Raw genomic sequence first — 127,490 nt, 5'->3', positions numbered from 1 at the left:
AATCAATAAAACTAAGCATCCAGATTTTTCTGTGAATGAATGAGTGGTGTTTGCCAAGACATCAGTCACGGGGTTTCATTTGGAGGCTCTCCTATAAAAGAAGCTTGTTAAACCTGAAAGGAAGATCAGACGAGTGTCTCTGTGTCTTGGAACAGACGTAATTCTAATTGCATCTTTAATATGTGTTTTCCTTCTGTCGGTTTCCAGGGCACCTAATGGACTGGGAACAAGACCAGAGTCTTTAGGAATGGAGACAAGTTCACCTTAAATAAGAACCCGAGATAAAAGTTCTGCTTTAACCCTGCTTTGCCACAGCCTGAATCCTTCCCTGAGGGCTCCTTGAGGAAGTTCCAGGATGGAAACTGATTCAGAAAGTCTGGCAGTCCTGGTACAGGAATTCAAACATTCAAGAAAGGAGCCCTGGGCCGGGCGTCGTGGCTCACACCTGTAATCCCAGCACTTTGGGAGGCCGAGGTGGGCGGATCACGAGGTCAAGAGATGGAGACCATCCTGGCCAAAATGGTGAAACCTTGTCTCTACTAAAAATACAAAAATTAGCTGGGCATGGCGGCACATGCCTGTAGTCCCAGCTACTCGGCGGGCTGAGGCAGGAGAATCCCTGGAACCCGGGAGGTGGAGACTGCAGTGAGCTGAGATTGTGCCACTGCACTCCAGTCTGGCAACAGAGCAAGACTCCATCTCAAAAAAATAAAAAATAAAAATAAAGAAAGAAAAAGAAAGGAGCACTGCAGAGGGAGGCCCCTGTCACTATAAAAAAAGCAAACGCATGGAGACTAACGGGGGACTTAGACCAAGGAATTAGATTTATGATGTATTTGTCAAGGTATACTCTCTCTTCTTATAATAAAATGTTAATTATTTATTCAGCTTTTACTGTGTGTCATGCATTCCCACATATGCTTTTGTTTAATTTTCCTAATAACTCCATTTTACAGGTAAAGAAACTAAGTCAGAGAGCGTTTTTATCTTGTACGCTTTCAGTCGTTGAGTCCCCGATCACAGAGTCAGAAGTGAGGACAGATGGAAGCTTCAACGACTGTTCTGAACAATTAAATACACATCAGGGTGAATGACCTTCAGCATGTATTTCAGTCTGTTAATATACACAATAACATCTATATGTACTATACTCGGCAGCTGAGAGTTCTGTTGAAGATCACAGATTCTTTTGAGACACAGTCTCGTTCTGTTGCCCAGGCTGGAGTGCAGTGGCACAATCTCACCTCACTGCAACCTCCATCTCCCAGGTTCAAGTGACTCTCATGCTTCGGCCTCCTGAGTAGCTGGGACTACAGGTACATGACACTATGCCGGGTTAATTTTTGTATTTTTAGTAGACAGAGTTTTGCCATGTTAGCCAGGCTGGTTTCCAACTCATGAACCCAAGCAATCCACCCTCCTCAGCCTCCCGAAGTGCTGGGATTGCAGATGTGAGCCACCTCGCCCAGCCAAGATTACAGACTTTATAGAGAGACTTCCTGAGCTTCAGCATGCATAGTTCTTTGATTACCTGCTCTGTGGCCTTGGACAAATTCCTTTCCCTCTCTGGGCCGATTTCCTATTACATTTAAAGCACTTAGAGCAGTGCATGGCATAAAGTGGAACCTGGCCAGGCTACCCATGATGAGGGCTTACTCGGTGTCAAACACTGGGCTGTGTAATATATAGAGATCACTCATCCTGAAGATGGTCTCATGGAATCTTCAGATCATTCTGCAGGGAAAATCATTCTTTCTTTTCAGTAGTGAAGGAATCTGAAGCTCCAGAACATCCCCAATGTCACACAATCATCTGTTAAGCGGGAGCGTTAGGAATTCAGAACTTGCTTTGTCTGCTTCCAAAGCCTGGGCTCAGTAACAAGCAAAGAGGATGGTGCTGTTAGCGTGCAGTCCTGCTTTCTGGCAAATTTGAGGCATGAGCTGCTCTTCCTGCTTACGGTACAGACACATACTCCCCCGCCACACAGACACACGTTTCTCATTCAAGTGAGAAATTTCCCCAATGCCTGCGCCCTCTGCTGACTGTGCTGTAGGAATTTCTGGTCCAAAAGGCACTTTCCTGGGGTAGAATTGCTGGTGGTTTTGGAAATGACTGCAACAAATTGACTCCTTGACATGGAGAGACACTAAAGACATTGGCTCTCTCTTATTTCCAGTTGCATGAAAACAAGACACATGGAAAAAGTAAGCGTTTAGGGCCAGGTGCTCTCTTTCCGCAATTAAAAAAATGGTTTGAGCACCTTCAATTTTATTTTTTCAGAATTACGTGTGGAGGGTGAGGGGTTTGAAGAAAGGTACATGTGTGATTTTTGCGCCTGTTGGCAATACAATAATCACCCTTGCTGAGAGGCTCCATGAAGGCAAAAGAGAAAATGTTTGCCAAAATATGCAATGAGAAGATACGTCATCATGCAGCTCCTCACCTCCACTCCCCACCCCGCACGCACCCGTTTCTTCTCACAATGAAAAGGCCTCCAACTTTTACCATACAAGAAATTATTCTCTGCCCTGTCTCCTTTTCCTCTCTCCCACTCCTCTGTGCCTTTCTCTTCCAGAAAGAAATTTTAGAATGTCAGATCCTAAAGATGACCCAATACAATGCCATAGTTAAGAACAAAGTCAGGCAAACCTGGGTTTGAATCCTGGTTTCAGCACCTTATGCAAGTTACTTAAACCCTCTCTGCCTCAGTTACGTCATCTGTAAAATGGACTTAAAAACAATGCCTACCTGATAGGGTTCGTGAAAGATTTGAATGAGTTAATACTTCTAAGTCCCTTAGCTCAGAGTCTGGCACAGGGCTAATGCCTCCAAAGTGTTCCTTGATCTTGTCACCCAATGAAGCATCTTCATTTTATAGACAAGAAAACTAGATTCAGAGAGAAGCAGTTTATCTGCTGTCATATGGTCAGTTAGTGGCAGAGCCAAGACAGGAGCCAGGCGTCTCATCTCATCTCACCTGGTAAAGACAGTGTTCCACTGTACCACACAAACAGCGTCATGGATTTTCCCTCATTTACTAACTTTAAGCAGAAGAGGTTGGGACACTTCCCAGTTGGTCAGGTTTGGCTGAACCAGCAATGTTGCCAGCGTTGGGCATCCTGGAGTGCAGCCCGGAGTGCTGGCCCCTGTGCGCAGGAAGCTGCTGGTGTCTGACAGTAACAGACTCTGTCCTAGGAGCTGTCAAGCCCTGATAAAACTGATCCACAGAGCACTGAGCAACTGTCCTCTTACATTATTATTATTTTGAGACATCTGTCGCCCTCTCAGGCTGGAGGGCAGTGGTGCAATCTGGGCTCACTGCAACCTCTCCTCCCAGGTTCAAGAGATTCTCCCACTTCAGCCTCCCGAGTAGCTGGGATTACAGGTGCGTGCCACCATGCCCGGCTAATTTTTGTATTTTTAGTAGAGACGAGGTTTCACTATGTTGACCAGGCTGGTCTTGAACTCTTGACCTCAAATGATTCGCCCACCTCGGCCTCCCAAATGTCCTCTTATTATTAATTTGTTTTCTGGAAGTGGAAGCTCCAGAAAGAAGTTGACTAAATAGTGACACCACCACCAGCTTTCAAATGTTCTGGCAGCAAAATCTCTGCATCCAGCCAGCCTGCAATCCACATTCCTGAGAGTCTCTCTCTCTCTCTCTCTCTCTCTCTCCCTCTCTCTCTCTAGCTAGCTAGCTCTATCTCTCTATCTCTATCTGTCTCTCCAAAGACTCTCTCCTAATGCAGAGAGACTGAATCATTGCCTATACTATGTGTCATTTCCTCCCACGTCATACTGTTTCACCTCAAATGCTCTTGTCTCTCTCCCTCTCCTCAAAGGACACACACAGACCATCACACACATGCCTAAAGTCTTTTGTTCTTTCCAAAGTGTTCAAAATGTCCACAGGAATATTTGGTTCTGGCTGGGAAAAGCCAGTCATCTACAGCCAGTGTAGGTTCAGTTCCTGGTGTCTCTGGAGAGGCAGATCTCATTAGCTCTGACAAACATCCCCGGTGCTCCTACTCCCAACCTTTGTCGAACTTTCCAAAATCCAGCCAGACGGGGGTTCCTTGCAGGCAGTCCAGGCTGTGTGTGCTCCACTCAGTAGTCAGGTGGCCCATGGCTGCAAGGACCAGTTAGCTTTTTCTCAAGCCTGGGTCAGGTTAACCCTCTACTTTTAATAAACAGGGGCAAGGGGGATGCGGGGAGAGCTCTGGAAGATAGAAAAGGAGGCAGGGGTGAACGTTATGCTCCTTTCAACAGTTCAGTGATAATGATGCTATAATTCTGTAGCAGAAAGATCACCCACCTAGAAGTTAGGAGGCATGAGTCCTAATCCTAGTTCAGCCACTAATGAACCATGTGCTCTTGGGCTGATCACTTTGCCTCTCTGCCTCAGTTTTCTCATTCTGCTATACAAGTGGGTTTGCCTTGAGAGTCTGTAAGAAGCCTTCCAGCACTTCTGAAACACTGAAGTTTGTTAGTGACAGTCTTTAGTCCACATGACATGTTACGGTTTTTCAAGAACTTCACACGCAGGCAGCATTTGGAGCTACTGTGGGTTTAGTTCCAGACTACTGCAATAACGTGAAAATTGCAACAAAGTCAGTCACACGTTTTTTGGTTTCCAAATGTATATAAAAGTTACGTTTACCCTGTGCTGTAGTCTACTAAGTATGCAATAGCATTAATTAAAACATGCTTTATTGCTAAAAATGTGAACAATCGTCTGAGCCTGCAGGGAGTCATGACCTTTTTGCTGGTGGAGATCCTGCCTTGACATTGATGGCTGCTGACTCATCAAGGTGGTAGTTGCTCAAGGTTTGGGGTGACCGTGACAATTTTTTTTCTTTTTCATTTCTCTTTCTTCTTTCTTTCTTTCTTTCTTTTTTTTTTTTTAGATGGAGTTTTGCTCTTGTTTTCCAGGCTGTATTGCAATGGCGAAATCTCAGCTCACTGTAACCTCCACCTTCCGGGGTTCAAGCAATTCTCCTGCCTCAGCCTCCTGTGTAGCTGGGATTATAGGCATGCACCAGCACACCCGGCTAATTTTGTATTTTTTGTAGAGACAGGGCTTCTTCATGTTGGTCAGACTGGTCTCGAACTCCGGACCTCAGGTGATCTGCTTGCCTCGGCCTCCCAAAGTGCTGGGATGACAGGTATGAGCCACAGTGTCCGACTGACAATTTCTTAAACCAAGAAAACAATGAAATTTGCCACATAGATTGACTCTTCCTCTGATGGAGATTTCTCTGTAGCATATGATGCTGTTTGATAGCATTTTACCCATAGTAGAACTTCTTTCAAAACTGGAGTAATCCTCTCATACTCTGCTACTGCTGCCAACCAAGTTAATGCAATATTCAAATCCTTCGTTGTCATTTCAAGTGTTCACAGTAACTTCACCAGGAGAGCTGATCTCAAGAAACCACGTTCTTTGCTCATCCATAAGAAGCAGCTCCTCACCTGTTCAAGTTTGATCATGAGATTGCAGCAAGTCAGTCACGTCTTCAGGCTCCACTTTTATTCTTGCTATTCCCACCACATGCACTGTTATTTTCTCCACTGAAGTCTTAAACCCCTCAAAGTTATCCACGAGGATTACAGTCAATTTCTTCCAAACTCCTCTTGATTTGATATTTTGACCTCCACCCATGAATCATGAATATTCATAATGGCATCTAGAATGGCCAATTCTTTCCAGTAGATTTCCATTTACTTCGCCCGGATCCATCAGAGGAATCACTATCCATGGTGGCTATAGCCTTACAAAATGTATTTCTTAAATAATAAGACTTGAAAGTCAAAATTATTCTTTGATCCATGGGCCGCAGGATGGATGTTGGGTTAGCAGGCATAAAAACAACTTTTATCTCCCTGTAAATCTCCATCAGAGCTCTTGGTAATGAGGTGCATTGTCAATGAGCAGTAATATTTTGAAAGGAATTTTTTTTTCTGAGCAGTAGGTCTCAACAGCAAGCTTAAAATATCCGGTAAACCATGCTGTGCACCCATGTGCTGTCATCCAGGCTTTGTTGTTCCACTAATAGAGGACTGGCAGACCCTATTTAGCATAGTGTTTTAGAGCCTTAGGATTTTCAGAATAGGCAAATGAGCATTGGCTTCAACTTAAAATCACCAGCTGCATTATCTCCTAACAAAAGATTCAGCCTGTTCTTTGAAGCTTTGAAGCCAGGCATTGACTTCTCTCTAGTATGAAAGTCCTAGATGGTATCTTCTGGATAAGAAGACAGAATAAGGCTATTCTGTCTATATTAACACTCTGTTGTTTAGTGTAACCACCTTCATCAATTATCATAGCTAGATCTTCTGGATAACTTGCTGCAGCTTCTGCTTCGTGACTCTGCTTCACCTTGCAGCAATCTCTGTGGAGATGGCTTCTTTCTTTAAACGTCATGAACCAATCCCTGCTAGTTTCCAACTTTTCTTCTGCAGTTTTCTCACCTCTCTCTGTCTTCATAGAATTGAAGAAAGTCAGGGCCTTGCTCTGGATTTGGCTTTAGCCTAAGGGAATGTTGTCATTGCTTTGATCTTCTATCCAGACTGCTAACACTTTCGCCATATCAGCAAGAAAACTATTTTGCTTTCTTATCAATTGTGTGTTCACTGTAATATCACCTTCGATTTCCTTCAACAACTTTTTCTTTGTATTCATGACCTGGGTAACTGTTTAGTATAAGAAACCTAGCTTTCAACCCTTCTTAGCTTTCAACGTTGCTTCCTTACTAGGCTTAATCATTTCTAGCTTTTAATTTAAAGTGAGAAACATGCAACTCTTCCTTTCACTTAAACACTTAGAGGCCATTGTAGAATTATTCATTGGCCTAATTTTAATATTGTTGTGTCTCAGGCAATAGGAAGGCCTGAGGAGAGAGAGAAAGAGAGAGAGAGAGAGAAAGAAAGAGAGAGACAGACAGAGATGGGGGAATGACCAGTTAGCAGAGCAATGGAGCAATCAGAACACACAGTACACGTATTAAATTCTGTCTTCTATGTGTGCAGTTTGTGGTACCCCAAAACAATTACAATAGTAACATCAAAGATCACTCAGTACAGATCACCATCACAGATAAAATAATCGTGAAAAAGTTTGAAATATTGCAAGAATTACCAAAATGGGACACAGAGACACAAAATGAACACACGCTATTGGAAACGATTGTGCTGATAGACTTGCTTGACACACGGTTGCCACAAACCTTCAATTAAAAAAAAAAGCAGTATCTGCAAAGCACAGTAAAGCAGAGTCCAGTAAAACCAAGTATATCTGTATCTTTATTTAATCCCCTTAAAAACCCATTGATGTAGGTGCAGTATTTGGCAGATGACAAAACTGAGGTATGTGGTAAGCATGGCAGAGCTTACTGCCAAGATGAATAACCTCCACTTCTGACTCAAGCTGCCCTTCTGGGGTTAGACTGCTCTCCCCCGTGAAAGGTCAAAGAGACAGGCTCCTGGGATACCCCAAGGAGGCTTTGTTGCCTTGGGTTCAGGGATCAAAGGTCTAGGTTGTTCTTCGAGTCTTTTTGATATCTTTTTAACATTTTTGGACCCAAGGGCGGGTTTGGCTTAGTTCCACATTCCACGTTTGCTTGCCTTTTGAACTTCAGAGATGAATGGCAGAGCCTATAGCACTTAAGAGATTTTCCAGAACACTAGCTGGTCAGGGCACAGCGAAAGCTAAACCCAGGCCACCTACTTCCTACTGCTGAGCTGGTGCCCTCTGGAATCATTGGCACTTGGTGGTGGCCTCTGCTGCCCTGGCTAAGAGGGTCCATTGAATTTGAGTCAGGATCAGGGTCTTCCTTCCTGTGACCCCTTCATCCCCACCCAAAGCAGTGAAGCCCTACCATCTGTTTATGAGGTGGGTGGCCACAGAGATGGGCTGATGGTGAGGGGGTTTCACACACTGGGGTATTTAAAGTCTGAGCCCCACCCACTCTCCACCCCTGCGCTTAGTCCCACTTGACAGATGGAAGATCCTATTGTCCCTGAGCGCTGCTAAGAGCTGAACTGTGTCTCCCAAAATCCATGTGGATGTCCTAACCTCTAGTACCTCAGAGTGCAACTGTATGTGGAGACAGTTTTAAAGAGGTATTAAGGATAAATGTAGTCATTAGGATGGGCTCTACTCCAATATGAATAGCATCCTTATAAGAAGAGGAAATCTGGACACAGACACACGCCGAGGGAAGACCAATGTGAAGACACAGAGAGAAGGCAGCCATCCACAAGCCAAGGAGAGAGGCCCCAGAAGCAACTGACTCTGCCAATGCCTTGTTCTTGGACTTCCAGCCTCCAGAATAGTGAGAAAATACATTTCTATTGTTTAAGCCCCCAGTATTTTGTCACGGCAGCTCCAGTAGACTCACGTGGGCACTTGCTCCAGACGCTGTCCCCCTTGACCCTCCCTAGCTGCCCGTGAATTCTCCTCCACACACTCCTGAGCCCCAGACCCAGATTCATCAAGCCCTTGGGGTCAGGAGAGTGGGCTCCATGAATACGCGGCCACATTTTCCCATTTCAGGACTTTTGAGGATGGCTGGTTTGTGCTTCAAAGTGGAGCAGGGAAGGGTAAACTGCCTTTGGAGCATTTGAGAGAATGACGAGAGAACTGGAATCACCAAAAAAACAGACTGATTAGTGTTTTGAGTTAGAATCCTGCCACCAGTAAGTCAGCTCCCACCCCTCCAGAGTCTCCAGCTGGATCCCTCGCAAATAACAGTTCAGTGGGTGCTTCCAGGCGTCCAGGCATACGCTGCTCTCCGGATTCTTTAACACAGGGCTTCTTGGGGTCAGGGGCAGTGCCAAGTCCCTGGGAGAAGCCAAGCCTCAGAGGACCCTCTCACTTACAGAGAGTGCATGGGCCCCCAAGTTCTCACCCCAGACCCACGCTCCTCTTGTAGGTGGGAAAGGGATGGAGGGGTAGAGGGGGAACGCCCTGTTCCACATGCTGTGTTTACTCTGGGCATGGCTAATGACTCCAGGGCCTTATCATTGGGTTCTGAGACTGGGTTGGGCAGGTCTGAGAGTTAAGGAAAGTCTGTTCCCACTGCCCTGGGGGAGAGAAGAAAGGAGGGGGCAAGGGAGAAGCTGCTGGTCGGACCCACAATGAAAACGCTCCTTCTTTTGCTGCTGGTGCTCCTGGACCTGGGAGAGGCCCAGGGATCACTTCACAGGTGAGGAGATGTCCCTGGCACTGTGTGCAGCTGTGTAGTCCCCTGTCCTGCAGCTCAGGGCTGCCCTGGGAGAGGAAAGCTGACGGGGAGCTGAAGAGGAGGAGAAACATCAGTGCATGGAAGAGGCTTACCCAGTGGCCACCTGTGTATGGCCTTAATCTCCAGTCCTCAGCAAGTCATCCCCTGCCTCCATCTCCACAGAGGTGCCTTTCCCAAGTCCCAGGGAGCTTCTCGTGTTGCTAAAGAGCAGGAACCTGCAGTTGTGGTTTGTAGCTCAAAGTGCCCAAGTACTTCCCCAAGGGACAGACCATTACTGTCCCAAAGAGTTTTCTGTTCCTTTAAATCAGCCCTTCATGGTGCTCACGTAAAACTGCAGACCTACAGCTTCCATTTTCCAGGAAGATCTCAAAGAGCTCCGCTCCAGGAAGGGAGCCATTTCTACTCTAAGATTCTGAGACTTTATGGGGCAGAGATGAGGCCGGGCAGGCTGAGTGGCAGAGAGGGCGCTGACCCCACCCGCACCCTGCGTGCTGTCTTGCAGAGCCCCTCCTCTGCCATCTCTAGTTGGCCTCTGAGAAGATGGGATGGGAATGAGGGGAAGAGGGAGGCAGAAGCACAAGTCCTCATCGCACGGAGCTTTGTCTCCAGGGTGCCCCTCAGGAAGCATCCATCCCTCAAGAAGAAGCTGCGGGCACGGAACCAGCTCTCTGAGTTCTGGAAGTCCCAGAATTTGGACATGATCCAGTTCACCGAGTCCTGCTCAATGGACCAGAGTGCCAACGAACCCCTCATCAACTACTTGGATGTGAGACCTCCTGGGGTCAGGGCTGGGGAGAGATGGGAGTGGGAGGAAGGTCCAGCATCAGGCATGGCCAGTGCCACATCAGCAGCACTGAAGACCGTTGTAGATTTCTTTACTTGGATGGATGATCCGTGGGGACTGAGTCCTTGGGTCCCCAAGAGGTTGGCTAAGCAGGCCCCAGTGTACCCAAATGGCAGAGCTCTCTGCAGAAGGAGAGGGCTGAGGGTGAAAGCATCATTCCACACTGAAGGCAGTGGAATGATGCCATTTTGCTCTCGGTTGGGCAGCTTAGTGGCTGTGTACCCTTAGGCAAGTTACTTAACTTAAGCCCCAGTTCCCTGGTCTGTAAAACAAAGATGGTTCTTCCTCCACTGCCTCTCCTACAATGTAATTATAGCAATCAGGTTAGTGCAAGTAAAATCAAATGAAGTAGCCAGAGGCTTGGTTTGATTTCCTCCCTCATGGCCATTTCTCTGCTCCTTTTACCTTTTGTTTTCCAGACTTGCCACTTCCTAGTCCCCAGGGAGCTTTCCCTTGGCCCTGGTGAGCACCCTTGTCTCTCCCCACCATCCACACCCTCTTTCCTTCTCACTCTTTCTTGCAGATGGAATACTTCGGCACTATCTCCATTGGCTCCCCACCACAGAACTTCACTGTCATCTTCGACACTGGCTCCTCCAATCTCTGGGTACCCTCTGTGTACTGCACCAGCCCAGCCTGCAGTAAGTGGTGCCAGGAGCCCCAGAAGAGAATGTCTGGGGGCCAGTCCCGGGAGGCCAAGCCTGGTACTCGGGGGAAGGGGGACTTAGGTTCCCGAAAGTGGCCATCCCTGTCACACCAGCTTCCCCTCTCCATCTTTGAGTCTGCCCTGGAACTGCTTATAGCAGAGCAAGGCCAAGGAAGAACTAAAATGTGGCTGCTGTCCAAGATAGCAACTTTCATACTAATCAGAATTAATAGAAAGAAACTCAGCCATTGAAAAGAGAAATCTTTGACATAATGACTCACTTCCTTTGGAACACCCAAAGGAATGTAGGGGACAGGTTAATTCATTTGGTTATTTCTGGGCAGGTAGGTGAATTGGGTTTAGTGTAGGCAGTCTGCTTGCTTCAAGGAGGCTTGGTAGCCTTATCTCCTGGTGCACAGAGGTGGGGCTGCTGGGGCACAATGGCATGGGTGGGTCCATCATTTGGCCGGAGGTAACTCAGAGGTTTCAGTGAGGACTGGAAAAGAAAAGCTACAGAAAGATGCCTTGTTCCATACAGGACAAGTCCCAGAGAAAGAATGTCTCTGGAAACCCCAAGGCTAGATGTCCACGGGTTGGGGGAAAAGTTGGGAGTAATTTCCTGGGGCAATTGTTTATCCCTGAGTTTCTTTTGAAGGCCAACCTCTGACCCACAATGGGTGGCAGGGACTGTGGCTGGCGCCTGAAAATGTCACTTATCTTGGTGTGCCTCATGAGGTCATTGTGGACAATCAGGTTTGCCCAGGGACAGCTATTTGGTCCCCAGTTAGGCCACATCTGTAGCTAGAGGGAAATGTAATTGCTCATTAGGGCAGGGCATGGCCAGGCTTCTAGGGGCCCCCACTCAGTGTTGAGAGCTGAGGGAAGAGACCCTGCAGCCCTGGGGCTGGGTGGCATCAGGGCAGGGGTGCAGGCAGTGAGCCAACGGCATAGGCAAAAGCAGTGCACTTCTTTCCAGAGAAGCACACCAGGTTCCAGCCTTCCCAGTCCAACACGTACAACCAGCCGGGGCAATCTTTCTCCATTCAGTATGGAACCGGGAGCTTGTCCGGGATCATTGGATCTGACCAAGTCTCTGTGAGTGCAAGTCCTTCATCTTTCCTCTCTTGACCAGAAACTTGGGACACTTATTCAGAGGTCTTAGGTTTCAAATCTGCCTCAGGAATGGTGGAAACAGGGGTTAGGACTAGCTTCCAGGGGAAAGGGTGAGCAACACTCCCCACCTGGCTTGGCAGCAATGGGTCAGTCTGCACAGCACGCTGGGCCCTGTGGGAGGGCAGTGCAGGGAGACTCTGGCAGGAAGGAAGGCCCAGTGCACAAAGCCTAGTGGCAGGGTGCACAGCTGGATCTCCAGACTCTAGGGCACTAAGGTGATAAGACCAGGCCGCCATCTTGAAGGATAAGGAAGCCCACAGCAGGGGGTGAGGTTTGGACTCAGTGAAATAAGGAGGCAAGGTCTGAAGTGGAAGTCCAATCACAGAGCCAAGGCAGAAGCCCAGTTGTCCAAAGGCCAAGGTCCAAATTGAACTCAGTGCTGAGCTCATGAGCTGTTCCTCAAACTCCCTCTGACCTCTGACCTCCGTCCCTCTGATTCCCTCTGAAGTCCTGTAAGTTCTAAAACTATGGGAATCAGACAAACGCAGAACTAGGAGTCTCAGTCCTGCCTGAGTACTTTTTCAGGTTTATAGACAGCAATGTATGCCTGGGCCTTGGGAGAAACAGAAGTTGACCTACTCCTGATGAGCATTGGTCCCTGGGGTATTCCCAAGGCCAGTGGGGCACAGCCTTCATCAACATTCCTTCAGAGTGGGTGGGGGTAGAACGTATTATCAACTGAAAGAATGCCAGAAGTAGAAAAACATCGCCTATGTGAAATATCAAACAGATAAAACAATGCACTGTATTTTCTATTGGAACTATGTGTGTGTGTATACACACATTACATATATAATACATATACACATATATATGGATATATATTATATCTGTATATATTTTGTTTATTATATACAGATATAATATATATTAGATACAATATATAATTACATAATTATATTATATAATATATGTTATATATTATATAATTAATATAATATGTAATACACTATATTAATATGTTTTATAATTAATATTAATTATATAGTGTATAATATAATTGATATAATAATGTATTATATTAATATATTATGTGTTATATAATATATTAATATGCTGTATGTATTAATATATTACATATCTATATATATTAACATAATATATAATGTGTCTATATTATATGATATATAAGATTATGTTATATGACATATACATATATATTATATATCTAATTACATATAATATATATGTAAAAGTGCAAATAACGATTTAGAGGTCTACATCCCAAACTGATAGTCACAATAACCTCTGAGATGCAGGGAAGGCACTGAAATTAACATGGAAAGGGAAATTCCAGCCTATAGCTTGTCACTTACCTGTTGGCTCCCCTGGCTGGTGTAGCACAGCAGCCAAGCCCATAGCAATGTCAGCCTCACTGCACCTTCCCTCAGTTTTTCTGGCTCCAGGGTCAGGTGTGCACTTACCTCTGTAACAAATCATCAGCTTTTGCTGTAAAACATCCCCATCATTGAGTTTGGAGACTTGGGAACAGTGAGAGAACGATGTGGGTTCCAGTTCACCTTCACCCTCGTGGGTTCCAACCGGCCCTTTTCCTCCCACTTGATATCTATCTTCCCTTTCTGTTGTGCAAACTATAGACTGAGGCTGCAGCACCAGGACAGAAACCATATCCTGAAGTACACTGTTTAGCACCCACAGTTACATATAATCAACATCTATATTATGTCTATCACTTATAACTATATCTATAGTACCTCCTAATGGTTCTGCTTCTAAGTGAAATACTAGCAAATAAAATCGTGTGGTGTATAAAAGGATAATGCATCTTAATCAAGGGTCGTCTTCCTATGAATTTATCATTTAACAGAATAAAAGGAGAAAAACCATACGACCAATATTATTATATAAATAGATTAATAACATTCAACATTTATTTATAACTTTAAGAAAAACTCTTAGCAAACTAGGAACAGAAAATAACTTTCCTCAGCGATAAAGAATATCTACAAAGAAGGCCACAGCAAACTTTATACTTAATGGTGAATCGTTGAGCGACTTCTCTATGAGATCAAGAATGAGACAAGGATGCTCAGTCTCACCACTTCTATTCAACATTGTTGCCAGTGCAACAAGGCAAGAAAAAAGAAATCAAGAACATTAAGATGGAAAAGGAAGAAATAACTCTGTCATTATTAATGTATGATGAGATTCTATAGGTAGAAAATCCAAAAAATATCTACAGAAAGGATACTGGGATTAACATGTGAACTTAGCGAAGTTCCTGGATATGAAGTCAACATAAAAAAGTCATTCGGATTTCCATATACGGGTTGCAGATCTTTATCTCAAATGCTTAGGACCAGAAGCCTCTTAGATTTCAAATTTTTTCAGATTTTGAAATTTTGCATTGTGGTTACCAGTTGAGTATCCCTAATCTGTAATGCTCCAATGAGCATTTCCTTTGAGCATCATGTTGGCACTCAAAAAGTTTTGGATTTTGAAGCATTTCAGTTTCAGATTTTCAGATTTGTGATGCTCAACCTGTAGCAAGTAAAACAAATGGCAAATCGATTTTTAATGCCACTATTTGTAATGCCATCAAAATCATCAGCTACTTTGAAGTAAATTTAACAAAAAAAGTGCAATAACTCTACTCTGATATTAGCAAACATTACTAAATAAAAGTAAAAGACTTGCATAAAAATTATAAACATTACTGAATAAAATTAAAAGAAGGCCTGCATTAAAAACTAAACCATGCTCATCCATTGAATGACTATTTTATTAAAAAGTCAAATTTTTTCAAATTGATCTATAGAACCAATTTTATTCCAATCAAAACCACAGAAATTTTTGTTAGAAATTAACAAACTGATTCTAATATTTATATGGATATGTAATACACCAAAACAATCTTGCTGAAGAAAAACACTGATAAATATTAAGACTTGTTATAAAGTTGCAGTAATTTAGATAATGTGATGTTGGCTCAGAATTTTAAAAATAAACCAATGGAACAGAATAGAAAATACAAAAACTAGCCACACAGTCATCTGACTTATTTTGAATATGATACTGCAGTATGTAGAGGAAATGATGATATATTTATTAAATAGTGCCAAGTCATATGACTACCCAGATAGAAAAAAATAAATAAATCTTGACTCCTACCTTACACATTATCACATTTCAGTTAGGTTCCAGACCTCAATGTGAAAAGTAAACAATAAAGCTTTTAGAAGAAAACATAGGAAAATATTTTCACGACCTTACGGTAGGCAAAATTTTCTGAAACAAGTTACAAAAAAACACTAATGGTAAAGGAAAAAATTGATAAATTAAATACATTAAAATGCATGTCCTTTGTTCATTAAAAGACACTATGAAGACAGTAAAAACATTACCCCAGTCCAGGAGAAGATTTTTGTTGCACCAACAAAAGGACTTGATTTCAAAGTATATAAAGAACTGCCAGTCAGTAAGAAAAATGCAGTCAACTCACTTCATAAAAGAGGATATCTAAATGCCCATTTATTTTACATTTATTTTAAGTTCTGGAATACATGTGCAGGAACTGCTGGTTTGTTACTTAGGTAAATGTGTGCCATGGTGGTTTGCTGTACCTATCAACCCATCACTTAGATATTAAGCCCTACATGCATTAGCCATTTATCCCGATGCTCTCCCTCTCCCAGTGCCCCCCGACCAGCCCCAGTGTGTGTTGCTCCCCTCCTTGTGTCTATGTGTTCTCATTGTTCAGCTCCCACTTATAAGTAAGAACACGTGGTATTTGGTTTTCTGTTCCTGTGTTAGTTTGCTGAGGATGATAGCTTCCAGCTCCATCCATGTCCCTGCAAAGGGCATGATCTCATGCCTTTTTATGGCTGCATAGTATTCCATGGTGTGTATGTATCACATTTTCTTTATCCAGTCTATCATCAGTGGGCTTTTGGGTTGACTCCATGTCTTTACTATTGTGAATAGTGCTGCAATAAACATACACATGCATGTATCTTTTTTTTTTTTTTTTTAGACCGAGTTTCACTCTTGTTACCCAGGCTGGAGTGCAATGGCGCGATCTCAGCTCACCACAACCTCCGCCTCCTGGGTTCAGGCAATTCTTCTGCCTCAGCCTCCTGAGTAGCTGGGATTACAGGAACAATAAATGTAATCCCACCATGCCCAGCTAATTTTTTGTATTTTTAGTAGAGACGGGGTTTCACCATATTGACCAGGATGGTCTCGATCTCTTGACCTTGTGATCCACCTGCCTCAGCCTCCCAAAGTGCTGGGATTACAGGCGTGAGCCACCACACCCAGCTGCATGTATCTTTATAATAGAATGATTTATATTCCTTTAGGTATATACCCAGTAATGGGACTTCTGGGTTAAATGGTATTTCTGGTTCTAGGTCTTTGAGTAACTGCCACACTGTCTTCCACAATGGTTGAACTAATTTACATTCCCACCAACAATATAAAAGCATCCCTATTTCTTCACAGCCTCACTAGCATCTGTTTCTTGATGTTTTAATAGTTGCTATTCTGTGGTTTTGATTTGCATTTCTCTAATGATCAGTGATATTTTTTCATATGTTTATTGGCCACATAAATGCTTCTTTTGAGAAGTATCTGTTCGTGTCCTTTGCCCACTTTTTAATGGGGTTGTTTTTTTCTTGTAAATTTGTTTAAGTTCCTCATAGATTCTGGATATTAGAGCTTTGTCAGATGGCTAGATTGCAAAAATTTTCTCCCATTCTGTAGGTTGTCTGTTCACTCTGATGATAATTTCTTTTGCTGTACAGAAGCTTTTTAGTTTAATTAGGTTCCATTGGTCAGTTTTCGCTTTCATTGCAATTGCTTTTGACGTTTTCATCAGGAAATCTTTGCCTGTCCCTATGTCCTGAATGATATTGCCCAGATTCTCTTCTACGGTTTTTATATTTTGGGATTTTACATTTAAGTCTTGTATCCATTTTGAGTTACTTTTTGTATAAGGAGTAAGGAAGAGGTCCAGTTTCCATTTGCCGCATGTGACTAGCCAGTTTTCCCAGCACCACTAAATGTCAATTTTGTTAATAACCAGGAAATACAAATTAAAACCACAATATCCTCTGATATCCACTAGAAAATTCAAATGAAAAAGATAAAAGATAGGAAATATCTAGTGTTGGTGAGGATATGGAGCAATTGTAATTCTCAAAATATTGGTAATGGAAGTATCATTTGGTGCCATCACTTTGGAAAAGTCTTTGGCAGTATTTACTCAAGCAGAACACTTGTGTATCCAATTATTTACCAGTTTTATCCTAGGCATATATGTCTCCAGAAATATGTACATCTGTTCTCCAAAAGGCATACACAAGCAGCACTATTAGCAATCGTCAAATAAAGGAAACAACTCAAATATCCATCTGTGGTAGAAAAGATAAATAATGGTGAAATGTTTATACCATGGAATACTAATAAGAAGGAACAAATTACAACAGTGTGCCATAAGCACAATATTGAATGACAGAAGCCAGATACCAAAGAGTTCACACAGGGATGATTCCATCTATGTAAAATCCAAAAAATAGGCAAAACCAATATATGATATTAGAAGTCAGAAGACTGGCTCTTCTTGAAGAGGGGCACAAAGACTGGCAAGTGCATGAGGGCCTCTGAGGTTTTGGAATGTCCTGTTTCTTGGGAATATGGCAAACATCTTTGTGCTCATTTAATCAAGGAAAGTTGGGAAGGAGAAGAATTAGCTTCAAGACAGAGGAAAATCCAGGAATCAAACCCTTTGCCAGCAATCCCCTGTGCCATTCACCTGTGGGCTTTCTCCTGGCAGGTGGAAGGACTGACCGTGGTTGGCCAGCAGTTTGGAGAAAGTGTCACAGAGCCAGGCCAGACCTTTGTGGATGCAGAGTTTGATGGAATTCTGGGCCTGGGATACCCCTCCTTGGCTGTGGGAGGTGTGACCCCAGTGTTTGACAACATGATGGCTCAGAACCTGGTGGATCTGCCAATGTTCTCTGTCTACATGAGCAGGTAAGGCCCATCAAGCTTGTGAGGTTAAGATCAGTTAGAACGACAGGGAGACAACACGTGCACTTGATTTAGTAGTCAAAAGACCTGGTCTGGGTCTTTGGCTTGGTCTCTTGTCAGCTGTGGATCTTCGTCAAAACATTTAACCTCTCTTAATATCGAGGAAGTGAGATTTGCCTCATCACATAGTTGTGAAAGCACTTTGTAAACTCTACTACACTGGCTTAAATTTAAGGAATCTCTGGAAATGGTTCTTCATTTATGCTGTCAATAAATATCAAGCTCCTATTATATGCTGAATATGGTGCTCACATTGGGGACACAGTGAAATAAGAAAGACAGTACCTGGAGGAAGAGGAGGCAGAAAAAAAATGAAAAGTTAAGCTGACAATAAAATAATTACATGCTGATGGATGACTAAACAAAATGTGGCATATCCGAGCAATCAAATATCATTCAGCCTTAAAAAGGAAGAAAATTCCAAGACATGCCACAACATAGAAGAAACCTGAGGACATCGTGCTAAGTGAAATAAGCTAGTCACAAAAAGACAATTACTGCATGATTCCACTCAGGTGAGGTACCTAGAGTAGTCAAACTCCTAGGCAGAAAGTAGACTGGCAGTTGCTGGAGCTTGAGGAGCGGAAGTGAGGGGTTCTTAAACTGTTGTTGGCGGCCTAATGGGTAGAAAGTTTCTGTTCTGTGAAACGAAAGGTCTGGACTTTACAACAGTAAACACTACTGAACTCATACTTAACACCACTGAACTCAAAAATCGATAAGATAGTACATTTTATGTTACATATTTTTACCACAATTTTTAAAAATTGCACATTGTGGTTGGGAAAGGTCATGAGGCTCATCTGTTTCTAGGCACTCTTGCCTGGCATCCTTGGAGGGTCATCTCCTCTTCCTCCTTACACAGGAAAATGATTTCTGACCTTCCTGACTGCTTCCAGGTCAGACCTGGCCTGAGTTCACTGGTTTCAGCATAAGCCCCTTCCTCTCGTTCCCTCTCCCACATGGAGGGTCCTGGATTTTTCCTATCAAGCTGTGCTTCCGGCGGCACTCAGGACCATGGCGCACTCAGGACCAGGCCTGGACAGAGCTGCGAGTAAGAGAGGCAGGTTGTCTAGACATCTCTGCTTCCTCTTGCAGAACGTCCTCCTCTGCCTGGGAAAAGTGGGCTGTAATGGAGAATATCGAGGGCTTGGCAGTGAGACCGGCCTGGATTTGCATCCTGCCACTTAACACCGCTTCATCTCCCTGAGGCTTAGTTTCCTCCACGGACCACTAGGCTGATGTGAGTTAAGGAAGTTTAGATAGATAAAATCCCCAGCACAGGGCCTTGCACCAAGGTAATCAGCAAATGTGAGTTTCTTTCCCCATTCCCTCTCTAAAGCCACTTTCCGACAATTCCTAAGGGTATTCACTTCCTTCCCTCTTTACTACCCTGATTTCGATTTTGTACCTTTCTGATCCTTTTCCTCCTCAAAATGAATCTGTCTTAGGTCCTATTTCTCCAGAATCCTGCTAGGACCAAGAACATAATCTGAGAAATCAATACCAATGAAAATAAGTAAGTTTCTAAGTTCTAGTAAGTCATGATACAGTCAAATTAGCCTCTTTGCCTTAACATGAGGAGTGAATGATATAAACACGCCAGGCACCATCACAACCATAGTGGGGAAGATACTTGAGAAAAGGTGTCTTTGGGAGTTGCTTCAAGTCACGCGTGTGTACCCACCCAGGATAGTCCTGGCCTTTGTTCTGAATGACAGACCTGCTGGCCCCATCTCCCACCCCCTTAACCTTTTTATCCAAGAAGTAGGAGGGCATTCACAAGTGGTCGAGGGGAGCTGTTACTTACCTTGCGTCAAAAAGGCCCAGACCAATCTACTTGCAGGAGTCGGAGTCCCGGTCTCAAAGCCCAGGCTGATGTTTCTGCCTACGTGGGTGCTTGATATGAATAACCAGATCAAGAAGCAAAGGGCCCTAGCTGAGACTCACCCCTAGAGTTTTTCAGTGGCCGTTCCTGGACAGCTTGTCTTTCTCTCCATGTAGTAACCCAGAAGGTGGTGCGGGCAGCGAGCTGATTTTCGGAGGCTACGATCACTCCCATTTCTCTGGAAGCCTGAATTGGGTCCCAGTCACCAAGCAAGCGTACTGGCAGATTGCGCTGGATAAGTGAGTATTCCCCATGAAGTAGTTACAGGACTAGGGGTAAACTCAAAAGAGGCACAACTCAAATTAAATTAACTGAAAAACTGCTGGTCACTCGCAGAGGATGCCAGAAGCTTACTGTGGTTGGAGGTATGGAGGTGCTGAGCAAGCGTGCAGGAAGGGCACCAGACAGAGCTTCCTTCCCTGTACATGTGACGTGCCTTTAATCCAACAGACATTCAATCCCAGCGCACAGCCTGCTCCCCTTTGTTCCTTCAACGTTAACACACAAGGCAAGGGATGAGTGACATGGGTGTTGCAAAGGTTAATTGAACTCAGATCTTGCCCTCAAACAACTTGTACAGAAGAAGAGATGCACACAAACTGCTATCCTGTAAAGTGGAAGGTGGCCAGTGCTGCAAGACAGGTGCCACCAACGTGGCCCAGCAGATAGGAAAGACAGCCTCTATCTGAAGGACCCTCCAGTGTGGCGTGGAGGGGGTTACATTGAAACTGAGCCGGGAAGTATATACAGTATCTGGGCTTGGAGCAATTGGGGAAGTGGGACTAGGTGCCTGCTCATACCTAGAGCCTACTAGACAATGCAGGAATCGGAAAAGTGCAGTTCAAGTTTCACTTCAGCTAGGATTGAGTTCCTACAAGGTGCCAGGAATTAGGAATGCAAAAAATAAAAAGCCACAATGCTCACTGTCTACTGAGGTTTTTCAAACTGTAGGAATTCACCTATTTATGGGTCATGACATCATTTTAGAAGATCATGACCTGGCCGGGCACGGTGGCTCCCACCTGTAATCCCAGCACTTTGGGAGGTCGAGGCGGGCAGATCACAAGGTCAAGATCGAGACCATCCTGACTAGCATGGTGAAACCCCGTCTCTACTAAAAATACAAAAATTAGCTGGGCGTGGTGGCCTGTAATTCCAGCTACTCAGGAGGCTGAGGCAAGAGAATCACTTGAACCCGGAGGCAGAGGCTGCAGTGAGCCGAGACCATGCCACTGTGCTCCAGCCTGGAGACAGACTGAGACTCTATCTCAAAAAAAGAAAAAAAAAAAAAAAAAAACAAGATCATAACCTACATTTTTTAATGAATTGGAATACAGTAAAAAATACCAGAGTGCACTTCAATTGCACGAATGGGTGTGTGTGCGTGCACTGGGTCAAGAAGTAAACAGATTTCTTCCTACAGATCTCAGTAGAAAATAATTGAGGAAGACTCATAGGGTGGGTGGAAATCATTGAAGTGCTCCAGGCGCTGGAGAGACCAAAAGAGAGTGGGGGTTTCCTAGGAGCCAGGGGAGGGGAAGTGGGCTGACCACAACCCTGTCCCCTCAGCATCCAGGTGGGAGGGACTGTGATGTTCTGCTCTGACGGCTGCCAGGCTATTGTGGACACAGGGACTTCCCTCATCACTGGCCCTTCCGACAAGATTAAGCAGCTGCAAAACGCCATTGGGGCAGCCCCAGTGGATGGAGAAGTGAGTACCTGCCTGGGGAAGGGAGTGGTGGGGGCCGGAGAGCCAGGCCTTCTCTTGGGAGGTGGGAAGGTTCTAAATGGATTGTCTGTACTGAGTTTTAGTATGCTGTGGAGTGTGCCAACCTAAACGTCATGCCGGATGTCACCTTCACCATCAATGGAGTCCCCTACACCCTCAGCCCAACTGCCTACACCCTGCTGGTAAGAACTGGTTCCTTATTCCGCAAGCCACAGGGCCCTCCCCACGTGCCTGCCACTTCCCCTTTTCAGTCCCTGCACTTAGTCCGCCTTTGCCCTAAGACCCGCCCCACATTGCTCTGCTCTAATGTGGCATTCCCTCTGGGAGGGGAGAAGCTGCCTGTGGTGGAAAGACCGTGGGGCTTGTCCTAATTTCCAGCTCTGCCATAAAGCAGTAGTGAACTTCAGGCAAGCCATTTAAGGAAGTCTTCTGATATTGCCATGTAGGACTTTTCAACTGACAAAGTTTCATCTCCTCAACCACCAGGTCAGACTGGAACTATTACTATCTCATTTTATAGATGAGGATATCGAGACTCAGAAAGTCAAATAAATGGTTCAAGATATGAGCTGTTTGCAGGGAGGTGTAGAGAAAAAGATTATATTTATTCTAACATTCAACTTAACATTCCTCTTCTAGCAAGAAAATGTCTTTTGTTGCAGTAAATTCTCAAGTTTGTAGGATGACATAGCAAGGGAACGCCTAGACATTTTGGACCCCTATGAGCACCTCACACCACAGTTGGGTTGAATTTTCAGTATCGTAGTTATCTACAACACTGAAGTGTAGTATCACACTTCAACACGCTAATTTTTCCAAGAGTCACTCACAGCATCAGGGTGGATGCATCAGAATAGGGGCGCTAAGGTATAGACTGAGGGCTTCAGCCCTACCCCTAAGCCTCCATAACTCCTTCCCAAAGCCACCAACAGACAATCCAAATAAAAACAAATGTTTGCTTTAAAACACAGCTTCATGGTAGGTCCTTTAAGCTCCTGCCACATAGAGATTCTGGAGCTGCCACTGTGAACAACACACTGACGACCAGCTAGACATTTAGACCGAGCCCATCAACACCCCAACAGCCCCACACTCTCTCACATTCCCACATGTGAGCTGAGTCCCTGCCCAGGCTCATGCCCTTCCCCATTCCCAAGACAGTGCGTGGTTCCTTCCCACCAGCAGATTTCAATTAGAGCCACCTCGATCCATCCGAACTGCTGAATAACTTTGACTTTTCATGACCTTCCTCTCAAGAGGTCTCCTTGAGCCCTCTGCAAATTTTCCCACACCCTCATCAGCAACTTCAAATTTCAAATCGTTGTTGGAAAGACCGCACTTGCCTGGGAGAGCACATCTTTGCCAAACTAAAAATTAAGATTGGAGAAGGTGACTCTCTTCTCTTGGAACAAGGGAGGCCTACTTGCCTCATCTAAAGGGGGTCACTCAAATGTTTATTCCCAGAACATCGACAAGAAAATAGCAGTGGATAGCGACTGACAGAGCTCTTTCTTCCCCTTGACAAAAACTAAGCTGTGCTTCACTAGAAACTAAAGAAACCGGAATTTAAACCAAGGTCTTCCGGCGCCCACCCTTTGCTCTTCTAGCCATGAAATAAGGGTTTCCCCACTGTAAAATGATGGTGATGGAGGCAGGTGGGCTCATATAACAGATGAACAGTTCTCAAAATTTTAGAACACAGACCCCAGGCCCACAAGAAAGGACTTGTGCAGACACTTTATCGAGCAAACTAGGGCAAGGCCGTATGAAGCAGGAGGAAGAACCCACCGACCAAAATGGTGGAACCCACTAGCTGTCCAAGGCCATCCGGTGCCACCACCACCGCCAGACAGGCAGCACTACTTCCTTCTTCCCCCGTCTGTCACTTGCATCCTTCCTTCCCACCCCAGGACTTCGCGGATGGAATGCAGTTCTGCAGCAGCGGCTTTCAAGGACTTGACATCCACCCTCCAGCTGGGCCCCTCTGGATCCTGGGGGATGTCTTCATCCGACAGTTTTACTCTGTCTTTGACCGTGGGAATAACCGTGTGGGACTGGCCCCAGCAGTCCCCTAAGGAGGGGCCTTGTGTCTGTGCCTGCCTATCTGACACCCCTTGAATCTGTTAGGTTGAGGCATTCTTTACACCTGTAAAAAGTTATTTTCCACAGAATGTAGCTGTTTCCAGGGTTGCAACTCGAAATAAGACCAAACAGAACATGAGAATCCACACACACACACACACACAAACACACACACACTCACAGCCTCACACTTCACACATGCACACCACTCCCACCACTGTCATGATGGAGGAATTAAGTTGTATATCCATAAATTTTATTGATTTTTGATTAAGAAAATCGAAAATTTTCACATTTGATTATGAAAATCTCCAAGCAGAGATCATGGTATAATAAATCCCGGTGCAACCCCTCGCAGCTCTGACAACCCGTCCACACACGGCCAGGCCCGTTTTACCTACACTGCTGCCCACTCCTCTCTCCAGCTCCATATACTGTATGTACCTGGATTATTTTGAAGCAAATTTCGAGCATTACATAATTTTGTCCATAAATATTTCTAATATCCTTAAATAGACAGTTGGAATTCAAGCCTCTCTCACTGTCTCACAAATGTTTGGCTGTTTTTATAGTGGGATTGTTTGCATCAGGATTCAAGCAAGGCCCACAAATTGCATTTATTTGAAATGTCTGTAAGTCTCTTTCCAACTAAAGAGTTTAGTACATTTGAAACTGTGCTGGCTGAAATCCCGAGGTATCATTTAGCGTGGTTCTCTGAACTTATCTTTCCTATAAAATGGTAGTTAGATCTGGAGGTCTGGTTTTGTGGCAAAAATGCTTCCTAGACGATGCTGGGTACTTCCTGTTGCATTCCATTAGGAGGCAGATAACGCTGGTGCCTCTTTATTGGTAATGTTAAGACTGATGGGTGCGTTTGGAGTTGTTGGCTTTAATCATTCATTACAAAGTGTAGCATTTTACCTGATCGTTTCAGGGGTCATTGATGATTTGTTGAGATCCACACTATAATTATGGGTTGCAAAACAAGGGTTTTTCTAATTCTGCTATCCCTTTGGCATTTGTTAATTGGAATTCTTCTATTAAAAAAAGAATAATCTTTAGCTGGGCACGATGGCTCACATCTGTAATCCCAGCACTCTGGGAAACCAAGGAAGGAGGATCACTTGAACCCAGGGGGTCAAAGCTGCAGCAAGCCGTGACCGTGCCACTGTACTCCAATCTGGGTGACAGAGCAAGACCTTGTCTCGAAAACAAGACAAAACAAAACCCTTCCCTCATCAACCATTTGCCCAGGAAAGAAGACAATTACTTGGTGTTTTATTTCCTTTATTTACCAGTTTTCAGAATGAGTTGGTGCTATACCAAACACCAAAGGATTTTAAACATATTTGATGTGTTTCAACTCACTATAGTTTCTTTCAATGCTCAAATCACCCTATCTTTAGCCAGTGGATAATCAAGATAGTTCCTGCAAACTTTTCCAGCCCATCTTACACACATCCAGTCCCACGTGTGGCACCAGCCATTGTCCCACAGAGTCCTGGTTCCTTGTATCATGCCCATATGTTTGTTGTAAATGAAAATGTTTCCTAGTACATTGGAGATGGAGTGAAGGACGGAGAGATTCAGGAAGAGAGATTGAGAGAGCGCCTGTTTCATCTTGGGGGCTCCAGGGTCCATCCTGAGGATCCGACGTAGAGCATTCTGGCCTGAGCACATCCCCCTTCTGGTGGCATCCACTGCAACCAGAAACAACTTATTTTTTCTTCCCCCTTGTAGCTTTTGCTTCTTTCAAAATGAAAGTATCTTCTGTTTTCTCTTATTATAAAGCATGTGAAAATGCTCCATGACCTTCCTCCTCAGAGAAAAGCACTATTATCAATTTGAAGTCATTTTATACAGCCTTTTTTCTTTGCACATATTAATAGGCTATGGGTAAGGAAACCTTTGTCTTTCTACACAAAAGGAATTGTACTGTACATATAAGAGGCATTGGAACCAGAGCAACTCCATCTTGAATAGGGGATGGGTAAAATGGGGCTGAGACCTGCTGGGCTGCATTCCCAGGAGGTAAAGCACTTTTAGTCACAGGATGAGATGGGAGGTCAACAGAACTGGTTTCACAAGATACAGGTTACGAAGACCCTGCTGATAAAACAAGATGTGGTAAAGAAGCCAGCCAAAACCCACCAAAACCAAGATGGCGTGAAAGTCACCTCTGGTGGTCCTCACTGCTCATTGTAGGCTAATTATAATGCAATAGCATGTTAAAAGACACTCCCACCAGCGCCATGACAGTTTACAAACGCCATAGCAACATCTATGGAAGGCTGAAGCAGGTGGATCACTTGAGGTCAGGAGTTCGAGACCAGCCTGGTCAACATGGTGAAACCCTGTCTCTACTAAAAATACACAAATTAGCTGGGTATAGTGGCAGGTGCCTGTAATCCCAGCTACTTGGGAGGCTTGAGACAGGAGAATTGCTTGAACCCAGGAGGCAGAGGTTGCAGTGAGCCAAGATTGTACCACTGCTCTCCAGCCTCAGTGACAGAGAGAGGCTCTGTCTCAAAAAAAAAAAAAAAAAAGAAAGAAAGAAAAAGGAAAAACAGAAAACCAGTATTCTCTGGATGCAAAACCCATGTATGTAGAGGACAGACTTTTCCTATATGTGGGTTCTTTGGGGCCAAGTGCAGGACTTGAGTGTGCTCAAATTGTAGTATGCTTGGGGGTCCTGAAACCAACCCCCCACATATACCAAGGGATGACGGTGCTCCATGGGGCTATTGTGAGGATGCAGTGACATTGCACATATGTAAACATGTTCCTAGCTGACATCCTGTGCTCATCAGGCCACAGACCTGCACTCCGCACGGGCGAATCTCATCAAAGGCACAAAGCCCTAGAGAAAACGGCTTTATAATTTTTCATCTAAGACAAAGCACCCCAAGAGCCATGTAGGAGCCTGTTGTTAGGCAGCACCCCTGCAGGCTTTCTGAAGGGTCGCTTCTGTGCCAGAGCTGCCCTGGCCGTTGAATGTGCTGGTCTGGTGCTGGCCAGGAGTCTCAGTGGTGGAGGCTGCAGTGTGAAAGTGATGCCTAAGCCAGACAATGTCCGCTTGAACCAGTTAGCAATTCAGTCTTCACAACACCACTGCTGGTTCTGCCACAGAAATGCTTCTGCGACCTATTTCCTTGCCCCTACCCCCCTCGCCAAGTCATTACCTTTCACCAGAAATATTCCAGGAACATCCTGGCACTGACGCTGTCTCTTGCTCTCCAACAAACCAGTGCCTGATTGGTTGAAGAAGGGAATTAAATAATAGCAATAATAGTAAAACAAAACCTTACAATTTGCAGTTGTTATATAATAAAGTAAATTTTGTCATGTCGTGTGCCATTTAATATAACACCTCCCCAGGTCTAAGGCAGAATATTAAACTGCCTCCCTGTAAACCATTTAGCCTTGTCTATCTTTCCCACATTCTCAGCAAAGTTCCCAGGCATCTAAAAGTTCCTGTGTTTCTTGATCACCAGCTGCAAGGTCACAAAGCAAATAGGCTCAAGACTGCGGAATGTGTTTCTTAAAACGTTGCTTTTCAAATGTAAAGTCCATCACAAAACATGTCACAAGTTAATGAACTGTTCTTTGTTCTGGCTTCCTCATCCTGTACCCACTAGGTGCATAAATGGCACCCCGTTTTCCTTGCACTTTGCTCAAAATTAGGAAGTGATTCCTCTGAGCCTATAATCACGTTAAATAAAATCCTCCTGCGACCCCATCGGTCTCTCCAGATCTCTAATTTCCCGCTACAGGTAAATACTTCTGAAGCCCAGCTCTAATCACACCCTTCCCCTGCCGTACACTTTGCAGTGATCCCCTGCTGCATGCCAAATGCAATCCAAGCCGACACAACTTCCAGGGCTCTCCAGGGCCTTGCCTCAGCTGGGCCACCTGTTCTCCCTGGACATCTAGTCTACCCTGCACCAAATGGAATCATTCTGATTTTCTTACTTGTACATTTAGTCTCAGGATTCCTTCTCCTCTGTTCATCAGAGGAATGTGCTGTTTTCCCAAAATGACTCCCTTTCAATGAGTGTTAAGATAACAGCGAAAAGCTGTCAGACGCAGTGCTGTGAGACACGAGACTGAAATCTCAGCCCATGGATGAACCATGACGGTGATCAGCTATTACTTGGAGCCTCTCCTGTATGCTCTCTTCTGCCAACCAGAGGTTCAGCATCTCCTCTCCCTGGCCCCACATCACTTCTCTGCATATTGAACCTGACTCTCCACTCCATTCACCGCACATCTGCACATTGCTATCCTCAGCATCCTTCAAGCTCCAGTTCAAATGCCTTCTTTCCATAAAGCCCTCTTTGACATCTCCTAACTAGAACTAATCTCTCCCTCCTCTAAATCCCCACAGCCTTTAAGCTGCGTTTCTTATGCCATTATTCGCCCCATGTTTTATTTCCGCGGATAAAATGCAATTCTCCATTTCTGCACCCCCGAAAGGATCTGACAGGCCTATTGAATGAACACCTGCAGGAGGGAAGAAAGGAAGCAGTGAGGGAATGTGGCGTCAGGGTCTCTTCTGCAGGGCCGACGCTGACATCCTCCTCCTCTGGACCATGTGTCACGGGAACAGAAGGGAAGTTGCTGACTTTTCATCCACGTGGCTGGAGGAAGTAGAGACTACAGTCTGGGGGTGGCTGGCGACTTAGCTTCCAAAGGTGTTAGGATAGTTCTGCAAATAGACCCTGAAAGTACCGGTTTCAGTCCCATGCGCAAAGGCTGTGAGGACCAGCATGGACAGTTCACTTCCCATTCCCAAAGCGCCCTCGGCAGCAACGGGCCATAGGAACTCCCATGTGTTCTCCAAAAGAGGGTCAAATGTGCCTCTACACCTCTATGGGGGCTCACTATCTAATCCTGTCTCTCTCTCTCTCTCTGTCTCACACACACACACACACACACACACACTCACACACACACGTGTTCACTTAAAACCTGGCCTCAGAAAAAAGTAGAAGACTATCAGGGGAAATTCTAAAGGGCAACAGTTTAAGAACAAGTCAGTCATCAAGAATTACTGGTTGGCCTGAGGGTGGCCTGATGTCCACTTTCCCAAGTCACCCGACTGGGACATTTGGGGTGAGCATGATCTGGAGTGGAGGCTTTCCAGCTTCGGTGTGTGCCGTCCGGTGCTGCTCCCCATGGAAACCTTTGCCTCCTCCCTCCAGGCACATTTGCTAATTGGAACAAGGAAATAAGCTTCAACTTTTCTTCCACTGAGGAAGTCACATGCAACATACACAGGCCAGGCCTGTACCTGGCACTGCGAGCCGCCCAGTGCGGGATGCAAGGACACTCGCGTGCGCAGCCCCCCTGAGCACTGTGCAGTGTAATCAGCCAGATGAGACATAGACAGTAGCTACGGAGCAGACACGGAGACTTCTGCTGGACACAAGGAAGAACTCTCTGACCGAGAGGATTATTAGACGAAGAACGCGCCCCAAGGAGGCAAAATCCCACCTCACAAGAGATGTGGGGATGGAAGGGGGCACCCAATGCATCGCATGCCCCGAGGGGCTCCAGTGAGGCCTGACATCCCCAGCCGAGGCCTGCCTAAACGCCTTCTCCTTTCATCTGCCAGTCATAGCGATTCCAGGCATAGTTCCAGGCAGCTCAAAGAGATGCCAAATTAGCCGCATGCCAGCAGCGTTTTAAATTGCTATGGTCCCCCCAGGTACTTCAGGTTGGGTCATAATCCTCACTTGAGAGGAGACGTCAGGACTTGCTTCACATCTCACAAGCCTGGTGTGGGGTTTAATGTATGTATATGTTGGGGGGGGCATGGGTGTGTGTGATGCATTTGTGTGATGTGTGTTGTCCGTGGTATGTAGATATGTTGTTTGTGTGTGTGATGTGTGGTATGTATGTGTGTTGTTTCTGCATGTGATATGCATGTATGTTGTTTGTGTGTGATGTGCATGTATATTGTGTGTGGTATGTATTTGTGTTGTTTCTGTGTGTGAATGTGTATGCATGTTGTGTGTGGTGTGTATGTGGTGTGTTGTGTAGTATGTGTGTTGTGTGTGACATGTATGTGTGGTGTGTATGTGTGTAGTTTGTGTTGTGTGTGGTATGCATGTATGGTGTCTGTGTGTATGTTGTATGTGGTATGTATGTAGCCTGTGTATGTGGGGTGTTTGTGTTGTGTGTTGTGGTACATATGCGTGGCATTTGTGTATGGTGTGTATGTGTGGTGTGTTTATGTAGTGTGTGTTGTGTGTGGTATGTATGTGTAATGTTTGTGTGTGGCGTGTATGTGTGCTGTGCGTGGTGTAGTGTCTGCGTTCTGTTTGGTATGTATGTGTGGTGTGTTTGTGTAGTGTGTGTTGTGTGTGGTAGGTATGTGTGGTGTGTGTGTGGTGTGTTTGTTGTGTGTAGTATGTGATATGTATGTGTGATGTTTGTGTGTAGTGTGTGTGTAGTATGTGGTATATATGTGTGGTGTTTGTGTGCCGTGTATATGTGTGGTGTGTGTGTGGTGTACATGTGTGGTATGTGTATGGTGTGTTTGTGTGATGCATGTGTGGTGTGTGTATTTGTGTGTGGTGTGTGTGGTGTTTGTGTATGTGGTGTGTATGTGTGGTGAGTCTATTGCGTGTGGTAAGTATGGGTGTTATTTGTCTGTGGTGTGCCTGCGTGGTGTGTGTGTAGTGTGTGTGATGTGTGGCATGTATGTGTGTTATTTGTGTGTGCCTTGTTGGAGTGGGGGAGGCGTGTGTATGTGTGTTTAGTGTGTGTGGTGTGTGGTATATGGCATGTACTGTGTTATTTATGTGTGTGCTGTGTGTTGGAGTGGGAGAGGAGTGTGTGTGTGTGTGTGTGTGTGTGTGTGTGTGTGTGTGTGTGTACAGGTATTGGGGTAAAGGCAGGGCTTGAAGATCAAAACCTCTTCCTACCAGGCTGGGGGTAGGACTGAATCTTCTACCCACGTGTATCTAAAACCTCAACGAAAACAAAAGGGCCCCTTTACTGGGTGGCTTCCAGCAGCAGAAGAAAAAGCTTCTAAAGCCAACCTGAGGCTTATGGTGCTCACAATGGGGCATGTTACCCTGCAGGCCCCCGACCCACAGCTCCCACCCTCATCACCATGGGCCAGGGTCCCTGTAAATGAAATTCATGAGGGCCCCAAATCCGGTCGGCTCTGGAGCCTAGCTTTTCCATTCCACTCCACCCCCTCCACCCACACAGCTGAGGTCACCCGGCCCAGCCTCTTTTGCAGCTTTCCCAAGTCTGTGCATGAGAGCGAGAGGAGGAAAACTCAGAGGGAAGTGGCGTGGCTTCAACAGACTTTTTTTTTGCCTGTCTTTATCACAAAGCCTTTTCCCTGGCCCTGCTGAGACCACTGCTCTAAGAAGAGACCCCAGACTGAGAGAGGACTCCCAGCTGTCCTCGGAGCGGAGGCCGTGTGCTACACAGCCACAGCTGTAAGTGCCTGGGAGCTTGTCTCAGTCCTGTGTGCCCCCGCAGCCCTGAGAGTTATTTGGGTGTTTGGGTGGAGGACTGGAGGCAGGGAATGCAAAGATAAAGATTTCCAATCTGGCAGCTGCAGAGTTTAGATCCAGCCCAAAGACCCCCACCCTCGAGAAACTCCCAGGGTGTGGGACCAAGAAAGGACTTCCCTGCCTGTGCGAAGAGCTGGGGCCCAGCTCGGGGACCCACAAGGGTTGTCAGTCCCAGTACGCAGCTGCGGGCCCCGTCAGAAGAGGGCAGCGCTGCTGCCTCCAGCCTGCAGGACCTGCCAGAAACTAGAGCCCTGCAGGAGGGCAAAACCCTGCTGGCACCCAGAGTCCCCTTGTGGTATCGACAGGGTACCTTCTGGGATGGAACCGTGTCGGCCCAAGGGTTTCATCAGGCGAAGCTTGGCCCCTGGAGGAGGAAATTATCACTCCTGTTCTAAATCATAAATATTTCTTCTTGCCCAGTGCTGCAATGCCAGGGGAGCCAATGAATAGAGTCAGACAGATCTGCATTCTACCCAGTTTACCACCAACTAGTTGTTCTCGACCCAGGAATCCACTGGGCTTTAATGGCATTTCGTAAACTGCAAATCTTCTATAACTGCTAGGTATTATATATTAACACGAATAATTTCTTTGGGCTTACAGATCAATCTCTCACCACAAAGGTCCCATGGAGATAGTAATTTGTCTGTATCCTCAGACCTACACAGTGCTGGCGCGTAGTAAGCGGCACTGCCTATGCTGGACAGATAAATGGATGGATGGATGAGTGGATGGATGGCTGTTCATGGAAGCTTCTAGAATCCCAGCATTGGTCAGGCTCTTTAGTGGGATACAGAGAGGTGTGAGGCACAGTCCTGCCCTCCAGGCATGGACAGTCTACTCGAGGAGACAAGACTAATTCTCTCAAATAACTTGAAGAAGAGCGCAGAGCCTCCCGACACCAGAGCTGTGGGTGTGCTTCCCGGAGGGAGCAGGTCTAGACCCGCTAGGGTTGAGGTGGGTAGGGCGGAACTGTGAGCTTTACTGGGAGACAACAAAGCCCTGTGCTCTCTACATAGCCTCTTTTCACAGACAAACTTTGCTCCCAAGATCGTAGGTCCCATTATTTTTTTAGGGTGGGTATATTTGTCCTTTTCCAAGGTATGGGATCGGGAGGGGAGGTGCTGAAAGTGGACAAGGCGAGAAGGTAGTCAGTGGGGGCGGGAGACTCTGTCTGCTTCAGAACCCTCACCTGCCCCTGCTCACTGGTCTCCTGTCAGCAGAAGTGATACCCCACCCCACACAGATGCGACAGAAGACTGTGCCTGGTTTCAGGTTGGAGCCAGCAGGGTAGGGAGAGAAGGAAGGCAGAAGTGAGAGCGAAGGGGGTCCAGGCGTTCTTGGAGGGCTGGTCCCAGGCCCTGGGGCTTGGTAGCAACTCGGTCCTTCTTCCTCCACAGGAGCTGAGCTACCATGTAGCTTTGGCAAATGGGCAGGACCAGGACTCCAGGCTTACAAGTGCTGCCAGGCCAGAGCGGGGAAGAGTTGGCCACCTCCAGTGGGGAGTGAGCTCTGCTCTGTGTGGACCGGGGCTGGCTGAAGGCAGTGTCCTGCATTTCAATCCTGCTTTTCACTGTTACTTAACAGTAGAGGATGACTCAGCCTGGCCTCTAGGAAGATTCCCTGGTTTGAAGCATCTGAGTCAGCTGAGTGGGTGGGAGGAGGCTTAAAAAGACAGCTACTGCCAAAGCCAGCAGAGATGACTGGGAAAGGGACTCTGACCGCCGTATGAGATCAGCATGTGCCTCCTACGCAAGCCAGCCTGTGTCACCCCACAAGCCGCCCCCACTGCCCACAGTGACCTGTCCCAGTCACACTCCTAGTGACGCTGGGCCCAAGGACTGGGCTTTTATAAAATAGCAGCCTCAGCAAACTCCTGCCCTTCTGGATGGGGCAGGGGAACCTGCAGTGAGAGCACACCCTGAGTGATCATCCAGGGGAAGGAACCAGGGAGGCGGTGGGATGTGGGAGCTCTAAAGCAAGGTAACTTATAAGGATCTTGAGCACTTTTGTGTGGCCCTCAAGAGAGACACTCCTAGGAGGAGGAAGCAGCTCCGTGGGCCGGGTCTGGCTCTACCTTTCATAAACGTGGAAGAGTTGACTCAAGCACAGGGTGGTGCTTGGCATAAATGACCTTTGAGGTCCTTGCAGGAGTGTGCTGGAGCAGGCTCCACGTCGGTGGCTTGCAGTCGCCATGGTGGAGGTGTTTACACCGTAGGAAGTGGCAAGCATAACAAACCAGGGCTCTGGTCTCTAGACTCACCCCCTCTCCTAGGCGGTAAACAATTATCTGGATCTTTGCCAAGTTGGGGAGCCTGTTGTGCTGTAAGATCATGACACATGCCACCTGCAGAGGAAGCCACAGCCACAAGTGATGTCCATTTTACTCATGAGGGAACAGATGCCCCAGGGTTCAGTAACTCACCCAGGGTCACGAATGTGTGGAGCAGGGTGAGAATTCTGAGTCCCACACTCATGATCACTCCATGGCACCAGACAGACTTGCTCTCTTGCTCAGACACAAAAGCAATTTATCCTACCTGAAAGTCACGCTCAAATTACTCTGGGCTGCCATCCACACATCTTTTTAAAGAAATGCTAAATAATTATTTGATTTGTTTGTTTTTTTTTTGATGGAGTCTCACTCTGTCGCCCAGGCTGGAGTGCAGTGGCGTGATCTCGGTTTACTGCAACCTCTGCTTCCTGGGTTCAAGCAATTCTCCTGCCTCAGCCTCCCGAGTAGCTGGAACTACAGGTTCCCCATAATGCCCAGCTAATTTTTGTATTTTTAGTAGAGACAGGGTTGCACCATGTTGGCCACGGTGATCTCGATCTCTTGACTTTGTGATCCATCTGCTTCGGCTCCCAAAGTGCTGGGATTACAGGTGTGAGCCACCGCGCCCAGCTAATATTTTTAAATTACAAAAACAGCTTATGCTTGTGTAACAAATTTTAAAACAAAACATTCATGACATAAAGTAATACCTCTTGGCCTCTAATCTCCCTTTCCCATCTCTCTTATGACTCATTTAGTGTAAATCTGCCTCTGGCTTTCTGTATCACACTGTATAAAATATTCAGCGATTTTCTTTTTTCTTACTTAAAAGCATCACGTGTAGCTTTCCACTTCATTATTTCATCTTTTTTAAACTGCCCTTGGCCAGGCGTGGCGGCTTACACCTGTAATGCCAACATTTTGAGAGGCTGAGGTGGGAGGATCACTTGAAGCCAGGAGTTTGATACCAGCCTGGGCTACAAAGCATGACCCCATCTCTACAAAAAAATGAAAAATAAGAAATCAGCTGGGCATCATGGCTTACACCTGTATTCCCAGCTACTTGGGAAGCTGAGGCGGGAGGATCACTTTAGCCCAGGAATTTGAGGTGGTAGGGAGCTATGATCATGCCATTGCACTCCAGCCTGAGCAAAAGAATGAGACCTTGTCTCTAAATAGATAGATAAATAAATAAATAAATAAAGCTGCCAATTGTTCCAGAGTATAAATGGATCAGAATTTATGTAGAGAGTCTCCTACTGATGGACAGTTAGATTACAGCAATGCTTTAGCAGTCATCTTTGTACAAATATGTATTTGAGCATTTGTGTGAGTATTTCTGTAGGACAGATTCCTAGAATGAGAACCTAGGCTGTATGCATATTCAGTTTTGATATTGTCAAATTGCCTTCCAAAAAGACTGTGCTAATTCATACTCTATTGACAATATACAAGACTGTTTCCCCAACACACCTGCCAACCCTAAATACTGTCGTCAATCTTCTTAAATCTTTGTCACTTTACTGAGTGAAAATAAATGGTATTTTGAAATGTTTATTTCCTTGGTAGTAAGGTTGAGTATCTTTTCAAAGCTTACTAATTCTTAATAAGATTTCAGTTGGTAACTTGTTCATGTTCTTTGCCCATTTTTTGATAAGTATGCTGCCTTTTATCATCTGTATGAGCACTTCACCATTGTGCATAGTGACCTACTGTTATGTGTCTCTCACACAGCCCCGTCCTTGCTTCCTTGATGACTCCCTATGGTGGGTTTCTACTTGCTCCATCGCTGTGCTGCTCCCAGTGTCTAGTACAAGGCTCTGCATGCAGTAGGCATGTAGGCATTTGCTGCACAAATGCATGGACCATCAAGAAGACCCTTTGCTCACCATGCCGACCCAGCCCTCCTGGGTTAGAGCAGAAGTTCCAACTCCAGCTCCTGGGACAAACAGCTCTGAGCAGAGCTTCAAATCACCTTTGGTCCATGATATGGTTTGGCTTTGTCCACACCCAAAGTCTCATCTTGAATTGTAATCTGAATTATAATTCCCACGTGTTGGGGGAGAGACCTTGTGGGATGTGATTAGATCATGGGGGTGGTTCCTCGTTGCTGCTCTTATAATAGTGAGTTCTCACAAGACCTGATGGTTTTATAAGGGGCTTTTCCACTTCGCTCTGTGCTTCTCTCTCCTGCCACCATGTAAGGAAGGATGTGTTTGCCTCCTCTTCCACCATGATTGTAAGTTTCCTGAGGCGTTCCCAGCCATGTGGAACCAATTAAACCTCTTTCCTTCATAAATTACCCAGTTTCAGGCAGCTCTTTATAGCAGCATGAGAACAGACTAACACAGTCCATGACATGATTCATGAAGGGGACATTAACAATCCCAGGTCTCTGGGGGTTTCCCATTTTGGGTCCCAAGCACAGCTCTCATGGCCAGTGAGCTCCAGCTCCAGTAGATAAAGCATTTTTCACCAAGAAGGCATCTTGAGTCATTGGGGCTCAGCTGGTTCATTCTCCAGTTGGGCAGCCCATACTCAGAGAGGGAAAGTAACTGGCCCAAGATCACACAGTGGCAAAGTGAGAATCAGAACCAAGGCCTCAGGATTTCCTATTTACAGTTTTTTCCAAGTACCAGGGGAAACACAAGCTGGCCAACTTTTGAAACCTCATCTGAGCAGAGTCAAATCAAGGTTTACTCACCATGCTTAGTGCATCTAAAGACAAAAGGCCCAGGAGCTGGGGATAGTGCATATGCGTATGTGCATGTATGGGTAAAACAAAGGGCCAATTAGGTATGTCTCCTACAATAGTTTTGCTATACCTTGTAAAAAAAAGATACACACACACAAACACACACACACTTATATATATACATTTACATTTCTCTTCTAGGAATAAGACATATTTGTTGCTGGGCGCAGTGGTTCACGTCTGTAATCCCAGCACTTTGGGAGGCCGAGGCAGGTGGATCACTTGAGGTCAGGAGTTTGAGACCAGCCTGACCAACATGGAGAAACCCTGTCTCTACTAAAAATGCAAAAAATTAGCTGGGCGTGGTGGCATATGCCTGTAATCCCAGCTACTCAGGAGGCTGAGGCAGGTGGATCACTTGAGGTCAGGAGTTTGAGACCAGCCTGACCAACATGGAGAAACCCTGTCTCTACTAAAAATGCAAAAAATTAGCTGGGCGTGGCGGCATATGCCTGTAATCCCAGCTACTCAGGAGGCTGAGGCACAAGAATCGCTTGAACCCAGGAGGCGGAGGTTGCAGTGACCCAAGATCACTCTATTGCACGCCAGCCTGGGCAACAAGAGTAAAACTCTGTCTCAAAAAAAAAACAACCCACATATTTGTGGTTAAAAAATGGAAAGTATTAAAAAGCAAAGAGAAAAAAATTAAAATCATGTAATTTCCTACCACCCAGAATTAATCGCTTTCATTTTTAATTGACAGATAAAAATTGTACCCATTTACCATGTACAACCTGTTGTTTTGAAATGTGATACGTTGTGGAATGGGTAAATGGAGGTAATTAACACCTGCATTACCTCACATACTTATTTTTTAGTGGTGAGAACACTTAATACATACTCTAGTAGGAATTTTCAAGAATAAAATACATTGTTGTTAACGATAGTCACCATGCTGCATAATATATCTCTTGAATTCACTCCTCCTGTCTAACTGAAAGTTTTTATCCTTTGACCAACATCTCCCCAGCTGCGCACCCCAGCCCAGACCCTGGTAACCACTGTTCTGCTCGCTGCTTCTATGAGTTCGATTATTTTAGATTCCACATATAAGTGAGATCATATGATATTTGTCTTTCTTTGCCTGGGTTATTTCACTTAACATAAGGTCCTCTGGGTTTACCCATATTGTCATAAATTGTAAGTGTTTTTAAAAAACTGAACAGTGCCCATTGTGTACATTTACCGGGTTGTCTTTACCCATTCATCCGCTGATGGACACTTAGGTTGGTTCCATATTGGCTACTGTGAACAGTGCTGCAGTGAACATGGCATGTAGACGTCTCTTCAACATACTGATTTCATTTCCTTTGTCTATGTATCCTGTAGTGAAATTGCGGGAATTTTAAATATATTTCTTTCTTTTCTTCCCAGGCCTTTTCCTATGCAAGTAGGAACTCCTGTAAGTATTGGGGTGGTATTATGTATACGGTTTAGCATCTTCTGTTTTTTATTTAGATCCTAGGGCATGAGCATTTTCCCATATTATTATAATAGTCTCAAAAACTCCATTTAATGACTGCTTAATAGTTCATTGTGTGCTATGATTTCCGTACTGTGAAGAACATTCTTGAACAAGAGTCTTGACCCACATTTCGGATAATTTCTTTAAGACAAATTCCTAGAAGTGGAAGGCGGGAACATTTTTAAGGCTCTCAACACTTGCTGCCAATAGCTTTCCAGAAACATGTATCAGTTACACCCCCGCCAGCTGCGTTAGAGAGGAGCCTTTTGATTCTGCAGTTGCAGCCAGACCTCGGGCTGGGGGAGGGGCCCTCTTCCATCCAAAGCCTCTGGGCAGTCCTGACAATGGACCCCTTGTCCTGCCCACCCCCATCTCTTCTTCCTGCACGGCCCTGCATCCCTGGCTCCACGCTGGGCTGTCTGTGAGGCCTCTGTTCAATCCTGTCCTGTTTTCTCGGCACTTCAGGCTGCCTCCAAGAGCAGGGTTGGTAGAGCTGAGGGATGAGAGATTTGCCTGTCCTGGAGGGTCGTCGTCCTTCCAGCTTTGGGGAGGCCCCCAGGGAAGGTGAGGGAGAAGGTGTAAAAGAATTGCTGAATGATGTGCCTCTTTCGAAGAACTACCCCACCCAGTCCTGGGCCCAGGGCAGTCATTTGCCCATTGAAAAGGGGAAAGCAGAGGCCACTGTCAGTGACAATGGCTGCAAGGAACACTGGCCAGCAAGTGGATGACCTCTGTTTCCTTACAGGCTCTGAAGTCCCTCCATGAATCCCCGGAAGAAGGTGGACCTGAAACTCATTATCGTCGGAGCCATTGGGTAAGCCAAGTCAGCTCTGGGAATTGGGATGCAGCCCCTCACCCGGGACAGTGAGACCTCCTGGTGTGTTCCCATCCCCCATAGGTCCCTTTCTGATTCAGGGTGGCACCAGCTAGTGTATCCCATGCCCCAAAAGAGAAGCTTAGTTGGGAGAAAGAAGCTGCACATAAATAGATGGTTTCTAGTCCCAGATCTGCAGTGACCCTGCAGTAACCAGCTGTGTGAATTAGGCAAATCATTTGGCATCTATCCGTCCTCCCACCTCCTACACACACAGAAAAAACCTGACCATCACTGTAAGATATTCCACTGTCTCCAGACGACTCTGCTCACTTCGATTGGCTTCTACTTCTAGAAACCATTTCCTACTCCCTTGCTACTCAAAGTGTGGTCCATGGACCACCGAAATTTGAAATTACGAATCTCAGGGAGAGACAGTGGCAAGAGGGGCCTGGTAAGGCTCTGAGAATGGTATGGAAGCATGTGCATGTGTGTTTGCATGTGTGAGTTCACGTGTGTCTGGAATTTTCCTCAGTGTGGGAAAGACCTCCCTCCTTCACCAATATGTGCACAAGACATTTTACGAAGAATACCAGACCACGCTGGGGGCCAGCATCCTCTCGAAGATTATTATATTGGGTGACACAACTTTGAAGCTACAGGTAAGAAGCCCTCCTTTTCCCTCTTCAACATACATACGCTGAAAATCACCCCCACCCCTCGACAGCCACTCATGGAGCCAACGTGCACCAGAGCTAGAATGGTCTAGAGCAGAGATGGGCAAACTTCAGCTCATGGGCCAAATCTGGTCCATCTCCTATATTTGTAAATAAGACTTCACGGGGCACAGCCATACCCATGGACTAACTTATCATGTTATGCACGACGATGGCGGAGTTGAGTAATAATTGGCATACAGAGACAGTATGGCCTGTAAAGCCTAAAATATTTACTATCTGCTCTTTACAGAAAAAAAAAATTGCTGATGCCTGATCTAGAAGGAAGAGCACTAATCCGGGAGTTGAGAGACCCCACGCCTAGTCTCAGGTTCTCTGGGAAACTTGGCAGGTGATCTTAGGCAAGCCATTCCCAAGGTCCAAGTTTCCAGATCTCTCAGATGAGAATAACAGTTCCCACCTTGATGACCCAGGGGAAAATCGAGAGCTCAGATGTGAATTTACTCTCAGGATGTTAAGTGTTACCCCAAAGGTGTTGGAGTGTACGTGGGCGGGAGGGTCAAGATGCCTCTGTGTGAAAGAACCACATGCACCTGTACCAGGGCTTGCTACCCAGCAAAGGAAGCCTTAGCATGATGTAACCCAGCCGAGCTTACTTCCAGCCTCATCACTGCCTGTGGGCGGCTGCTTTCCCCTCCAGATCTGGGACACTGGCGGTCAGGAGCGGTTCCGCTCCATGGTGTCCACGTTCTACAAAGGTTCCGATGGCTGTATCCTAGCGTTTGATGTCACCGACCTGGAGTCTTTTGAAGCCCTGGATATCTGGCGGGGTGACGTTCTGGCCAAGATTGTGCCCATGGAGCAGTCCTACCCCATGGTGTTGTTGGGGAACAAAATCGACCTGGCAGACCGCAAGGTACTGTTCGTTCATTTCTTCATTCAACAAACATGATGTGAGCACCCACTATGTGCCAGGCACACAGAGCTGAATCAGGCGTAGTCCTTACTTCAGGAATTTCACAGTCCAGTAGTGGATACAGATACTTTAAAAGATAATTATGATACGATATTGTAAGTGAAATAACAGAGATATACCTCGGGTATTTAGGGACTACAGTAAAGGGCATCTACCCAAGCCTAGAATATAAGACAGGTTTCCTGGAAGAGTTGGGTTCTGGGCTGAATAAACAGCATGATATCAGTTGAGAACGGAAGGCGATTTTGTCCAGAGACAGGGAAGGGAGGAGTTAAGGCGTCAGAGGCAGGTCTCAGTGGAATTTGAACTAATCTATAGCATCGGGTCAAGTTGGGGGTCTGCAGTTATAAATTCTTGGATATACAAGTTTTCTGGGGTAGTAATAACTGTTTTATTAGCTTAAGCATATTCCAGACCATTGGTTTACCCGCCTGACAGCTGGCCTACTCCGTGACTGCAGTGACCCTGCTTGTGTAGATGTTTACCATCACAGGGCCATTGAGAAGACAGCACTTTTAATCCTCGCCTACTAATGAGGAAAGAATATAGGTAGACTTAATTTGTAAAGGATGCTCTTGGGTCAAAAGTCCAGACACCACCAGAAAGAACTGTTTGAACCAAGTTTCTCTTTTTAGAGTTTCAAATACAGAAAAGTGATGGGGAGCTGGAGCATCATGTCTAAACCACACTTTCACCATGGTTCAGATAGAGAAAGCAATAGAAATGAGGCATCATTTGGCATGACGAAGTGTGTTTACGGGTGGAGAAAGGGAGGGAGGGATGGTGCTTCCAACTAAGCTGTGATCTACAGAAGGGAGAGCCTCTGGATCATGGAGAAACATTTTTGGTTGGGACAGGCCGAGTTTGAGGAACTTGTAGAACCAGTTGGAAATGACCAGCAGGCTTTGGATGCACAAGAATGAAATTTCAAAGGAGAATTCTGTGCTGGAAATAGATAATCTAGGAGTTGTTGGGTCTGTGGTCACTTCAGGTTGTAAACTCCGTGTCAATTCTCTAATTACAAATATCCAGCCTCGGATAATAAGTAAAGTCCTAAGTTCCTTCAAAGACAAGGAGCCTCCATTTCTTCCTCCACTGGGACCAGCTGTGGGTGAGAACCCTGTGGTCTAAGAGAGGGAGTAGGTCCTTAGAACCTCACTGCCAACCTTGATGTCTGCACTTCCTCCTCTTATCTGGAGTGGTAATTCTGGATTCAGACCCTGCTAGGAGTGAAGGAGGAAGAAGGAGAGGAGGTCAGGAGAACAGGGCAATTCTTGTTTGACTGGTACTGTCATCAGACAACCTTGCACTCTCCGGGCCTGACAGGTGCTGCAAGCTCTCTCTTCTGTGGGTCCCTCCTGTGGGTCCTTAGGAAGCCTCCACTGGGAACATTTCCCTGCACCTCTCATGACCAGGGCCTTGCAATCCCCTCCTCAACCCCTAACTTTCAGCATCCCCACCCCATGGGGGTCACCTTTTCCTCCAAGCAGTCTTCTAAGTGGGATTTAGCCTGTCCCAGCCTGGCTCTCTCTCTGTTGAATCCACCTGTCCTTCACAAGGCACACTCATGCGTTCTGGCTCCACTTAGGGGTAAGGGGTGACTGGTGCCCAGTGCGGCCTCTTCTCCTCTGCGCCACTGTCTCTTGCCTCAGATACCTCAGGTGTGTGTCAGACACCAGCCCACCATGCCCGCCAAACTCCAGGGTCATACATTAATGACTCCTCAATGCCATCTTTCAGCTAGAGGTGAGGCCTTCCCTGCTCCTCTTCTTGGGAGAAGCAGGGGTTGTTGTACCCACAACACAACTGTCTCCGAGGAAATCCCTCCTAATCCTCATTATCAAGCTTTTACATCCATGCTGTGGAATTTAGAGTCATCCAAGAGAGTCTTCGCCATGAGAGTTTGGGAATGTGCACCCAAGGGGGACTGTCTCCACCCGCTTTATATCTGACATCTGTCCGATTGTTGTACCTCTCCAAAACTTTCATTTTAACTTCCATCTTGTTTCATGCTGTAGGGTGTGGGGAGGGAAGCTGGGGGAGCTCAAGGCAGAATCAGTGAAATAAGAGGTGCTGTCTTCTATCGAGAGGGAGGAAACCAGCACGAGGCTTACGAACCATGAGGAAGCTTTGCCAGTTATTCTGGGGAGGAGCTACTTGGGGACAAGGACAAGAGCTGATGGGTGACACCAAGGACTCCACTGAAGGAGGAGACCATGAGTGTGGGGCGGGGTCTGTGTGGGGTACAAGCCAGGAGCAAGGAACTTGGACTAAGGCTTTTCCAACCAAGAGCAGCTGAAGGACAGAGCTGTGAGGACACCGAGAAACCGTGCAGGAAGGAGGAGGGACTGGGGAAGTCTGAAGGGCTTGGTGGCAGGGGCTGGGGAGCAGGGCAGCAGGAGGGAGGGCCTGAGGGGGTTGAGGGAAAGGAGACCAGGGCACAGGAGGCCAAGTGTCATATTTTTCAGAGGTTGACATGGAGAGATTGTGGGCAGCAAAGGATTTCTGAGGCTACCGTGAGAGGTGGCGGCTGCGTGTTGAGGGGTTAGAAAGCCTCACCAGATGGCAAGTGTTTAGTGAATGAGAGGCACCTGGCAAGATGAGAAGGGTGGATGGTGACTCACAGGGGGAGAGGGAGAGGGGTCCAATCTAATCCTCAGGGTAGGTGAGCTCTGGTGTTCAGAGAGGGAAAGAACAAAGGTTTGAAAGAGGCAGTGAGGCACCAGGCAAGCCAGCCCCCTCTCTGAGATGTGTGGTGAGCAGAGTCTGCAAATAGCCCCAGTGGGGAGGGCAAGAGGGGGCACTGGGGAAGCATGACCCTAAGAAAAGCCAGGGTTCAACCAGACAGGGAGGTTGAGGAGAGGATGGAGGAGAGGGGAGGAGAGGATGGAGGAGAGGATGGAGGAGAGGATGGAGGAGACGATGGAGGAGACGATGGAGGAGAGGGGAGGAGAGGATGGAGGAGAGGGGAGGGGAGGATGGAGGAGAGGGGAGGGGAGGATGGAGGAGAGGAGGGAGGAGAGGAAGGAGGAGGGGGAGGAGAGGATGGAGAAGAGGAGGGAGGAGAGGATGGAGGAGACGATGGAGGAGAGGGGAGGAGAGGATGGAGGAGAGGGGAGGAGAGGAGGGAGGAGAGGAGGGAGGAGAGGATGGAGGAGGGGGAGGAGAGGATGGAGGAGAGGAGGGAGGAGAGGATGGAGGAGACGATGGAGGAGAGGGGAGGAGAGGAGGGAGGAGAGAGGAGGAGAGGAGGGAGGAGAGGATGGAGAAGGGGGAGGAGAGGATAGAGGAGAGGGAGCCTGTCTCTCAACAAGGCAGGCCCAGGGAAGGGGTTTGTAGGGAGGTGGGGTAGGATGGGGAGGGCAGGAGGCACTGAGCGACAGTGAAATCAGGAGGGGTTAGTGGCGAGGAGGAGGTGGTGGGAGAGAGCAGAAGGACTTTAATTCTGAGACCTGGAATTATAAAGCCCCAAGAGGGGAGACTGGGGGTGCCAGGCCTCAAATGTCCTTACTCTGCACAGACCTGGCAAGGGCTCTGCCTGTCCCTGGCTGGGTGTGGACATGGAGAAGGGGAGCCAAGACACATGTTCTCATGGGGCTCCTTCTCCTCAAGTCCGTTCCACAGACCCAGGCTCACACCCACCCACCTGGTCCATGTGGCCCGGACCGGTTTTCTCCTCTGTAGGGTGGAGGTCAGACTTCCTGAGACTGAGTAATAACAGGAAGGATGAGATTTCCATAATGGAAATAGTGGAACCAGGAAGTGATCCTCCTTATTATGTCCAAGGGACAGCTGGGAAGATGCAGCAGCTTCTCCTACTTACCAAGAAGACAATGAGTATTTAAAAACACACTGCAGCCTGGCCCAGCGGCTCATGCCTGTAATCCCAAGATTTTGGGAGATCAAAGCTGGGGGATAACTTGATCCCAGAAGTTTGAGACCATCCTGGGCAACATATCAAGACCCCATCTCTACAAAAAAACAAAACAAAACAAAACATTTTTTTAATTAGCCAAGTGTGGTGGCACACCTGTACTCTGAGCTACTTGGGAGACTGAGGTGGGAGGATTGCTTGAACATGGTAGAGAGAGGCTGCAATGAGCCAAGATCACACCACTGCACTCCAGCCTGGGAGACAGAGCAAGGCGCTGTCTCAAAAAAAAATTTATAATATATACACACACATACATACATACACACATAGACATACATATATATACACACATATTTATATATAGATATACACACACATACATACATACACACATGGACATACATATATATACACACATATTTATATATAGATATACACACACATACATACATACACACATAGACATACATATATATACACACATATTTATATATATACACACACACATACATATATACACACATGGACATACATATATATACACACATATTTATAATATATATATATTGCTAGTTTAGGACGATGAGAAAGTTCTGAAGATGGATATTGGGGAATGTACAACGTGACTACAATATTAATGTGCCAAATGCCCGTGATCTGTGACCCAGCACTGCGGGAGGCTGAGGTGAGAGAATCGCTTGAGGTCAGGAGTTCAAGACCAACCAGGCAGTGTAGCGAGGCCTCATCTCCAAAACGAAAACAAACAAAAAAATTCAAAAAAAGAGTGTTTAATTTAAAAACAGTAAATTTTGTCAGGTATATTTCATCACAATAAAAACAGGCATATGTAGCCAGAATAATTTTAAAGAAATAACTGATGTAGCTTAAATAAAAAATCCCTGCTCCTTCTACAGAAGACAATAGCGGAAAAAAAAGTTTATTAGAAAGAATAGCTTTGCTGGCATCTGTGCTACAGGGAATTTACTCACTGGGGCATGAATTATTTGCTCTGTGCTCAGGTGAGTGGTTTCTGGTTTACCAGTGATTCCGTAAAATTAAGGTCATGTTTTCTAAAAATGTCCTTTGTTATTTTTAATGATGGTTTAACGATTTAGTAATTAGTATCTGACATGCTAATTTTAGCACTTGTATAATCAATTATCTTAAATGCATATGAGATGGAAAAGCATCATAAATAAAATGACACCAACTGGACAAATTTTGTCAAATGTTTGGCCTCCAATGAGCAAGCGAAATTGTCACCAGAAAAGTGAAATGTATATTGTGGACCAAAAGCAACGTGCATACAAGTAATACGTTCAGAATTGTCATACTTCCGAAGTCTCCAAGTGCCACACCCAGCTTATTTTCAGTCAGAGCCTAAATTATAAATAACTTTCATTTTATAAATAAAAGATGAGACGATTTTAAAAATTGTGAAACTGTCTCTGGGATTGGAAGAGAAAAGTGAAAAATACTGTCTGGGCAGCTTTCTTCCCAGGCCAGCTTTCTGAGGTTGGGGTGGGGGAGGACGGGGAGATATAAAAAGAATGTTGATTTGCAACATAATCACAATGTATTTCGGAGCCTGTATGCAATCATTCCAAACCAAACGGAGAGCAGGGAGAAATGAGATCTAAAGTCTACCATGGCCAGGCGCTTGGCTTGGGTAGATGGGGTCGTGATAAGCCAGAGGAAAGGGTCAGCTGAGATCAGCTGGAACTTTTTATCCCAGTAAGACAGACATTCCCAGAACCTGCAGGAGCCACAGAGACAATTTAAACAGGGGCAGTGTTTGATCTGCCTCTGCCTGCCCTGTGTTCTGGGAGAGGGGTGGAAGGGTTCTTTCTCCATGAGAAAGAGCTTGGCTCCCCCAAGTAAATTGAAATCATGATTATAAAGTACCAGGCTCAGCAAATGTGGTCATTTCCCCTCCCCAAAATCATTAGACGTCAAACTGGGTGGTGACCAATTGTCTTTGGAAGTAACCCAAAGGGCTTCCAAAGCATCTCCAAGCCAACATTACAGATTGAACAGCCATTTGCACTTGGGTGGAGAGGGAGTCATTCAGTCTGTGCCTAGTGGCTCATGTGTGCCAGGCCAAGAGCTGAGCTCCTGTCCCTGAGCTCGCAGAGGGAGGCAGAAAAGGTGAGGCACGGTTCTTATGCAGTGCCCTGTAGAGGGCAGCTCAGATGCCAGGGGAGCGCTGAGCTGGGGCTGCATCCAAGCTCTGCCTTCTCTCAGCTGTGTGATCTGGGGCAAGTTGCTGAACCTCTCTGAGCCTCAGTGTTTTGTCTATAAAGCAGAACTGATAACGCCCATCTCACAGGGTTATGGAGAGGATGAGATGAGTTCGTATGCGATGAAGTCACTAACGCGGTGCCTGGCCCATAGTAGGAGCTTATTACTTGTTCCTGGGACCCTACCCTGGGGAAGCAGGGTCAGCTGAGACCCGAGCCTCTGCCCAGCAACAGGCCTCCTGAGTGTGAGCCTGCCTAGCTGGTCTGGAGGAGAAAGTCCCCCCTTCCTGCCCTTCCCGGCTGGCATCTCTCATGTGCAGCTCCCTTTGAAGGGACTCACAAAGGAGGCAATGGTGGAAGACGCTCTTAGTTGAGGCCTTAGGAAGGCAGCAATGTGCAGTGGGCTCTAATTCCGCCAGGCCTGTGTTCAAATCCTGCTCGGCCTCATATGCTCTGAGCAAGATGTGTCTTTTCCAGGCCTCCGTCTTTTCATCTGTGAAATGGAGCTAACAGTTCCCACCTCCTACATTGATATGTAAAGGTATAAACACTTGGAAGGTTCTCAATTATGGGAGTGGTGGGGGCCGTGGTGGGGGCGGTGGGGATGTGACGATGGTGGTGATGCAATGTGGTGATGGTGGCGATGGTGATGATGATAATACAGGAACCATGATTATTTCTTCCCCTCATTCAGGTACCCCAGGAAGTAGCGCAAGGCTGGTGTAGAGAGAAAGATATTCCTTACTTTGAAGTCAGTGCCAAGAATGACATCAATGTGGTGCAAGCCTTTGAGATGCTGGCCAGTCGGGCTCTGACGAGGGTGAGTGGCTGAGGTGGCCCCTGGCCTGGGGAGGGTCTCAGGAGCTTCCAGAGCAGAACATCTTGGTACGGGCAGGGATGCGGGTGGGACGGGATTGCTCACCGTCTTAATTAGTTATGGAATGGGTTCAAAGGCACTCCAGTTCTAGAAGCAGAGAATGCCAGAGGTAGAAAGCGGCCTTAGAGCATGCCGTCAGCGGTCTGTCAATCCAGCTAACTATCCACATCCTGTGTGGAGTGTCTAAAAACTCCAATCCTGTGTCTCAGCCCTGGAGGTTCTAACTGAGGAAGGGCTTGAGAAGTGATGATCTAGTCCAATCTTCACTGGCAGGAGGTGCCAGGTATTCACCCAAGTGAAATATCAAACCTGCAGGAGTTGCTGACATCTTCCAATCAAAAAGATGAATAGGGCCGGGTGCGGTGGCTCACGCCTGTAATCCTAGCACTTTGAAAGGCTGAGACAGGTGGATTGCCTGAGCTCAGGAGTTTGAGACCAGCCCGGGCAACACGGTGAAATCCCGTCTCTACTAAAATCCAAAAAAAAATTAGCTGAGCACAGAGGTGGGTGCCTGTAATCCCAGCTACTTGGGAGGTTGAGGAAGGAGAATCACTTGAACCCAGGAGGCAGAGGTTGCAGTGAGCCGAGATCACATCATTGACCTCCAGCCTGGGCGACAGAGTGAGACTCCCTCTCAAAAAAAAAAAAGATAAATAGACGTAGACCCCTCAGTACGAAGGTTTGGCAAGAATGTGTTGAGTGTGAGGCAGGCACCGTACAGGCCTCGGGACCCTCTGTCTCAAGAGGAAGGCAGATAGGCCCCTGAGAGATTGCAATGCGTGCGGTGTGGTGGGGCAGGACTTGGTGGAGGGCCTAGAGGAGGGGCTCACGGACAGCTCATGCTGCAGGGCAGGGGAGGAGGGAGAGGGAAGGAGGAAGGAGGTGGGGAAGATCATGGAAGCCTGCCTGGAAGCAGTGGCATGGTTTTAACGTCAGTCTGATGTGGAGTTTGGAAGCCTCGGGGTTGGCACGGGGAGGGGCTCAGCCTGTGTCATCATTCTGCCACATCTGATCAAGGTGGGCTTCTTAGGAGAGGGGAAAGGGTCATCGCAGCAATGGCTCTGAATTGAGGAAATGGGCAAATGAGGGTGGGAGACTGGAGGCTTTCCCTAGGTGGAGGCGCCTGCCGCCCTCATGGGATAGCGCTCCAGGACCCAGCGAGGGGTTGTCCCAGACAGAGAGAGGCAGCAGCGACCTCTAGCGGCTGTCCAGGGAGAAGAGCCCAGCTAGGTATCCTCAGGCCTCAGAGCCCTGATCTTAGGGTGTCGTGTCTCGCCCACCACCCCTTCGGGCTATTCTTCTGCTTCCCCTCCAGCCTTCTTCGTCCCAGGGAAAGGAAAGCAGTGAGGTGTCCATCTCTTGGTGCTTGGTCAAGAAGTGTGGCTTTGTCTCATGGGCGGTGCAGTCAGCTCCTGAAGCTCGGGCATGCCTGCTCTTGCCATCCTCCCAGAGTGCTGAGGAATGCTGTGTGACCTTGGTGGTGACACTGATCAGCAATCCTCCACAGGCACAGTGCGGTGACTGCCACATGCTTGGTCACCAGGAAGCGTCCGTCAGCCCACAGCCCGCATCTGTGTGTGGTTACCACCTGTCCCATCTGGGGAAGGAGTGTCCTTTATTCTTCAAATGATGTCCTTCCTACTCTATTGTGGCTAAATTAGGTCCTTCCGACTGTGTCACTGTTATGACGTGGTGCTGTTAGTAGACAGTGGCTTGTCTGCTTGTTTTTTTTTCTAACACCCTTTCTTGGCAAAAGAATAAATGGGGACAATCCCATGTCAGTCCCCCATGTTTCCGGGGCGTGCACCCTGAGCAGAAGTCTGGAAGTCACAGGTGTGCTATCTGCAGCCAGACTGGCCTGGATTTGAATCCAGTGCGGGTTCTCTCAAGCGGCCCCCCTGGCAAGACATATGACTATTCTGAGTCTCCATTCCCTCTCTATAAAATGAAAACAATGGCCAGGCATGGTGGCTCACGCTTGTAATCCCAGCACTTTGGGAGGCCGAGGCAGGCAGATCACTTGAGGTCAGGAACTTGAGAATAGAACAGCCTGAGCAACATGGAGGAACCCCATCTCTACTAAAAATACAAAATTTGCCTGGTGTGGTGGTGCACACCTGTAGTTCCAGCTACTAAGGAGGCTGAGGCAGGAGAATTGCCTGAACTTGGGAGGCAGAGGTTGCGGTGAGCCGAGATAGTGCCATTGCACTCCAGCCTGGGCAACAAGAGCGAACCTCCATCTCAAAAAAAAAGAAAAAAGAAAATAATTTGAGTCCTTCAACATCCATTGAGTTGTCAGGCTACAGCTGGAGGTACAGCCGTCAGTGCACCTGAGGTCAGGACAGTAAGATGCCCACAAATGACTGTCCCAGACTGAGATGAGTTCTGTTGGGGGTGTGATCAAGGTGACAAGGTGACTCCCAGGCAGCTGGTGGCTAGGGTGAGTGAGGATGCCTGCTTGGAGAAGTGGCATGCCAGAAAGTTTTGAAGGCAATTCACAGTTTGCAGGTGGAGACGGTGGGCCATCCTGGGTGTAAGCAGGAGGGAAAGAAGGGCAGACAGGAGACCAAGGCCAGAGACCCAGGCCTGGGGCTTACGGGGGAAATCTACTGCACGTCTTCTTTTTTTCTTTTTGAGACGGAGTGTTGCTCTGTTGCCAGGCTGGCGTGCAGTGGCGCAATCTCAGCTCACTGCAACCTCCGCCTCCTGGGTTCAAGCGATTCTTCTGCCTCAGCCTCCCAAGTGGCTGGGACCACAGGCACGCGCCACCACGCCCAGCTAATTTTTGTATTTTTGGCAGACACGGGGTTTCACCATGTTGACCAGGATGAACTTGATCTCTTGACCTCGTGATCCACCTGCCTCGGCCTCCCAAAGTGCTGGGATTACAGGCGTGAGCCACCGCGCCCGGCCCTACTGTAGGTCTTGTTGGCAAGAAGAAAGAACCTGGCATGGAGGAATGTCAGGGCGCGGGATATAGTGATGAAGCCAGCGAGGCCACAGAGGCCTTGTGGACCCCAGTCAGGAGTTCCGACGTCATACCACAGGCCCAGGCCTTCCAGATGGCACTGCCAGGCCACCCAGGACACTCAGGAGCTCACCCAGGACCTTGAAACCCAACAGGGCACGACTTTCTGCAGTGTCTTTGTTACTTAGAAATCTGGAGGAGAAACATTTTCACATAAAAACAAACACATTTAACTAGGGCATAGAACGTAAAATTCACAGCAATTCTTAAGATGAAACAAGTTTACAAATATGTATTTTGAGGTCAAAGAAAAGTTTTCAAAGACATTTCCTAATAGGAGCTTCCCTTCCTTTCCAGGGAGATTGTGGGCTCATTTGCTCCAGCCCAGGGCATTTTGAGAGGAAGATGTGGGAGGCACTTCTATAATAAGGAGTGAGACCCCGACTTGGGTGGAAAGAGCTGAGGCTCTGAAGTCGGAAGGATCTGGCCTTATACCCAGCTCTACCTCTCACTGTGTGTCCTTGAGCAAGTCATGCAGCCTCCCTAAGCCACCACTTCCCTAGCTTTAAAGTACAAATAATAATATATTCTCCATGAGGTTATTGTGAGGGTTAAATAAAATATTATTGTAGGCTGGGTGTGGTGGCTCACACCTGTAATCCCAGCACTTTGGGAGGCCAAGGTGGGCGGATCGCCTGACGTTGGGAGTTCGAGACCAGCCTGACCAACATGGAGAAACCCCATCTCTACTAAAAATACAAAATTAGCTGGGCGTGGCCGCATATGCTTGTAAACCCAGCTACTTCGGAGGCTGAGACAGGAGAATCGCTTGAACCCAGGAAGTGGAGGTTGCAGTGAACTGAGATTGTGCCATTGCATTCCAGCCCGGGCAACAAGAGTGAAACTCGGTCTCAAAAATATATGTGTGTGTGTGTGTGTGTGTACTACTGTAGTGCAGAGAGGGCATTGCATGAGTTTTCAAATGGAGCTGCGTAATAGGGTTTTCAGCAGGGGAGCTTCATGCTGCCGAGAGGATGGGCGCCATGGGTGGTGATGAAGAGGCTACCGCGATGGCCCAGCTGTGAGAGGAGAGAGCCGGCAAGATGGGGGTGGATTAGAGAGACTCTGGAGGTAGAAACAGCAGGGGTTGATGCTGATCAAATGCAGGGAGAAAGGAACAGGAGCAGTTTCGGTTGGTGGCCAGGTTTCTAGCTTGGCAAATGAAGGGACAGTGGATTAGTTAGGGATTCCATGAGCCAGGCAAGATAGGGAACAAAGGAGGAAGTGGGGGCTTCATGCGAGAAAGGGGTAGTGAAGTCCACGTGAGCACACTGCATTCCAGTTCCTTGAGACGCCAGGTGGAAACGTCTGAGTTCTGCAAGTGAGCCTTGCAGTCAAAAGAGCAATGTGTGAGGCACCTGTTGAGAGAACAGAGTAGTTGCTCAGTTAACATTCTGAAAGGAAAGAAGATAGGTGGGTTACTTTAGTAACCAATTTAGCCACATTCAAGGGTTAGGGTGCTTAGTTATTCCAAAATACGACTAAGGATGCCCGAAAAATTGAAGAAGAGATACCCACCAGCTTTGGGAGATATGGAGTGGTGAGGTTTTGCTCTTAGAAAGTTAGCCATGCTGGCTGGGCATGGTGGTTCACACCTGTAATCCCAGCATTTTGGGATTGTTTGAGCCCATGAGTTCAAGACCAGCCCGGGCAATATGTTGAAACCCCATCTCTACTAAGAATATAAAAGCTAGCTGAGCTCGGTGGCGCATGCCTATATTCCCAGCCACTTTGGGAGGCTGAGATGGGAGGATCACCTGAGCCTGGGGAAGTCAGGCCATGATGAGCCGTGATTGTGCCACTGCATCCAGCCTGGGCCACAGGAGGGAGACCTTGTGAAAGAAAGGAGGAAAGCAGAAGGGAAGGGGAAGGGGAAGAAGGGAAGGGGAGAGGGGAAGGAGGGGGAAGGGGAAAGGGAAGAAGGGAAGGGGGAAAGGGAAGGAGGGGAGGGAAGGGGAAGGGGAAGGGGAGGGGAGGCAGAAGGAGAGGGGAAGGGGAGAGGAGGGGAGGGAAGGGGAAGGGGAAGGGAAGGGGAAGGGGAAGAAGGGAAGGGGAGAGGGGAAGGAGGGGGAAGGGGAAAGGGAAGAAGGGAAGGGGGAAAGGGAAGGAGGGGAGGGAAGGGGAAGGGGAAGGGGAGAGGAGGGGAGGCAGAAGGAGAGGGGAAGGGGAGAGGAGGGGAGGGAAGGGGAAGGGGAAGGGGAAGGGGAGGGGAATAGGAAGAGGAAAGGGAAGGGGAGGGCAAGGTCACCAAGGTGGCCAGACTGGGGGACAGGGACAGACTCCCACAGTTGCACCCCCACTGAAATGCTGCAAGCATCGGAATAGCGTTGTATCACCTGTACGGTGAGCTGCACAAGTTGTCAGGAGGCCTGGGGCCTGGAGATCAGAATGACATGGAAACCTCATTATGGCCTGGAGGGTTTTCAGGAAATCCGAGGAACAAGATGCTGCCACATTATCGAGTGAAAATGATGCCATGAATGGAAGGAGCTCAGCGGTGACTTGGACCTGGGGAGGGTGCGGATGTTATTAGGGCAGCACTGCCGTGAAAACCTCAGGCTTGGCCCAGGCAACAAATGAGGACGTTTCTCACACCTACCCCAGACGGCGCTCCCTCTGCTGGTCCCAAGATCCTACGAGGGTGGGGGTGAGAGATGGGGGATCCCCAAGAAACCAACTCCGTGAGGAAGGACTGGACCCCACGTTCAGCACCAAAAGCTCTGTGCCATCGGGTAAATTACTGCCCAGTCTGGAGGTGGCAGTGAGTGATGGGTGTAGGTGGATCTTCTCATGTATTTGGGGGACCACCATTGTCAGGGTGCAGGAGGCAGGGCTGGACACCACCTCCTGAGCTCCAGGGTCATGAGCACTAAGGGTTCGGGGATATTCAGCTGGGTGTCTGGCCCGAGCCTGGGAGCTGCAGGGGAGATCAAATCAGAGAGGAGGCAGCACCCCTGTCCCTGGAAGTTGCCCCCTGAGAAGGACGCTTGAGATGGACTGCCAGAGACAGTTTTACGTGACACCCAGGAGGCTCCGCCCCTGCTCGGGTCCACGCCAATGTGACACAAACCCCTTACATGTAGAGTGAATGCTCTTCACTCACTCTGAGGCCCACAGTACTGAGGGAGGAACATGGACACGATTGAGCTCAGGGACTAGCGGAGGCCAGAGCAGCGTGAAGAGATGGGATCCCTTGAAGAAGAAACCTTTCAGCCTGAGGAACCCATCTGCTTAAAGAAGGGCCCCCTACCCGCCGACCACCCCAACCCCTGAACTGGTGCGGGGAAGGCTCTTGGTGACAAGTGGAGCCGGCTGGGAGGGCAGAGGCTTGGCAGACTGAGAAGGGGCTTCCTCTGGACCCTTGCTGGGACAAGAGAGGCTGGAGAAGCAAAGGGGCCCAGGAGAAACATGGGGTCCATTGTAGGGAGGGCTCCCTGGACGTGGCCAGGACAGAGGATCCACTGGCTTTTCCAGGCACGAGCAGGGGAGGCTGGGAGGTGAACAGGACGAGGAGGAGGTTGGGGGTATTGGGATGCTTGCGGGAAGAGGTCTCCAGGAGAAATGAGGAGTGGCCTCCACCTCTCTGCCGGAGCCCAAATGACACCTCAGCTGTCCCCTCTGGAGAATGGAAAGTTATAGGACTTGGCTGGAGGTCAGGAGACCTGGGCTGCTAATTCAGACACTGACCTGCTCTGGGCTCCTGGGAAGAGGCTGGAGGGGAGACGCAGGGAAGAAGGAGGCCGGGGAACACCAGTGCCTTCCCTGTCCGGGCCTCAGTTTCCCAGAAGTATAATGGGAAGGAAACCAGCACCTGGGCTCTGAGGGCCATTAAGAGATGGAGGGCGGGCGGTGCTCTCTGCATCTCAGGACATGAATGCTGGCCTCTCTTTCCTTCCCCAGTACCAGAGCGTCTTAGAGAATCACCTCACAGAATCCATCAAGCTCTCGCCAGACCCGTCAAGGAGCAGATGCTGCTGACCTCCGGACGCCTGCTCTGGTGCCCAGAAACAGAGCCCGCCCCGGGCCTGGTCACCCCAGGCTTGAGGACAGATGACCATCCCCCTCCAGCCCCACTGCCTGCCCAAGCACAGTGCAGGGGATCCAGGCTCTGTAGCAGAGCCCTTGACCCGGTGCTGGGCCCAGAGTTGGAGGGCAGCCCCTGCCTCAGGCTGAGGACAGTGAGAGCGTCTGGATGAAGCTCAGAATGTCACAGCCAAACCCCGGCCTAGGGAAGTCCCAGTTTCCGCAGCGGCTCCAGCTTTCCCACTGCCCATCCTCCCCCTACACACTCCCGCTCCAGAACGCGCAGCTCCGCGACTGACCGGCCACTGACTGGAGTCTGATTATATCCTATGGACAGACCTTCCTCACCCCCTCCCACCTCACACCCCGTCCACTGCAAGCAGAGCTCTGGATGGCTGCACAGCTCAGCCTCCGTCAACCAGCAGGCTAAGGAGTAGACGGCTGGACCCCACGTGCTGGGCTCGTCTCAGCTCCTCGCAGGAGCTCACGTGCCTGAGACCCCTCTCCTCCCTCCAAGGTAGAGGACTGATGGAACACAGGAGAAACTACGAGGGACCCTGGCTCATTCCTCCTTGCTGGGTGCTCAGGCAACTCACATAAGCCTCTGAATCTCCATGTGTTCATCTGTCCTGTGCGGGTGCTATGTGCCTTCCCTGTATCACAGGGTGGTTTTGAGGACCAGAAGCTGTGCTTAAATCTAGTTGCTGTTGTCAACATGCATTTATTTATTTCTTCCACAAGTATTTTTGCATATCTACTATGTACAATGCATTGAGGTCCAGTGACAACCAAAACAGACAGGGACCCTGCTCTCCTGGAGCCGACATCTGGTGAGGGAGACAGGAAATGGACGCAGACTCTAGACAGATATTTCCAAATAGCAGGTAAGTGCTAAGAACAAAGGGAAACAGGATAATGGGATGGAGTGACAGAGGCTGGGATGAGTTGCTATTTTAGACCAAGTGGTCCAGGAGGGCTTCCCTGAGGAGGTGGCATTTGGTCTGAAGGCTAGAGCATGAGAAGGCAGCTGCCACCTGAGAGCTGGAGAAAGAACATTCCAGGGAGAGGGAGCGTCAAGGCCCAAGGCCCTGAGGCAAGAACAAACTTGCCGTTTTCCAGGAACAGTGAAAGGACATCCATTGACCTAAGACAAAACTGCTGTCCCAGAGACAAAGCAAAGGGGGAACCTAGCTCCCTTGGGCGGCTCCTTGATGCTCTGCAGTCTGACCACCAGAGGGCAGCAGTGCTCCTTCTCGTCCCGGTTGAGCAGCCTGGATGCTCATGAACACTTGCGAGCTGTGTTTTTGTCCTTCAGATGCTCAAAGCTTGTTCACGGGCTTGGGGCATGTTCAGCCCTTTGGGATTTGTGAGACAAAGAATTCCAATTCCTTAAGCCTAGTAAGAAATGAGCAAAAATTTCCACATACATGACTCAGGCAAGAAATACTGGAATGAGATGCGAGAGAGCTCATGAAGTCCCCATCCCTGCAGATTCTAAGGCTGTAATCTTTTTCTTCTGGCTCCAGGCAGCACAGACAGGGCCCAAACTGGAGAGGGTGGACAAGATGCCCTCTCGGGGTCTTCAATGGCCAAGTCCATGCCCACCACAGAATCTGTCTACCCAGAAGTATCCTTCCCCGAGTTCCAAGCAGAGCTGGGGATGTTTGCCTGTGACTGTCATGTGACTTGGAAGATACACCTGGGGGGGTTGGGAGCCAATTCTCCCCTCGCCTGGCTCTGGAGCGTGAACTGGCTCATTCTGGACACCAGCATGGAGCCAGCTGGTGAACGGGGAGCGGGGCGGGGAGCGGACGGCCTAGAGCACAGCTCTATCTGTGTCCTTCAAGCTCCAGGGGAAAAATGATGCGCCCCATGGGAATGGCACTTTGCACATCACATGGGCTGTCCTGGGAGTCAGGCAGTGTGGATTGTCACGTGCGGTGTGTACGCCGCAGCCTGTGCACTGCAGTGACACATGGAGCATTTCTAAAGGTGCACAACAAATAAGACACGTGGTCTTCTTTGCTTTTTTGTGCTACTTAGATTTTATATTTTTAAAAATAATCTACATGGTTTGACATGAAAAAGATGCTAAAGGGCAGACAACTGAAAGTGAACGGGGACCGGCTACATAATTCACAGGGCCCAGCGCAAAGTGGAAAAGCTGTTCAGACGCTCCTAAGAGTTTCCAGACAGCAGCAACAGAGCCTTCGGTCAAGGATGCGCCCCGCTGAGGGCAGGTCACTCATTTATGAAATCAGTCCTCAGCAAACAATGAGTTCAGACACTCTGCAGCTAGAATGGAAAAGATTCTGAGTCTGCAAGAGCCAGAGCCATGCTGAGATCCAACGCAAGGCCCAAACCACACATTTTTCACCTTCTTCAGAGTCAGGAGCCAGGACGGAATGTTCCAAATGCAGGGTGGGGATTGCAGAGACTGAGAACCCACAGCATCCATTCTGTCACAACTAGGGGACACCCTGGCCCATCCCCAAGGCAGAGGGGACAGTCAATCATCAGGGCCACATAGAGGCCTTCCCTGTGCACCCCCACCCTCCTCCCACACTGCTCCCGAGTCTGGGACTAGCCCTCAGTGCCCACCCCAGCAGGTGCAGGGATTGGCAGAGGGAGGCAGCATCTGGGGGCTGTGATTTCAGGCAGGGACAAGTGGCACCCCCTGGAGCATGGATGGGGGTGTACAGGCAGCACTTCTGGGGCCCTTCATTACCATCCCTGTAAAGAAGAGGGCCAGGATGCATAAGACCTCCCCGTGCCCAGCACAGCCCCACTGCGAAGCACAGCTCCAGGCAGCCACTGAACAGCAGAGGGAATCCAGGCCAGGGCTCTGGGTGGCACATGCCCTTGGGGCTTGGGAAAAACAAAACCAAATCTTATCACCAGATAAACCTGGGCTGGGCCAGGGTGGGCGCCAAACCTCCCATGGGGATTTGGGGAAATGCCGACTGTTCCTGCCACTTGCTCCCACTCAACAGAGGTCCCCAACCCTCACTGCGCATTTGGTGGCCTGCCCTGTCCACCAGCCACAGCCAATGCCTCAGGCAGGTTCCTGCAAGGTCAAGCACCAGGCGGCACCCACAGCGTGGGAGTCCTGGGACCTCACAGTCCAGTGGGGGTCGCAGAACAGCCACAAGGGCAGTGACATCGGACCGACTGAGAGGAGCATGGCAGGCCCAGCGTGACGGTGGGCTGTGCGCACTCCTGGAGGCTCCCTAAGGTGCAGTGAGGACTGGCAAGGCTAGGCAGGAAGTTGAGCTCCTGCAGAGGGCGGCCTGTACCAAGATTGTGTACGTGTCTGGGGGTGGTATGTGGGGTGTGTGTGTGTGTGTGTGGTGTGGTGTGTATGTAGTATATGTGTGTCTTTGATGCGTGTGTGTGGTGTGTGTATGGTGTGTGGTGTGTGTGATACATGTGTTCTGTGTGTATAGTATGCTGTGTGTTTGTGGTGCGTGGTGTGTGTGTATGATGTGTGTTTGTATGTGGTGTGGTATGGGTGGGGTCTGTGCATGAGTGTGTGGGTGGATGGGTGTAGGTGGGTGTGCTGTGCGTGTCTGTATGTGTGGTGTGTGTGGTGTGTGTGGTGTGATGTGTGTGTGGTGTGTGGTGTGATGTGCATGTGTGGTGTGTGTGGTGTGCTGTGTGTATGTGGTGTGTTTGTGCATGTGTGTAGTATGCGGTGTGTGCATGTGTAGTGTGTGTGGTATGTGTGATGTAATGTGTGTGCATGTATTTGCATTGTGTGTGGTGTAATGTGTGTGTATGTGGTGTGCAGTGTGTGTGTATGTGTGTGCACATGTGTGTGGACATGTATGTGGTATGTATTGTGTGTATGTGTGGTATGGTGTGTGTGTGTTGTGAGTGTGTGGTATGTGTGGTGTAATGTGTGTGTATGTGGTGTGTGGTGTGTTATGTGTTGGGTGCATGTGTGGTGTCTTGTGGGGGGCTGTGTGGTGTGTGTGGTATGTGTGGTGTAGTGTGTGTATGTGGTGTGCAGTGTGGTATGTGGTGTGTGCATGTGGGGTATGTTGTGTGTGGTGTAATGTATGTGTATGTGGTGTGGGGTGTGTGTGTGTGCATGCGTGTGATGTGTGGTGTGTGCATATGTGGTGTTTTTATGTGTGGTGTGCATGGTGTGCGTGTATGATGTGTGATGTACATGATATCTGTGTTGTGTGTGAATGGTATGTTGTATGTTTGTGATATGTGGTGTTTGTATGTGGTGTGATGTAGGTGGAGTCTGTATGTGAGTGTGTGGGTGGGTGGGTGTGCAGTGTGTGTTTGCATGTGTGGTGTGTAGTGTAGTGTGTGTGGTGTGACTGTGTATGTGTATGGGGTGTGTATGGGGTGTGTATGTGGTGTGTAGGTATGTGCATGTGCAGTGTCATGTGCATATGGATGTGGAGTGCATGTGTCTGGTGTGTGGTGTGTATGTATGTGTGCATGTGTGGTATAGTGTGATGTGTACATATGTGTGTATGTGGTGTGGTAGATGTGCATGTGTGTAATATGTGGTGTGTGTGGTGTGCATGGCATGTGTGGTGTAATATGTGTGTGATGTGTTGGTGTGTGTGGTATAATGTGTGTGTGGTATGTGTGGTGTAATGTGTATGTGTATGTGGTGTGGGGTGTGTATGTGCCTTCATGTGTATGGTATGTGGTGTGCGCATGTAGTGTGTATGGTGTAATGTGTGTAGGTAATGTGTGTGCATGTGTGTATATGTGTGCACACCTGTGTGGTATGTGTTGTGTGCATGTGTGGTGTGTTTGGTGTTTGGGGGTGTGTAGTATTTGTGGTGTAATGTGTGTGTGTGGTGTAGGGTTTGGTGTGTGGTGTGTGCATGTGTAGTGTGTGTGTGGCATAGTGTGTGTGTGGTGTTTGAGGGGGATGTGTGTATACATGGTGTGATATGTATGTGGTGTGTGGTGTGATATGTGGTGTGTGCATGTGATCTGTGTGTTGTGTGTGTAGTGTAGTGTGTGTGTGGTGTGCAGTGTAAGGGGTGTGTGTGCATGGTGTGGTGCGTCTGTGTGGTTTGTGGTGTGGTATGTGATGTATGCATGTGTGTGTGTGGTGTGCAATGTGGTATGTGGTGTGTGTTGTGTGTGTGGTGTAGTGTGTGATGTGTGTATATGTGGTGTGTGGTGGGAGGGGTGTGTGTATTTGTAGTGTGTGATGTGTGTGTGATATGTGGTGTGGTATGTACGTGTGTGTGGTGTGCAATGTGGTATGTGGTGTGTGCATGTGGTGTGTGTTGTATATGTGGCATAGTATGTGTGTATGTGGTGTGTGGTGTGAGGTGTGTGTATGCATGGTGTGGTGTGTATACTTGGTGTGGTATGTGGTGTGGTATGTGGTGTGTACGTGTGTGTGGCGTGTGGTGTGGTATGTGGTGTGTGTGGTGTGTGGTATGAGGGCTGTGTGTGTATGCATGGTGTAATGTGTGTGTGGTGTGCAGTGTGGTGTGTGTTGTGTGCATGTGGTGTGTGTGTGTGACAGGGAGGGGAGTGGGCTGAGAAGGCAGGAAGGCAGAGTCCCTGCTGGAGTATGGACACCATGACAGTGTGAGGTGGGGGCAACACGAGAGCAGATGAAGAGATGGGTCTGGGAGTGTGGCACAGCACCACTGCCCTGAGCCTTACTTGTATCAGAGAGTCCCAGAGCAGCCCAGGGCGGGGTCATTTGCCTCATTTTAGATGAGAGGACTGAGGCTTCCTCTCCCTCCCGCTCAAATCCAACCAATTCCTGCCAACACCACCCTCATTATCTCTCACTCCATCCATTTCCTCCAAGTAGCTTTCTTTGACCCCCAGACCGGGTTAGGGGCCCCGCCATGTACCCTCCACAATCACAGTGCCAGAGCATCAACTCTGCTAGGACAGAAGTGCCACGGGGCAGGGATTTTCATGGGTTTTACTTTCCCTCATCTCCCCTCTGCCCAGAGCAGTACTTGACAAGCAGTTGGTCCTTCCTGTTTTTGGAATGAGTAACACCTGCAATATTTCATCATAACTGCTTGTCTATTTGCTCTTAGGCTGGAGTCTCCTTGAAGGCAGGACCTGTTTTGAGTCATCATTTTGACGACAGCTCCCAGCAAAGAGATTGGTGCACAGTAGGTAAGAAATATTAGTGGAATACAATAGAATATTAACACAGCTATTTAAAAAAATAAAATTCAAAAATTAGCCAGGCATGGTGGCAGGCACCTGTAATCCCAGCTACCTGGGAGGCTGAGGCAGGAGAATCATTTGAACCTGGGAGGCAGAGGTTGCAGTGAGCTGAGATCATGCCACTGCATTCCAGCCTGGGCAACAGAGCAAGATTCTGTATCCAAAAAAAAGAATAATGAAATGTTTGTGATTATGATATGGACTAGACATCCAAGATACCTCTTTATGAGAAAAGGCAATGGCAGACTCATATGTATAGTGTGCTATCTTTTCTATAATAAGAGATTTGAATAAGACTGTATATCATATTTGCCTGTACATTTAAAATCTTGGCCAGGCAATGTGGCTCATGCCTGTAATCCCGGCATTTTGGGAGGCCAAGGCCAGTGGATCACTTGAGCCCTAGAGTTTGAGACCAGCCTGGGCAACATGGCAAAACCTCATATCTACAAAAAACAAAACGGAACAAAAAACATAAAAAAGTGGCCAGGCCTGGTGGTGCACACCTGTAGCTCCAGCTACTCAGGAGGTTGAAGCCGGAGGATGACTTGAGCCCAGGAGTTCCAAGCTGCAGTGATGCGTGATTGCACCACTGCATTCCAGCCTGGGCAACAGAGTGAGATGCTGTCAGAAATAACACACACACACAAACGCACACAAACAAAAGGACCCTATTCTAGAAGGATATATAATAAAAGTGATGACCTTCAATAAGAGGGACCAGGTTATTGGGGGTGAGTTGTGGGAGCAAGACTTTTCCTCATAGAGTTTTATATGTGGAACTTCCAGCTCTTTGAGTGTATTACCCAATCAAAAGTGTAAAGGAAGGACATAAGTATTAGTAGAAGGCAAGGGAGAGAGAAGGAGGAAGAGCGAGCAGGGAGAGGGGCGGGCCCCAGTCAGGATCTAGCTGCCTCCAGTCCGTCACACCACACGGCCTTGAATCCAAGGCTGACAAATTTAGATTCTGCTGCAAGAGAAGGACATGCATTAAAAATCCCACAAGCTCACATGCTCTGGCAAAGATGCCAAGTCTCGCAGGTGGGGTGAGATGGCCACGATCGTTCTTGGTTCTCCTGTGTCAGTGAGGAGGCCAGTTTTCTCCAGGGACGGTGGTCAATAACTGCAAGTGTTTCTAACCTCAGAGGCTCAGCTCTGGAGATAGACTATCAAGTCTGTGCACTGCTCCGTGAATTACCATATAAATGACGATCCTTAGGGTAGATTGTTCTCAAAGTTATCTCAAGGTTTGCTAGGTAGTCAATACTTTGGAGCCCCCTTTCCTAAGCTCAACGGTGGCCCCTCGGAAGACCCTCCTCCAGCTTACAAGCTGCAAGGAAAATGGTACAACTACTTTGGAGCTGTATTGAGTAAAAATACACCACAAACAAGCCCTGCAGCCTGCAGGTCACCCCCGCACCTACGTAACCGTGTCAGGTGCATCAGAAGACATGATGAAGACTTTTCTTTGTAGCATTGTTTGTAATAGCAAAACAAAACGAAAAACCACAACTGAAAGTGACCCAGACGTCCTCCTGCAGGAAATTGGAGACATAAAATGTGGTACAGTGTATCCAGACGATGGAATTTCACAGCAGTGGAAATGAATGAACCGAAGCCACAATCAACTGGGCGAATCTCAGAAGCCTGTAGAAGACATCGCAAAACACTTATATCAAGTTCAAAACCAAACAAAACGGAAGGGCTGTCTTCACACATGTTTATCAGAAACACGTGGTTAAAACAACCAAAAACATAGCAAGCGAAGGATGACTCTGGGATTGAGAGACTGGTCACCGTGGAGTGGGGGTGGTGGGGAAACGGCGGCGGGGTGGTGCGGTAGGGGTGAGGCGCACGCCATGACAGGCCTAGTTGGAAACGGTTTGTTCCTTGATCGCTGGCAGTCATTTTATTATCATACTTTCTATCTTAGTTGTGTGTTGACACATATTCTTTTTCATGACTCAAATACTCCAGCGTAAAGATCTAACGCATAGCCTGAGCCATGGGGTCTGCAGGCCTGGGTGTGAATACTGACTTTTCATAGCCGACTGACCTTGGGCATTTCACTTAGCCTCTGAGTCTCTCTCATCTCACCAGGATGGTCATGCTTCCCTTGAAGCGCTCTACTGACGTATGAAACATGCCTGGCACATGGTAGATACTCAATATATTTTTTTTTTGAGACAGAGTTTTGCTCTTGTTGCCCAGGCTGGGATGCAATGGTGCTATCTCTGCTCACCCCTGCAACCTCTGCCTCCTGGGTTCAAGCGATTCTCCTGCCTCAGCCTCCCGAGTAGATGGGATTACAGGCATGTGCCACCACGCCTGGCTAATTTTGTATTTTTGGTAGAGACAGGGTTTTTCCATGTTGGTCAGGCTGGACTTGAACTCCCAACCTCAGGTGATCCACCCACCTCAGCCTCCCAAAGTGCTGGGATTACAGGCATGAGCCACCGCACTCAGCTACATTTTTTAGAATCTATTTGTGAATTCAGGCATTGGACTCTGGGATTCCCCATTGTAGGCTAAGGACACGATAAAGGAGAGTTGAATGAATGAATGAGTGAGCAAAAGAAAGATTTCACAAATTCTTTTTCTACCTCCACATCTCCTCCTCTGAACGCCCTCTGGAACTCAAATCATCTGTTTAGCATTGGGGTCACTTAAACTAAAATTTAAAATCCAATTCTTACACCTACTTAAAGTCTCTGGAAGCAGGTAGCGGACAAGCTTAGCCCCACAAAGATTCTGCCTCCACCCTCCAAACTGGACAAAAGATCCCTTCGGGAGGAACTCGCAGTGTCTTCCCTGCCCCCACAGCACCTGGCACGTTCTGGGCCCACCAGCTGCTCCTCATGAAGGCAGCTGCTCGTTAGAAGGAAAGCCCATCAGTCGGAGGTATCTCCCCAGACATTTACAGGCTTGGGTCAGTCCCTCTTGAATCTGTAGGAGTTTTCCTTGACCTTAAAGTCTCTCAGCAACTTTGGCCGTATTTAGGACAGCCCATGATTAGAGGAAATTAAATGGATTCTTCTTGTAGGCCTTCTGAGAATCTCTGCTAGGCTCTGATTTTTTTCCCCCTTTGGCTTCTTTGTTTTCTTTCAGGCTAGATCCGGGGGAGGAAATTACCTGCGGAATCATGGATAGAGAAGTATATTCGAAGTCAGACAATAAAGCCTCTGTTTGACCTTGAGCCAGACCCATCATTTCCAGCTTCATTCAGCTTTCTCCTCCGTAAAATGGCAATAGTAATGATTCATTGCTTATTTCACAAGGATGCTGAAAAGATAAAGCCATGAATATGTTGGTGATTTTGAAACTATAAAGTTCTTTATAACCTGGTACAAAGGAAGAATACTGGATTTAGAGTCAAGATATCTAGTGTTGTTTTTTTTTTTAAGTGTTGAGGCATATGATGTGCCAGGCATGTTCTGAGAACTTTATGAATGTTAACTCATGGGTGTTGTCACAATAATCTTGTGAACTAGGTGTTATATAATCATTCTCATTAGGCAGATGAGGAAAGCGGGGCACAGAGAAGTTAAGTAACTTGTCCGAGTCGCACAGCCAGTACGCAGCAAAGCTGAGATGCAAACCCAAACAGCCCGGCTCCAGAAACTGGTCCCCTTAACTAGCTTTTCTCCCTCCTGCTTGAGGAGTTTGAGCCTAGCTCTGCCACTCACTAATTCTTCTTTCTTCCTTCATTCATTCATTCCACATACACTTACTGAGTGCTTACTCTGTGTCAGTTCTAGGGACTGGGCTTGGAGCAATGAATAAAACAGGCTGTCACAGAGCTTGCATTCCAGCAGCCACACAAGGTGTCCAGAGGAGTCGATGCTGTGGAAGATGGATGAAGCAGAGCGAGGGGCTGGAGTGCGACCTTGGGCCCATGGTGTCTTCTCTTTGAAACTCTGCTCTCCTATTACACAGGGTAGATACTGAGGCCTGCCCTGCCTCCTTTAAAGCTTTAGGGAGCAATCAAATGAACTACAGAGGTGTGTATAGGATATACACCGTAAAACACTATTCTCGTGAAGAGGTTGTACATTCATTGCTCTTGCCTCTCTGTTCCTATGGTGCTTTGTTCATGCCTCTAAGCTACAGTCAACCTTGCTTCATACTTGGCCACGCAGGTCTCTGTGTCATCTGATAAACCGAATCTTTGAGGGCAGGACCAGATCCTGGTACAGGGTAAGTGTGAAACAAAGGTATCATTATTAATATTAATAATCACAATTTAATGAGCCCCTATTAGTGCCAGATACTGCCAGACACTTATATACAATGCTGAAATTAACCTTCAGTGTAGACGTTATGATCATCCTAGTCCCAGGGGAGGCATGGAGGCTCAGAGGGCTGAGAAATCTGCCCATGGCTATTCAGCAGTGAGTGACAAAACCACAATCAGTACTGGCTCCGAAATCCTTTATCTGTCACCAACCCCCTACTCATCCACACTTGTCCAGTCAACAGATCTGACTTGAGCCCCTACTACGCTCTTGGTGCTTTGCCAGGTACTGGAGACACAGAGATGGAGAAAGCAGGTAGGTCTCTGCCCGTGCTAAAAACAGAACAAACAAGGTATCATGTAAATAAGATGGGCACGGGTCTGATCCACAGGGAGGGCTTACCCAGGCTGGGAGGTGGAGGAAGGCCTGTCTGAGGAAGGGACATCAGAGCTGAGCCCTGAGCGGCGGCGACAAGGAGCTGGTAGACCTGGGAGGAAGGGCTGAGGCGTGAATGAGCTGGGAAAGTTCTCCAAGCAGGAGGCAGCCTGTGCGCCTGGAGAGTCCCAAGAAAGGGAGACAGAGGTAAGAGGCACAGTGAGGGGAAGGTGCGTCCACACCACACAGGCCCTCACGGACCTGGACAGGCGTGGCGCAGCCAGCAAAGCTTTCCAGGTAGTACCGTGATGTCATCCGAGGTCTAATTTAGAACGATTACAAATTGCTGAAATAACATTCGAGTCTGCTAATAATATTAAAACAATGTTTTCCATAAAGCTTGTTTAGGAAACCAGAAGAGAGGAGTGAAAAAGAAGCAGCCAGAGAAGGTGGAAGTAGGCTGGAAGCAGAGAAAGGTATTCAGCCGGCAGATGACTTACGGGGCTTCCCTTCAGCTTAGCTTCAGCAGAATCCAGCCTCCTTTGCCTTATACACAATCATAATTGGCTGTAAATGGAAATCACTAAATAGATTTCCAGACTTCTGCTATGAGAAGGATCAGATTTCTTCTCCCTTCTCTTCCCACGCCAAGGAAAGAGAAGGCCCATAAGCTGGAAGAAGAGGGGCCCTTCATGACTGCTTGGGCAGGGTGTCTGTTGAGAGGCTCGGAGGATGCTTCTTAAGACAGTGTCTTGTCCTCAGGAGCAAGGCTTTTGATTTCCAGATGCAGGTCGGTCTTTGCCAAAATGTGGCCTGGGAGTCAGGCTTTCTGGGTGGCGTTGGCTCCCTATAAGAAATGAACAGATAAACCAGCCTCATCCGTGCTCTGCTCCCACACATCTGTGAGTGGAAATCAGAGCCCACAGGGTGGGCTTAAGGATCCTCCCAGACCTCAGGATCCTTGGGGCATCCTGGGTGGAATGGCGGAGGTGGCACTCCTGGGACCAGGCAGAGACCTCAGGTGTCTACACTCGGATGTCTACACTGCCCGTCTTCTCTTCCCCACCCCCTGCACCATGCTGCTACCCAGTCCTCTTCTCCCTCTTGGAGAGGAGGCAGATCTATGTCTCAGGAAGCTGACAAGAAGCAAAAGAAAGGAAACTCAAAGAAAGAATAACTTTTAGGAAACAAAAAGATTGAATTAAAAGATGTCTGAAAAACTGAATAATTCTACCCATGCAAATTACATAAAATTATGTAAATTTATGTAAATCAGTCCCATTTCCCCCTCTTCTTTCCAAACCCATCATTTTGCACCCCTGGAGGTGTCTGGAAGTGAGGCGACCCTAACAGAGCTCCTTGTGCTAACACAAAGCTTAAAGAGTTGAGTTTTCCGATCTCCCACTCCTGGGATTGCAGATTCCTCCCTTGGGCTCTGCTTCACTCCGCTCTGACCACAAGAAGAGCGTTCCCGACAGCCCCCCACCCCTCATGACTCCCTTGTGCTGGTGACTGGACAGGACATGTATGTAGCATAGTTAGAGATGATGGGGCAGATTTGGAGGAGGGAGGAGCCGAAAATAGACTTCATGCAAATACAATCTCTCTATGCTAATGACATGCAAATATAACCAGTTTCCCTCTCCTTGGCCCCCTGGAGCCAAGAAATGACTTGTCTGTGTGCAGTGGACCAAAAAGAGGCCAGGAGAGAAAGCCAGAGGGAGGGAGAGGGGAGAGAGGCCTGAGAGCCCTGGCTGACCCCTAACCCCATCCCCACCCCCAGACACAAGTGACCCCCAGTGAAGGAACAGCTGACAAGGCAGTCCAGACCTGGAGAGAGCTGTGGTCCAGGCACTGGGCTTGGGGCGTGTGGGGGTATGGGGAGCATCGCCTGTGCTCCACACTTTCAGGACAGGTGCTGTCCCCCTTCACCCGCCCTGCAGTGGGGAGTGCCTCTCACCACCTCCCTCCACCTGCGTAGAGATTGTCCCCCTGGCGCTATTATCTCCTGCAGTTGCTCGTAAAGGACAACACCCCCAGCGGCTGGCCCGCCCAGCACTTGAACCCCTTCTGGCTAGGCTGCTTGCCAGAGGATTAGCTCCTCTTTGGAGAACCCACAATAGCCCTCCACATCCTTTGTGCTTCTGTTTGCATCAAATATTGAAGCTCTCTCCTGAAACCCATTATAGGCTGCCGGGACAAAGGCTTTCCGCTGGTCTCCAGGACAGAGCCGATACCAAGATGTTCCTCGCTACCGTACCTGCCGCCTCACCTGCCGCTGCTTCTCTGGTTACCCCCGGAAGGAGATGATCCACATTCAGATGAGGCATCTCTGTGCCAAGGCAGTGGGCAGAGCAGATGCCATGGTGCCCACACCAGGGTTTGCCCCTTGGAGGGGATGCGCTCATTGCTCACTGGGTGGGTGGGGTCACAAGTGGCTGGGAGATGCAAAGATCAAGGGCTAGGGAGCCTGGGCTGGAGCTGAGCAGGCTGGAGCAGGTGTGCTGAGCTCTCCTGCCATCGGGGTTTCACAAAAGCTGTTTGCTCTGCCCCGAACATCCCTCCCTCCCACTCCCTGCCTAATTTTCAGGGACCAGTTATATTCATCTTTCAGGTCTCAGCTTAGACTTCACCCCATCACCTCCTCCAGGAAGCCATCCTTGCCTCCCAAACTCAAGTGTCCCTTCTCAGCACTCACATCTGGTATTCTAACGGCCTGCTCACTTTCTGCTTTCCTCATCTCGGCCTTTGAGCTCCCAAGGCATTTCTGTGCCAAAAGCATCAGACACAACTCGTCAACATGGCAGATAAATATGACTGAATAAATGAATGACTGAATTAATTCAGCAGGTATGGGCTGTGCCTCATCCTGGAGTCCTCAGAATTCTGACTCACGGGGTGTTGGGTCATGAAAGGTCCTGGGAGAAGGGCCGAGAATCTTCCATGACCTTCCGTATGGACACCTCAGTTTGGTGACGGGCAGGCTGGACTGAAAGTTCGCCAACCACGCGGCTCCTGGTGAGTCTCTGAACCAGCCCAGGCCTTGGTCCCCTCATCTGGCAAATGGGAAGAACGGCATTGGAAAGATGGAGCGGGAGAATGTGCTGAAAACAGCAAAGGGGTTGTGTGGAGCTGAGGTGCGTGCACGTGGTTGCGTGGAGGGGATGTTTACGGACCTCGGTTTGGGGCGAGAGAAGAAAGAGGCGCTTTCCGGCAGGTGTGTTGCTGCAGCAGGCAACCAGTGGCCACTCTGTAGCAGGCACTGGGCGGGAGAGGACAAGGGGTCCTGTTTCCAGGCCTGAGGGAGGAGGAGGCATCTCTGGGACTGGGATCTTCCAGCGACAACCCTGAGGCCTGAGAGCCACTGGCCACTCTCCCCTGCCTGCCGTTCCTCTCTCCTGGTGACTGCAAGGACTAAGACAGGCCAGGAGCCAACTCCAACCCACTGCTGGCCAAGTTACTCACTTCCCTCACCTCTGCTTCCTCTTCTGTAAAGTAGAAATAACAACAGTGCTACTGCATTGGGCTGCTACGAAGATTAAATGAGATCAACTACGTCAACTACTCAGTGCCGCTCCCAGCACATAACACATGCTCAGTAAACACAGTCCGTCGTTCCTACCTGCCCCTTTACTCACCCTGCCTTGGTTCTGGGAACCACAGAAATCACCCTCCCATTTCACAGAGGGAGAATCCAGAGAGGTTCTGGGACTTACCAGAGGTCACCGGTGACTCAGGAATGGGAATCAGACACAGACCTGGGGTGCCCGTGGTTCTACTCCCGTCTCCCTTTAATTTGGGGCTTGAATCATTCTCTCATTGCTCCATAGATACAAATCCAGGCCACGCTCAGAGGCAGCAACAGAGGCTTCTCCTGCGCTCCTCTTACCCGCTTGGAAATGCTGGCTATAGAAACCTTCGAAAAATAAATAGCGGGACGGCTGATAACTGAGAGACAGACGGCAAAGCAGAAACAATTCCCTGACCCTTCCGGGCTCCCAGAGAGGAACCTGAACTGAGCTGAGGACTCCAGTGATGAAAAGAGGCATCTGAGAGCCAGGCATCCAACTGGGAAAAGCAGGGCCAAGGCGGCTCCAGCAGCCACGGGTGGAGGAGGGCTCCTCGCAGGCCTGGCAAGCCAGGCAGGGGCACCTGCTCTGAAATGGAGCTTTCCCCAGCCGGGCGTCAGAGCTCGGGCGGCAGCCTGGGCTGCTCGGCGTGGCTCTCTCACAGGACTTTTAGTCACATAAGAGGCTGCTGTGGAAAGGAGGTGACATGCATGAGAGCTGGCAGCAGTTAGCCTTCTAGATATGTCCCTGCATAAAGTGTGGGGCAGTTGGCGTGGGATGGGGGCACTCACAGGAAGGGGAGTGACCGCACACAAGGGCATCCAGCCTGCCAGGTACCACTTCCCACTCCCGCCCTGGCAGCCTCACCCCACCTCCCAATTTCCCTTGGGGATCCAAGCCATGCCAGGCTGTTTGGGCAAGAACCACACCTGTGCGTGCCATCCAGGTATCTGACCATAGGTAGGGACAAGGAGAAGGCTTTCCAGACAGACAGGATATTCTCCCTGACCTTCGGTTCATAGGGAGGAATCCTGTGTCCCTTGTTCATAGCTCTCTTCCCTGTACTGAGCAAGTGTCAGGCACACAGTAGACAATAAAACACCTTCGAGGAGCAAGGGAATGAACTGTCCTCAAAAAACGCCAGGCTGGAAGTATCCACAGCTCCCTCCTGGACACGTGTCAGTATCTCACAGGCCCCTTCCTCTCCTTTCCCCTGAGTACTTTCAGCTGTCATTTGCTCTCCGGTTGCTTGGTCAAGAGTCTAATAAATAAGCCTCTCCAAGTTCTTGGATGGTGATAAGATGCCTCCTCACACTTCTTTGGAATAAGTAATCCTAAAAATATCTTCCATCACTTCCTTGGCCCATCTCCAAGCCCTTCCTCAGATTTCCTCTTTGGATCTGAACCTGCTCGTTCCTGGTTGGCTCTGCTGGAGGGAGAGTGTGAAGAAGTCTACGGTGGCATGGGAGCGGCAGACCGCGAGGTGAGAAAGCAATTCTGCTTCGGGGGCATCCCGCCAGGGGAATGCCTTCCTGTCTGTGTTTCTGAAACTCTGCTCATTCAACCAGTCTTATCTTATCGCCACCAACCCACACTCCCTCCTGGCATCCTGGGAGAGCAGTCCCTCCCTAGCAGGGGACGGTGAGATGATCTCATGTGATGGCTCTCGGCTTTGCTGTTCCTAAGAACTCCTGGGGGAGCTTGTTAGAATGTGGATTCCTGGGCTCCCTTCCCCAAAATTCTGATTCTAGAGACCTGGAATGAGGTCCAGACAGCTCATTATTCACAAACTCCCCAGAGGATGCTGACAGTCCAGGAACACTGCTCCTGGACCACCTTCCCAAAAGACCAGAGTCTAACAAGCGGTAGACGATCCTACAAGGAGGACGGATCCTGTCCACATCAGGCAGGAGGCAGATGGAGAGGCGGGGTCAGGACCTTGGATCTGGCCACTGAAGGAGACTGAAACCCTCTCCCACCATCCCCCAGCCCTGGGCCCAGAGCAGCAGGAAGCCAGAGGGAGGGGTAGGAAAGTCCCAGAGAAGCAAAGAAATAACACAGCCTGGGCTGGCCCCAGCTTCTGCAGTGACAAGAGGTTTCACTCAGTCCCAGGCCCCAAACGAGCAGAGACTGGCTTCCTTGTTGATGAAGAAGTCTGGCTGCTGGATGAAGCGGGGAGAAGGGCAGGTGGGGGCTGAGGTCCTGCCTGAGTGATGGCCCCTCGGTGATCTGTAAGCCTGTCCAGTCACCCCTCTCATCTCTGCTTCCCTTTCTCAAGAGTCACTCCAGCCCCGAACCTGATAGCCCAGCTCAAGTCTCCTGAGCCTCCAATACCTCCAGTTCCCCCAGCCCAAAGAAGAGCAGCAAACACTCCCCTACTGCTTCTTTATCCCATCGGGGGAGACTCCACCCCAGTCCTGCAGCCCCTACCTCTGGATTCAATCGGCCTCTGTGCAAGCCTGCTCCCTACCCATCCTCACCCCAGAGGAGCTCCCGGGAGTTCCAGACACCCTTGTGTTCAGGACTTCGAGTCCAGAGTCCTGGACTGGGGGTACTGGCTCTGCTGCTAATTAGGCCTGTGATCTGGGGCAGGCGCCTGGCATTCCTGAGCTCCAGGCTTTTCATTTATAAAGTGGGGTTCGTAATCCCTGCCTCCCTGTGAGGATGAATGAGACAAGCCACGTAGAGGCCCCTAGTGTAAAACCCTCACTTTGAATATTTACTGTGTTTCTACCCTAAGCTTAGCTTAGAGAAACAATGCAAAGGAACATCTATCCAGCTCTCTGGTAGTCAAAGAGGTGGGCGGCTTCCAGATAAAGGTGTCTTCAACCATTGTCCTCCCTGTGCATGGTATCTGGTACTCTCCAGATGGGGAGTGCTTGATCGATCCAGTGCCTGCTCTGTTGAATAGAGACACTGCCTACTCAGCCTTAGCCACTGGCCCTTGGATACTCAACCCCCAAACAACACACCCTCCATCTACGTACCCAAATCCTAAGCACCTTTCAAAGCCCAGCTCAACCCCAGCCCTCAAGAGCCCCTGCAGACTCCAGTGAACAATGAGCCCCCCAAATCAGGGTCACCAATCGGTCTTCTCTCCCCAACTAAACCCCACACTCCCCAAGAGCAAAATCAGGTTCCAAAAAGGTCAAAAGACTCATCCCACAAACTGTCCTCACGTCTGTCCCTTGCTGGGGACTGGGAAGAAGCAGCAGCAGGTAGTGTCACAGTGCCCAGCACAGAAATCCAGGGTCAGGGCTGTTCCAGCTGGTGGCCTGCCAGTCTCGGTGTTCCCGGTTCTGACTGGCAGGGGCCGTGGTGTGCGAGAGAGAGCTGTCCACTGGCAGAGCCTTTGTTCTCACAGCCAAATGATAGCCCAAGGACTTGGGCACTTTGCAGAACACTGAACTTCTCAGAGCCCTTCGAGTGTGAGAGCTGGAAGGGCCTTCAGAACCGTCTCATCCCACACTCCTGGCTCCAAGTTACAGATGAGGAAGCACCAGGATGTGCCCATAGTCACCTGGGCTGAGGGCAGAACTAAAGTCTAGGTTTCTAGCACCCTGATCTTACTTTGAACCCCCAGGGTTTTGGGGAGGTTGAACAAAGAGCTGTGGAATTGACAGAGCCTCCCACATTCACGCTTCATTTAGTCTTTCTCTCTAAACAGTGACATAGATACTACTGAGTGCACTCCAATTTTCCTGTTGCTGGAGGAGGCTCAGAGTGGTTATGGCACCTGCCTAAGGTCACACGGCTGATACATCTGGAGCTCTGCCCCTGGGAGCCAAGCATGCCAAGCTTTATTAGAGACCTGAGCTCTTGCTGTTTCACTGGGCTTAAGGGAAAGGGCCCCTAAGTGGGAGTGGGAGCATCGCCGTGGTGGGAAGTAGGAGGGAGCCTCACTTCATAAATTCTTACTCTCGTGGCATCCTGAGAGGGCCTCCCTCAAGGTTACACAGCTAATGTGAGTGGCAGCTCTTGGGGCTCAGCAATATGGAGTTTGGGGGTGGTTGCCCCTCCCTGCAGCTCTCCACCTGTATATAAAAATCTCATGGTGGGGACACCCATGGTTACCCAGAACTTATTCACTCACTCACTCATTCAACAAGTACCTGTTGAGCACCAACCATGTGCCAGGCAGTGAGCTAGACACTGAGGATGCTAAAGTGAACAGGACCGCCCGACAGAGCCAGAGGAGCTGGGGCTCCTAGGGAGGGGACTGGGGCTCCTAGGGAGGGGACTGGGGTTCCTAGGGAGGGGACTGAGGCTCCTAGGGAGGGGACTGGGGCTCCTAGGGAGGGGACTGAGGCTCCTAGGGAGGGGGCTGGGGCTCCTAGGGAGGGGGCTGGGGCTCCTAGGGAGGGGGCTGGGGCTCCTAGGGAGGGAACTGGGGCTCCTAGGGAGGGGACTGAGTCCACCTTGGCCCTCACCTCTTGGCCACCAACCTATACTATACTCTAGTGGGGGAGACAGATGCCCAGAGAGGAGTTGGTCACTTATTGTGCTAGGTGCTATGACAGCTCTGTGCAGGGGGTCAGGGAGCCCAGGGAAGGTGCCTGTTTCCGGCTATGGGGGTGACAGAAAGAGAAAGTTTGCTAATCTCAGAAAGCTGCGCAGAAGCCAGCCTGGCAAAGGAGAAGAAAGGGCATTCCAGGAAGCAGGGCAGACAAGGTGTGGTGAAACAAACAGCTTGGCACAGAGGGGCTGTTTGTACACACTTAAGAGAAAGATCTGGAAGGGTGTACACCCAACTACTAAGGCAGGTTATCTCAGGAAAATGAGATTATTTAGATTTGCTTTTTTATTTGCACATTACTATCTTGTTTGAATTTTTATAGTGGGCAGAAAAATTACTTTCATGAGCAGAAAAACATATAACTAATAAAGAGCGTTCTGTGTATGATGGAACTCTAAGAAGCATGATGTTTAGAAACAGAAAATTGGAGGGGGTGTTGCTGGGAGTGGAGGAGAAAGGGCAGGGAGCTGTCACAGGTCCCTGGACCTGGAGAAGCAGCAGGTGGACACCAGCCTCCAGGCAATGGCCTGGGGTGTTCATTAACTGGGTGATTCGTTTCCTGGGAAGCTGCCAGGCAGACCCAGAGGGCTGGGGGTGATGTCAGTCAGTTCAGGCTGATGTCTTCCAGCTAGAGCTCCAGGGAGTAAGCAGATCTCTGGGGTTCTGGTTGCCCCCTGCCGCAAGCTAAAATTCTCACCTTCCTTTGGGCAGAAGCCATGCTAGGGTGAAGCTGAGAGGTGGTTCCCACCAGCAGGTTCTAACTGGGGTGTCTTTCTTGACCTCTGACTCTACACCATCTCACTCTCCAGCCTGGACCTGGGTGGCACTGCTAAAGGACAAAATACCTGAAGTTCTTTTAACAAGGTCATTTGAAAAAAAAAATGAATAAATAAATTCTTGACTTTTCAAATAAGTTTTTTACAGACTTTGGTCATTTTTCTCCGGAAAATCTTCTATTTGTCCTTTGCCAGAGGAGGTGAAAATAACTAGCAGACTGAAACTCAGTGTGTCATTCAAACACACACACATTTAGTTTCTTCTCCATTCAGTGTGGTCCATAGGAAGTGGCTGCAATTTGAGGAATGACAATACTGTCCCCAGTTCAGAACAACCTCTTCTTCAGTGGTGCTTGGAAGTTTGTTTTGGGGTTATCATCTTCTCCCTAAAGCTTATTTGTTCAATGTCCCGATTTTCTTTTCTTTTTTCTTTTTTTCTTTTTCCTTTTTTTTTTTGAGACGGAATTTCACTCTTGTTGCCCAGGCTGGAGTGCAATGGCACGATCTCGGCTCACTGCAACCTCTGCCTCGTGAGTTAAAGCAATTCTCCTGCCTCAACCTCCTGAGTAGCTAGGATTACAGGCATGGGCCACCAAGCCCGGCTAATTTTGTATTTTTAGTAGATACAGGGTTTCTCCATGTTGGTCAGGCTGGTCTCGAACTCCTGACCTCAGGCGATCTGCCAGCCTTGGCCTCCCAAAGTTCTGGGATTACAGGGGTGAGCCACCCCTTTTTTTGTCCCTACAATGGATGCTGTGGAATGGTTAGGAGGGGTGATGTCCCAACCATTTAATGCAGGTTCATTGGTGCATATTTTCCTGAGTGGAGGTCACAGGCCAAGATGGTATTACCAGTTCCACTGTTTAATATAAGCTCAGTAAGGAAATGAGGTGCCTGGGGACAAGCTAGGGGTTCTGACTGGTGTACATAACCAATACCTCCTCCTCACCTTGGGGGCTGTGGAGAGTCTCCCCCAAAAAGATTGGAAGAATCTAGTTGTACAGAGGAAGAGGGGCTTGATTTGGGGCTGAGACTGAGACCCACATGGAGCCAGGCCCCAGTGAGGCCATTTCGCTCTTGGCTAGAAAAATGTAGAGCTGCACTCTCTCCCAGCTCGGGGCCGCCTTCTAGAGCCTCGAGAGGTTAGGAGCAGCTCTGGGAGACAGATGAGTCTTCTACAATGACACTGCTGATAAAGATGATGGGCCTCAGGGATGGGGTGGGAACGGCAGGCAGACAGAGGGACGTTTCAGAGAGCATCTGATTTTAAAAGTGATGATGTGGAAAATCGTCAATTACCAATCAAACTCACATCATGTGTGCCAGAAAACACAGAACACATATTTGGGAGACAAATGGGGAAGGCAGGCAGGGTGGGGGGCAAAGCAGGGCTCCCCTTACATAGCTGGGTGCTGAAATTGGCTGAGGAGCTTTTATACAATGCTCACAATCAAGACACAGTAAATCTGAATTTCTTGGGACAAGGCCTAAGAATCTGCATTTTGAAAAATTCCTGACCGGGGACAGTGGCTCACACCTGTAATGCCAGCACTCTGGGAGGCACCGAAGTGGGCAGATCACGAGGTCAGGAGATCAAGACCACCCTGGCCAACACGGTGAAACTCCATCTCTAAAAAATAAATAAATGAATAAATTTAAAAAATTCTCCAGAAGGTTCTGAAATACAGCCAAGTCAGATAAACTTAACCATGGTTAAGATGAAGATGGGGCTGGAGGAATGACCACAGAGTTAGGGCAGGAGGGAGGAGGAAGCCCAGGTCTGGAAGGGGAGGACTGGAGGGAGGAGGCTGGCAGCAGGTAGCTCTGTGCCCATTTGTGGTGGCCTCTTGATGCTGAGAGAGGCAGTGGAGGAAGAACCAGGACGCCTTCACTCTTGAGTTGTTTCAGAAGCAAGCTTCCCGTGGCTCACTCAGCCTCCCCAGGGGCAGAAGTCATTTGGTGAGGAGAAATATCCCCTGTTACAACCAAAGCCCTGATCAAAGGAACAACTAGGGTTTCCCTTGGGGACCAGCAGGATGGACTAAAAGCAATTTTCTGGGTCCCTCAGGCCCCATATACCGCTTGTCATTTCCCATCAATGCCTAAAATGCCTTTGCCAAAAGCTGTGCCTCTCCCGCTAAGGCATGTCATGGCAGGTCAGGGACCCCAAGGGAAGGGAAAACCATGACACAGACCCTATGGCCTCACTTTTGCTCAGATACGGCAAGTGGGGAGGGGAGAATTGCTTTCATATCACAGATAAACCTGGGCAGAGTGTGGAGCGGATGCCTCATGCACTTTGTTAATTTAAGAGACAGGATCAGCTGGGCACAGTGGCTCACTTTGAGAGGCTAAGAGGAGCAGATCTCTTGAGCCCAGGAGTTCGAGATCAGCCCAGATAATATAGTGAGACTCTGTGTAAAGAAAAGAAAGAAAGAGAGGAAGAAGGAAGGGAGGGAGGGAGGGAAAGAAAAGAAATAAAGTTTTGCTGTGTTGCCCCGGCTGGTCTCAAGCTCCCAGCCTCAAGTGATCTTCTGACCTCTGCCTCCTGTGTAGCTGGGATTACAGGCATGAGCCGCTGTACCCAGCTCACCTGCACTTTTGAGGTAATATACAATTCTTCAATGACACATCTCCTGAAACTGTTCCAACCTCACCTCTCCCCTTTTCCTAATTTGTGTTATTTCGGGTCTTCCGGTTGCTGCCTTTGGGACTTTCAATATGTTTAAATCTTTTTAAATCTTTCTTTCTTTTCTTTCTTTCTCTCTTTCTCTTTCTTTCTTTCCTTGTTTCCTTCCTTGTTTATTTCTCATTACTAATGCATGAGCTCTGGATAGTGTCTATCCTCCCGCCTCCGGGAGGGGTGTGAGATCGGCATCCTCTGCCTCCCTCCAGGTTTCAGCATTATTTTATATCATCACAGTTTTCAGACTTCTGCACTTTGTCTAAGGGTTGTGTCTGAGAATGAAGCTGCGCCCACCGAGTGCCGCTCAGTTGCGCCTTCTCATTCCCGAGGAGACACAGTCACGGCTCCCCGTTCTTAAGGGAACCTCAAGTGGAGTCCGAGAGGTGTAGGGCTTCGGAGCCTATCAGGTCCCATTTGGAGATAAAACCAAGTCAATAGCCTGTAGAGGCAACACCTCAGTAGAAGGCGGTGCAGTTACAGTGTAACCGGGACTATCAGTCATCTAGTGTAAATGGCCGGTGAGCAGATCCTTCTGGTTTCGTTAGGGAGGCAGAGGAGGGTGCGAAGAAGGCAGAGCCCTGTGTGCCTAGAGTGGGAACAATCCATGGGGTGGGGGCAGGTGGTGTCCAAAGAGCAGCTAGTAGCAGCAACAGGAGCTGGGAGCTGAAAAACGTCCCCAGCTCCCAGATGTCTCTCAGCTCAACCCTGTTTACCTTCAGCTGGTCAAGGACAAACAGTATGGGCCCTCTGGGGTGTTGACCATGCCCTTGTAAACACAGCTTCCCTGGACTTAGTGAAGATTAGATTTGGGGACATGATTTTTGGTGGTTTAAAAAAAAAAAAAAAAAGGCTGGCTTTTTATAAAGCAGACTCTTTCCCAAAGACTGCAGGAGTCATTATGCTGAGGGAAGAAAGCTTCACCAAGTCCGTGTTGTATGATTTCATGTATATGGATGAAGTCATAGAATAGGCAAAACTAAATCTGCGGTAGAAAAAAAATCTGAACAGCTGTTGCTTGTGGGTGGGGTGGGGATTTATGGGGCATGAGGGAGCTTTCTGGAGTCGTCCTCACGCTCTGTGCCTTGATAAGGGTGTGGGCGTTTGTAAGAACACGTGGACGGCACATTGGAGATGCGTGCATTTCCTTGCATGTAAAACTTATCTCCATAGAAAAAATAACTGTGACAGATATTGGACTTTGTTAATGATATGATGCTGAAGTATTGGCCTAAATAATTGGTCTGCCCCGTGCTTTGAAATGCTTCCAAAAATACAAGGGATCGATGGATGTATAGAGGAATGGGTAGTTGGGTAGATGCGCGATAAAGCACGCAGAACGGAATGTTAAGGGAAGACTCTAAGTGGCGGGTATATGGTGTTCACCACAGAAATCTTTCAACCTTGAAATTTTTCATGATAAAATGTGGAAATCGGAAGAATTAGGGTCAGAGAATCGTCCCACCTTCTGAGGACCCTCTCAGCCCGTCTCCCAAGGCCTTGGGATGGACACTGGCCTGGTGAGCAGAAGCCAGCAGCTTTTCTGTAGCTCTCCTCCCCGGCTTCCCTCTCGCTGATTCCCTGAGTTCATTTGCATGGGCAGTCCTGATAACCACTGTAGATGGCATTGGACCGCCAGACACGTGGAAATCTGCATCTCACAGACCCCCCACCACCACTTCCCTGTTCTAAGAGCTAAAGGGTCCTGCTTCCCTGGTAACCACTCAACCAGCAGGCAAGTAGCCCCCCTTCCTGTATTCAAAGCCCGGAATGCTCTTTCTCTCCCTCTCCCAGGCATAGACATAAGCAAGAGCAAGGAGTATAGTTCCTTATGTGCCTCTTGCTTTGTTCTTTCGTTGCTTTTCTCTCTGCCTGGGATCGAAGGCTTTCACCACTAAGGTTTTACACATTAAGCATCGGCTACCTCTAGGCAAGTCTCCACCACCCCCATCCCTACCCCCTTCACCAAAAGATAAGCATTTTTTTATGTTTATAGAAACCATCATACACCCTTCAGAAAATTCCACCCTATCCAGTCTCTGATCGGATACCTGTACCCTGGGAAGTTTTCCTTCGTGTCTAACCTAAATCGTGCATGCTGCTTTTCTATAGAAGCTGAGGGGCCTGGGGCTTGGGGTCTGTGGTTCCTGATGTGGGTGTGCTCACATCAGGTGTGCAGGGCTGTGTTTGTGTAACTGGTGGGGCAGCAAAATCGGGGCACTAGGGTCAAACCAGCCTTTCTTCCCCACTGGCCCTTTATCCTACACTCCACCCAGGCACCTGGTATGGCTGGGCCACTGGAGGTGAAAGAGCAAGTCCCCACCCCAGGTCTCCCTGGGCTGAGGCCTTGTCTCAGATGACACTTCCCCACCCAGGGGACAGCCTAGTGTGGTTCACCTCGGGTGAACCCATCTGGGAGCAGCAGCCCCAGGACACCTCTTCCTCCCCAAATTCCAACTTCCTCAGACAAATCTGAGCCCGCAGACCAATCTACCTTATGGTCTTAGAGTAAGGGCAGGAATTGGAATAGGGACCACGTATGTGACAAGGACAAACTTTCTACTTGGTCTGGGAGAGGCAGGCATGTCTTTCACATTTACAGAAGGGGAAACAGACTGGGTTGGTGAAGCGGCTCCCCCAAAGTCAACACAACGCCTTCTTCTCCAGGCTGTCCTCAGTGCTCAACACTGCCTGAGCATAAGTCACAAAACATCACCTCTCAGCCTGGCGGGGTATAGAAATAAGATCACAAGGCTGGAAGTCAGGAAGCCTGAGGCTGACCCAAGCCTGGGCACATCCTCGGTGGGGGTAACAGATCCTCGGTCTCCACATATGCAAAATGGGGATGCGTAGCTTCAGATAATGCACGCTAAAGTGCTGTCCACACTCTAAGTACTCTACAAAGGCAAAGAATTATTAAAGCGCTGTTTTTTCTTAATCTCGGTGAGTAACACAACTTCATCTATGACTGTAGGGCCACAGCCCCACAGGGTCGTGGGGTGTCCCTTATAGCTGTGTTGAGGTGAAGGATTCGAGAAATGAAGAGACAGGACACAGAAGGACTGGAAAAGAGCAGCTGGGCTCGGGGGGCCACGCCACCTATGAGCAAAGAGACAGGCGAGGCCCCGAACGTCCAGAAGCGTCTGTATTTATTAGGTACAAGGGATGGGGAAGGATTGTGAATGAGGTTATCTATAGGCTTAGTGATAGGGCACACATAATCATGTGAGTGGCAAGCGAGGGGGCCACCCCATTAGGTTATCTAGTTAGAGAGGTGGGCCATGTGCAGTAGAGAGCCATGCCGTGGGCAGTAGTAAAGGGTCGTGTACAAAAAAGGGGTCCACCCCCATTAGGTCGCCGAGGCAAGGGGGTGGGCTGTGTGCACCAAGTGCCGTGTGCAACACTTCTTATCTGGGGGCTGGAGACTTCAAAGAATTCCTGTAGAAGGATGCTGTAAGCCAATGCGGTGGGAGCTGACAGTGTGCTCTTCTCTAAGGTATTTCATGGGAGGATGATTTAAGCCAGCACAGCAGCAAGAAAAAGCTGACAGGGCGTACAGCCGCCGTGGTGCGCGGGATCTCAGGCCTGAGGCCGACTTTCCACGAGAACTGGATGCAAGGTACTGCAACTCCTTTTCAAGAAGAATAACTCTTGCTCCAAGCTGGCCAGGCAGCGGGCACGGAGTGCTGCTGTCTAGGCCCTGACCTGCCATACATCGTATGCCCTTTCAGGCAGGGGCGCTACCACCTGGGTCATTGATTCTTGTCCTGGTCTGGCTGTTTTCCCATGTACTGCTTCTGCTCTGTGACTGCTCTAGGCATTCCTCCTACTACAAACTGCTACATGGTTATATAGAAGGATTCTATAAATCAGCACTAAATGTGTTGGTACAGCTCCGACTGCAATCTGTCATATGATTATATAAAAAGATTATATGGGACTAAGTATGATTTTATATATATAAGATAGATATAAGTAAGCAGTAAGTTCTACTTCAGGCACTAATCGTGCCTGGGGTCTGCACAGCTCTCCTTCCTCGGTGCCCATGTCAGGGGTTACTCACATATGACCTGCTTACTCTAAGAGACAATAAGAGAGGCCTGGAGGTTACTAACCCACAGCGTCCTTTCCTGATCCGAAAGACCTCCAATGCTTGCTTTCTCTTCTCACTCTAAGCAGGAGACAGAGGTGAGCCAAGCAGGAGGACTGAGCCCTCATCCTGCAAGGCTTAACTTATGCTGGGGCATTAATTACCAAGCTTCTGTTGTTAAAGATGCACAGGGCTAGGTGACCCGGATGACCCTATCCTGGAATCCAAAGTCTGGGTATGTCTGATGAGCTAGTGAATCAAAGGCCCTCCAGCCCTCTATTTACAGGAGAGGAAGAGTCCCTGTGATCAAATCCCTTGGAGCAGAGAAGGAGAATTCAGGAAATGGGCTTCTATGACCTCTTTCCCTACCTAGGCTCTTAGAGAGGGGGTCAGGGGGCAGTGTAGGATTACAGCAGAAGCAGAAGAAGCAGTTCTCACTGGGACTCAGGGCCCATGCGTGTGTTAAAGACTAAAGTCCCATTATAAAGAGAACCTCAATACAGTAGATCATAGAATACAGGAGTTTTTCTCTCCTTGAGACTAGGGAGTCTCAAAGTCAGGAGTCCAGGCTGCTGGCGTTCATTCCTGAGGTCATTCATGGGCCCAGATTCCTTTCCTCTGTCGCTTTTCCTCTTGCCAGGCCATTGTCACCATGCATAGTGAAAGCTGGGTCACCACCACATCTAGGCTCCAGCTGGCAGGAAGAGGGGAGGGCATGCAGGAAGCATGTCCAACAACTCAAGACCCAGACCTGCAGGTGGCCAGCCTCATTCTCCATCCACAGTCCAGCGAGGACTCAGCCACATGGCCACACCTCATTACAAGGAAGGCTGGGAAGTGGAGTCCCGCTGGGCCACCGTGTGTCCTACATGCAGTCTCCGACGGTGCACAGCCAGCAGTCTGCACCATAGCACCATCAGGGTTGGGACAACACAGAGTGACGCAGATTGGAGAGATGCCACAACCCACCCTTCTGCATGGTACGTGATGTGGCAGCTGGTCATACATAGTGTGCGCTGAGATGCTGGGCCTTCCCAACCTTCAAAGCTGGATGCAGAGACAGTGTAGAGAAAGGATTGGAGCACCGGGACTTGGCACCAGAGCAGGAGGGCAGAATTCTCAGGAGGGACGCTATCTCCATGACCGGTGGGCAAGAGACAGTAAGAACAAGTCCAGAGCAGAAGAGCCCACACAGAGACACCCCGGAGACTCCCACTCTTAACCACGGCAAACTGTAGCTAGGGAAGGACACTCAGCTCTGAGTCAGAGGGAGGGGGCACCAGCCAGCAAAACGTGGGCAGGTCACAATCACATGAGCTCACCAGCTGGTGGGGTGTGGCTGCAGCCGAAGCACGTCTTTGGAACCCTTGGATCTCCACAGAGTATAACTACAACCACAATAAATTATAGTTTTTCTAATTGCCCAGCGGCAGGACCCAGGATGGGTATGTTCAGTCAATGGGTAAGCACTCTTGTTACAATGCTTAGTATGTTTTGGTCCGCAAAGGAGGCAAAACAAGCAAACATCCCAAATCTTATGGTCCAAGAATGAAGCCTCGCATTAGAGCCAAATCCCTGACAACACGTGGTCAAGGATCTAACTGCCGTTACCACCTGGGAGTGCTATGGGATTGTGGGTAGAACCAGCGCACACGGCAGGCATCAGGGACATGTGGCTTGAGCTGAAGTGCTTAGGAAGCTGAGGCGGGAAGGGAGAGCGTTCTGAGCTGGATGGGGAGCGAGCATAGAGACAGGGCAGTGTTCATGGGCTGGGCCCTCTGAGGCTGCGAGGTTTAGACCTTGAGCTAAGCGCTTTTCGTGCATGACCTTGTGTAACCTTCCCAACGTCCCTCTGATGTAGGTGCTGCTAGCAGATGAGGAGGCCGAGAGCTCAGGGAAGTTTATTAACTTGCCCATAATCACACAGCTTGTTTCTGGAGGGGACAGAGCCAAGCTCAGGACACTCGGGTTGCAGACAGCCCCCTGCACTCAGCCTCCTTGCCGGGGCCAGTCGGGGTGTCAGAACTTCTCAGGCAAACTTGCTCCTGCCCTTGGCAAACAGCCCCAGATGGTCACATCACTGGCTGGCGAGCCCCTGCGGCTTCTGAGCTCCCTGCTCGGTGGAGCGGTTCAAGTCCTGCCCACAAGCTTGGCGTCCTGCCTGCCTCCTGAAGATGTCTTCAGCAGGAATCACAGCCAACGAATGTACCAGCAGTACGAGACAAGCTAAATTCTCAAGAGGCTCCCGGGGAACAATGCGGCCCTGTGAGCAGGCCAGGCCGGAGCAGAACCCTGGAGGGTTGACAGGAACTAGCCCCAGCTGACCAAGAACCCACTCGCTCGGTGGCCTGTTCCCTGTACTCTGGGAGTGAAGGTACTTCTTGAGGGTTGGACCCCAGCGCCACTCAGCCAACCTTTGTCACACCCACCTAGGGCCTGCCTGCTGTGCTAGGAGACCCAGAGAAGTGGCCCCAGCCAAGGTCCCAGCGGGCCAGCCCCTGTTTTCCTCCTGCACCCTCACACTGGGCCCACTTTGCTCAGGGAACGCCATGCATAGCTCACACCTGACCCCAATCCCAGATGGAGAGTTGAGTTTCAGCTGGCCAGGGCACCCAAGTGTGTTCCAGACTAAAGCCCTGGCTTGGTCTCAGTCCCCTTCCTAGGGTAGACATGTCCTTTCTCTGGGACTGCAAGCCTATCCTTGACCCCGCTACCATCTCCACCTTAGCCCTCGGTGATCGGTTCTGGAGAAGTTGCTGGAAGCGGGGAGAGGGTGGAATCAGGGAGCTAAGCACCCTGACCTTGGAAGGCAAAAAAAAAAAAAAAAAAACACACACACACACATACACACACACACTGCAATAGGTTTACTTTGCAGAAAGGTGCTGACAAATTTATGGACTTGTCCCCCAAACACTCATGGTAGACACATGCCCCGCCACACTCCCTTCTCTGCAGCGTGAACTGGAGCAGCCCCCGCTGCAAGACTGTTCTTAGAAAAGCTGCCTATACCCGTGGATCGGGCTCTAGAGAGTCCGGATTATTCCTTAGGCAGGAAAGCTCCAGGTATCCAGAGGGTGAGAGGGCTCAGCTGCATCCAGGGCTAGGCAAAGGACCACTGGTCATAAGAGAGCACGTGGAGGCGTGGAGGGAGGAAGAGGAAAGGTGTGCTACATACCCAAGGCCCCCTCTCTTTTAGAAAAGCATCGCATTCTTGTTCAAAATTCACACTGCAGACACACACACACACATATTCACTCACACTCTTTCCACTTGGCATCTTCCAAAAGGAGACCAGGCAGAGGGCGCTGGGGTTTCAGGGCTCAGGTGTGGGTGCTGCCACCATGGCTTTGCTCTGCTGGAGAAGCTTGGGAGAGGAGCCTTCTGGAACCCATTCTGCCACTTGGCTGCTTCTGGGAGATTATGAGGCCAGATCTGCAAACGGGAGCTCAGCATTCCCGGCTTCCTGGGACAAGGAAGCAAGGGCTATTCATTGTGCAGGTGAGAAGGGCCTCGCCTAGCTGGGATGTGGCTGAAGGCTGATTACGCTGCTGTCAGAGAGATGATGAAGATAAGCACATGGCCACGCCACAGGCGGTCTCTCCTGGGCCCTGTGTTTGTGCCCGAAGGAAAGGAATTCGCCTTACAACTGCACCTCCTTTTTTTGCGACTCATCCCCCTTCACAGATGAATCAATTGAGCCTGGGAGTTTAATACTTTGTCCCAGGTCTCATGACTTGCAAACCACACCCCCTTCCCCGCCCCCCAGAGCCAAGATCTGAGCCGAAAGTTTTCCTTCTTCCACTACATTCTGATGCATCGCAAGCGCTTGTGATACAATCCCTGGCCTCAAGGAGCCGTTCAGAGACAAAAATAACCTAGAAAACGTAGAATATCTCACCTTTGGCCGGCAGTGAGGTTCAGACAGCACAGCTATTGGCACTCAGAAAACAGAGGTCCGTGGGGTCAGGGTCACCAGGAGGAAGAGTCAGGTGGGCTGGATCAGGTGGTGGGCGTTAGGCACCCTCCAGTCTCAGACCCTTTCCTGGAGCACGTGGAATAGGAAGAGGGGGATGGGAAGGTATCATTTTCCTCTGACTTGACTGCATTCAGGAAACACCACCTCTGCCCTAATACCCTTGCTGCCTAAGCCAGATCCTAGAGATGGGGTGAGGCCTGATCCCCAAGATTCTCAATCCCATGCTTCTCCAACTCTCTCAGTTAGCCCTGCTATGGGGATCTACATCCCACCCTTAGAAACAGCTTTTATACCCAGGTTAATATGTGCTTGGCCTAAGTCCCTAGTGTCAGAATTGCAGCCAGGAGGCCCATCAGTCAACATTAACCGCCTAGAACTCACCCCCTCCCAAGCTCCAGCCCCAGTTTCAGCATTCCCAGGGCAATGTGAACTGCCCTGAACACCCTCACCCAGGCCACCAATTTCTGGTTCTGAGCAGAATCCTTTCCTCCTTCTAGAAGCTGCAGGACCCGCCCACCTAGGAATTGTATCCCCCTGGGCTCCCAAGCCCTGACGCTGCAGACCTGCTTCCCCACACCCCCGACCCTCACCCTAAACCACTCCTTTAACAAAGTTGGCCAGAGTTCAGATGGGCAGAACAATCCCTCTGCAGTGGCAGCCAGCACATGCCCACCTCTGTGCACAGGGTATGTCTGGGTAACGAGCATGTGGGGAGTGGAAGGAGGTCCCCACGTGACTTCTTGCCCCTTTTGTGGAGAGAGGGCTTGGTTTGTGCTCCAGGACCAGGGTGGAGGGTCCTGAGGCAGGCACCGACCTGAGCCATCTCAGCTCTGCCATCATCTCTCTCGGTGACTTTGGGCAGCTCCCTGGCCCTCTCTGGGGCCTCGAGTATCTCATATGTAAAGTGAGGGAGGTGAACCAGATGGACCCTAAGGCCTCGTTCTCATCTCTTGTTCTGTGGTTTGTGACCTGTCCTTTCCTCTGGCCTCAGATGTGCAGGGATCATGGCCCATGCTGACCTGGCCGTCTCCAGACAAGATCTTTCCAGACACGGCAGTCTACCCTAAGGTTCCTCCTAACATACTGTCCCCCAGCTCTGTCATTGTGTGTGTTCTAGAAGCCTCCTCTGCCTGCTTCTGCCAGGGTCTTGATCTCCCAAGGACGGGTTCTCACTGGGTCTTGCGTGCCCAATGCCTAGCATAGTGCTGGATGCATGGTAGGGGCTCAGGTTCCCTGTGTTGAAAGACCAAGCGCTGGTTGGCATCACCCTAGTCACCTTGCCTTCCACGACTCCTGACCAGCCTAAGATAAGCACAGCTGGGGTACTTGAGCCCCTGGGCTTCCCACGGGAAAGAAGTGAGGATTCGTCTCTCCCTGTGTACCTCTGCAGTCCCATCAGTTCTCATGCACTCATGAACCTGGCAGCCGCGCGCAGGGCCAGGTCAGATCCTGCCGCCGCAGGGCAGGGTGGTGAAGACTTTTCTGTCTTCAGCCTTGAGGTGTTTGTTTAAGTACTGGGCTGCTCTGCCCAAAACATGTTCCTGCCCACACCCTTGGCACCCACACAGGCACACGTGCAAGAGGCCAGCAGGTGCAGATAAGACCAGAGGTTCAAGGATGGACAGAGGTGGCAGAATTCATCTCCTTCTTGCAGGTCTAGCCTGGGTTTGCGCATCTGGAAAATAGCTGTTTCTTAGCAGGACCAGCTCAAAGATGAGATGGGTCAGGAGGGAACCTCAGGAATACTTTGGCTTTATCTGCATAACTCAGTGTTATGTGTGACTGTTCAGTGTGACTGTGTGTGTGTGTGTGTGTGTGTGTGTGTGTGTGTGTGGTTGCAAGCGCTGGATCACAGGGGAACACAGGGATGGGCTTTAAGGCAGAGAATCTTGGGTGGGTTCAGAAATCAAAGAGGGCTTGGGAACCAGCTGGAAAGCCCTTCTAGAAATAGTGCTTCCAGGGGCAGTCGCCATCCTACTTCCTCCTGGGAGTCCTCCCTGGCCTGGGGTCTATAGCTCAGGTGTCCAGGCTGCAGCTGTGACAGACCTTCCTGTCCTCCTCTTGCTGGGGTCTTCCCAGTTCCTTCTCCATGCCCTGGAGGGCTGATCTGGGCGCCTCTCCCCGGTACTCCCACAGCACCCTATGTTCTGTGTTATGATGGTCGCTTCACCTTCTTGTCTTCCTCACCAGGTTGTGAGATCTTTTCAGGACAGGAATTGTGTCTAATTTATTTCACTGTCCACAGGATCCTGGCACTCGATAAGGGGTTTCAAGTGAATGAATGAATGAACGAATGCAGCATCCCACCCTGGGACAAGGAAGCAAGGGCTATTCATTGTGCAGGTGAGAAGGGCCTCGCCTAGCTGGGATGTGGCTGAAGGGCTGATTACGCTGCTGTCAGAGAGATGATGAAGATAAGCACATGGCCACGCCACAGGCGGTCACTCCTGGGCCCTGTGTTTGTGGGGGTGAAGCTGCTTCCAAAGGATTCTCTGCACGGCTCCAGAGAGAGGCATAGGGTTGCTGTTCATCTGCTTTCATCATGAAACACAAACGACTTAGCAAAACTCAAGGCTGAGCTGCTATGGCTGTTAACGTGTCCTTTGTTCCTTTCTCTTTGTTTCTGATCTTCTGTCTCTATCACCTCTTGTCTGTGTTTTTGTCACTTGTCTCTCTGTCACCTGTCTCTCTATATCTTTGTGTTCCCTCTATCAACCCTAAATTTGTCCACAGTTTAATTCTACCCAAGATACCCCTAAGATGCCTTTTCAGCCTTCAGGGACGCTCTCCCTCCTGTCTTCCGCTTCCCTAGCCTCTGGTCTGGTTTCCTTCTTCCTGGGCCTCCCACCAATGACTGGTTCCAGATTCTGAGCTCGCTGTCCATCTTCCTAGGTGACTTCAGAGGGATCTCTGGGTTCATCTATCCCTACTGCCCCTGTGATGTAAGGGCTACCCGCCCAGAATTTTGCTGAGACAATAGTAAAGTTTTGAGAGCAGACAACAAGTTCCCAACTCCAGCACATATCCCGGAGGCCCCAGACATCTTCGTCCAGGTTACATTAGGAGTTACACCTGCAAGGGAGTCTGACAGTATCTAAATGGTAAGGTCTTGTATAAGATCGAATCCTTAACTTTGCAGGCTCAAAGGTTAAGATGATATCATAGACTAAGCAGAGGATTTGAAGCCATTTTAGCCAAGTTAGATCCTGTCTCTTCCATCCGGATCTCTGTGACCTTGAACAAGTTATCTCAAATCAGTCAACCTCAGTTTACTCATCAAAAAGTGAGAGTAACATGCCTATATGATTGGTATAAGAATTAAACCAAATAACCTGTGTGAAAACCAAGTGTTACTATGGAAAGTAGGTCAGACTCAGGAGGTACTAACTCACATTAATAAAACTCACACTGGATCAATTAGTAGCCCAGAATGTCCATGGGTCATTTAAAAGAGAAGCATGCCTGCAAAAGCAGCCCTAGACGCTCCAGCCATCTGGGCAGTGCGTTCTCTTCCCTGAAGGACGTACAACCAGAAGATTCCCTGGTGGACATTGTGTCTCAGCCAGGGGACTTAGTTGTTTGATATTGATGGCCACTGTCACCTGGCTATAGGAAGAACCTAATGACTCACCTGCTTTCTAGGAATTTCCTGGCCAAAGTTTAGAACAGGTCAGGCTACCCATGACACTGGGCAATACTGAAGATGATGGACAAACTCTCACCCTCTGGCTCTGCTTTGTGTAAAGACTATCGTATAATTGTTCATTCATTCCCCAAATCTATATTGAGCTCCTCCTAAGTGCCAGGCACTGGGCTAGGTGGGTAGGGATACGAAACAGCACTGCCCACGTGTCCTCCTCAGGGAATTCACGGTGTTTGGAGAAAGACTGACGATTCCGTGCGTAATTACTATTCACTGTGGTTAGTGTTACGAGAATGAAGCAGAGGAAGCCACGGGAAGGGATGTGCAGCATGGCAGCTCAGTCCACACAGGGGTCTGGGGAAGCGCCCCCCGAGGCAATGTCCACGCACACATCCTTCCCTCAGCCAGGTGTCAGGGCACACTTGGGTCACTTGAATTCTGGCTACACCCTGACAACTCTGCATGACCTCGGGTGTTTCCCTAGTCCCTACAACAATGCATCTACAAACTATCCCTCGGGTTGGGCTTGCAGACAATTCACTCTTTCATTCATTTAACAAATATTTATTGAGTCCCTATTACGTACTGAAGCTAGCTCGTTTCACCTTGGGGAACTTTCGCCCCAACTTTTAGAGGTGCCTTCCTGATGCCCCCTGCACTGATTCCAGACCACTTCAGAGCCTCTGGTTTCTTTTGGAGAGATGGGGGGACAGTTGAGGACAAGGAGAGTGCAGCTCTTGATGTCTCAAAGAAAGGGCATCTGGTGTCAGGTAGGGACTCTCCCTCCCAGGAGGTAAATCAAGAAACTCCCCACTCCCCCTCCAAGCCCCTGTCCAGAATTGCTTTCTGAGGTCCTTCTGCAGTACTCTATGGGCCTGAGATGGGCAGCTCAGCTGGCAGCAGCCAGGGCAGTGCCATGACCCAGGGAGACATTAATTCCTGGAAGCGGCAGAGGCCTGTGAAGTGGAGATTTGCTAGGCTTCAGGTCACCTCTCATATAATTGTTGTAAGTCCAGTTTCTTGAGCTCTTTTACCAGATCATAAACCCCTGGGTTCTCTTTGCACACTACCTGGAGGGCCAGGAATACTTTCCCCATTGTACTGATGAATAGACCGAGGCACAGAGCTCACAAGTGACTTAAGATTGGGGACAGAACTGGGGACCAGGTCTCTGCCGCCACCCCAAACCTCCTAAAGGCTCCCAGGGCCTCCCAGACACGGTTCTTCCCCTTCCCCAGGGGTGTTCAGAGGTCTACTGTCTTCCCACCCCCTAGATCTCCCATCTTCAAAGCAAGCAGACCCAAGAGCACACCCCTCGGGTGGCCTCAATAGCTCCCATTGTCCCAGAGGCTATTTGGCCTGACCCCCAGCCCCATAAGCAGCAGGACAGCAAGCTCAGAGGAGCCTGCCTTGTCCCCCTCCTCTGTCTCGTCCCCCTCCTCCTGGCCGCCTTGGGAGAGGCCGTGGGGCAGGAGGCCCGCTGAATGTGACCTATTGTCTTTGGGGTGGATTTAGGAAGTGCCAAGCTCCCATCAAACAGCCCTGCTCCCCAGGTAAAACAAAAAAAGGGCTGTTCATTTGGGACCTTTTCCCCTTATCTCCTTTTCCTATCTCCTCAGGCTTAGCTATGGTGTAGTGTTCAAAACCACTTCCCCTCTGAGCCAATCAGAAGCCGGGGCTCACCCCGTGGCCCTGAGGAAAAGTTATTTATAAACGCCTCCCTGGATTATTTGAGCAGCGCAGTTTCACACACCTCAGGAACACCTTTCGGCTGCCTGCTCCCCAGACACACCTGCAGCCCTGCCCAGCCGGCTTTGCTCACCCACCGGTAAGCCCCACCCAACCCAGCCCACCCCACGGGGCTGGGGTCATCCCTGCAAGGGGGCGGGCACCAGGGGTACTGAGGGGAGAGATGACAGGAGCCAACTGCCCACTGAGCACAAGTAGGGAGGACACTTTGTCCCCTGGAGTCTGAGAGCAGTCCCCAGCCCTTCCCGTCTCAGGAGCCCTTCGGGTCTTCACGTCCACGTGTGGACCTGGTCTGCAAGGCTGAGCTTGGCCGAGGGAGCAAGTGGGGCGAAGGCATGGTGGAGGAGGTCGCCAGACCCCGAAACAGAGCGAGGCAAAGGTGTCCTAGGGAAAGGAGTGTTAGACCTTCCCCCTCGCCAGCCTTTGAAGCTGCAGGCTGCTCCTCTCCCTTTCTTTCGCATCTTGGAGGTGAGAGCTCTTAAGGCTTGGCTCACCAGCCCACTCTTTATGGCTGCCTCCCCACCCTCCTACCCCCGAGACATCCTCTTCACTCACTGACTTCTCCACCAGCTCGGGAACTCGGTACAAACTACGCAGGATCCCATGTGTCCCCATTAGTCCTGAGAAGTTGGAAGAGGGGGAGGGGGAGGAAAGTGAGGAGTGGGAGAGGGTGAGTAAGGGACCAGCTCCATCAGGCAGGCAGGTGCGAGGTAGCTGGACCTGGGACGCCCTACTCCCTGGTGAGTGTTTCAACACAGAAGGGCTTGGGCCAGGATAGTGGATGGGCAGCCAGCTCCCCAGGGTCCCAGCCTCCAAACCCCTCACCCTGCAGCTCCAAAGGGTTCCAAGCCATTCTCAGGCAGTGCCCCCATTCCTCAAAATCAGCCCAGAGGGTCCCCAGCATCTACTGCCTCCTGACACTTGCCCCACGGGTCCAAGCCCCAGAAGGAAGACCTTGGAGTGCCACAGCCCCCCACGTGGGCAGACTGAGGGAGGGCTTTCCCCCTGAGTGGCTTCACTCCTCCAGATGACCCTCCCTCAGAGCCCCACAGTCCTCCCCGACCTCCCTCATCCTGGCCCTGGCATTCAGACCTGGGAAGACCCTGCTTGGGCAGCACCATGACCAGCAGGCCCCAGGAGCACCTCCACTGCCAGGATGGCCTTCCCAGGCACGTCCCAGAGCCAGCCACCTGCTCTGAGTCTCGTTTGTATAAACCCTGGGGCAGAGACGAACTCCTCTTCATCTTTGAATGCCCAGAGTCTTCCGGAGATTGGCATAGACCCAGTATTCAAGAGCACCTCTTAAACCGCACTAAACAGCCAGACTCCCACCCCCTTGAGCTTGCTGGGGGAATCGAGGATCAGCTCAACACTGACCAACCTCTGGGGGATGTGGGCTCACTACTTGGAAGATGGAAGGGGCAGGGCCACCCCTTCGAGGGAAGTTGAACTTCACTGGGCGGGAAGCCTGGATTTCTGGGACCAGAGCAGCTGGGCCCTTCACTGGTCTCCTTGCCCAGGCCCTGCTTCCAAGTGAAAGCAGCCCCAGTCTCCTTAAAGACTTCTAGGAATTTAACCTCAAGTGTCCATTCCAAGGAGCCCATGACCTTGTCAGGCCTCAGTGTTGGGAAATGATTCTCAAAGTCTAGCCTCAGTCCCTTCTTTCTGGAGCCTATTTCCTCAGCCCAGCACCTATCCCCAGCAGAGAAAGTGCAGAGGGAGGGAGAGTCCGCCTGGAGATAAGGGGTGGGGATTTGGGGATTGGTATCAGTGAATCTCTCCCCGACATGGGATGCAGTCTCTAGGACAGCCAGAGAATGGGAAGACACCTTAGGGACATCTCATCCTCCCCTCAACACGAGGAGGAAATTAGGCTGGGGTGAGAAGTGGGGAGAGATTTGCCCTGGAAACACAGGGACAGTAGAAGGAAGAGGAGTGCTTAAAAATGCCTTGGGGGGCTAAGCATGGTGGCTCACACCTGTAATCCCAGCACTTTGGGAGGCTGAGGCGGGCAGATCACTTGAGGACAGGAGTTCGAGACCAGCCAGACCAACATGGAGAAACCCCATCTCTACTAAAAATACAAAAAGAAATTAGCTGGGTGTCATGGTGCATGCCTGTAATTTCAGCTCCTGGGGAGGCTGAGGCAAGAGAAATGCTTGAACCCAGGAAGTGGAGGTTAGAATGAGCCAAGATTGCATCACTGCACTCCAGCCTGGGTGACAGAGGGAGACTCCATCTCAGAAAAAAAGCCTTGGGGGTACAGAGGTCTCTACCTCCTCCCTCCTCCTGCCAGGGATGTAGTGTCCCGCTAAGACCCCAGCAGGCTTGTCCATCCTAGCTCACATTCACATCTGGGTCACTCAGAGGCTGCTCTTGCCCTGTGGCCCCCACCTGGATGAGGAGGGGAGGCAACCAGCAGCTGGAGCAAAGGGGAAACCTCAAAGTGACCTTTCCTCTTCCCAGAATACAGCAACCAGCCGGCTAGGAACGGGTGATAAGGACGCCAGGGTGGGTTGGCCTGTTCCCGTGCCTGGCACACGTGCGTCAAAAACCCCCTCCCCCACATGCACACCCCCGGCAGGACTGAGGGTCAAGTCAGCCTGGGCCACAGGGACAGGATCACTTCCAGACCTGACCAAAACCCACAAATGGGCCCCTCACCGTCCTGCTCCCCAGATGGTCTACGCTCTTCTCACAAGATTTTCTGCTGTTCCTCTAATCAAGTCTCAGGAAAATTTGGAGGGGTTAAGGCATGGGGCAGCGGGTATAAGGGCAGATGGAAAAAGGAAAGCCAAAAAAGGCAGAGTGCCTGCTAGAGATGGCAGAGCCAGAGAGAGGCTCCACGGGAGTCATAGCAGTAACGGTAATAGTCGGAGTTTATTGCATGCTGCCCATGGCCAGGTGCCGGTCCAAGCCTTTCAGGCATCCACTCACTCAGGCACTATCTCCGCCTGAGCTCATCTGCCTGAACCCATCTGCGCCCCAGCCTGTCTCTGCCTGAGCCCACCTCTGCCTACAGTATTCGGATAGTGTTGACACAGACCTGGTCAGAAATGTGACTGGGAGGCGGTACCGGGCTTGCTTTGGCACAAGCTCATTGGAGGAGAAGTCCTGGAGAGACCCAGGAGGGCATCTGCTCCAGCCTGTGCCCAGCCCACAGGGTCTATTTTCCCTTTCCTTCCCCGGTCCGGCTCCTCCACCTCGCAGGAGCCCTGCATCCCCTCTGCTCCAGGTTTGGCCCACTCTCCTGCCAGGGTATAGAATGGTCCACGCACCCTCATCACCTGCCTCTGCTCTCCCTGGCTCACCCCCTACTCCCCTTAAGTCCCACAATCCCCCTAAGTCCCTCCGGCCCTTTGGGACCGGGCCCCCCTTCCCTGTACAGTGGAGGAGGGGAAGGGTCACCCTTTTGTTTCTCAGTATTATCACACGGCACCTGCTATTTATCCCTGAACTGATAGGGGGATGGGAGGCAGTGGAAGGGGGAGCAGGGCTCGAAGATACACACCTCTGGCAATAGGGCACTTGACTTTTTTTCCAGCGATGCTGATATCACGTAGCAGGGCTGTTTGTTTTTAACTGGGGATCAGATTGTTGTGTTCCCTATACCTGGCTCTCACTCCCTCTTCCACTTTCCTGCCCCTAACCTAGCATCATGAGACACCCTTTCTGAGACTCTGAGACCTGATTCCCTGAGACCCCCATCCCCGCTAGTTCTCTGTGACCCCTCCTCCCCACCGTGCCACTCCCATTCCCCTTCCCTCCACCTCTTGTCCTTACCTGAAGGGCTGGCTGGGATGAAGTAACCTCCCCTCCTAAGTCCCACCCCACCTCAACCCCTGTTCTTGGAATTAGGAAATATGTCAAGGGCGCCTCCTCACCAGGAGTTGGGGGAATTCCTGTGGCTGCAGATTTGCAACTCTGGATGTCATAGTCCTGGGAAACCAAGGCCAGTGGGGAACCAGAGCCCTCAGGAGGAGTAACAGAACCCAGAGGTCCTGTCCCATCAGCTGGGGTGGCAAGGTCACCAGGGTGGTCAGAAAGGGTCCTTCTGAATGCCTCTCGGAGAAAACATTGTTCTGGGATCAGCATTGTGCCTGGAAGGTCTGAAGCCCTTTCCAACAGGAACATTGGTGTTGGAATCAAGTGCAACTCCTTTATCTGCAAAATGAGACAACTGGACCAGTGTGGTCCTCGAGTCCTCTTCTACACAAAACTTTCTGACTCTGACTGGCTTCTGGGTTCTCCTCTTTATGCAAACTCAGGATTGTGAAAGCTCCAGAGCCTTCTCCCCTTCAGCATCCTATTTCTGGAATGAGCAAAGGGCATGGGAAAGAGACAGATTTTGTATTCCAGTAAAGCAAGGAGGCTTTTCCTCTGTTAGCCTGTGTCAGAGGGGACTCCCTAGCATCTTGGTGCCCCATCTGTAGGCGAGCCTACCCAGAGGGGCAGAACTAGTCCTGAGTCACCTACCTGTTGTTCCCTGAAGGACGTCCACCACCCCCACCGCTTTCCTCCCAAAGGAAAAATGGACAAAGCCAACACGTGTGTACAAGCTGGAGGGGTGCACGTGGAGACCCCAGGAGAAAGAGAAATCCTTCAGGAGTGAGGTGGTCAGGAAAGGCTCCACAGGCAAGAAGGAGGAGGGCAAGGAGTGGGAGAGGAAGAAAAGGGGAGGAGGAGGAACTTCAACAGGTCTTAAGGATGGGCAGGTCTAGAAAGGCAGAAGTGAGTCAGGGCACCGCAGGTTAAGGAGGAAAGTGGGAACAGAGACCGAGGCCTGTTTGGCGGGTGCAGAAAAGACCAGCCCAGATGGTATGGAGGGACCCAGTCAACAGATTTCCTGAATCCACCAATACAAGACCAGGGGATAAAAAATAAAAATGCCAGAATAAGGAGTTTGGGCTTAATCCTCCTGGAAATAAGGGAGATGGAGGTTTCCCAGCAGGGAGTGTAGGCTGGGTTGGAGGATCATGGCTGGAGACCAGCAAATCAATTTTGCAATAGTCCAGGTAAGGGATAAGATGTGAAGAGGGGGGCGATGGGACAGGGTGGGTGGAGCATGGAGGCAGTGGTCAGGAGAGAAGGAAGGAAGGAAGGCAGGGAGGAAGGAAGGAAATAGCAGTAGGATTTGATGAACGACTGAACGTGAAGGCCGACGGGGAGGGAGAGGACGGGAACAAGAATGTGGGTGGGCTGGGTGGCAGGAAGAAAGGTACCACTGAGGAAGTGGGGAAATCAGGCGGGGGTCTGAGATAGTAGGGTTCGGTGGAATCAGATGCCAATGACTCCCTTCCCCACGAACACACTACTGGAACTTAGATTCTCTGAAAGCAGCCTAGGAAGATGCTTCAGGGATCACTGCCTGCTGATTGGTGTGGAAGCAAGATCTTCCATCACCTCCTCCTCCAAAGGGCTCTTCTTTTCCGATTCAGCCCCCTTGAAATTGTTGGCTGTATATATATATATATATATATATATATATATATATATGTTTTTACAAGTGGTCTGTTTAGTGGCCTGGGCTAGACTCCCCAAACCATGAGTCTTTCTCTGAAGAAAGGTCGGAGCTCTGAGTTCCTATGGGTGGAGGGCATGCTCCCCACTCATTGAGCCCCCCACGCAAACCACCTGGACAACCAGACTCTTGCAGGCTCTGGGGCGTGTGGAGAGTGGGCAACCCCACCCCGCCTCACGGGCGGGTGAAGGGCCGGAAGCCTCTGAATAGTCTCTCCTAGGAGGTAGAAAGCACCCTCCCATCTTAGTCATAGTAATCATTGCCGCTACCATTTACTGGGTGCCTGTGAAAGGCCAGCCTCTTCATACACATGATCTCACTTAATCCTCATAGCAACTGCCTGCGACTGTTATTATTCTCCTTTACAGATGAAGAAACTGAATGTTTGAACCCAGGTCATCTGGCTCTCAAACTTGCGCTGCTTTCCTTAAGTCACCCCGTCTCTCAATTCTCCCACTGAAATGTCTCACATGCCATTGTCCTTATTCATTTCTGCCCATGTCTCCTCCAAAACACCATTTATCGATTCATTCTACAAGCATTTGTTGAGTACACACTAAGGGCCAGGCGAGGGGCTGGGCACAGGAGCTGGGGACAGGTTCATTCTCCCACCTTCCCTTCCGCTGCGTATCACCTGTGGGGTCTTGGTGGGCATCCTGCCCTCACCTGTAGTTCATAGTGGACCTCGGGAACCCAGGACCACATGAATGGAATGCACCAGCCCAGCCTTCACCAACTTGAGCACAACCCTTTCTTATCCATTAACTCATTTGATCTTCATAACAACCCTTGAGGTATGTCTGTTACCCCCACTTTATGGATACTGAATCTGAGGTTGGAGAAGTAATGTTGCCTGTCCCACCTCCTCAATTAAAGCAGGACTAACCCAGGCTTCTGGACCCTTTTACAGGAGGCATTAAGCAACCTGCTCCCCTCTGACAACCTCCCCACTCACCCAGGCTCCCCTCTAGGAAGCTGGGGGCATCTCTAGCCCCCATGTAGTTACTCACTTTCAACCCCATCTCACATCTTTTGCCAAACTGGCCACAACCACCCCACACTCCCCACCTCCCAGATACAAATCCTCACTCTAAGCCTGCCCCATCTCTTTCTTCTCTGCTCTTCTTTCTCTGCGGTCCTCCAAGCAACTTCTCCCAGCTCTGAGAGGTAGAGGAGAGGTGGGAGGCCCCGTAGCTGGAAGAGGGAGGGGAAAAGGTTCCTACAGGGAACTCCTCCGGGCCTCAGGGGCCCTGGCATTCAGCTCTGCCCAACTGAGCTCCCGGAACATCAGTGAGGTTGCGCAAAAAGTGAGGAGAGGAGCGGCAGTACACAAGGGTGGGGGAAATGGTTAGGCACAGGAAGCCGTGGGAGAGACAGCCAGCAGGCAGGTCATCCTGGTTTCCCCACACACACCACTGTCCCCCGGGAAACCTGTTGGTGAAGTTTTAGGTGTCTTATCCAAGAAGGGTTCTCCTGAGGTCATCTCAGCTATCCCCCTGCCTCCGGGCAAGCTGTTTTCTCTGTTTCTTCCAAGCTGACTGGCTGAATGGTAGGAGCCTTTCTGCCGGGGAAAGCGGGGTCTGGGGAGGAAGTATGGCTTGTTGGGGCACCAGGGGTCAGGGGAGAGTAGAGTCCATGTGCTGAATCAAGCGGGGACTCCTACCCTCCTACTCCTACCTCCCATTTGCTCGGTGGGGGTGATGATGATGTCACAGGTGTGGAGTGCCAGTCACGTGCCAAGCAAAACAGCCAGGGCGAGAATATGCATCATCAGTGCCTGGGAAGGAAGGCCACCTCGAGAAGGGAGTCTCAAGGAAAAACTTCACAGAGGGAAGGGAGGCACCTTGCTTTATGGGGCGGGGAAGGCCAGAATAAAATTCTGCTGCTGCGAGGCCCAGAGAGAGAAGGCCTGGGCTGGCACTAGGGAGGGATGCCCCTCACCCTCCCTTCCTCTGCTTCTCCCAAAGCTTGTAAATGCCCCAGATATGAGCCAGCCCAGGCCCCGCTACGTGGTAGACAGAGCCGCATACTCCCTCACCCTCCTGGACGATGAGTTTGAGAAGAAGGACCGGACATACCCAGTGGGAGAGAAACTTCACAATGCCTTCAGGTAACTGGCCCAGAACCCAGACTCCTGCCTCCTCTGCTCCCCACCAAAATCCTTTCTGCACCAGGACACGGCTTCTGCACCAGTATCCCTAAGATGGGGTTAAGGGAAGCCCTGGGGAAGTGAGGTTCTGTATAATGAATTTAAGATCCTACAACCTCATCTGTACTGAGACCCCCCAGGGAGGATGGGGAGCAGAAGCAAGAACCATCCAGAAGGGTTATAGGGCATCCCCAAAGCCCTGCCTGGCATCTCCCATATTCTCACTCCACCCGAGTCCCTTTGTGCTTGTTAAGGCATGGTAGATGGGCATGCTACATTATGGAGGGGCGGGGAGCATCAGAGCCCTTACTCCATGCCCTATTCCCTCCTTACAAAAAATACCTGAAGATACCATCACCCCAAACCCTTTGTCCTTTCCTTCCTGGATGTTCCTTCCTCCACTTGGTCCAGAGAATGCCCAAAGGAGGCCCTAAATTCCTGGACTTTCCTGAGGGGACCTACCAGGGTGTAGTCCTGCCAGCATCAAGGCTCTTTCCACTCTCAGCTCCCTGGAACTGCGATGGTGGGTATGAAACCTTGCCCCTAAGGAGGCGCTACTCGAGGTGATCCATACCCACACCCCAGGAGGCTGGGGTTGCCAGCATCACCCTCCCCCTTCCCAGACTCCTGGCAGACCTCCTCCGGCCTAGCTATAGGCCAGCTCACTCTCCCTCACTCCCCTGGGGAAACTCCCCTTGTTCCTACTGCTCCCGATTCAGTTACCTGGATTGAGGTCACTGGCAATGGCTGAAGTGGAGATGCAGGTGGAACTGGTTCGGGCCGGGGGAATCACCCACTTGAGTTTATACTAAAAGCCTGGCCCAACCCTGTTTCTCTTGGGAGGCTCCATTTCTACCCAGTTACAGTCTGTCCTCACAGCTGTGCTCCTCAGACAGGTGGTCTCTGCCAGTCTCTGTGCCCAGAGAGACTTTAGGGCACAAAGTCTGAGGATGAGAAGATCTGCTATTGTTCTAAAAGATTAGGATAATGAAAGCTGTAAAGGGATATAGCAAACTAACAATTCCCATGATACTGACACGAGAGCCTTGAACAGTGCCTGGCGTAGAGAAGGTACCCCAGTAAATATTTGTTTCATGAATGAATGAATGAATGAATGTCTAGAAAGCTAATCCCTTTCTCCACTCTCCTCTTGGCCTCTGCTTCCAGCCCTTCTTCCAAGCTTCAGATTGCTTTGCCCAACATACAGCAGACCTGCAAGTAAGGCTGGGCATGGCCGAGCCCTCCAATGAGTTGTTTTTCTTTCCCTAGCCAGCTCTCTATTCATATCCAGTTTTCTCTGCCACAAACAGACCTGATGGAGCCCCTGCAGGGCTGGTTCTCTCTTTGAGCAAGGCTTTAGAGTTGCATTAAGTGATTTACCACGCGTCCACCTCCCCTTCTGGCGTCCCAGGGCTGGCAGAGGCACCCATGAGCCCCAGAAGGGACCGGGGGTAAGATATTGATGATGATGCTGTTTCATGGAGTGTTAGTTGGAAGAGAAAATCTGCTCAGACTTTCCAAGGTACAAAGCATTGTCTGTGTTGGTTTCAGTCTTGGGCGACATCCAGGGGACCGAGTGTCAGGGAAACTATGTTGAGCAACAGCAAAGAGCAAGAATTGGTGCTGGGCAGGAAAGGAAACCTCATCGGAGCAGGCCAGTGAGTCACCAGATGGGCCCTAAGTATGTGAGTTCCCTCAGCTGGGAGAAAGAAAGCAACTGCCCCTCACCCACTTCCAGTCATCAATCCACCGGCTGTCACCCTTGAGTTTGTAAGCCTTGTTCCTACCGCTCCCGAGTTTCTGTGAAAGGACCTTGAGGTGTTCAACAAACAGGGAAGGGATCAACTCTCTCCACCCTGCGCTGACCGACGAATTCTTCCCTCCTCTGCTGCCCAGTGAATTAACAGGAGAAAGAACTCCGGTCCTGGAGTTACCACACATAAAGGACAGTGAGTCAGCAGAGTGCACCCTGCAGGAATAATAGAACCTTCCTTTTCAGGGAAGTTCTAAGAAAAATGGCAGCAGGCAGGTCCCACTCATGTATTCACTCATTCATTTATTCAACAAATGTTTACTAAGTGCCCCTGTGCAAGGCTCAAGGTGTACGAAGATGAACAGGAGAGCTAGGCTTCTTGCCATGCATGGTGGGGTTTGCTGTCTAGTGGGAGAGACAGACAAAAAGCAACGAATTGCCCCACAGGACGCACACACAGCGGCAGGAGCCCAGACACAGGTACCCAGGCCTGGGATCAGACAGAAGGACTCAGGGGAGTCTTTCCCAGAGAAAGGCCATCTGAGCCAGGGGATGGATTTGATACCTCTGAAGGCTAAGCCACCATAACACTCATACCTTTAAGCCAAGTCTTGTAAACTCCCCAGGTAAGCAGCTGGCAGTCAGAAGACCTCCAGCTAATGCCCAGGGCAAGTTGACAAGCTCTCAAGAAAATGTTCCTGCATTTTCTTCTCAGTATACCTGGCACACAGTGCAGTGAATTTAGAATGAACCAATGAATGAAATGAACAGGATATGATAATCCCTCTCCAACTCGGAAAGTCCAAGCCATGCAGAGCCGACTGGAAATCCGCCCCTTTCCCCTCCAGATGTTCCTCAGCCAAGTTCAAAGCTGCGGTGTTTGCGCTGCTGCCTGTGCTCTCCTGGCTCCCCAAGTACAAGATTAAAGACTACATCGTCCCCGACCTGCTTGGTGGACTCAGCGGGGGATCCATCCAGGTCCCACAAGGTGAAGGGGTCCCCTCAGCCAGGCCTGGCTTGCCATACCCCCATCATTCCTCTCCTCGTCCCCACTCCCTCCCTCTGTGATCCCCCATGACAGTCATGCTGTACCCCCTTCATTCCTCTCCTCGTCCCCACTCCATCCCTCTGTGATCCCCCATAACAGTCATGCTATACCCCCTTCATTCCTCTCCTCGTCCCCACTCCCTCCCTCTGTGATCCCCCTCTGACAGTCATGCTATACCCCCATCATTCCTCTCCTCGTCCCCACTCCATCCCTCTGTGATCCCCCTATGACAGTCATGCTGTACCCCCTTCATTCCTCTCCTCGTCCCCACTCCCTCCCTCTGTGATCCCCTTATGACAGTCATGCTGCTGAGCTTCAATCTCATTGTCCTCTGCAGGCATGGCATTCGCTCTGCTGGCCAATCTTCCTGCAGTCAATGGCCTCTACTCCTCCTTCTTCCCCCTCCTGACCTACTTCTTCCTGGGGGGTGTGCACCAGATGGTGCCAGGTAAGGCCCCTCCCCTCTGGGCAGGCCACAAGGATGGGAGGTGTGGCGAAGGGGGCTTGGGAGATTTTCCATCTGCATTCTCCTAGAGTTGGTGTCAGTCAGTCCTAGGGAAATGGTCACTGCGAACGTCAGTCCTGGGTCCTCGGTGACCTTGGAGAAACCCCTGAGCCTCCTTGAGTTCAGTGAGCATTACCTGTTCCATCTTCCTCCCTGGAATGAGAGGAAGACTTGGCAGAACAAGATATACTGTATGCTATAACATGCTTAAACAGATGTGAGAATCACCATCTAACTCCCTGGCTGGTCTCAGCCGGCCACTACAGGGACATCTGGACTTCTCTGGTGCTAAGTGAGATGGAGGAAAGCCTGGTCACAGGGGCGGGTTTCTGGTTCAGGCTGTGCTTATATTTCTGAGTTCATTTCCTCACGTGTCCAGTGAGACAATATTGACCGTTGAGCTGAAAGTACCTTGAAAAGCATAGATCATGGTTGGAGTGAGGGTTGATATTATTATGATGGAGAACAGTGTTGGAGGTGCAGGGATCCATCCCCCTGGGGGTCGGGAAGCGTTCCTGGGCCCCTTTCTGGTTTCCATAGGTGTGGTCCAAACATCTGATTTTTGCTGGCTGGGTGGGGCACCACAGGTACCTTTGCCGTTATCAGCATCCTGGTGGGTAACATCTGTCTGCAGCTAGCCCCAGAGTCGAAATTCCAGGTCTTCAACAACGCCACCAATGAGAGCTATGTGGACACAGCAGCCATGGAGGCGGAGAGGCTGCACGTGTCAGCTACGCTAGCCTGCCTCACTGCCATCATCCAGGTGAGGGGCAGCCCCCAACCCTGCTAGGAAGGCATCAGACCACCCTGCCCTTGCTTCAAAGTCTTAGCTTTAATGCTAAATCTGATTTAGGGGACTGGGCGTGGAGGCTCATGCCTGTAATCCCAAAACTTTGGGAGGCTAAAGCAGGCGGATCACTTGAGGTCAGGAGTTGGAGACCAACCTCACCAACATGGTGAAACCCCATCTCTACGAAAAATACAAAATAAGCCAGCCATGGTGGCATGCACCTGTAATCCTGGCTACTCTAGATGCTGAGGCAGGAGAATCGCTTGAACCCACAATGCAGAGGTTGCAGTGAGCCAAGATCGCACCACTGCACTCCAGCCTGGCGACAGAGCGAGACTCTGTCTCAAGAAAAAAAAGGAAAGAAAGAAAGAAAAAAGGAAAAAAAAAATCTAATTTAGGGCTCTACTTCCCTTCTCCCCATCCCAGGGCTAAAGAGAACCTTGAAAATTAACAGTATCTCCTCACCTGCATCTAGCAGGACCATACAAAGGAACAACAGCGGCACCTGTAAAACTGTCTAAAAGACTCACGGCCTCTCTCCATCATCCCTTGGAGAAGCCCAAGTCTCTGCCAGCACAGTCTTGCAGACTGCTCAGTTTCTCTAACATCCCTCACCCCGCTCCAGCCTCCTCTGCTCCAAGCCACAGCAGCAGTTGCACAACATAAATCCCTGCAAGGAGTTGCAAAGGATTCTGCTGGGTTTTATGAAGGGAAGCACAACATGACAGAATGCGAGAGCAAAACACAGTCCCAGAGAACACCTTTTCATTCACTCATTCATTCAGTTTCATGCCAAGAACTGGGCTAAACCCTGGGATACAAAGATAAATAAGAAAAGGTCCAATTCACAAGCTGCTCACAGCCCAGCAGAGGAAGGAGCCATGACAACAGATATATTTGTATGCAGTGAGATAAGCAGCAGAGTAGAGCTATGTACAAAGACCTATAGAACAGAGCAGACAGTCACGGAGGACCTCAAAGAGGAGGTGACACTCCACCTGTCTTAAAGGATGAGAAGTTAACCAGGAACGAGATATACAGAGGATGGTTCAGGCAGAGGGAACCCTAAAAACACAGTGTGATCTGCCCAGGAAACAGCAGGGAGCTTGGTGTGGCTGGAAGGTAGAGGACCCCAGAAGAGGCTAGAAGAGTAGGCAGAAGCCAGACAATGAAATCTGTGGTCTGTCCCCTAAAGAGCGACTTTGGGTCTGATTGGCAGTTTATACGGATCATTCGGGCTGCCCAGAGAATGATGAGTGGGAGGCGGATTAGAATCAAGGCAGGGGACCTGTCGGGAGACTCTGCGGAGGCCCAGGCAGGAGTCATGCAGGCCAAGACCAGGTAGAGAAAGAGATGGGGCTGGACTTGAAAAGAACATTTTACCAGGAGCCACGACAGAGCCTGGGGACAGACTGGATGTGGGAGGTTAAGGGAGAATGACTCAAGTTTTTGGTTGGGCAACCAGGTTAATGATGGTGTCATTTACTGAGAGAGAAAACATGGGGGGAGGACCAGACTTATTTTACAGATAAGGAAGCCAAAGCCAGAGAGGTGATGTGACAAAAAGGCCTGTGCTCTAAAGGAACTGAAGGTCTGATGGCGACCGTGCAGAGCACAATGAAGGGCAGGTGAAGGTCACAGACGGCCCGTTTCGCTCAAGCTACTGCTATCCCAGGGCTGCATGGAGCTCCAGGCCTGGGTGTGAGCGGGGCGGGTTGCTGGAACTGATGAGCCGCACTGCCCTTCCCCACAAGCCGCCCTTCTCCTCCCCTCAGATGGGCCTGGGCTTTGTGCAGTTTGGCTTCGTGGCCATCTACCTCTCCGAGTCCTTCATCCGGGGCTTCATGACGGCCGCGGGCCTGCAGATCCTGATTTCGGTTCTCAAGTACATCTTCGGACTGACCGTCCCCTCCTACACAGGCCCGGGGTCCATCGTCTTTGTGAGTCTGGGGGTGCACCCCTGCAAATGGGGCAAGGCTCGAGCAGACACATGAGGTGGCTGTACTGTTTTAAGAAGCTGTGAGCTCCTCGTTGTAAGATGTTCTCAAGCAAAGGCTGGCTTAGCTGTTGTTCAGAGAGGATTCCGAGGGGCTTTCCTTCTTGGGAGGCTCAAAGGCACGACCTTGAGGCTCGCTGAGGTTCCTGGTAGTTAATCCCTGCAGAAAAGATCTGGACACTCTCCACCAGTTCCCCATTCTAGCCCCTCAACCTCTCCCTGCTTAGAAAGTCCCTCCTCACGTCTAATCTCCATCCTCCTCCTTCAGCTCAAACTCTTCCGAAGAAGAAGAAAGCATTCCCTTTCCAGCATGAGTTCCCCATGTACCTTTTGGGAGAGGGCGGTGGACAGTGGGACAGTGTTTCTGATCAGGGTTTGAACTCCTCTGTCTTGGTATGCCTCCGTTAGCTTTGATGGCATCCCTTCGATGGGTCAGACACTCAAAGGTGGGGTAGCATGGGAAGAAGGGGTGGGAGCCTGTGAGCATGATGCTCTTTCCCCCAGACCTTCATTGACATTTGCAAAAACCTCCCCCACACCAACATCGCCTCGCTCATCTTCGCCCTCATCAGCGGTGCCTTCCTGGTGCTGGTGAAGGAGCTCAATGCTCGCTACATGCACAAGATCCGCTTCCCCATCCCTACAGAGATGATTGTGGTAAGGACCTTGTCCAGAGCTGGGGTGCTGGGGGGCCAGACTGTGAGAAGAGGAAACCAGCTCGGTCAGGGCCAGGGGAGCCCCTACCCCTCCTCACCCCATCCCCTCCACTGGACGGGAAGTGTGATGTGAATCCATCCCATCCCCCACATGTGGTGCTTCCTCTCTTTCTACTGCTTTGATAATTTCCCCTAAGGAGGCAGGGGAGTGGGATTCAGGGTCCCCAGAGAAAAGAAAGACTTGAGAGAGACCCCTGCCCTGGCCCCAGCTTAGGGCCAATCCCCATTCTCCACTTTGGGGTTTGCAGGTGGTGGTGGCAACAGCTATCTCCGGGGGCTGTAAGATGCCCAAAAAGTATCACATGCAGATCGTGGGAGAAATCCAACGCGGGTGAGTCTAGTGGCCCGGAAGCCTGGCCCACCCGCACCACACGCCCCGCTAAGGCCGGAGCTCGGAGAGGGAGACGAGATGACCTCTACGAAAACGCAGTAGAAACTGTATGACAGTGACCATGCATGAATTATTACTGTTTCCTGAGAAGGGCCACACAACCAGCCGATGTTGGCTATTTTATGAAAAATGAGTCTTAACTGCCGCACTCCCCTTTTAAATCTCATTCAACTGATGCTGTTAAACAAAGCCTCTCTGATCAGCCCCTTGCTGGCTCTTTGCCTTGCTCTAATGCATTGGTTCTTTGTCCGTGCAGAAAGAGAGCTATTAGGTTCAACCAGATTCATGGAGCATCCACTCTGTGCCAGGCACCATGCTGGGCCCTGGGAGGAGAGGGGCGACGCTCGTCCTGCAGGGCTGGAGCGGGCAAGGGAGGGAAGGCCACACAGCACTAGAGGTCTAGGGGGTCTGTGGACTCACAAGCGTATAGAGTTCAGAATCTGGGACTAAACAAATGAGGCCCTGCCACATACTGGCCTAGTGACCTTGGGCAAGTTAGGTTCTCTAAGCCTCAGTTTCCACCTTTGTGAAACAGGAGTGGTGGTGCCTACCCTATGGGGTGGTGCTGAGGATTCAGACTGAATGGGATAACTTAGGTAGAGATCCCGGCACACCATGGGGGCCTGGCTGGTCCTCGCGGGCTGGTGAAGGACTTGGCTGCCCTCCCTGCTCACACTCTTGGGCTCTGCCTCCTTCCTGGCCCCTCGGCAGGTTCCCCACCCCGGTGTCACCTGTGGTCTCGCAGTGGAAGGACATGATAGGCACAGCCTTCTCCCTAGCCATTGTGGGCTACGTCATCAACCTGGCTATGGGCCGGACCCTGGCCAACAAGCATGGCTACAACGTGGATTCGAACCAGGTAGCTCTGGCCACCTCCGGCAGGGCTGGGCGGGACAGGTCAACTCAGGCCTGGCATGAGACATCTTGGCTGGGGGGCTCATTGGGCTGAGGTGAGGCAGGGAGGCCTCTGGCCCCAAGGGGCTGACCTCCTCTTGACTGGGAGTGTGTGACTTTATAGCCACTGGGTCACTCTCAGGGCCTAGGCCTACAGTCCAGCTTGCATGCCTGGCTGCACTTGGTCCCCGTGCCCCTCCACCCCACACTGGCTTCTAATCCTGCCCCTCCCCACAGGAGATGATCGCCCTGGGCTGCAGCAACTTCTTTGGCTCCTTCTTTAAAATTCATGTCATTTGCTGTGCGCTTTCCGTCACTCTGGCTGTGGATGGAGCTGGAGGAAAGTCCCAGGTGAGCCTTGTACTAGGGGCATGGGGTGGAGGTGGTAACAGAACGGCTGCCCCAGTGAAGCCTGGGCACTGCAAGCCAAGCCAGCTCTTCTCCAACCCTCATCTCCCTCCTTGGTCTCCACTCCACCAGAGCCATGTATTGGTAATAAATCAAGAGCAAAAATTTCACACCTGCTCTCTATCCCCAACTCTTTCTCGGAATAGGTGGCAAGCCTGTGTGTGTCTCTGGTGGTGATGATCACCATGCTGGTCCTGGGAACCTATCTGTATCCTCTCCCCAAGGTAAGATCCCAGCCATCGAGCAGAGGACAGCGAGAGACTCCAGAAAGAACAATCCCTGAGAGTTGTGTGGCACTTTCCAGACTACAAAGTGCCACCATTGTCATACTTAGTCTCAACCACAACCTGTGAGGTGGACAATGCAGGTTTTATCCTCCCCATTTTACAGGTGAAGGAAACTGAGTCTGAGAGTCTAAGTAACCTTGTCCACAGTGAGGCAGCTCACAGCACAGGGCTGGTCCCAAACTCCAGCCTTCTGTCCTCAGAATCGAATCCCTAGGCAGTGTTTACACCTACCCATGGGCACCAGGCTCTCATGTAGCCCTGCTGGGAGGGCTGTACGCACGCGTCATTTAGGGATGAGGGAAGAGAGGTCAGGCAAGGATGGGGCCAGGAAGGACCCCACGGCTCTAACACCAGCACTTTCCAAGCCTAAGATTGAATGCAGAGATTTGGGGGATCGGCCAGGGGAGGTGTTCCCCATCTCTGTCCTGCCAGGCTTTGGGGTCAGGTATGTGTAGGAGGGCAAAAAGAAGGGAACCCCCAGGGGCCTAGAGCAATGTTCTGCTTCTCTAGTCTGTGCTAGGAGCCCTGATTGCTGTCAATCTCAAGAACTCCCTCAAGCAACTCACCGATCCCTACTACCTGTGGAGGAAGAGCAAGCTGGACTGCGTGAGTATCGGCCATGCCCCTGCCCTCTCCTCCAACCCCACAGCCCTGTCACTTAGCCCTGTCCTAACAAGGAACCCTCTAGTCGGCTGCTTCCTAATTCGCATAGCTGAGTGGTTAAAAGCCCAGGTTTTGAAGTGATACACCCTATGTTCAAACCCTAACTCAGCCATCTGCTGGCTGCGTGGCCAACACAAGCCCCTTAACCTTTCCAAGTCTTGGAGTCTTCATCTGGGAAATAGGTACTTTATATTCTGTCTCCCAGGGTTTTCTATGAAGAAGAAGCAGGGTAATACAAGTAAGCATGTTGTCTACATCATATTCGATACCCAATAAAACTTAGCTATTACTATTTTTATGACATAGAGCTCCAAAAAAGCAAAAGGAAATCTTTTTTTAAAAAAAAAAAAAAACTAGAACATAAAGCCAGAGGACCTAAATATTGAGCAAGTGACTAGACTTCTCTGGAGTTCTATTTCCTCATCTGTAAATAGGGGTGAGAGTCATGCAGTCATGCTTGCGTCAAGCCCTGGTTCCGAGGATTAAATGAGATCACAGTGGGAAAACACCACATGAGCATAAACATTCTGCAAACATGACTTGTTGTTATGACTAGTCGCACACCCCACCACGTCTTCCACTGGGCATAGTAATGAAGGCCGGTGTGTACTGACGCTGCGTTCTCTCCATGCAAGCCCCACCATCGCCTATGGGAGAGGATTTAATAACCTTTCTTAACAATAATGAAACCAAAGCTCAGAGCAGTTAAATAAATCATCAAAGGCCACAGAGGTAGGAAGTGGTGGAGTCTGGATTAAAACTCCAAGTCTTGGACTCCAGACCTCTGGGCTGGACTGTCTCATAGGGAAGGGAGGCTCACCCACCTAGGGCAGGGAAAAAAGTGGCTCACCTGTGGTCACCCAGGGAGAGAGTGATGGGGATAGGGAGAAAAATTAGACCTCAGTTCCCAGCACAGGGATCTGCTTTTATCACAGCCCAACAAGCCCCCGCTATGGCAGTATTTCCTTCTGTCCATATGGCGACTTGTGTTTCCATTTGATCTTCACAGCAATTCTCTACAGGAACCTGGGCATATGTCTTTCCTTTAGAGGAATGTGTGGGTCTTAAAATCTTGAGGGGCAACTATCAAAACATCATTCAGTGTTGCCCCCCCACACACAAAGCCAGGCCCCCAGCCGGTCAGAAAGCCCTGCTGAGTTTCCGTCGCCCACGCAGCACGCTGCTAGACACAGAGAGGAAACTCACATTTACTGATCACTCGCTGAGCACCCGTCGCTAGGTTAGGACCGTCAGGCTCCTTAACTTTTGAATCCTTTCATAAGGTAGGCGTTGTTATTCTCCTTTTGTGGGCTAGGAACCCAGGGCTCACATGGTCATTAAGGAACAAAACTTTGGGCTGGGTGCGGTGACTCACACCTGTCTGTGATCTAGCACCTCAGGAGGCTGAGGCAGGAGGACTGCTTGACATCAGGAGTTCAACATCAGCCTGGGCAGCATAGCAAGAGCCCATCTCTACAAAAATAAAAAGTTAGCTGGGTGTAACGGCACGTGCCTATAGTCCTAGCTACTCAGGAAGGTAAGGTGGGAGCATGGCTTGGGTTCACGAGTTTGAGGCTGCAGTGAGCTGATCTTGCCACTGCACTCCAAGCCTGAGCAACGGAGCAAGACCCTGTGACTCCAAAACCAACCAACCAAATAAACAAACCCAAGCGCATCTGACCCAAGAAGCGTGCTCTTATGGATGCTGCGTCCCTGTGTGTGCCGGGGCTTCTTCTGAAAACACAGACAACCACAGTCAGTCTAAGGGAAATAGGCAAATGTAACCAAAGCACAAATACATAAATTATTGCAAAAACATGATTTAAAAAAAAAAGAAGAGCAGGTCTGAGGTTGTGCTAGCAGAGAATGGCCTTGGCTAATTCAGGAAGACTTCCTGAAAGAGGTGGTTTTTTTCCCCAGGTCTGCTTTTGACATCTCTCTTTTTACAGTGCATCTGGGTAGTGAGCTTCCTCTCCTCCTTCTTCCTCAGCCTGCCCTATGGTGTGGCAGTGGGTGTCGCCTTCTCTGTCCTGGTTGTGATCTTCCAGACTCAGTTGTAAGTAACAGCTTTCGCCCTCCCAGGCCCACAGTCGGGTCCCTGGGCCAGCCCGTGGAGAGCTCCCATGCCACAGCCCTGCTTAGCCCACTTCCACCTCTGGGCCTGGCACTGGAGGTGCTTCCAGGCCCGAGGAGATCCTGACCCAGCCAGGACTGTGGGCACAGCCTGGGCTATTTGATTTCTCATATCCTGAAAACCCCAGGGGAAGCCAGCATAGTGTCGCTAGGGATGGCTGGGGAGAGGGCGGTGGCAGAGAAAGGAGGGCAACAGCGATGGTGAGATTCAACATCGTTCCAAAGACACTGCCAGAACCCCAAACCAAATGGGACCCCACCCCAGGAGAACGCCAGGTAGAAACGGATATGGTGTTCTGCACACTGGGAGTATCAGAGAGAAGGGGCCCTGGTCAAGGCAGGGAGGGTGCTGAGTGTTGGGGGAATCCTGTCCTCTCTTCTTGAGAACTCAGAACAAGGAAGTGATGACTTCAGGGTCACTGAAGCTTGTCACCTTGTGTACTCACCCCACTTCTCTCCCCTGCCGCCTGGTCTTGGAGCTAGATCAAGGGCCTGTCTGTCCTCCTCCTAGTTATAGGAGGCCACAGGCCACCAGACGTGTTCCCAGTGCAAAAAGGCACAGCAAGTCTGGGGGTGAGGACAGGACCCCATCCTACCTTGGCTCTGCCCCTGCCCTGCCCCAGCACGGGCACCTTCCAGGCCCACGAACCATTAGCGTTCTCTTACGTTTTTCTCTTCCTTCTCCATCCAGTCGAAATGGCTACGCACTGGCCCAGGTCATGGACACTGACATTTACGTGAATCCCAAGACCTATGGTAGGGTAGGTAATTAAAGCTTATGACCACCTTCTTTTGCTCTGTGCCAACCCAAGGAGAGATTGTTTTTTAAAGCCAATGAAGACATTTCTACAAATTGAGCTCAGTCTCCCTGTCACAGGCCCAGGATATCCAGGGGATTAAAATCATCACTTACTGCTCCCCTCTCTACTTTGCCAACTCAGAGATCTTCAGGCAAAAGGTCATTGCCAAGGTAAGGCTCAGTCCCTGGTGACCAGAGGCTCTGGACAGAGAGTGGCCAGAAGACGGAAGCAGGAGGGCAGTGGGAGCCGAGAACAGGCCACTCCTGTGGAGGGCGGAGGTCGGGATTGCTGTTGGCTCTCTCCCTACAGACAGGTATGGATCCCCAGAAAGTATTACTAGCCAAGCAAAAATACCTCAAGAAGCAGGAGAAGCGGAGAATGAGGCCCGCACAACAGAGGAAGTCTCTATTCATGAAAACCAAGGTAAATGGAGACCAGGAGAAGCCCCCGTGCCCTGCTCTCCTGCCCATTCTGATATTGCCCTGTTACTCGTGGTACTCCGGGGCCCCACTTCCCACCCTGAAAGGCAAAGACAGGAAGTCTCTGGGAACACTGCCTGGTGGCCACTGGGCATTTTCCTTCTTCTTCTTCTTTTTCTTTTCTTTTTTTTTAGAGATGAAGTTTTGCTCTTGTCAACCAGGCTGGAGTGCAGTGGCGCGATCTCAGCTTACTGCAATCTCTGCCTCCAAGGTTCAAGCGATTCTCCTGCCTCAGCCTCCTGAGTAGCTGGGATTACAGGTGCCCGCCACCACGCCTGGCTGATATTTGCATTTTTAGTAGAGACAGGGTTTCACCATGTTGGCCAGGCTGGTCTCCAACCCCTGACCTGAGGTGATCCACCTACCTCAGCCTCCTAAAGTGCTGAGATTACAGGCGTGAGCCACCGCACCCAGCCTAGGCATTTTTCTTCTTGGATGAGGTGCTACCAGTTCCCAGGGTAGCCAATGAACTCCCACGACCCTTCTCCATTTTCTGGCTAAGATAGGACATAGCCCATGGACTTTTGAACAAACCAGAAGGGGAGCAGCAGTGAATTTTCTAGGGAACCCAGGCAGCCCAGGGCTAGCAGGGCTGGGGTGGGCATGGGAGTAACTCCTGTAATCCCAGCACTTTGGGAGGCTGAGGTGGGAAAATCACTTGAGGTCAAGAGTTGGAGACCAGCCTACCCAACATGGCAAAACCCTGTCTCTACTAAAAAGACACAAAAAATAGCCAGGCGTGGTGGTGGCACCTGTAATACCAGGTACTCAGGAGGCCGAGGCACGAGAATCGCTTGAACCCAGGAAGCAGAGTTTGCAGTGAGCCGAGCTGGTGCCACTGCACTCCAGCCTAGGTGACAGAGGGAGACTCTGTCTCAAGAAATAAAGGAACTCAGTGTCCCCAGAGGGGCTTCCTCCCAGAGAGAGTGGGCGGAGGCTTCAGTGCCTCTCTTAAGAGGGTCCTCTGACTTTGTCTGGGTTGTAGGAGACCAAGCTTGCAGGCCCTGCCGAAGAAAGGGCTTTGGGAGAGGCCTCTCAGCTGGGCTTTCAGGGCCTGTGTTCACCATCACCACATGGAGTTATTCCCTCCACCTACACCCATCATGCCCCTGCTTCAGCCACAGCAAAGTCTGGCTCGGCCTGGTGGTCCCTGACTATGTCCACTGCCCCCACCCCTCCAGACCGTCTCCCTGCAGGAGCTGCAGCAGGACTTTGAGAACGGCATCCCCACTGACCCCAACAACAACCAGACGCCGGCTAATGGCGCCAGCGTGTCCTACATCACCTTCAGCCCCGACAGCTCCTCGGCTGCCCAGAGTGAGCCACCGGCCTCTGCTGAGGCCCCCAATGAGCCCAGTGACACTCTGGCCAGCGTCCCGCCCTTCGTCACCTTCCACACCCTCATCCTTGACATGAGTGGAGTCAGCTTTGTGGACCTGATGGGCATCAAGGCCCTGGCTAAGGTGAGGCCTTCAGGGACAGCAGGCTCCGCCCCCTCCACCCTCCTCTCCCACATCCCCTTTCCTTGGAGCCCTCATTCCAGGGAGCTAAGGAACGAAACTCAGAGTGGAGGCTAAAGGCTCCTAGGAACCCCTCCTTTCCCCAGACACTACCAGGATAGGATGTTCTCCGCAGAGCAGTCCCAGACAGCCGGTGACAACACATGGCTGGATAGGTCTATCAGAGCTTCAGGCCCCCGTGCTCCCAACACCCCCAGCAGAGGCCATCCCAAGTCCCTCTGAGGAACCCACCCAGGGGCTCTGAGGAGAGTCCAGTTTGGCTCCTGGTTCATGATCTGCTGCCCTTGTCCCTCATTCACCGGCCAGCCTAGGAGAGGAGAAGAAATAACAGCAGTGCCCCACACCATCAAGCCAGACAGCCCACGGGACACCTTGAATGAATGTATCTATCTGATAACTTTCCAGCAGCCACCGCCAATGGCGGGGAGTCAGCAAACCGCAGAGCTGGCTCAGATAGAGGCAAGCCAGGGGAACAACAGGCACAGAGAGTGTTTGGACTGACGTCACCATCAACCAGGTGTGGGGAAGGCCTCATCCCCAGCCTTGGGCCTCAGCCGGCTTCCTTAGCCGGGATCTGGACTCCAGGCCAGCCTTGGCTGAAGCTCTAGACTCCCTGAGCCTCCATCCTCCCCTGCGGCTTCTGCCTGAAGCCACAGAGGAGTCTGGGAAAATCTAAGCTGCTGAAAGAAAAGATCTAGTCCCACAAGAAGGGGTCATGGTGACTTTAAGGGCCCTCCACGTTGGCAAAACCCCATTTCCGCCCCCCGTCCCAAAGAAGCCGTCAGCCCACACTCCAGGGAAAAGTGGTGTGCTTTGCTGCTATTTTTATCTTTGGCTGCTGGGCTCTCGGGGTTGCTTATTTGTTTGACTTCCCCTCTGAAGTACGTTTTGTGAATCACTTTTGAGACCCACTCAGAACATTCCTTTCCTTTTGCCTCCCTACCCAACACCTCCAGCTGAGCTCCACCTATGGGAAGATCGGTGTGAAGGTCTTCTTGGTGAACATCCACGGTAAGAGAAAGAGGACGTTTAGGGACTGAACGGCTGGCAAGGAGGGTGGGGTAGGAACAGGTTGGTGGGGTCTGAATAGCGAGTAGGTTGGAAATGAGAGCACTCAGATAACCCCCGCAAGTGGCCGCCTGCTCATAAAAGCTTCAGGTACGAGTCCAAAGAGACCGGTCAGATTGCATAAACATCCCACGGGTCCTAGTGACAGAGTGGGGGTGAGAGGTCATGGAGCTGCAAAAGGACAGCTAGGATTCTAATCTACCCATAACTAATTTGCCATGTATTCTTGGCGGAGTCACTTTATCTATCAAGGGATCTATTTCTACCTATGTAAAATGAGAGGGTTGACTAGATGGATTTGGGGATCCTCTCCCAACCAGAATCTCCATGAATCTATATAGACATAAAGCACACAGTAGCCTAATTCCCCAGGGACCATATAAATATGCAGTTATATAGGCACATAGTCTCCAAAGGTGCGCATACACAGCCTCAAGGGCGTGGCCACAGAGCAGCAGACATTTACATCATTAGCATATATGCAAAGTGCAGAGATGTGGGAGCAAGTGCACACAGACGCATAGAAGCGTGTGAAGGGGGCGCGTACACACACACCAGCCCCCTGCACTGGGTCACACCCACTCCAGCAGGGCCGCAGGTCCCAAGCTCCGCATAGCCACCCTCAGGGAGAAGATCTGCAGTGCCCAGGGCCTGCTATGATATGCTCCGGAGTTAGAAGCAGTGGATTCTACCCAACCTCTCTGGACACCCGCTTAGGAAACCATCTCTAGGATTAAGAGTAATGGTTCTGCCACACATTGAAAGTTGCTGGAAAGGTCCAGGAAAACAAGAGGAAGGATGGATGTTTGGGGGATAGAACTGGTAGCAACCTCCTCAAAGAAGGCTTAGGCTTTACCACCCAAATCACCACAAAGTACGAACTCCCTAAATCAAACTGCTTCCTTCTGCCCTGGCTTGAAAGTTCAGCATCCTCAAGTTCATGTTGCCCTCTGCCGTCCAGAACTGATATTGCAATGCCAATGCCATGGCCCTCAGATACAGCAAGAGCTCCGACCTCAGGCCTCTCCCTTCCGTCCCAAGTCGGGTCTCACCACCTTCCCCACCCCAGCTCCAACCCACAATGGCTGTTATCTTTCTGAAGGTGATCTTTTCTCCTTCTAGCCCAGGTGTACAATGACATTAGCCATGGAGGCGTCTTTGAGGATGGGAGTTTAGAATGCAATCACGTCTTTCCCAGCATACACGATGCCGTCCTCTTCGCCCAGGCAAATGCCAGAGACGTGACCCCAAGACGAAACTTCCAAGGGGTAAGGTCCCTGCGCCTGGAGAATCCTAGGCTCCAAGGCATTGAAATAGCAGGACCAAGAGGCACTAGAAAGAACACAGGAGAAGGTTTAAGTTCCAATACCAAGTCTGCCATTGATGTTTTCTGACAGAATGAGTACCATCAACTAACATTACCTACCTCCCAGCATTTGTCTTTTGTTTTTGTTTTAGGGTAAAATGATAATTACATCTTTTGTGTCACTTGAAAGCACTTTGTGTATTGTAAAAATTCTTTAGCAATATAAATTTCCTGGTTGCACAAACCCCCAAAGCATAGTCTAGCACGCCCACTCTTCTGGCACTGTTCCCTGCCTCCTCCTTATCTGCTTCTAAAGGGGGCTTTGGGGAAGGGAGGGAGGGAAGTAAGCCTGCCCATTTTAACTTAGCAGAGCTTAGAGATTTCAGGCTGGTGATGGAGGAAGAGGTTGGGTCTGAGTTTTGTCTCCACTTTTTGACATTTAATTTACTAGCTCAGTAAGTGACATACAAATGGGATACAAATAACACCATCTAAAACTCCAGGAGGCTGGGGAGTCAGAAAAAGCCCACTCCCTTGGGTTCCCTGCCCAGGTACCCCCAGCCATCTCTCAGCCCTCAGGGTCCTCTCCCAGCTCAATTCCTATCCTTGGCCTTCCAAGACTTTGTGCCCCAGCCCTGGGTAAAAACCTCCCCTTCCCTCTGCGGGTCATAAGAAAGGCTTTTCTGGCTCTGGAGCAACGATTTGCTCTTTGCCTTAAGAGACTGATAAAGGTGAAGCCATCTGCTCTAAGTGCTGAAAGACTGCCCAGGAACACACAGGGCGCTGCCTCCTGCCCTCCATGCCTAGAGGGAAACTCTGGAGAAACAGCGGGCTTTCCTGCTTCGTGAACTTGTCCACAGAGCAAAGAGGGAGATTCTGGAGGAATTCGCATTATTTGTTGGTGACTTAATCACGTTCAGCTACTCTGAACATGATATGTATACTTTATTAGTTACAGACTTATAAGTAATTTATATTTTATATAATATAGTTAAATATTATAGACTATATTCATAGATACAGATCACAAACATATACATACACCTTTTTAACAGCATGGTGAGGGGCAAAGCAGGCAAAGTGAGGCTGGTTATCAGACTCTTACAGATTAGAAAACAGGTTCCCAGGAGGACAGGAATTCCCCAAGATCAGGCAGCTAGCCAGTAGTTATTCTAAGCTGGGCAAAACCTTCCCTGCCTCTAATAGCCCACAAAAGAGGGAAGACCCTGATACACACCTGTCTGGTATAAGGGAGAAGACCACAGCTGTGCTGTTTTTGAGGCAGGTGAGGGAGAGGGCAAGAGGATGAATCGTGTCAGGAAGCAGTGTCCACTCAAAGCTGGCCACGTGTCCGTCTTCCTGCCACCATCCAACAACTTTGCTGTTCAGTCACTGACGCTCATTCTGCACCAACTTCCTCCCTTCCAGGCTCCAGGGGACCCTGAGCTCTCCTTGTACGACTCAGAGGAGGACATCCCCGGCTACTGGGACTTAGAGCAGGTGAGCTGAGGGACAGGGCTGTGAGGGTGGGAGCAGGGTGAGGAGGGGAAGGATGGGGTCGCTCTCAAATACAAGGTGTTCACTTGGCTGTCTCACCTCCAGCCCACAGCAGTCACATTCAAGGCCACAAAGATTTGTGCCCATTGTTTTCTTTTCTTTTCTTTTCCTTTTTTTTTTTTTTTTTTTTTTTGAGACAAAGTCTCACTCTATTGCCCAGACTGGAGTAGCATGATCTCGGCTAACTCCAACCTCTGCCTCCCGGGTTCCAGCAGTTCCCCTGCCTCAGCCTCCTGAGTAGCTGAGACTACAGGCCTGCGCCAGGCTAATTTTTGTATTTTTTATGGAGACAGGGGTTTCACTGTGTTGGCCGGCTGGTCTCAAACTTCCGATCTCAAACAATCTGCCTGCCTCAGTCTCCCTAAGTGCTGGGGTACAGGCAAAAGCCACCACGCCCGGCCTTTGTTTTCATTCTTCTCACTCCCTGAAAGGCATCCTGGGGAGAGGGTGAGTCACTGGACCAAGTCCTAGAGAACTGGTATCTATTCTTACTCTCCAACACATCACCCACGTGACCTTGGGCGAGCCACATACACCCTGGGTCCTAGTTTTTATCGCCTGTGAAATTAGGGAAACATAAAGTCATACCTGTCCCATCCACCACACAAGATTGGCAAGGGAGTCATTTGTTCTTTCACTCATTCAGCAGGTATTTATGGTGTACCTAGTGTTTGCCTGACGCAGTTCAGGATGGGGACACAGCAGTGAGCCAAACAAAGGCCTCTGCCTTTTAGAAACTTATGTTCTGGTAGAATAGACGAATTCTGGGGCTACAAATGAATTATTATTGCATGTGGACAGGACTTAAGAACTAAATGACATGTGACTGGGCACAATGGCTCACACCTGTAATCCCAGCACTTTGGGAGGTTGAGGCAGGTGGATCGCCTGAGGTCAAGAGTTCAAGACTAGCCTGGCCAACATGGCAAAACCCCGTCTCTACTAAAACTATGAAAATCAGCCAGGCATGGTGGCACACACCTGTAGTCCCAGCTACTTGGGAATCTGAGGCATGAGAATCACTTGAACTTGGGAGGCAAAGGTTGCAGTGAGCAGAGATCGCACCACTGCATTCCAGCCTGGGTGACAGAGCGAGACTCTGTCTCAAAAACAAACAAACAAAACCATCCCATCCCCATAGGGCCCATAGAAATTAACACCACCCCACCAATGCCCTGAATTAAAAGAAACCAGATGACTCGGTTTAGAGATGGCTTTGGATCTGTGAGAAACAGTGTCTCTCTTTGTACCTCTTCCCACTCTTTTCGACATTGAGCTCCATGGTCCTCTGAATCCATCTCTCTCAGTGCTGATGGCAGGTGGAACAGATTAGAAAACAGTGCTGGAGCCACAGAGATCTGGCAGACTGATTTCTGGGCCCTCTTGGAATCTCCAGCATATTCCAAAAAGCCTAGATAGGACCAAAATAGCTTATCAAAGCGAGAAAGGACTTTAGGGCTTTTCTACTGCCAACCTGCATTCTACCCAATGAAGGAAGTGAAGCTAAAAGCGGGCAAGGGACACATGGAAGGTCACACAGCACACGGGAGGCGATTCACGTGTAGATTTCAGCACCTGCTTCTGCCACTCCGGACTGGTTCACCTCCTAGCCTGATCTGCCCCTCCCCTGTTCACACACACACTCGCACACACACGTGCACACGCGGTGCCTCATTCTGGCCAGGGGTTCCTAGGGTCACCTCTTGGTTGCAGCCAGTTGGTTGTGACCCCAGCTGGTCTAACCTCTCTCTTCCCCTCCCACTTCCTTCCTGTGGCTCCTGCAGGAGATGTTCGGGAGTATGTTTCACACAGAGACGCTGACCGCCCTGTGAGGGCCCCGCCAGTCCTCACGCTGCCTACAGAGTGCCTGGCACTTGGGACTTCCACAGAGGAGGAACCCGGGGTCGCAGGGAGCGTGGAGAGGAGGAAAGTGCACCCCCAGGGCCCGCATTCCTCTCTCCTCTCCCCTTCTCTCCTCCCCTCCTTCCCTCCCTGCATCTCCAGAGGGAGCGTCTCAGCAGCAGGGGGTGCTACCCTTACAGGAGTGAGAATCTGGGGAGCCCAGTCTTCACCCTCCAGGCCTTGGCTGCAGTGGGCAAGCCTCCTGATCACTCCACCCCACCCACCTCGGCCCTGTCCTTGGCAGCTGAAGGACACCTTGACTTCCAGCTTTTACAAGTGAGCCAAAAACAGAAGGACAAGTACGACTGTGCTGGCCTCCTGTGCAAGCTTCCAAAAGTGTCCCAGGGCCCACATGGCTCGGTGTCAGATGGTGTCAGGCTGTCATGGGACATAGGAAAAAACTTGGTTAGGACTCTGGCTTGCCTTCCCCAGCTGCTTCAACGCTGTCTCTGGAAGCTCGGCACCCAGGGAAGGCCTTAGTAACTATGCGGCCCCCACATCATCCCAAGGCTGCCCAAGCCACCTCTGCTATCAGCACATCAGACTGTAGCCTGGACAGTGGCCAGGACCGTCGAGACCACCAGAGCTACCTCCCCAGGGGCAGCCCACTAAGGTTCTGCCTCAGCCTCCTGAAACACTGCTGCCTCTACCCTCAGAGGCTGCTCCTTTCCCCTGGAGGCTGGGTAGAAACCCCAAAGAGGGAGATCGGTAGCCGGCAGAATCGTCTGGCAACCTAGTAATAGATACCAGTAATTCTGCACAAAAGCTTTTGGGAATCCCTCTTTGTACCCGGGACTCAGAGGGGAAGAGGGTGCTGGTACCAACACAGGAAAAGCTGATGGGACCCGGGCCCCGACGGCCTCCCTCGACCTCAGGGACCATCAGGGAAATGCCTCCCCTTGGTAAATCTGCCTGGTCCTTTACCTGGCAAAGAGCCCATCATGTTAACTCTTCCTGACCTGCTTGGGACCCACAGCCACGATGGGGTTCTTCTGCAGGCAAGGGAGGAAGTCCTCCAGGATCCGCTGCATCTCCTATCTGCATGCAGATGTGGAAAGGGGCTGATCCAGATCAGGTCTTCCTCCACGGGAAGATTCCTTAACACCCTTAGGACCTGAGGCCATCTTCTCCTATGAAAATGAAAGTAGGGGCTAAGTTCTCCATATATACAAGGAGGTATTGAGAGGAACCCCACAGTTGACTTGAAAATAAATAGGTTCCATGTGTAAGTGTTTTGTAAAATTTCGATGGAAATGCACAGAAAATCTTCTGGCCTCTCGTCACTGCTTTTCTCAAGCTTTTTCAGCTTAATGACCCCTTCTCTAACAGGTTGGGCTGGCCCAGCCTAGGAAAACATCCCAATTTCTAACTTCAGCCAGACCTGCATTGTGTGTCTGTGTGTTGAGTGAGCTGGTCAGCTAACAAGTCTTCTTAGAGTTAAAGGAGGGGGTGCTGGTCAAGAGCCAACACATTCTTGGCCCATGAGCGTTGCTTTTCTGTGAATTCATTATGCCATCTGGCTGCCAATGGAACTCAAAACTTGGAAGGCAAAAGACAATGTTATCTGGGATTCACCGTGCCCAGCACCCGAAGTGCCAAATTCCAGGAGGACAAGAGCCTTAGCCAATGACAACTCACTCTCCCCTACTCCACCTCCTTCCAAGTCTAGCTCAGGCCCAGGAGGTGGGAGAAGGTCACGGAGCCTCAGGACATCCCAAGTCAGAGCCTCCTTTGAACCAAGTATCGAGATCCCTTGAGGACTTGATGAAGTTATCCTTAACCCCCAGACCAGCCTCGGAACTGAGGGGGATTGTTGGCCCAGTGGCCTGGAGTTGGGGCTCAGGGAGAAACCTGCAACACGTCTGAGGGTTGCAGGGCCCACCGTGGAGGTGAGATTGAAACACGTGGGGCAGAGGGAAGACATTGAAGAAAACATCTCTGCTTGAATATTTGGAAAAGAACACTCTTCTGGACTTGGTTGGAGCAGGAAGGATGGAGGCAAAGTAGTGAAATAATCCAGAATTTCAATACTTTTTAATATTCTTAGTGATACTGACCTGTGATGATATGATTCCCAGAGAGGACTGGGAACCTTATCTCTTGAGATATTTGCATAATTTATTTAATTTAAGCCTCATTCTCCTTTCATTCATTTTGGTAATAAAGTGGATTTGAAATGTGAACAAATGCACGTTTGGGTGGTTTTATAGAAAAGCAAAACAAGTCACCTCCTCGGAGACCTGGACTTGCTTTGCATTATCCTGGCGGGAAGCAGTAAGGACTCAGATTTCTCCAGCGGTCTCCCAGCTCCTCTCCGGGTTCTAATTTTCCACTCCTAGGAATGCATAAACTTCCATGACCCAGCTAAAGAACAGAAACTGGGGAGAAGATTGGGCTGAGGGATCCCTACACCCAGGACCAGTACCCATAGCCAACTCTGTGATTTTTGTGGCCATAGGGGATGTCAAAGCCCCATCATCCCTCTACATACCTTTCACTCACCAGTTCTTTCACACTCATGGGATGCCTATTAAGGCCAATCCCATCATTACCCAGCAAAGCCTTCGGAATCCTTAGTTTGGGGGAGCACACAATCTAATCCCACCTTTCCCTCTCCTGTTTGTGAGCCAATGCAAGGAGAGTATTGTCTTACAAGCTAGGTTGACTCTCAGCTGTGTTTACCAACAATCAGAAAGGGAAGAAGATAAGAGGAATCACAGAAAAACAAAAAGCAAAGGCATAAAGGAGACAGAAAAAGGATGAGGTGGAAAGAGATGAAGGACCAGAGATTAAACAAAACAAAGAGGGAAGGGAAATGAATGGTCAATGGGATGGAGATACACTGGAATAAAAAGATGGGGAGAGGCCAGGCACAGTGGCTCATGCCTATAATCCCAATGGCTTGGGGATTTAACGGGTCGCTTGAAGCCAGGAGTTCAAGACCAGTCTGGCCAACATAGTGAGACCCCTCTCTCTTAAAAAAAGTGGGAGTACTAGAAGAAGGAGAAACAGTTGAAGGAAGAGAATATGTTGCAGAGGCAGAGAAGTCAATGAGTCCCAAAATGATATTTATTTAAGATAAACTAACCTTGCTTTAGCCATTCAGCTGAGCAGTGGGATTTGGGTAAATTAGCCATTAGCATCCCTCCTGTAGGAGTTTTAGACTTCTTTTTTCTAATGATGCTATCTTAGCCTGATTCCCCCTGGATGCAGAACCTGAGACAAAAGTCTGTGCTTGGGCTATTCAGGCAGTGATCTCAGGGAGAGGAGTGATGCGCAGAGTGAAAACAGGGAGGCAGAGAAAGCCAACACAAGAATAAGCCACTGTGAAAGGCAACTGGGGCTCCACCCCACCGTCCTTCCCAGGAGCCCTGTGAGAAGCATCTGCAAATTGTCCTAGAGAAACATCGAACCATCACACCCATATTCCATTGATCAAGGATGGCCCTATGGGTATTAACTCTTCAGCAAATACAGGATGCATGGATATGTGTGCAGAGCAGTTCCCAAGGTGACCCATGCTAGGGCATCAGTTATGCACCTGCAGGAAGGAGTAAGTATGGCATAGCTCCTGGGAGGGGCTGGACCACCTGGAACCATTATTCCAACAGAGGCTTAGTAGGAGGATTCTGAGCGGCACATAAGCAGCACCTAAATCGGGTACATTTCTTTAGCCTTTCATCTTCCAAACCCACTGTGACTTATGTAGTTGTCTGACTACAACGTGGCATTAGTCGTATAAGGAGGGAGTATGGAAGCATTTGTAAGGCAGCCATCTCACCATTCTAGACTGGAATGGCATAATTTTAAGACTGTGAATCCCCGAACATGCCCAAGAAGAGGTAAACTAACCACCCACCAGGGAAGTTCTCAGAGGAGCTGCTGCTCCAGACGGTAGATCATACAAGATGACACTGAGACCTCCTATCTCTAAATCGCATAACATGAAAGCAGATTCTTTAGAATTATGGGAGTTATTTCCTACTTCCAGAGCTGGAAGTAAACTCTTTTCTTTCAACAAAGATTTTTGTGTAAATAAGGGACTTTTTAAACAAACTTTTTATTTGGAAATAATTTCAAACTAATAAAAAGTTACAAAGCTAAAAGTATCACAAGAGGCCAGCTGCAGTGGCTCACACCTGTAACACCAGCACTTCAGGAGACCAAGGCAGGAAGATCATTTGAGGCCAGGAGTTTGAGACCAGCCTGAGCAACAAAAGGACATCCCCACCCCGACCCCTATCTCTACAAAGACAATTTAAAATTCGTTTAAAGTAGTTGTGCATGGTGGCACATGCCTGTTGTCCTAGCTACCGGAAGGCTGAGACAAGAGGATCACTTGAGTCCAGGGATTTGAGATTACAGTGAGCTACGATTGTATCACTGTACTCCACCCTGGGCAACAGAGCAAGACCTTGTCACTAAAAAGCAAAAAAACTCACACAATAAAGACTGTGTGCTCTTTAATCTGGTTCACTTATGGTTAACATTTTACCCCATTTGCTTTATCATTTACTCTCTCATAGTCTCTCTCTCTGTTTTTTTTTTTTTGAGACAGAGTTTTGCTCTTGTTGCCCAGGCTGGAGTGCAGTGGCATGATCTCGGCTCACTGTAACCTCTACCTCCCAGGTTCAAGCAATTCTCCTGCCTCAGCCTTCTGAATAGCTGGGATTACAGACACCTGCCACCATGCCCGTCTAATTTTTTTTTTTTTTTTTTTTTTGTATTCTTAGTAAAGAAGGGGCTTGGCCATGTTGGCCAGGCTGGTCTCAAACTCCTGAACTCCAGTGATCCACCTGCCTCGGCCTCCCAAAGTGCTGGGATTACAGGCATGAGCCACCGTGCCCAGCCTATTTCTCTTTTCTTTTTCTCTGTGGACATACATAACTTTTTTCTGAGCCATTTGAGGATAAAGTCTCTTAACTTTACATACTTCAACATGTATTTCCTGAGAGATAGTCTCCTACTTCATCACAGTCCAGTTATCAACTTAATGCATTTACATTGATCCAATACTTGTATCTAATCTACCATCCATATACTAATTGTGTCAGTTTGTCTAATGAATTCCTTTGTAGCATTTTTTCTCTCCAGCACAGGATCTAATCTAAAGTCAAGTATTGAATTTGTTTTCTATTTTTTTACTTATTTATTGAGACAGGGTCTCACTCTGTCACCCAGGCTGGAGTACAGTGGAGCTATCACAGCTCAATGCAGCCTCAGCCTCCTGGACCAAGTGATCCTCCCACCTGAGCCTCCCAAGTAGCTTGGATTACAGGTGCACGCCACTACTCCTGGCTAATTTTTGGTATTTTTTGTAGAGATGGGATTTCCCCCATGTTCCCCAGGCTGGTCTCAAATTCCTTAGTTCAAACAATCCTCCTTCCTCAGCCTCCCAAAGTGCTAGGATTATAGGCATAAGCCACCATGCCAGGCCAGGTATTGAATTTAGTCACATGCATTTTAGTGTCTTTAATCTGGAACATTTCTACAACTCGTCTTTGTCTTTTACCCACCCTTTCTTCGTATTCCTCATTTTGCATTTGTCTGATATTTCCTCATGATGACACTGAGGTTTTGCATTTTCTCCCAGAATACTCCATAAGTGATGCTCTGTCCTTTTCTGCCTAACACAACTGGAAGCACATAATGACCACCAGTCTCTCATAGGTGAACTTAATTTTGATTACTCAGTTGGGACATTGCCCGATTTCTCCATTATGTAATTACTGGGTTTTTTTTCTCTCCCTTGCAACTGAGCGTTTGTGAGGACACACTTTAAGACCATGCAAATATTCTGCTGCTCATTAAAATTTCCCCTAGGTTGAGTATCCATTGACAATTCTTGACTGACCCTATCAGCTCTATGACGGTTGCAAAATGATGATTCTCCAACCCCAGCACACCCTCTACATTTACCAGTCCTACTGTAGGCACCCTACTACAAGCAAGAGCACTCACTTCTCACCCATTCTAGAGTTTCTTAAAAATTGTACATGTGTGTTTGTGTGCCTGTTTATGTGCACATGTATATATATGAATATGTATATATGTGTGTGTATGTGTATTTGTAGGTATGGGTATGTAGTCATGTGCCAGATAACAGTGCTTCAGTCAATGACAATCACATATACAATGGTATCCCATGAGGTTATAATACTGTATTTTTATTGTACCTTTTTCTGTTTAGATACACGAATACTTAACATTGTATTATAGTATGCAGTACAGTAATATGCTGTACAGGCTTCTAGCCATGGAGCAATAGGCTACACTATATAGTCAAGGTGTATAATAGGCTATGCCATCCAGGTTTGTGTACACTGTAGGATGTTCACACAATGACAGAATCACCTAAAGAGATGTTTCTCAGAATGTGTCTCCATCGTTAAGCACTGCATGAAGAGGGCCCCCACTAGACATCAAATCTGCCAGCACCTTGATCTTGGACTTCCCAGCCTTCAGAGCAATGGTGTGTACATGGATATATTTCCTAGTGCTGACTGCTGAAAGTTCCAGGAAGCAAAGACACCCAGTAAAAAGGAACAAATCTAGTACCCAGATTTCAGCTTCTAACAGCATTCCTTTCTAAAAGGAGACAGAACTCCTCAAAAGAAATGACTGATTCCGAAGCCAGGTAGGATTTGTACAACATAAGTCTGGAACACATTTTTATACCATAAAGCAAGGAACTGTTCCAAAAAATTGATGACAGTATGTCACAAGGTCACAGGAACCAGATCAAAGTGGCCTCTACTAGCAATGTAAACACCAAAATAATTACATAAAATAATGAATTGTAAACCATTAAAAACAAGAATTGAGCTCATACCAATGATGATGACTGAGAGAGAGAGAAAGAGAGAATTAGAAAGCCTTTGTAGTTGCGATAGACTATTTGTGTTGCTCCAAAATTCATATGTTCAAATCCTAACCCACAAGGTGATAGTATTAAGGGCCTTTGGGAGGTGATTAGGTCATGAGGGTAGCGTCCTCATGAATGGGATTAGTGCCCTTATAAAAGAGACCCAGAGATAGCTCACCCTCTTCTATGTTAGTTTACGTGAAATGACAGCTACCTATGGACCAGGAAGAGGGCTCTCACCAGACATCAAATCTGCCAGTACCTTGATCTTGGAATTACCCACATCCTTGGATTCCCTGATCTTGTCATCCCAATATCTGTGTCCTGGAAAGACGTAGTGGCTACTGGCCCCCAGAGGGAGGCACACTGCAGAAGTGGCATGACAATGTGAGGAGTTCCACTGACCAGCTCCCCTGTGAAACTGGTGAAAATTATGTTTAAAAAAACATTAAATCCTCTAGAAATAGTCCTAAGGGCAAACAGCAAATGAAGACACATCTATTCAAGAAAATCTATGAAAATTTAATAAGAAAGCAAAAGCTATAAGCCTAGAACATCTTTATGTTAACCCCAAAGTATATCTTTATGTTCTTTATGTATAATAGCCCCAAAGTACATCTTTATGTTCTAAGTAGGAACAGACCCTACCAGATATACAGGAGGGTTTTATTTTCCACAGTTTCAGTTACCAGCAGTCAACCCTGATCTGAAAGTATTAAATGGGAAACTTCAGAAATACACAATTCATCATTTTTAAATTGCATGCTGTTCTGGGTAGCGTGATGAAATCTTGCACCATCCTGCTGTAGTCCTGTCTGGAATGTGAATCATCCCTTTGTCCAGCATATCCATGCTGTATACACCGTGTGCTCATTAGTCACTGAGTAGCCATCTGAGTTATCAAATTAACTGTCATGGTATCACAGTGCTTGTATTCAAGTAACCCCAATTTTACTTAATAATAGCCCTGAAGTACAAGTGTCGTGATGCTGATATATTGCTATAATTGTTCTATTATTAGTCATTAATATATTACTATGCCTAATTTATAAATTAAACTTTATCATAGATATGTATAATATGTACATGAAAAATCATAATATAAACAAGGTTTTGTACTATCCAAGGTTTCAGGCATCTATTGGGGGTAGATAGAATATCAGAATATGTGACCCACAAACAAGTGGGGGACCACTGTATTTTTTTATTTAAGAATATGCTATTTCTTTCCATTTGTATAAGTCTTCTTTTGATAATTTTAGAAGTGTTTCCTTATATAGCTCTTACTTATTTCTTTTTTTTGTTTGTTTGCTTGTTTTTGTTTTTTTGAGACAGTCTCACTCTGTCACCCAGACTGGAGTGCAGTGGCTTGATCTTGGCTCACTATAATCTCTGTATCCCGGGTTCAAGCGATTCTCCTGTCTCAGACTGCCCAAGTATCTGGGACTACAGGCCCACACCAATATGCCTGACTAATTTTTGCATTTTTAGTAGAGACAGGGTTTCGCCACGTTGGCCAGATTGGTCTCAAACTCCTGACTTCCGGTGATCCACCCGCCTTGGCTTCCCAAAGTGCTGGGATTACAGGCATGAGCCACCATGCCCAGCCAGCTCTTACACATTTCTTAAGTTTAACCCTACTTTTTTTTACCTTTTTTATTGTCTTTATAAATGGAATCTCTTTTATTACATTTTTTTAACTGGTTGTTGTTTACATATATAAAGGCTATCGATTCTGTATGTTCATTGTGCATTCAGACTACTTACTGAATTTGCTTACAGTGTAGTAGTTTTGCTTTTCATTGCTTTAGGTTTTCCTGAAGTTTGTCTATGTCTGCAAATGACTATGCTTGTACCTCCTTCTCAAATTTTATACCTATAATTTCTTTCTCTTATCTAATTGCGTTGACTAGTATCTGCAAAACAATGTTAAGGACAGTAGACATTCTTACACTATTCCTGACTTTATTATAAGTGTGTCTAGTTTTTCTCTGATTAAACATGATTCTTGCTTTGCATCGGGACAAATACATATTTTCTTATTTTAAGATTTTTGTCAAGAATGAATAGAGAGAGATCAACATCTGGCATGACAATGTGAGGAGTTCCACTGACCAGCTCCCCAGTGTAACAGGTGAAGATTATTTTTTAAAAAAACACATTTAGGCCAGGTGTGGTGGCTCAAGCCTGTAATCCCAATACTTTGGGAGGCCGAGATAGACAGATCACTTGAGGTCAGGAGATCAATACCAGGTTGGCCAACATGGTGAAACGCTGTCTCTACTAAAAATAACAAAAATTATCCAGGCATGGTGGTGGGTACCTGTAATCCCAGCTACTCAGGAGGCTGGGGCAAGATAATCTCTTGAACCCAGGAGGCGGAGTTGCAGTGAGCCAAGACTATGCCATTGCACTCCAGCCTAGGCGACAGAGTGAGAATCTCCAAAAAAAAAACCAGCCAAATAAAACGCTTTAAAGCCTCTAGACTAAGGGTAAACAGCAAGTGAAGAAACTTCTATTCAAGAAAATCTATGCAAATTTAGTAAGAAAGCAAAAACTATAAACCTTTTAGAATAAAACACAGAGGTAAATCATGATCTTAAGCTTGGCAAAGAATTCTTAGATATAACTCCAAAAGTGTGAGCAACAAAAGAAAAAATAGGCAAATTGGACTTCATCAAAATTTAAAACTTTTGAGCAAGATGGCTGATTAGAGATGTCTGGTGCTCATCTTC

The 127,490-nt window shown here is 49.4% G+C and overlaps 3 protein-coding genes and 1 long non-coding RNA gene across 6 annotated transcripts; 3 read left to right on the top strand and 1 right to left on the bottom strand.

Moving 5' to 3' along the window:
• Positions 1-9,034: 9,034 nt before the first annotated feature.
• On the top strand, positions 9,035-24,581 carry CTSE (cathepsin E). Its single transcript, XM_012459205.2, has 9 exons — positions 9,035-9,206; positions 9,855-10,011; positions 10,613-10,730; positions 11,712-11,830; positions 17,706-17,905; positions 19,967-20,089; positions 21,420-21,561; positions 21,663-21,761; positions 23,490-24,581. Exons 1-9 carry the CDS (start codon positions 9,139-9,141, stop codon positions 23,652-23,654), a joined length of 1,191 nt encoding a protein of 396 aa, XP_012314628.2. The 5' UTR covers positions 9,035-9,138; the 3' UTR covers positions 23,655-24,581.
• A 6,362-nt stretch (positions 24,582-30,943) lies between these two features.
• RAB7B (RAB7B, member RAS oncogene family) lies at positions 30,944-56,233 on the top strand. 2 transcript variants are annotated; one of them, XM_064360300.1, is made up of 7 exons: positions 30,944-31,121; positions 35,209-35,240; positions 37,604-38,508; positions 39,044-39,170; positions 39,886-40,101; positions 46,970-47,095; positions 54,081-56,233. In XM_064360300.1, exons 3-7 carry the CDS (start codon positions 38,456-38,458, stop codon positions 54,156-54,158), a joined length of 600 nt encoding a protein of 199 aa, XP_064216370.1. In that variant the 5' UTR covers positions 30,944-31,121; positions 35,209-35,240; positions 37,604-38,455; the 3' UTR covers positions 54,159-56,233. The 2 variants fall into 2 exon arrangements, with proteins under 2 accessions (XP_064216370.1, XP_064216369.1); XM_064360299.1 differs by lacking the exon at positions 35,209-35,240.
• On the bottom strand, positions 54,910-98,438 carry LOC105722110 (uncharacterized). 2 transcript variants are annotated; one of them, XR_010336500.1, is made up of 4 exons: positions 98,398-98,438; positions 97,564-97,723; positions 60,896-60,993; positions 54,910-56,936 (listed from the first exon to the last, which is right to left on the bottom strand). It is a non-coding gene; the product is annotated as an uncharacterized LOC105722110 (long non-coding RNA). The 2 variants fall into 2 exon arrangements; XR_001108497.2 differs by lacking the exon at positions 98,398-98,438 and adding an exon at positions 98,137-98,205.
• On the top strand, positions 97,511-117,820 carry SLC26A9 (solute carrier family 26 member 9). Its single transcript, XM_012459313.2, has 20 exons — positions 97,511-97,635; positions 100,276-100,415; positions 100,813-100,923; positions 101,568-101,743; positions 103,546-103,710; positions 104,271-104,423; positions 104,731-104,813; positions 105,585-105,732; positions 106,005-106,118; positions 106,322-106,399; positions 106,973-107,068; positions 109,075-109,181; positions 109,950-110,019; positions 110,136-110,228; positions 110,368-110,481; positions 111,719-112,000; positions 113,014-113,068; positions 114,248-114,393; positions 115,860-115,931; positions 117,773-117,820. The coding sequence occupies exons 1-20, from the start codon at positions 97,511-97,513 to the stop codon at positions 117,818-117,820; spliced, it is 2,376 nt and encodes a 791-aa protein (XP_012314736.2).
• The last annotated feature ends 9,670 nt before the right edge of the window (positions 117,821-127,490 follow it).

The sequence above is a fragment of the Aotus nancymaae genome, unplaced genomic scaffold (assembly GCF_030222135.1).
Source record: "Aotus nancymaae isolate 86718 unplaced genomic scaffold, 86718_ANA_hifiasm-v0.15.2.pri h1tg000039l, whole genome shotgun sequence".
In the NCBI taxonomy this organism is placed as follows: Eukaryota; Metazoa; Chordata; class Mammalia; order Primates; family Aotidae; genus Aotus; species Aotus nancymaae.
Note: the sequence above shows the minus strand (reverse complement) of the source record. Positions and strands in the feature narration are given on the sequence as shown.

Coding starts and splice junctions, on each gene's coding strand:
- CTSE (XM_012459205.2), top strand. CDS start 9,139: ATGAAAACGCTCCTTCTTTTGCTGCTGGTGCTCCTGGACCTGGGAGAG. Junction 9,207..9,854: donor GCCCAGGGATCACTTCACAG/GTGAGGAGATGT, acceptor CTTTGTCTCCAG/GGTGCCCCTCAGGAAGCATC. Junction 10,731..11,711: donor CTGCACCAGCCCAGCCTGCA/GTAAGTGGTGCC, acceptor ACTTCTTTCCAG/AGAAGCACACCAGGTTCCAG.
- SLC26A9 (XM_012459313.2), top strand. CDS start 97,511: ATGAGCCAGCCCAGGCCCCGCTACGTGGTAGACAGAGCCGCATACTCC. Junction 105,733..106,004: donor ACAACGTGGATTCGAACCAG/GTAGCTCTGGCC, acceptor CCCTCCCCACAG/GAGATGATCGCCCTGGGCTG. Junction 113,069..114,247: donor CTTCTTGGTGAACATCCACG/GTAAGAGAAAGA, acceptor TTCTCCTTCTAG/CCCAGGTGTACAATGACATT.
- RAB7B (XM_064360299.1), top strand. CDS start 38,456: ATGAATCCCCGGAAGAAGGTGGACCTGAAACTCATTATCGTCGGAGCC. Junction 38,509..39,043: donor ATTATCGTCGGAGCCATTGG/GTAAGCCAAGTC, acceptor AATTTTCCTCAG/TGTGGGAAAGACCTCCCTCC. Junction 39,171..39,885: donor ACACAACTTTGAAGCTACAG/GTAAGAAGCCCT, acceptor TTTCCCCTCCAG/ATCTGGGACACTGGCGGTCA.